This window comes from Eptatretus burgeri, chromosome 17 (genome assembly GCF_056783735.1).
Source record: "Eptatretus burgeri isolate ZD-2024b chromosome 17, Ebu_testis_v1, whole genome shotgun sequence".
Taxonomy (NCBI): Eukaryota; Metazoa; Chordata; class Myxini; order Myxiniformes; family Myxinidae; genus Eptatretus; species Eptatretus burgeri.
Genome location: NC_140977.1, coordinates 25680436 through 25824614, shown reverse-complemented (window position 1 = coordinate 25824614; position 144179 = coordinate 25680436). Strand labels below are relative to the sequence as shown.

The 144179-nt window shown below is 46.5% G+C and overlaps 2 protein-coding genes across 8 annotated transcripts; both read left to right on the top strand.

The window, feature by feature from the left end:
* The first annotated feature begins 60753 nt into the window (after positions 1 to 60753).
* On the top strand, positions 60754 to 122521 carry LOC147009590 (insulin receptor substrate 1-B-like). Of its 3 annotated transcripts, none has more exons than XR_015052961.1 (3): positions 60754 to 64624; positions 112445 to 112526; positions 119867 to 122521. XR_015052961.1 is itself a non-coding variant. In XM_085862574.1 (2 exons), exon 1 carries the CDS (start codon positions 61258 to 61260, stop codon positions 64618 to 64620), a length of 3363 nt encoding a protein of 1120 aa, XP_085718700.1. In that variant the 5' UTR covers positions 60759 to 61257; the 3' UTR covers positions 64621 to 64624; positions 119867 to 122521. The 3 variants fall into 3 exon arrangements, 1 of the variants encoding a protein (XP_085718700.1); XR_015052960.1 differs by lacking the exon at positions 112445 to 112526 and adding an exon at positions 72723 to 72882; XM_085862574.1 differs by lacking the exon at positions 112445 to 112526 and having other exon boundaries at positions 60759 to 64624.
* A 671-nt stretch (positions 122522 to 123192) lies between these two features.
* On the top strand, positions 123193 to 142545 carry LOC147009589 (uncharacterized). 5 transcript variants are annotated; one of them, XR_015052962.1, is made up of 4 exons: positions 123193 to 127905; positions 129231 to 129464; positions 133365 to 133543; positions 141755 to 142518. XR_015052962.1 is itself a non-coding variant. In XM_085862578.1 (4 exons), the coding sequence occupies exons 1-2, from the start codon at positions 128088 to 128090 to the stop codon at positions 129320 to 129322; spliced, it is 1128 nt and encodes a 375-aa protein (XP_085718704.1). In that variant the 5' UTR covers positions 128064 to 128087; the 3' UTR covers positions 129323 to 129440; positions 133365 to 133543; positions 141755 to 142544. The 5 variants fall into 5 exon arrangements, 4 of the variants coding, with proteins under 4 accessions (XP_085718704.1, XP_085718703.1, XP_085718702.1 ...); XM_085862578.1 differs by lacking the exon at positions 123193 to 127905 and adding an exon at positions 128064 to 129123 and having other exon boundaries at positions 129231 to 129440; positions 141755 to 142544; XM_085862577.1 differs by lacking the exon at positions 123193 to 127905 and adding an exon at positions 128064 to 129123 and having other exon boundaries at positions 129231 to 129440; positions 133362 to 133543; positions 141755 to 142544.
* Positions 142546 to 144179: the final 1634 nt, after the last annotated feature.

Genomic DNA, 144179 nt, shown 5'->3' with positions numbered 1-144179 from the left:
TTGTAAATCTCAATCGCCTCCCGGCGTTAAGTTCATGCCTCATCTTAAAAATCTGTTTCAACGTTTCTCTTCTTGTCTTTTCTGCTTTTTTTTTCATTCCTTTCCTCTTGATTGTTTGTTTGTTTGTTTGTTTTTAACAAACGAAACCCTCCAAAGAATTGTTAGGATTGTTGTAAGTAAAACAACGACATCCCTCCTGTTTTTGCCAAAAGGTTTGCTGCGAAAGAACCACTCATTACCGTATAAAAAGTGGGATGCGGGAAAATCAGGATCTGCTGAGACCTGGGATTTCAACCCGAGTTGAATGGAGCATGGAAACGAGTTTTTCACGGATATGATCGGTTCTTTCGCAGCAAACCTTGTGGCAAAAACAGGATGGATGTCGTTATTTTACTTATGACAACCCTGGAGGGTTTTGTTAGTTAAAAAAAAAAAAAACAAGAGAAGAGAGACGTTGAAAAAGATTTTTAAGATGAGGCATGAGCTTAACGCTGGGAGGCTATTGAGATTTACAAGGAACTTCAACACAGGAGGAGGCCCATCAAGCCTGTGCACTCAACGCCAACATCTTAGTCCGCTGCCCCCCCCCCCCAATCCCCACGACTTCCAGATACCTAGCAAACTTAGTTTTAGAGATATCCACTGACTTTACTGTCACTATCTTTGCCGGGAGACCAGAAGAATGGATGCCATTGCTTTCCTTTGTGGTCCTCGGTCTTTCCCTCATTCTCATTGCTGCTATTTTGCCTTGAAGGATGCTATTAGCCAACCTCTTTGCTGGGAATGTCACATGGCCAAACAATTATTGCATCTTCCTCGTTTTTTTTTTTACTATTGCTTACAGTAATCCCGCTTGTACTGTAACTGATACTTGAAACACCCTGCAACACATGCCTACAGAAAACAGACTTTGTGGAACGTCAGCCGCATTTTCCAACAAATCATCATGTAACTTGGTTAAACGAGTCTCCAAGGGTAGGCACTCCTTTGTTGAAAGTTTCGTGTCAATCACTCAAATGTTTGTGGAGAAAACAAAATTAAAAGTGAATGAAGGTGAAAAAGGGAGGGCGGAAGAAATATAAGTGAGGGCCTTGGCTTATGTTCCACAACATTGTTAAGGATGGTCGTGGACGCCTTTTGAGTGATATGTAGTACCTCTATTAGTCAATATGCATCCTCTTTATAGAAATACTAGACTTTGTTAAGTCTAATGTGAGTGTCATCGGTTCGAACTAAGTTTGACAAAGGTGTGCTGATATTTCGGATGTTAGCCCTTCGTCTCAGCAAAAGATGGGAAGCCCTTTCAGTGGATCAACTTTTAAGCTGAGGTAGGTGACGATGTATCCTTCATAGTTTTTACCTGGTGCACGTGAAGTGAAAAGCGGGGTCGAGCAATTGGTTCATGTCCATCCGTCCTCCATCTGTCAGTGTGTCGGTATCATCAGTTTATGATGGAGGAACAACTTATTTAAATCAAATGTTATATTTTGAACATGAATAGGAAGACAAGTTTCTCATTTGAACGTACTTTGTCTCTGAATATGTTCCGATCACACGTGTGCAAAGAGGAGTGAGATTTTTTTTTTTTAACTCTGTCTGGTTGCCTGGCAATCAAACAAAATTGTAAGTCATTCCTAATAGGAAACGTACTGTTTTTGAGGACATTATAAGGGACACAAACAACAGGCACAAAGAACTGATGCAACGTGTTAGATAGGGTGATTTAATAAACACTGGATATAATGGCAGTAAAATCCGGAATTTACTTCTATGCCTTTAAACCTTTATTTAAATTGAATTATATACTTGAACACTGCAGAACACAAATTGCCTTCTTAATGCTTCCAAGAACCTCCAGTTTTGTCAAGAACCTAGTAAGTTTCTATTCCATCTCCTGAAACCCACCCATGTGTGGAGACAGCAGCCAACAAGAGCAACTTACACACACACACACACACACACACACACACACACACACACACACACACACACACACACACACACGCGCACATATATGTATATATACGACAATTGTAGATGTCGTGCGACAATTTTACAGCAACTTATAAAGCAGACACAGAGCAGACTTGTTGCGAGAATAAAACGGGCAAGATTTACAAGGTTCGAATAACTTATACAGTTTCGACTTAAAGATGGCGCCACACACTCAGACACACACTCAGACAAAATAAACCCAGTTGTATGGCAAAGGACTTTTTCAGCTAGGGAGGGAGGGAGTTGAGGTCACAGTTCTCGGTACCTAAGTTCATGGGAAAGGAATGCTCCGTGGTGCGGCACCTGGCAATGGTCGCGCGGCTCAGTCCACGGCCGCCCGCATGGAGACTGTGTCGGCGAAGGAGCCCGGGTCGAGTAGAGCAGAGTCCGAGGCGGGGATCAGGGTTTCCAGCTTACCTTACTCCCAAGACGACTCACTTTCTAGCTCACCAGACGACTCACTTTCCAGCTCACTCACTCTCCCTCTCAGCATTCTACCCTGAGGATGGTGTCCAAACCATCTCAATCTCGCCTCTCTCACTTTGTCTCCAAACCGTCCTACCTGCGCTGTCCCTCTAATATACTCATTTCTTATCCTATTCATCCTCGTCACTCCCAACGTGAATCGCAGCATCTTTAACTCTGCCACCTCCAGCTCCGCTTCCTGTCTTTTTGTCAGCGCCACCGCCTCCAAACCATACAACATAGCTGGTCTCACTACCGTCTTATATACTTTAACCATACCTTTTTTGTATATGTAGGAAGAGATTGATCTCAGTTGGAGGTAATGCCATGAGCTTGAGGGGCTTGCCAGACTTCCTTGTGTACATATAGTACCTCATCTCACTCATTGTCGTACCTTCTGGCTGACCATACAGGGCACAGAAGAATGTCCACCCTGCTTCCATGAGCTGTTCATGGCTTGCGTTCAGCTCGCCAAGTGCGGAGTACAAACCAGGGAAGTTGCCAGCTCCCAGTGTCTTCAGGGCTGACACTTTGCCCTTGCCGTATGGGTATGATGTGGTATCTGAGCCAGTGATGTAGTGCATTCCCAAAAGCTGCAGACACTTGGGGCCAAGCTGGTCACAGGTGGTGTTGATATCCCAAATTGCTCCATCCCACATTTCCATCTGCACTGTGGCCTGGATGTTGCGCTGGTAAACCCAGTAAACCATCAATACAAAAACATCAGTGTCATCAGAGAGGATATGTATCACTCTTGCATTACATTCAGCAGCCATGAGCAGGTGTGAGATCATTGTAATGTCTGCTTCATCATGGTTGAACGCACCATGGCTACGGCTCTCCACAGTAACTCCTTCACCAAAGTTATAGGTACTCAAAACCTTGGACAGCTGCAACTTGTTCTGCTTGTTTTTCAGGATGGCGTCTCGACTAGGCAGGGGTGTGTTTATTATGAGGTCATAGTTGATGGAACCAATGCCAGCACGCCTCACTTGTTCATGGTCCTTTGCAGAAACATCATAATATTTGTCAAAGACCAAGATCTTCTGACCAGCAATGGTAGACAGCCTTGTCTTGATGGACTCAACTAAGACTGACACAGTTCCCCTGAAAGGCCAGACAATATGATAGAGAAGTTGGCTCGCGTCAACAATGGTAACATCTGGTTGCAGAGGCTGTTGTGCCTGAACACAGAGTTTGTGTGCCAGTGGTGCTTTGTTGCCTTTCCCTAAGCACCCATATTCATCAATCAGTGAGGGGGTACTGCACAGAGCTCAAACTGGAAGATAGGTCTGAGCTCCATTTGTCTTTGCTGTCCAATAGTCAGCAGCCTGAGGAAGATGGTTTCTAGATCAAAGATCGTCTTGTCCCCAATTTTCACTCCTTTCTGTAAGTGCTCCATTGTCTTGATGGGGCATGAGATGGTTGCATGGAATACACCTGGAAGGGATGCATGGAACTCTGCAACCATTTTCTGACCTATAACCACGGAATCCTCAACATTCACTTCAGCTTCTCGGGGAGCAATTCGACCATTGGCAATGTTGCACAGATGTGGTGAGTGATTCTCAAGAGGATGAGACACATTCGACAATTCAAGTAAAATCCGGCACCTATCATCTGCATCAAGTTCTCTCCTCTTCTTCCCCTCCTCCTTGTGACGTGGTCCGATTCTTGTGTCCTTTTCTGTCACTTGGTCTTCATTGTCCTTGTTTGAGGAGTCAGGGTAGATGTGCTCCATTGTATCTGAGATGTAGGCAGTGACAGGAAAGGAATCGATCCACTCTGCTACCATCTCTGGAGAAAGAGTCATACCCTTGAGGCCACCCTTGCCAATTCTAATAGCAGTTTGTTCACCGAACTGATCAGAGCTCACACCATTCCAAATGCCTTCCTGGTGACGACACACAAAAGCACCTGATATGAGCTCTGACTTGGCATCTGGTGGCAGCAGATAGTGCATCTCCAGAAGGTGATGGGTGATGTAATGGGCATAGTGATGGTGACCAGCAACAAAGAAGTAGGGAAGCATGCGTTCAAGTGTTAGCTGTTGCAGCAGGAAGTCTGCCTCCCTCTCACTACGCAGAAGTTGATGAACAAGCAGAGTCAGCTTGATGAGGTTATCAACCCAGTGCTTCCCAGTTGGGTGCTGTCTGCATGTCTCAAGGTATGCCTGTGAACAAGAAACCACCATAAAACCATACACTTTTGAAGACAACAAGGTTACTTCTCTGGCAAATGGACTATCACACATTTCCTGGAATACGAAGATGATAAGATAGGGAGAGAACATTTCCTTTACAAACTGTTGATGGACAAGAAAGTTGTGGATACATTTCCAAATGTCGAGATAATGCTACGGATGTACTTGGTGCTCATGGTCACAAACTGTTCTGGAGAATGTTCATTCAGTAAATTGAAGTTCATCAAGAACAGACTACGTGCTACAATGTGTCATGATAGGCTCAGTCACCCGGCCTTGATGAGCATTGAATGTGACATTCTCAGAGAGATTGACTTTGACAAATTGATCCAAGACTTTGCAAGGGTCAAGTCTCATAAAGTGCCTGGTGGTCTCATCAGTGGTCTGTAAATATAGGTATGAGGTACTGTACTAGATTGTAGATTATATGATTGATCATGATTGACCTTGCCTGCTTATTCACTACACTATTCAGATTATTTATACTTGATACATGGGAACTTCCAACTTTGTAGATTATTATAGTTTGATCATGATGTTTAAAGATGTGCCTGCTTGCTTATTAATATTATTTATGCTTGAAACTTAGGAACTTCACAGATTCTTAAAATATTATAGATTGATCATGTGCTAGCTTATTCAGATTCTTTATACTTGAAACATAGGAACTAGATTCTTACATGTATAAAGATTGATCATGATGTTTATAGATGTACATTTTTATTCAGATTCTTTGTTCTTGAAAAATATACTTTATGGATGACTGTAAATATGTCTCGTCACCTTTTAATTATTCTAAGGTAGGGTGGGCCTCCACTACTGAAGGATGCCCAGGGGCCACCACATGTCTAAATCCGGCCCTGTTGAGCATCAAGCAAGGAAGCTACACACACCATATTTATACTCTTTCATATAACTCATTACCTACTTGGCTGGGGTTTGAAATGCCAAACTCCTCGACCCTTAACGAATTAGGTCATCGAGTCCATCGATAATTTAATTTAACCTTATTTTGGAGCTCTTTGACTTGATTATGAAACATTATTTTTTCGGTCACAATGCTAAATGGAAGGGCAGTATATCTTCATTGAATGACCACCTTGCACTACAACCTTTGTTCGTAGACTTTCAGTGTTAGCTACTGTTATTAACAATGCCAAGATGGTTTGTTCAACTTTTTGATAATCTTCATACTCTGTCGCAGCGCGTCGGTGCCGCCAAAGCAGCTTCCTGAGATGGTTATACTGGATGGTTTGCCATTGCCTTCCCAGCAGTAGTTTGAGCAGGAATTTAGCCAGGGTGCTGCTGATAGCTCACCTACTCCACGAATGACACCGTTGGGATGTTTAGCGTTCACCAACTAATTGATATCAGTAGATGGGAGGCCTAGTTTAACGTTCATCCGAGAGTACAGCACACACACTGATGAACTACCCTGCCTGTGAAACACCCGGTTGACAGTTCATAGATGGGTCGGGATTCAAAACTAGGGTTGACAACTTAGAGGCAAATGTGTGTACCTCGAGGCCATCCTGTTCACCCAGGTCGTATCAACGCACCGTTTATAAACAAACATGTGATTCCATGTTGTGTTTATACGTTTAAAATGTATCTCGTTTGGTCTTACACATTTCTTCTCGTTAAATGGTGAACTTTGCCTGTATGCGGAGCTTTTCAAAAGCAGCATGGGAAGTGGCCACTGGAAACGGGAGACAGCCAAGCACATGGACAGACACCACACTGTGGATGTAGGTCACACGTGAGCGGTACTTCAATGTTTTCAGTGATTGCTTTTGGTTCACGTTCGCACAAATTCTCTGGAAATGGGGTATCAAAGTTTTTGCAGATGTGCGTTCCCCAGCTGACCCACACAAGGTGGGAATAATTTTGCCCATCAAAACAATTATTGTTTGATTTTAAATGGAAATTCAACTATGCATAAGCCGATGACCGTTTTTACAGCCATTTTTCCCTGCTGTGCAGGGGTTTGGCTTTTTCTTGAGGCAATGTTTTATGGCCGGATGCCCTTCCTGACGCCAACTCTGGTCGCCTCTTATGAGGCACAGGGATATGGTACACCTATTCTAACCGGGGCATACACCGGGACCAGTACACTGGCACTCATTTCGCCGACCTCGGAAGGATGACAGGCTGAGTCAACCTCCTGGTGTTAATTCAGCAGCCAACGGGGCTTGAACTCAGGACCCTGGGATCCCAAGCCGCCACCCTAACCACTAAGCCAACACCAGGCTTTATGCATAAGCCGATGAACAAATAATAAAACGCACTGTGTTTCCAAACAAGTAAACAAGTTAAGAAATTAATCGTAAAACGAGAACAGCGCTCGGGAGAGAACACACCTCCACCAGGCAGAACAGTTTACATTTTGTATCCCACCGATAGGCTGATGCCTGGTGTTGGCTTAATGGTAAGGGTGGTGGGCTTGGGATCCTCCAATCATGAGTTCAAATCCCACTTGGCTGTTGAATTAATACCAGGTTGGGTTGATTCTGCCTGTCATCCTTTCGAGGTCGGCAAAATGAGTGCCAGATTGCTGGTATACTGTGTCGGAGTGGCGACCCGTCCAGGAGTGTACCCAATAGCCAAGGAGACTGCTGAAGCAGCACCAACGCTCTGCACAGAGTATGGTCCCGATGGATGGATGGATGGATGGATGGATGGATAGGCTGGATCTGCATCCCAACCTGAACCAAAATCGAATCGGCTTGTTCTTGTCACCGACCGAACTCATCCACCAAGTTTTGTCATAACTCGTACACAACTTTTTGAGATATCAGGCTATATATAATTTTTGGTCCTATCTCTCAATGGTGAAGAATCACTTTAAAAATTAAAAAAAAACCAAAAAAAAAACTCGGATCTTCCGGATTCGGATCTTCACCAAAATTAAATCAATTAGTCCTTGTCACTCTCCCAACCTTTCCACCAAGTTTAACTCATCCACAACTTTTTGAGATATCATGTTCACAGAGAAACAACAGACAGACGGATGGACGGACGGACAAGGGTGAAAACATAACCTCCGTCCACCTTCGGTGGCACAGATTTTTTAAAAACCACTTTGAACCACATTTAACCGCAATTCCTATGAAAATGAAAACCTGAAGATCGACGGCTCGTTGGCAAACACACTCCCAAGAAGTTTTAAAAACTCAGTGTACCGTAGCTCAGAGGTCGTCTCTTTGAAAACCATCGACTTGGCCCATCCTCCGCTTACCTGGCCGGCCTTGCTAAGTTCTCAGGTGAGAAGCATCCTTGGCTGGCCGATTTCTTTGGTGCAGACATTCTGTATTAATCCACCCCCAAAGCTCTCGTGGCTGGAGACTGCTGCTGATCAGTGTTGCATTTTGGAGACAATTCTACTTATTTCCTTGGATTCGGAGCTATCTACATATATATATATATATATATATATATATATATATATATATATATATATATATATATATATATATATATATATATATATATATATATATATATGTCCGCAAAATGCTGGTATTTTTTTCGTTTTTCACCCCTTTCTGCTCTTGTGTCTCAAACATGTCCTTCCTTTCACTTCATTGATCCTCTTTACACCTCTCACCTTCTTCACCTTTTCACCTCCCCTACTTCCCAAGTTTTATTGTGCCCCCTTTTCCTCCTCTGACCCTCTCTTTTCTCAAATTTCAATTTGTCGCCCCTCCTGCTCCTTTGCGTATGTAATATGTGGACTGCTATTTCCTCCGCTCTGTGTCTGCAAAAAAAAATACCTTTAGTCTCTCGTCATTGATATCAAAGTCAGCGATGACCTTTCTTGAAATTGCCACAGGTCGTGTGGTCGACCTCTCCAAACCACTATTTTTGTTCATGCTTCCTCACCTGCCTCCAGGTGTCATGTGGCGTTTCTGCTGCCGTCACCTGTAGAGAGTTGCTGTCTGTTCTGTGGTCGAGAGACATGCTCTGTACAGACATGCTGGTGGATCTTTCTTGAAAAAAAAAAAAAATGAAAGCACCAACAACTACTGTTATCTGTAGCTGCCCAACAAGCAGGGCTCGGGTACGCCTCCGACAATTCGCCCAACGAGTGGTCTTCATCGGGGACAGGTATTAACTATCCGTCAAAGCCCATCACGTGACTCCAATAAGCAGATGGTTTTGAAATCCTATTCATCATGATCTTTTATTGTTTTTGGTGGATTCTCTCACGCTTTGTTGATACTTGATACCAACTTCTTAAGTAAACTTCCATGCACACCTCTACCTTCTTCCTTCTTCAACGGCCACAATTATTCCCACCTTATTGGGGGGGGGGGGGGCTGTCCGGGGGAAAGTTTTTGGCCAAAATCTTTCACGAACTGCAGGATTCCCAGGCCCTGACGTTTGACTAACAGCTCACCAGTTACCAGGGAGACAGCTCACCAAATTTTAGCGAAGGACAACGTGGGATCTTTAATGTCCACCAACTGTAATGCTGGCAGTCCATCTGTAATAACGTCCATCCCAGGGACGACACAGACACATTGATGAATCGCCTGCATCTGCAGCACTGGGATGAGAATTGAAGCTTGGTCTGGATTCAAACCCAAGCGAGATAGCTTTGAGGCTAGCTGAGAGGCGAGTGTGCGTACCTTTAGGCCATCCTGCCAACTCCTTTCCACCCCTCTTTGAAAGGAAAGAAGAGATCGACAGAATAACAAAAAGAAAGGCAAACAAACAAGAGCGAAGTGATGTAAATCGATTTTCCAATCGTAAAACGTCACAGGCTGCGTCACGGCAGACTCGTGAAGGTGGAAGATGGACACCGGTTATTATAGATTAGTGGAGATAACGAGAGCAACAGCGCACCGAGGCACCTCCAGACGGCAGGACATTCAAAACAGGTCATCTGTACACTTAGGGCCTAATGAAACGAGACGGCGTTCGGCAACGAACTTGCTCTCGGATTTGCCAGCACTACACAAGCAGGTTGTGTTTGCTCCGAAACAGGCGAATTTCCTGGTGATCGTGGCTCATGCGGGCCTGCTTTCCTGGAATCCGCCTCACTCTGACTTCAGCAACGACGTCATTTGCATATTGCAGTCCTCCCATCCTCCTTTATCTTCCCCCATCATGCCCTTCTCTCCCCACATCCTCTGTTATCTTCCCCCATCATGCCCTTCTCTCCCCACATCCTCTGTTATCTTCCCCCATCATGCCCTTCTCTCCCCACATCCTCTGTTATCTTCCCCCATCATGCCCTTCTCTCCCCACATCCTCCGTTATCTTCCCCCATCATGCCCTTCTCTCCCCACATCCTCCTTTATCTTCCCCCATCATGCCCCTCTCTCCCCCCATCCTCCTTTATCTTCCCCCCTCATGCCCTTCTCTCCCCACATCCTCCCATCCTCCTTTATCTTCCCCATCATGCCCTTCTCTCCCCACATCCTCATTTATCTTCCCCCATCATGCCCTTCTCTCCCCACATCCTCCTTTATCTTCCCCATCATGACCTTCTCTCCCCGCATCCTCCTTTATCTTCCCCATCATGCCCTTCTCTCCCCACATCCTCATTTATCTTCCCCCATCATGCCCTTCTCTCCCCACATCCTCCTTTATCTTCCCCATCATGACCTTCTCTCCCCGCATCCTCCTTTATCTTCCCCATCATGCCCTTCTCTCCCCACATCCTCATTTATCTTCCCCCATCATGCCCTTCTCTCCCCGCATCCTCCTTTATCTTCCCCATCATGCCCTTCTCTCCCCGCATCCTCCTTTATCTTCCCCATCATGACCTTCTCTCCCCATATCCTCCTTTATCTTCCCCATCATGACCTTCTCTCCCCATATCCTCCTTTATCTTCCCCATCATGCCTTTCTCTCCCCGCATCCTCCTTTATCTTCCCCATCATGACCTTCTCTCCCCACATCCTCATTTATCTTCCCCCATCATGCCCTTCTCTCCCCGCATCTTCCTTTATCTTCGCCATCCTGCCCTTCTCTCCCCGCATCGTCCTTTATCTTCCCCATCATGACCTTCTCTCCCCATATCCTCCTTTATCTTCCCCATCATGACCTTCTCTCCCCATATCCTCCTTTATCTTCCCCATCATGCCTTTCTCTCCCCGCATCCTCCTTTATCTTCCCCATCATGACCTTCTCTCCCCACATCCTCATTTATCTTCCCCCATCATGCCCTTCTCTCCCCGCATCCTCCTTTATCTTCCCCATCATGACCTTCTCTCCCCATATCCTCCTTTATCTTCCCCATCATGACCTTCTCTCCCCATATCCTCCTTTATCTTCCCCATCATGCCTTTCTCTCCCCGCATCCTCCTTTATCTTCCCCATCATGCCTTTCTCTCCCCACACCCTCCTTTATCTTTCCCTATCACCCCTCCTCTCCCCCACATCCTTCTTTATCTCCTCTCTCTCTTCCATGCGTATGTAAATAATAGACGTTCCAAAGGGTTTATCAAACTTCTCTTTCAAAATGTTCTGATCATGAGATCAATGATGACAACGTCCCTAGATCTGGTGAGAAATCCCAGGAGAGTTTTAATCCTCATTTTCTCTTTTTGTTTCCCCCTGATGTCAAAAGAAAGAAACGTTGGAGAAGAAGAACAGTGCAATTGGAACGACAGGAAGATTGAGGAAGAAAATGTGGTTATTTTGAGTCATCTATTTATTACGTACGCCACCATGGCAGAGTTTTTGGGGGTTTTTTTCACCCTTTCCCTTCTCTTCCTCGTCCTCTTCTCACACTGCACCAGCATGCCTTCCCTGTCCTCCCATTCATCCTCTGGCCACTCGCTCCCTCCGTTGGTACGTAATACATATATGGGCCAAAATTGGTTCCCTTTTAAGTACGTAGATTGTAGTTCTCTTCTAAAATAATTCTCATGAGAAAGTTAGCAGAGCTGTTGGGAAACCATAAGATTCTTATCAAAGGAAATGAACCATTTGGATGTCCTCTTCAATCCTGAGATGCAACCCCCCCCCCCCAACCAACCCCTCGAAGTTGACAACCTCGCAGGGCGGACACCCTTGTTTGATGGCTTTTTAAGGGGTCACAGGAATCTCAGAGCGATTCCTGCGATTCGAATTGACTTGGAGGCCGAGGTGGAGGGGAAATGTCTACCAGATGTTAAAAAAAAAAAAACCCACCCGTGAGCTGCTACCGTGCGCCGGACCAAGGGAGCTGGTGTACAAGGTGCTGGACAGCCGGCTCAGATTGACGCCTAATTCCATGACGCATGTTTATGAAAAGGAATGGACCTCTCATGAATGATTCATTTTAAATTTACACAAACACTGTGGCTTTCTGTGCGAAGCCACAGAGCTATGTGAAAGGATCCATTCTTTGTAAGCTTACGAGTGTTTAATTTGAAGATTGCCACTAAATAAGTTATTATAACAGTTGTTGATGTGTTTCGAATTAAGTCGGACACATGCCTAACAATGCGAGGATTGTGCTGTCAGAGGTGTAGTGTACTTGTCTGTGAGCTTTCCATCGTCTGGGTTCGATTCCTGGCCCCACCATGAACCGTCATCCTCGTGCTTCTCGGGCATGGCGTTGAATCGATGGACACGCTGCTCTTCGGTGAGGACGTCGAGCTGCCCTGTTTCAGTCCGCTAGGCTAACATCTGCTGGAGGACTCGAAGTTGTCCACAGTGTCGAAACAAGCCTGGTGTTTGCTTAAGATCTTAGGGTCTTGAGTTTGAGCCCCTGTCGTGGCCGTTAAATAACATCAGGTGGGTTGACTCGGCTCATCATCCTTCTGAGATGGGCAAAATGAGTACCATCAGCGGCACAGTCATGATGGGGGCACTGCATCAGCGGCACAGTCGTTCTCCCAGCAATGATGCAACCAGCAGCCACAGGCTGCATACAAAATATGTGCACTGTGTCTTTCCAAAAATGTCAAGTTCCTGCCGTAACCTAAGCAGGGGGTCCATACCATCAGCCAGAGAGCCCTTTGGTGCTCAACATACAATCAGGACCTTGGAGGTGCCACCTAACCCGAATTGCACCTTGGCTCACCAAAATTATTAGGTCAGTACAAATTCCAACTTGCTGTCCTAACCTTCAGGGGCACTGCATCAGTGATACACTTGAACGTGATGTGTGATGTATGATGCAACAAGCTCCTGCTGAAATTACCTGCCATACCGTTTAGCCAGACAGTCTTCTGATGAAGCTCCAACAGGTGACTCGAACGTGCACTTGTCAGACAACACTATCCTCTCCCACAACAACATCCCTGTGCTGATCCCAACAGCCTTGGATAGAAGACCTCCTCTCTTATAAAAAAACAACAACAACAACCCTAAAACGCTTCACCATGATGTAGTGCCTTGTCAATGGGAAATTCCATGCAATGTCCCCCATCAGTGAGTGGCAAGAGGCATCTGTTTATTGAGTTAATTAATTACTCACATAATGAGACATTAAACGCATGTTCATTAAAATTAACCAATTCTTCCCATGAGTATGACGCACTTGGGTTGTGAATTGTGACACCACTGAAAGTACTTTTTTATTTATTTATTTATTTATTTTTACTATTATGATTATTAGCCCGTGTGTTGGACTTGGTCCGAAACGGGGGGGGGGGCTTATGGATTTGGTCTCAATTTTTGTGTCCGTGCGTGCGTGCGTCCGCAACCATGTCTCGGACATGCACGGTCCGATTTTATTCAAACTTGGCACAAGCACAGTCGATGATGGCGAACACGTGCACCTCACTTTATTTTGTGATCGAATCGAAGATGGCCGACTGGTAGACTGACGGCCATTTTAGTTGTAAATAAAATGTAATTATTTACATTAATGTAAATAAAAATAAAATAAAAAACCCCGGTATCGAACACGTCTTCGACCATTTCTCAGACATACATTTACCGATCGTGTTCAAACTTGGCAAACAGATAACAAATGATGGCTTCCGTAAGCACATCATTATATTTCGAGATCAGATCCAAGATGGCCGACTGGTGGCCATTTTGTTACTTTAAAGTGTCCCCAACCATTTATCGGGCATGCGTGGTCCAGCAAAGGCACAGTACACTATGGCATACACGTGTACCTCGCTTTAATTTTACGATCTGATCAAAGATGGCCGAATGGTAAATGAGCAGCCATTTTAGTTGTAAATATATATGCGCTAGCCCTTTAACTCCATACTGTAAAATTACGAAAAGAACGGGGGCTGTGACATTTTATGTCTTTTCTCCTTGTTATTATTATCATAATATACTGTACTTCACAAATAAGTAAGGCAAACAAAGGTTTTGAGGCTTGTTCATATTATTGCTGAAGAGGATCAGCACATTGATGTCCGGCGTAGTGGCGTGCGCCTGTAATCCGGCTACTCGGAGGCTTGGGTTGGAGGATCGCTTGAAGACGGGAGCTCTGCACTGGGCCGCGCTATGAGAGGGTGTAGGGCAGCCCGGAATCATGGCAAAACCCAATCCATATCCCTGTGTCGTAAGAGGCGACCAGGGTTGCGTCAGGAAGAGCATCCGGCGTAAAACCTGTGCCAAATCAGTTTGCGGATCATAACGGATGATCCGCTGTGGCGACCCCTAACGGGAGCAGCCGAAAGACGAACAACAGGATCAGCACATTGATGTGTTCACTCCATAAACAAACATGATGTCAATGGAAGTCGTTGTGCAAAAACAACATGGCCACGTGAAATGAGTGTGCAAATTGGCAATGACAGCAGGTCTACAAATGATCACAGACAAGTTCATATTGGCAGAAATGGCTTTAAAAATGCGTGACCACCGTTGAGACATACATGCTACCTTTGCATGTCTTGCCATTGACCAAGCAGACGATCCAGCTCTCGCTGTGGGATGTTGCGCCATTCTTTGACCAGCTCCGCTTTCAGTTGACCAAGGAACTATAAGCGGAATTGGCAACCACAAACTCGCCTCCCTGTAGGATGTGCACATGTGCCAGTGATGTTCAATGTGATTTAAATCCAGGGATTGTGCTCGCTGGTCCACATGTGAGTGACCTTGTGGTCTTGAAGTTGTCCATGCAAAAAGATGACGTTGGGACCCTGCCGTTGAGCCAGAGGGATGACTGCAGGCACGTCACTATATTTTGACATGGTCGTAGTACACCTCTGAATGAAGACAAGACCACTTCTTCGGCCAACTTGAATGCCATTCCAAACCATGAGGCTGCCCCCACCAACCCATCATGCTACCGAATGCCACGATTAATTAAATTTCTCCCTACCTCGTCTCCAGGCTTGAGCATGTCCACCATAGCAGTGTAAGCAGTATCTCGACACGTTGATGAAAAGAAAATGCCACCAACGGTTAACCCTAGGGTTGTGATGCGTCGCCATTGCACTGGCTACTGTCGATGTCACCGTGTTACAAGGATGTGGAGCGATGATCTTTTGGACCTCATAACACTGGCATGAAGCCTGTTTTGGACTATTCTTGTCTTAATTGGATGCTCAATTTGCTCTTGGGAGGTGACTTCTAGGGAGGTCGTTCTGTTAAGTAGTTCCTACTGGCAAAGGTGACAAGATAACGATCCCTACGAGATGTTGTAACCCTTGGGTTGTGTCATATGCAGCTTGTGACTGCTGGTTGCATCATTCCTGGAAGCACAACTATGCTGCTGAGGCACTGCCCCTGTTATCAGTAAGCTGGTACTCATGTTGCTGACCTCAGAAGGAAAACAGGCTCAGTCAACCCACCTGGTGTTATTTCAATGGGTGGAAAGGGGCTCAAAATCAAGACCCTAAGATCTTAAGCCAGCCACCTTAACCGTGAAGCAAACACCAGGCTTAACCCCTGGTGGTATGAATGACGTCTCTCGATAAACTGTCGAGTTGAACGGTACTTTGTCAGTGCCCGAGAAATGACACGAACATCATACGGGGAAGCAACAGCAGTCGGAGTCATTCCGCCTTGTTACATCCCGATGGTGTGAGCCAACTCGTTTGGTGTTAAATGATGCCTTGCCATTCCTAAACTGACTAGACCACATGAATGGATCTTTTATAGAGAATGTTGACGTGGGCCTTGTATAGACACGTACGTAGATGCTGTGTGAGGCGTGATTTGCATGTGAATTACCAGGATCACTCAGTTGAGGTAACAATAATAAATACCCCACACACACCAAGCAAAAAGCGGGGTTAAGCAATTGGTTCATGTCCGTCCGTCTCTCCGTCTGTCCACAATCGTCAGTTTATGTTTGAGGAACACTTAATTTACATTGAATGTTGTATTTTGAACACAAATCGGAACGTGAATGTGAAAACAAACCTCCCATTTTACAATGGTTTGTTTCTGAATTTGTCGCGATCGCACATGCACAGAGAGGAATGAGATAATATGTTTCACTCTGTCTGCCTGCCTGGCAGTCAAATAAAATTGAAAAACATTCCAAACAGGAAACTTAGTGTTTTTAAGGATGTTATAAAGGACACAAACAACAAGCACTAAGTGACTTGTTAGATCGGGTGGTTTAATAGGCATCAACGGCGATAAAAGGGCGGTAAATTCCAGAATTTATTTTTATACGACTTTTACAATCGTTCTTTTATTTGAATTTAATTATCAACTTGAATACCATAGAACACAAATCGCCTCTTTGTCATTTCCAAGAACCTCCAGTTTTGCAGTACTTGGACATGTTAAATAAGGTGGTGTATAACTATAAGGGTGGTGTTCAAGTGCTTCAATCGCGCTAAACTTCCAGAATTTTTTTAACCTTTAAAATCATTACTTTATTTAAAACGAAGTATATCGTTAACACTGCGTGGGGTAACATGTTCTATGAACTCTCTAGTTGTTGCATTACACGTTGCGCGCCCAACATCCTGATTGGGATTCTTTCCAGAGTAAACTTGATTTGCATACACAGGACAAGACAGTCACCGACCATCGATGAGCCGTAACAGGAGTGGATTCCGGTGTGGAATGCCATTCCTCAGGCTCATATACGAGTGCTCATCGCATGAATGCAACGACAATGCAATGAAGTGATTGCAGCGAGAGAAGGACGTACCCAGCATTGAGATTGTTACTTGCATATTGGATCCCTATGTGAAAGCATTTGCCACAAATGCAGCATTATGTGATTACTGATTAGGTCATAATGAAATGGACAAGTAAATGTTCAGCATTTATCTCTGTCAGAGGTTTGCATGTCATCTGTGTCCCATGCTGTAACATAAATATATCTCATCGGCATCGTATCAAAGGGCGGAGGAGCTCTTTGTGAGCCAAAGGCCATCCATATCTAGTGCCCAACTGTGTCTGCGGACGTCCACCTGCAGTTGGGTTACTTCTTATTAGGAGGTTGGTGGTAGGATTTGCACTCCGGCCACCGTAAAACACTTCATTCCGCAAAACACAAAAACATTAAAAAAAAATCTGAAAAACCACTCCGTGGGAGTACCTCCTGTACAGCATCCCTTCGCAGGACAACTCACTGGATGATGGGATTGGAGCAAAGCCTACGGGACCCCGAATCTTTGATGATAGGAGGTAAGCCACGGGGTAACATTCCCGGGTTAGATTGCGGGAGAGTGTGTCGGAGTGGTGCTGAGGTGTCGTCCACCAGACGGCGGTCTCCTTGGGATAACCTGAGGCGGTCCCTTCGGGTGGGTGCCTATAATGTCCTATCCCTAAGAGAGGATGATCACCTTTCTCTGTTATCATCTGAGCTCAAGCGTTTGGACATCGGTATTGCAGCTCTCTGAGGTTCGGAGACCGGATTGCGGCGAGATCATGGTGGGTCGTTACACCGACTATTGATCTGGTTGCTCTGATGGTTACCATGCCCAACAAATTGCTGAGCTGTGTCCAATAAGCTGACTCCAATCATTATTGAGGTAACATCAGTCAACGAGCGTATTGTGAGACTAAGGATGCCTCACTCCTTCGGTATCATTTCCCTGGTCTCTGTTTATGCTCCGACTGAGGCGAGTGATCTCACCGTGAAGGATACATTCCATGCCACACTCGAGCCTGTGGTTGATCAGTGCCCCAGACGAGATACACTTCTAGTCTTGGGGGATTTCAATGCATCGACTGGAACTGATAGGGATGGTTAAGAGACATGTATTGGTCCCCATGGGTCAGGAACTATGAACCAGAATAGCACTAAGTTCCTTTACTTTGCAAGAAGTCATGGACTTAGGGTGGACGGTTCATGGTTTCAGCACCCACAAGCTCATCGCTGGACTTGGTATTCCAACGCTGGCGGTGTGGCAAAGGAAATTGACCATGACCTCGTTGATGGTCGCTGGAAGATGATCCAGAACTGCAGTGTCTACCGGAGTGCTCAGTTCCTCAACACTAACCACCGGCTTGTTGTAGCAACTCTGAAGTTGCACCTTAAATCCAGGAGAATGGTACCATCCCAGCCTAGGCTGGATGTTGGCAAACTCAAGGATGAGGGAGCAGCTGATGAGTTTGCGAACAAGCTGAGTGGAGATTTGAGGAGTCTGGGTGCTTTGGGAGGTCCTGAAGAGTTGTGGAGTGCCTGCAATACCACCGTCCTTGATGTTGCCGGTGGATGTCTTGGAACTCAACGAAGGGCAAAGAAGAATTTTGTGTCTCAGGGGACACTGGATACCATTGACCAGAGTCACAGGGCCAGGCTGAATGGCAGGGATTGTTACAATCATGTTACTGACCCTCCAATCAACTGTGGTCCACCTTCGCTTGTGGAAACACAGGCTGCGGTGAACCAGTTGAAATGGGGTAAAGCTCCAGGGATCTGTGGCATCCATGCTGAACTTCTCAAGGCTGGTGGAAATGCTGCACTCCTGTTGTTGCATGCAGTTCTGTGCTCTGCCTGGAACACAGGCATCATCCCAACTGACTGGAAGAGGGGCCTTGTTGTCCCTCTTTGGAAAGGGAAGGGTGATCGCCAAGACTGCAACAACTACCGAGGGGTGATGCTGCTCTCAGTGCCGGGCAAGGTCTTTGCTCGGATAATTATTGATAGGGTTTGCCACCATCTGCTTGAGCATCAGCATCCAGAGCAGTCAGGCTTTACACCAAAGAGGTCAACGATTGACTGTATCCTTGCTCTTTCGGGTCCTCACTGAACGCAGATCAGAGTTTCGGCAGGGGCTGCTTGCAACCGCTGTTGATCTCTGTAAAGCGTTCAATCCAGTGAATCGGGATGCCCTCTGGAGTATTCTTGGTCTTCGTGGGGTGCCACCAAAACTGATCGATCTGATGTCGGAATCTACTCTGGTACTGAGTGCTGTGAGATGTGGTGGTACCATCTCTGACTTATTTCCAGTTGTTATTGGAGTTAGTCAGGGGTGTGTACTGGCCCCCACACTTTTCAGCACTTGTATGGACTAGATTCTAGGGAGGATGTCGGAGAGATCAAGCTGCGGTGCATCGTTTGGGAATGTGAAGTTCTCTGACCTTGATTTCGCAGATGATGCAGTCATCTTTGCAGAGACTTTCGATATCCTTTTGGGGGCACTCGAGGTGCTGAATGAGGAGGCGGAGCCGCTGGAATTACGGGTTTCTTGGGTCAAAACTAAGATCCAGGCTTTCAATGACATCTCGGATGCTGCTGTCCTGTCTGTGTCTGTTTGTGGTGAGGATGTTGAGGTCGTGGAGAGATTCACTTACCTTGGCAGTGATATTCATGTCTCTGCTGGCTGTGAGTCAGAGGTCAATAGACGTCTGGGTTGAACCTGGGGAGTCATGGATTCACTGGATCATGAGGTGTGGCGCTGTCGATACCTGTGCGGGAGGATGAAAGTCCGAGTCTTCAGGTCCTTGGTGCTTCCAGTCTTGCTGTATGGATGCGAGACTTGGACTCTGACCAAGGATCTGAGACGGAAACTTCATTCCTTTGGTACCAGGTCTCTTCGGAGAATCCTTGGCTATCGCTGGTCAGACTTTGTGTCCAACGAGCGGTTGCTGAGAGAGACTCAAATGAGATTTGTTACCTGCATAGTCCGTGAGCGTCAGCTGCGGCTGTATGGACATGTGGCCCATTTTCCTGACGCTGATCCTGCTCACCAGATTCTCTCAGCGAGGGAGTCTCGTGAGTGGAGGATGCCAATGGGCCGACCACATGCCTCATGGTTGCAGCAGTTGATAGGCATCTCAAGGAGATGGGGATGGCCAGACTGAGGCCCCTGGAGTAACGGCGGAAAGTGGACGCAGCGACGCGCTGCTCTGGCCCATGCTCCCATACCTGACCTGACCTGATCGATAACAATCATCTGTTCAGTTTTTTTCATAGCAGAGTGTTTTTTTATGGCGGAGAGTGTAAATTCCACAAAGCTATCCACCTCTGTTTGTCTGACTGTCTGTCTGTTGTCTATGCATTCCTAAACCACTGGGCGGAATGAGTTGAAACTTGGTGGTTATTTTTAGGATGTACCCGAGAATGTTTCTGGTGGTTCAAAAAATTCCAGAGTCCCTTTTTATGGGGGGGGGGGGTGGGGGTAAGTGATGACTCAAATTATCTATGTAAATATATCGTGTAGTGTTGCCGTTCCTGCTGGGAGTGGGATAAAATAATAAAATTTAAAAATCCTGTAATAAAATAAAATACGAGTTCTCCAGCAGTCTCCTGTCACCCATTAGGAAGACAGAGTCTGTTACAATATTTATTTCTCGCAAATACAACCTGTCACTTCGCTGATGTGGGTGTTGGGGGGGGTGAGAGAGGAGGAAGGAGAAGGAAAGAGAGGTTGGGAGGGGAGAGAGAGGAGAAGCTAGGAAGGGGTGAAGAGCAAGGAAGGGGGAAAGCTATGCCTCACCAAACGTTGCTATACTGTGGGAAGGAGGGGGCGAGGAGGGGGCGAGGAGGGGGCGAAGAGGGGTGTTCGAGAGAGAGAGAGTATGAAAAACAGAAGAGAAATAGGTGAGCGGTTGAGGTGGGGTTAGTAAAGAGAATGATATCTTATGCTTATTATTGTTATGAGAATGATGTCGTAAAGAGAAAGACCGAACACACACACAAAAACAAACTCATGTCAGACCAGCTGTATACACAATGACACAACAGAGTTTGTAAAGTAATCGGCTGACACTTCTGCAAAAACTTTGATGTCCCAGTTCCAGAAAATTTGTGGGAACATAAACCAAAAGTAATCACTGAAAACATGGAAGTACCTACCACTCACGTATGACCTAATGATCCCATCGAGCATGAACATCGAAAACAAAGTGTTGCAACCAGATATCATACTTGGGTACAAAAACAGAAGAAGGCATTGCTGATTGAGGTGTTAACAGCAGTGATTTTGGACTAAATGATGCAGAAACCAAGAAAATGTCCAAACACCAAGACCTCAACAATAAAGTGAGAAGATCCTGGAAGCTGAAGAATACCAAAGTTGTACCAGTGATAGCTGGACCTACAGGAATGATTACAAAGAATCTGACAGATATTATATATAGGGGCAGTACCCCAGGGCGCTCACCTGGTTGCGGCTGGATAAGATAACCAGGCAACCACTGGTAGGCATGGATGACCCACAAAATATATAATGGAGAAGAAAGTAAATACCTATGGATTTTTTTAATGCCATAAACAAACCTTGGTACATCACGGGAGCATGGGTGATCATGTTTGTAGTCAAGTCTCATCAAAATTGTGTGTGTGGTTTCAGAAAAGAAAGCAAATACATATTTTGGGGGGCAACCCTCTCATAGAACCCCTTAAACCCTAATTTTTACCTTCGCCACCGAATGTGAAGGAAGTTATATTTTCACCCCTTTCTGTCTGCTTCTTTGTTTGTTTGTTTGGCTGTTTGTTTGTCTGTTTGTTTGTGTACAAAATATCTCAAAAAGTTGTGACGGATTCGGATGAAACTTGATGTGGACAGGTTGGGTGTGTGACCGCGACAAATTGATTCGATCTTGGTGAAGATCTGAATCCAGATCCGACTTCTGGAATTTTTAAAGTGATTCTTCACCATTGAGAGATAGGGCTAAAAATGATGGGAGGGAGAGACAGGGCCAAAAACGATATATAGCATGATATTTCAAAAATGTACTGGGCCTGATATGTTCTCGTGGATCAGGCATTATGGGGCAGAGGTTTGCGCTCCACCGAGTGCCCTTCTAGTTTTTAATGTCATGAATAAACTTTGGTACATCAGAGGTGGGGAAGATGGTGTCAAGATTCATCCGAATTGTGTGCATCATTTCTGAGAAGAAAGCAAATAACTCTTTTGGTGGGGGGGGGCAACCCACTTCTCCCACCATAAACTCCCTCTGTAAACCCCTTCGGACCCATATTTTTTAATGCCACCATGGGTGATGAAGGTTGTGGTCAAATTTCAGTGAAATCATATATGTCGTTTCTGAGAAGAAGTTGCAAGTATTTGTGGAAGGACGGACGGACAGACGACGTGACATCCCATAAGCTTCCTGGAACGACTTCACAGGTGAGCGACAAACCATCCTTGGGAATATTATAACAAACTAACTACAGTTGGAAGCTGTCCTGGGTTCAGCGACGATTCTGAAGAGAGCCCTCGGCACGAAAGTTTGAGAACAGAAAACTTCACAGCTAGGTCCATGAATCATAACCCCTTACTGAAATGAAGGTAGATACTTTGTGCCTGCCCTGGGAGGACTCCATTCAACATTCTGAAACCCACATATGCAGATACCAGTCAACGACAAACACACACACTTTGAGACCTGGGGCGGGAGCATTGAAAACCAACAGCTTGTACATGCAGCGACCTTTGCACCCCACAGGTTGGCTCCGAATCTGATTTGTACATGGTGCAATCCCCTCAACAGGGGTGAGAGATGGGGGACCAGGGGGAGAGTTGAGAGAGAAAGAGAGATGGAGGAGTGGAGAGAGAAGGGGGGGATAGAGGGGGAGACGGGAGGGGTCAGAGAGAGAGAGAGTGGTTGGGGTCGGACAGAAGGATAGGGGTGGGAGAGTGGGGGTAGGCTTGGGAGGGGGAGGGGTGAGGGATTCCGGCAGACGTGATGCCCAGTTTATCGTCCATCCGAGAGACGACACACAGTTATGAATCACCCGGCCTGTGAAACACCAGGAGGACAGTTTAGAGCTAGGTTGGGATTCAAATCCAGGCTACACAGAGTGAGCATGCGTACCTCTCAGCTTTCCGGCCGTGATGTGGCGATTCCTTACTTCATAACTGAAAAAAAATTCTCATTGTGATCATATAATTTATTTTGCCTTCCTACCTCCGGTGTAAAACCATGGTATTGCAATTGAATGTTGAACAATGTGCCAAGTGGCTTCACCACGCAATGCAAGAAACGTTTGAAGAAACTTTTAAGAGTGAAACGTCTAATATTTATTTGAATTTATCTATGCTGAAATAACGAGTCGGATAACGTCATCAAAAACGGGAAACTTTGTGGAAAATAAAATTCACATTTTCAGTGAGGCAGCCACCACCTGTTGCACCGCAGAACAACATGTGGCCAATGCAGGTGAGTAGCCCTGAACTTTGTTCAAGTCGATCTATATCCAGCATTCGGTGACTGCGAATATTGTGGAGCGCTGGCTTAAGCACTCCAACGGAACGGTTGATGTGAAACGGCTCCCTTGGCATGCAATTAGCAATGCCGAACTGTCATATTAAACATACACCTCCCGGAAACACCCGGAATGTCAAATATGCCAGAATTGGACAAATAAAGCCTTTTATACGAGTCGGAACTGCTTGAAAGTTCGATTCTGGAGATTAAATTTTGGAATTCTCCCGAGTTTAAGAGATACTCGTGGCAATTGCATGTGCGGAAATGAACTAAAACAACGAACGCTAATGTCTCCGGGTGTTTATAACCACTGCAATGTACCCAGTGATTCGTAGCTATGATGAACAAGCATTCAATAACATGAGTGAGGAAAGTGAAGAAAAAAAAAAACTTTATCGTTAAGAAATCGTTGCGGCCTGTTCCAAGTCAAGGCGAAGTTGAGCAGGCCAAAACACATGGCGGTTTCAGACCCCAGCGAGGTTACCTCAGATACCCCTTGAGACCCCAGAGAGTGAGGTGGCCGAGGATCGCCTGATAAGGGATATAATTGAATAAGGCTGTTAATTATCTTCAAAAGGGGTATTTTAATTAACCCAAACATCCAATTTTCACTCTTGCACTTCCTTAGAGTTTCTTAGTATGCACAGACACTGATACACACTGACACACACAGACTAACACACACTGACACACAAAAACACACACATTTATTAGTATGGATATAGAAATAGATATTCACCCTCTTCACCATCATCTTCACGCAAACTGTTCAGCCTGTGAGTACAGTGCTGTTTATTTATAAACGTGTATATACAGTACTGTTTATTTATAAACGTATATATAGTACTGTTAATTTATAAACGTATATATATATATATATATATATATATATATATATATATATATATATATATATATATATATATATATATATATATATATATATATATATATACAGTGGTGTTTATTTAAAGATGTGTATATATGTATATATATATATATATGTATATATATATATATATATATATATATATATATATATATATATATATATACATATATACAGTGCTGTTTATTTATAGACGTATATATATAGTACTGTTTATTTATAGACGTATATATAGTACTGTTTATTTATAGACGTATATATAGTACTGTTTATTTATAGACGTGTATATATAGTACTGTTTATTTATAGACGTGTATATATATATATACAGTACTGTTTATTTATAAACGTGTATATATATATATATATATATATATATATATATATATATATATATATATATATATATACAGTACTGTTTGTTTATAAACGTATATACAGTAGTTTGTTTATAAACGTATATATATATATATATATATATATATATATATATATATATATATATATATATATATATATATATATATATATATATATATATATAAATATATATATACACGTTTATAAATAAACAGTACTGTATATATATATACACGTCTATAAATATATATATATACAGTAGACCAGGCGTAAGTCGGCAGCGTGTAACTCGTCACTTCGCCTAAGTCGGCAGCGTCAAAAAGTCCCGAATTTATCTCATGTTAAGTCCCTATGAATAAAGGGTCATCCCTCTGTAAGTCGTCATCTCTAAGTCGTCACTTCGTCTAAGTCATCAGATGTTGTCCGTTCCCGCGTAATGGAAACTCAAGTAAATTACCACTCCTAACTCGTCACACGGAACTGCTGCCTCATGAGAAGCCCGATTTCATGGAATCGTGATGCTCACTCATTGGTGTACACGGCCAGTGATAGGCTATTTATAACTGCGTACACACGTTGATCGCACTGCAGGCAGGACAATGGCGACTAAGCGTAAGCTTAAAACTAAAACCTACCAAGAAAAATACGACATTATCCAGTTTTGCGAGGCAAACCCACTGATGAAGAAAACAGCCATAGCTGAGAAGTTGGACATCAAACGGCAGACATTGAACGATATCTTGAAGAATAAGGGCACGATGTTTGGACAAGTGGAGAAGATCGTGAGGCCGGTGGGAAGTGAGAAACGCGTGAAATGTGTGTCCTTTGAAGATGTCGATGACGTGCTCATCATCTGGTTTTGGCAAATGTCGGCTCAGCCAAATATTCGGTTGGACGGTGAAATGTTGCTGCTGAAGGAACGTCAATTCACTGCGGACCTCGGGCATGATGATGCCGAGACCTTGCCGATGCACTGGATAGACAGATTCAAAGTGAGGTTGGGAATCGGCAAGGTCAAGAAGTGTGGCGAATCGGGCAGCGTGGATTCACAGTGGTGCACGACTGGAAGGATGGCAAATTGAAAGACATCTTGGAAAGGTATCAGCCTCGGGACGTGTACAATGCCGATGAGACTGGGCTTTTCTGGCAGATGCTGCCAGAAAAATCTCTGGGGTTCGTTGGTCAATCCCATCATGGTGATAAGCAGGCGAAGTTGTTGTCTTACAGTTGTTCATTATCTTACTTTTGATAAACTGATTCATGAATTCCATCTTTGCTTGATCACTTTCCAACTCACCAATGATTCCCCACCTATGCCCCGAGGATTGTGTTTTCCTTTTGGTACCATAGCCAGCTCTCACACATACGTATCCAGGCCACGTGCAACTTCATCCTTCACCCCACAGTCATCATGAATGTTCGCATACGCGTAAGTCGTCGCATTTTTCTCGGTCCCGATGGTGACGAATTACGCCTAGTCGACTGTATATATATATATATATATATATATATATATATATATATATATATATATATATATATATATATATATATATATATATATATATATATATATATATATATATACAGTAGACTAGGCGTAAGTAAATATATATATATATATATATGTATATATATATATATATATATATATATATATATATATATATATATATATATATATATATATATATATATATATATATATATATAGTACTGTTTATAAACATATATATATATATATATATATATATATATATATATATATATATATATATACAGTGCTGTTTATTTGTAAACTTATATATACAGTACTGTTTGTTTATAAACGTATATATACAGTACTGTTTATTTATAAACGTATGTACAGGACTATTTATTTATAAACGTATATACAGTACTGTTTATTTATAAACGTATATACAGTACTGTTTATTTATAAACGTATATACAGTACTGTTTATTTATAAACTTATATATATATATATATTGTTGTGAATTCGCGCCCGCCGGCGTGCGAGCAGCCACGTAACTCGAATCGCGGCACGTCGCCCACCGGACGGACAATTCCGTCGTGACCCTCTCGGACTAACGCCGGGAACTAGTCACGGGTGGGCCTTTCGGCCTCCCCACGATCGTGCCAATCGGCCCCCGCGTGGGATAGGGTTGCTCGCCAAATTCGACCTACCTAAGTACCCACACGGAGGGTAGACCGGGCGATCGCACCTCGCCGCAGGTCGACTTCGGACACGGGCCACTTTAAGCGACCCGTTCCGTACTATCGGGATAACCGAGCGGTGTTATCGTCAACCTCGACGGTTCCGATTAATTATTGGGCGTTTTTTAGCCCACTACCAACCCTTTACGTGAAGTAAGATGGAGATTCAATTAAAGAAAAGACGAAGCGAAATGGGAAAAACAGTTCAACATAAGGCACATTTATTCCGCGGTAAACGGAAAGCACACATATACAATTACAACAATTATGCACCAAAAGCAAATGTAACAAAAGAAACACAACAATTATGCACCAAAGGAATTGCAACAAAAGAAACACAATGCAGATCTACTTCCGACTACGCGAGCACACGGCAACACTTACACAGTTTTACTTTACAGACGGCGCCGACAACACATATACTCAAAAGCAAAAGAAAAAGGGCCACCCTCAACGACAAGGGGGCAGACTGGCCTGGGGCCGAGACCGCGTGGAGCCTACCCGTCTTGTGATGAGCCGCAAAATGGCGGCGGTGCCCCGACTCCGCACTCCTCCGCGCTCCTCCGCGGGTTTCGTTGGCACTGCTTGGAATGGGGTGGGAACGGGCCCCCTTTTCGCACTATCTCAGCACGGGGGGGAAACAGGGGGGGGTTGTTGATGCTCTGGGGAAAGAGGATAGCTGGCTTGCTTGGGTCCCGCGACGAGCGACTCCACTGCGCCCTCGACCGTGTTCCCGGCTTCCCCTCTCTGCAGCTCCCCGACAGACTCCGAACCCCGACAGACCGACTCTCCTCCAGACCCTTCTTGACTGCTGCTGCCACACTTCGCCGCCGCCACACTTCGCCGCCGCTACACCTCTCCAACTCGAGCCCGAAACAGAAACTCTCTCAAATCGCCCCGCGCTCGGCGCTTTATAGTACGCAGGAGAAACCATATGCAAATTTCCGGATCAGGATGAACTCGGGGGCGGAGCCACACTCGCCCATTGGACGGAGGAAAAGTGGGCGTGAACCTCCCCTGATCCTCGAATTTGCATATATCGATTTTACTCCGACACGCCTGGAGGCGGGGCCAAATCGCCCCGCGCTTAATGATTGGACGGATCGGAAGTGGGCGTGAATCATTCCTGATCCGATTTCCCCTCGGAAAGGCTGCTCTTTGTACCCGCGGCTCAGCGCGCGTCCCGCACGAGGCCAGGACAGCCTGACGCTCGGCGTTCACAAGCGGCGCGGGAATGGCCGCAGAAGGAGGAGAGGTGAAGGTGGTGGAGGGTTTATTGTGGCGGTGATGGCCATGGCGACGCTTGGAATGGCGGTGATGCGATGGTTGCGAGAGCGAGTTGTGAAGGTTAAGTCCGTGGCTGTTGGCGTTGTTGTTGTTGTGAAGCGACGTTGCGGTTGGTGGTTGTTGTGTGATGGCGGTTGAGACGTGGTTGGTTCAAAATAAAGATAGAACAGAAAAACGGCTATCTTAAAGGGTCGCAGCACGAATGAATGACATTTATTCCCTCTAAACAATGGGTTTGGGGCTAACTACACATGTACTTACAGAGATATCTCACCTACAGGACCTGAATGGTGGTTTGCGAATTTCCTCAACCACAACACTATATATATATATATATATATATATATATATATATATATATATATATATATATATATATATATATATATATATATATATATATATATATATATATAGTACTGTTTATTTATAAACGTGTATATATACAGTACTGTTTATTTATAAACGTATTGTTACGGCTGTGGAAATTCGCAGAACACCATAAAGTTAGTTCTGTAGTTCAGTTAGATCGATAACTCTGTGTTCAGTTAGATTTCCCCACCGTTGTTTAATGGGATTTATTCGCGTCACAGGGCTGTGATCCTTTGAGGTAGGTTTTTCTCTTTATATCGTTATTTTGAACCAACCACATCTCCAACCACCTAACCACCTTCGCCGCTATGCCAGCTCTCAATTCCCTTCTTCTCCACGGACACATTACAACCATCTCTCCGCATTCATTCAATAAATGCGAGCAAAAGGAAACCAAAGGAACTTCGATGGCGCACGGATTTTTCCCACCTAATATTCCCGCCTGTTTTCTCTGCACTTGGTGTGGGGGAGGGGCAAGACAGATCGTTCGCCATTGGTCGGTTCATGGAATGAGGCGCTGGGAACGGAGGAACGCCCCTTTTCTGGAAGCTTCTCGCAGGAACTGGAAGTGGGGTAGAGCATAAAACGGGGGGGGGGGGAGCAAGGGGTTGGACCCCACGGGATATTCGGGCAGACAGGACGCGTGCTCGAAGAAGGAGGGGTGATTGTGTGGGTTGTTGTCTCATCGGGGGAGCTTCGTCTCTTCGTGACATTGGTGCTTTTTGAACGTCGTCGAGCCTTTTGTCGTCGAGCATTTAGTCGTGTGTCTTTGATCGTCGTCATTGTCGTCTCTTCGGGAGAGCTTCTGGATTGCGTTGGTGGTTTCAGCTTCTTCGGGGTCGTTGGTGGTTTCGGCGTCATCGAGCTCTTCTGGTCTGGTGATTGCTGCGGCTTCGTTGTGGTTCGAGCTCCGGGTGCCTTCCTCTGGGCGCCAAGTCCTGAGGGTTGTATGCGGTGGTCCAGGGTCGATGCGCGCACGAGAGGAGAGTGCCGGAGAGAGATCGCCGACCGTCGTACCACGAGGGTGCAGGTAACCAGCATCGGTCTCGTGGGGCCCATTCGGTCAGCCAGGCTCCACGCACATAAAGGTATACAGACCCGGTCTGCCATCCTCGTCTTTTGGGGATGGCCCTTTTCTTTTGGGCTTTGGAATGAATGTTGTGGTGCCGAGTCTGAGAAGTAGAACTGCTTAAGTGCCTGTAAATTATTACTGCATATATTCGGTCGTAGTGCTTTCCCTTGCTTTTGCTTTGTCTGTATACGTGATTGCTTTTGTCTCTTTGCATACGTGTATGATTATTTCATTGCCTTGCCTGCATATGTGTTATGTGTAAATTATAAATAAATGTGCTTGGTTCAAATGTACCCCGTTCGTTGCGTCCTCTCCCTATTGGAAATGCCATCTTGCATCGCGGAATAAATAGTGGGGTTTTTAATACCCGTTCAATGGAATCGGATCCGGCGAGCTCGGCGATAATACCCGCTCGGTTATCACTGCACAACGGAACGGACCGCTTAAGCGGTTCGTGTCCCAAGCCGACCTGCGCCGAGGTACGGTCTCCCGGTAAGCTATCTGCGCGGGTACTTAGGTATATCGAGATTCGGCGATTGATCCTATCCTGCGCGGGTAGAAAATTGGCTAGGCCGTGGTGGGGTTGAAGACCCACCCGTGACAGGGTTCCGGCATTGCTCCCAAAGGTCACGACTGAATCGTCTGTCCGGTGGGCGACGCGGCTGCTATTAGTGGAAAGTGGCCGTTCGCACGCCGGCGGGCGCGAATTCGTAACACTGGTGCCGGGAGTGAGATTCGAATCCACCCCGCCTCCAAACTAAATTAACGGAACTGGACCAAGGGTGAGTGGAGCGACCCTCCGTGTTCCATCAAATTCGAGCGATTTAAATTAATTACGAGAAACAAGATGGCTTTTCAAGGCGAACGGGAACATGGGGTATTAGAAATGGATTCAGAAATAGTAGAATCCATGGCCCAGGACGAGATCCCCGAGCAGGAAATGCTTATTGGGCAGGATGAATTTCCCTAACCAAACTCGGAACCTGAAATGGGCGCGGCGGCAGAGGCCGCTGTGTATGACACCCCCCCCACCCCTCCTCCGTCGAAACCCTTCCCCAGCCCCCAGCGAAACCGAGAGCGGATCGGTCCTGCTTTCGCCGTCGGTCATTGCACGGATGGTGGAAACGTTCAGACAAGCAATGAGTGGGGATATGCAAGCGATGAATGCGAATATGCAACAAATGGGAAGCGAGATGAAGGGCTTGAATAAAAAAATGGATGGAAGTGCACTCGAAATGAAAAACGAAATGAAGGAAATGCGGGGTAAGATGCGGCGCATGGGGCAATGCCTGCAGGCAGGCATAATGGCGACGCCGCATGCTGGAGTGAACGAGCTGAAGGGGAGTGTGGATTGTGTCGGCCCCGCAATGGAGGCGGGTGAGGACAAATTAATTTGGGGGACGTGTTGGACGAGAAGCGTGGAGGTGACTGAAAGAGTGACGGTGACCGAGGGGAAAAAAATTAAACGGGGTTACGGAGACGTGCACGTGACACATAGAGACGAGGGAGATAAAGAAGACAACGGAAATAAAAACACCAGAGACGAGGGAGATAGAAAAAGTAGAGGAGAGACTACACGATAAAGACGGGGTGAAAGACGAACACACACACACACAGAGTTAGTGGAAGACGATGAGGGGGAGCTCGGGGAATGTGTCGTGACCCGGTGCAAGCAGCCTGATGGCCTCCTTCGGGAACAAGGGGAGGGAATATTCCCCCTTGAAGCGGATCTCGACCAGGTGGGTTCGGTCGAGCTTTGCGAGGTAGAGGGGGCGAGTGCTGTGGACGAGTGCACACCGAGCTTGGGGGTTATGGAGACCCCGGTAACCCTTGTGGCGCTGATTCCGAGCGTGGTTGTTACGGTGTGTGTGGTTTCAAGGTATATGTTTACGAGTGTGGCCAAATACGTGCTGGGACGCACGCATAGCGTGGGTGAAAGGCTGTGTGTGAGGAGAACGGCGTGTGTAAGTAGGAAAGCGAGTGTGAGTGAAAAGGTGTGTGAGAAGGAAATACCGTGTGTGAAAGAAACCGCATGTGTGAGTGAAAGGGTCTGTGTGAGTAATATGGTGTGCGAGGTTGCGAGTGAGTCGAAGTACGTGCCTTCCAGCACGCCGTGTGTGGAAGAGGCAGCGTGTGCAAGCGAAATAGCAAGCTTGAGTGAAAAGGTGTGTGTGAGTGAGACCCCCTGTGCGAGTGAACGGCCGTGTGTGAGTAGAACCTGGTGTGTGAGTAAAACGGCGCGACTAAGTGAACCGCTGTGTGTGAGAGGGACCGTGTGTGTGAGGTCGCTGTATGTGAGAGAGAGAGAGAGATCGCGGTTGGCATGCGGGAACACGCAACCGCATGTCCGAGTGTGAATGTCATGTTGAGGTGTGTGAGCGTCGTGGAACGTGGAAGTTTGTGCGTGAGAGTGCGACGACGACGGAGCCTGACAGGGGACAAAGGCCGAGTAGCGGCCGCAGCTACTTTGGGGACCGTGCTGGGTTTGCACGGCAGCGCGCACGTGGTCCGTGCTGTGCAACGCACGAGGCCGCCACGTGCGTGCCTGCGGGAGTGAAGCCCGGTCTGGAAATGCACGCGGTGGATTTGCCGATCCTGCTGACGGACAGAAGGTAGGCTGGACAACGGATTTTGACCGGACGGGTTCTCCACACGAGCTTGTATAATGCTCCGACGGGCAGAGCACATGTGTTCGTGTGGGGAGTCCCTCGAAACACGAGGCTTGCTTTTGAATGTGCAGGGTGACGTCATGGTTGCACGCATGGTTGCAATCCGGCAGGAGGGGATTGAATCCCTGCCGGATGGTACCGTCCGAGAAGGGACGAGGTGCGCCAAGCGTGAACAGCTGCCATGACGTCACGGGAAAGAGCGCAGGTTGCGAGTTTCCGCGCTGGTGGCGCATTTAAAAAAAAAAGAAAAAAAGCAAGCCTCGCTTTGGGTCAACAGGATTCCCCTGGCAGGGGTGGAAGACCCCTTGGCCAGGGCACAGGACACCACCAGTTAGGGGGAAGGGTTAGCTTAGCCAGACCGGCTCCATGGGGCAGGATAAGTCCTCATGGAGCCCGTGGAATGGAATAGGTAGAGGGATGTCAGTTTAGATTTAGGATGGGAAATGGAAAATGATTTGGAGACACGGACATACTTTGGATGTGTAGTGGGGATGTAGCTTAGCTACGTAGTGTTAAATGGAACGTGCTGTGAATTTAAGGGATGACGAGGGAGCACGAGGTAATTATGGGATTTAGTGAGAAGGATGGCCGAGTTCAACGATGGAGTGAGAGTTGAGAAATGAATGGAAAAAGTACTTGTTGAGTGAGTGAGGCCAGCGGGCCTGAGTGAATGAAGTGAATATGGAATGCATGGCGCGATGAGTGATTGGGGAGAGGAGTGATTCCCAGCCAAGGGACCCCGGGTTCAGTGTAATATGAGTTAGGGGGTTAGTAAAATTGACAAAATGGAGGTCGTTTTGCTGTTGGTGGGAACGTTGGCTCGAAACCCGTTTGGAGGGGTGCAGGAGCCCTGTTGACGGGCTGGGAGCGTGGCTGCGAAAGGTGAGTATCGCTGAGTGGGTACCCCGGGCACCGGGCTAGTCGGCCGCGGTAGGCCAAGGGTCCAGAGGGGGCCGGGATAGTGTGGTGGGCATGGGTGGGCCCACATGATGCAGGGCCCGGGGCGCCATTGGCCACGTGGGCAGTGCATTGGGCACGGGCACACAGGGAAGGGGCCCGGGGCGCCAGGCCTGCCACGTGGGCGTTTCAGGGGAGTCGCCAGGGAGGGCACTCCCCGGTGTTTGGGGAGCTGGTAGGCTCGGAGACAGTGTAGTGCCCGGGGTTGCCATCGTTGTAGAATCGGCAGAGGGTAGTTCCTGCCAAGGGAGCCACGCGTCCCAGCCACGAAACCATGTGAGGGCACGGAAGGAAAATTGGGGCACGATAATACCCGCTCGGTTATCACTGCAGAACGGAACGGACCGCTTAAGCGGTTCGTGGCCCAAGCCGACCTGCGCCGAAGTACGGTCTCCCGGTAAGCTATCCGCACGGGTACTTAGGTATATCGAGATTAGGCGATTGACCCTATCCTGCGCAGGTAGAAAATTGTCTAGGCCGTGGTGGGGTTGAAGACCCACCCGTGACAGGGTTCCGGCGTTTCTCCTGAAGGTCACAACTGAATTGTCTGTCCGGTGGGCGACGCGGCTGCTATTCGTGGAAAGCGGCCGTTCGCACGCTGGCGGGCTGAATTCGTAACAGTATAAAAAAGTGCTGTTTATTTATAAATGTATATATATACAGTACTGTTTATTTATAAACGTATATGTACAGTACTGTTTATTTATGAATGTATATATAGTACTGTTTATTTATAAACGTACAGTGGGGAGAACAAGTATTTGATACACTGCCGATTTTGCAGGTTTTCCCACTTACAAAGCACGTCGAGGTTTGTAATTTCTATCACAGGTACACTTCAACTGTGAAAGACGGAATCTAAAACAAAAATCCTGAAAATCACATTGTATGATTTTAAAATAATTAATTTGCATTTTATTTCATGAAATAAGTATTTGGTACATCAGAAAAACAGAACTTAATATTTGGTACAGAAACCTTTGTTTGCAATTACAGAGATCAGACGTTTCTTATAGTTCTTAACCAGGTTTGCACAGACTGCAGCAGGGATTTTGGCCCACTCCTCCATACAGACCTTCTCCAGATCCTTCAGGTTTTGGGGCTGTCGCTGGGCAACACAGACTTTCAGCTCCCTCCAAAGATTTTCTATTGGGTTCAGGTCTGGAGACTGGCTAGGCCACTCCAGGACCTTGAGATGCTTCTTACGGAGCCACTCCTTAGTTTCCCTGGCTGTGTGTTTCGGGTCGTTGCCATGCTGTAAGACCCAGCCATGCCCCATCTTCAATGCTCTTGTTGAGCGAAGGAGGTTGTTGGCCAAGATCTCGCGATACATGGCCCCATCCATCCTCCCCTCAATATGGTACAGTCGTCCTGTCCCCTTTGCAGAAAAGCATCCCCAAAGAATGATGTTTCCAACTCCATGCTTCACGGTTGGGATGGTGTTCTTGGGGTTGTACTCATCCTTCTTCTTCCTCCAAACACGGTGAGTGGAGTTTAAACCAAAAAGCTCTATTTTGGTCTCATCAGACCACATGACCTTCTCCCATTCCTCCTCTGGATCATCCAGATGGTCATTGGCAAACTTCAGATGGGCCTGGACATGCGCTGGATTGAGCAGAGGGACCTTGTGTGCGCTGCAGGATTTTAATCCATGACGGCGTAGTGTGTTACTTATGGTTTTCTTTGATACTGTGATCCCAGCTCTCTTCAGGTCATTGACCAGGTCCTGCCGTGTAGTTCTGGGCTGATCCCTCACCTTTCTCATGATCATTGAGGCTCCACGAGGTGAGATCTTGCATGGAGCCCCAGACCGAGGGAGATTGACTGTTATCTTTAACTTCTTCCATTTTCTAATAATTGCGCCAACAGTTGTTGCCTTCTCACCAAGCTGCTTGCCTATTGTCCTGTAGCCCATCCCAGCCTTGTGCAAGTCTACAATTTTGTCCCTGATGTCCTTAGACAGCTCTCTGTTCTTGCCCATTGTGGAGAGGTTGGAGTCTGATTGATTGAGTGTGGACAGCTGTCTTTTCTGCAGATAACGAGTTCAAACAGGTGCAGTTAATCTATCTATAATTTCAGCAATCTCTGTGTGTCTGTTTGTTTGCGACCGCCGTTTCTCGATGACCGCCAGTCCGATCTCATTGAAACTTGCCAGGAATATTGCCGGGGACCCGCGGATGTGCCTTTTCGAGGTTTGATATCGATCGGACGAGCAGTTCCCAAGTTACGGCCATTTTACTGCTTTTTCAGTGCTGAAAAGGTGTATATATGGCAGCTGAAGGTGTCGTTCCACCTTCTCAACTTATCATGCCATTTTTTTCCCAAATTATTAATAACCGGAAGACCACCGGTCGGATCGGATTGAAACTTGCCAGGAATATTGCCGGGGACCCGCAGATGTGCCTTTTCGAGGTTTGATATTGATCGGACGAGCGGTTCCCAAGTTACGGCCATGTATCTGTGAACCAATGACAGGACATGGTGCTATGACATCACAATTGACATCACAATTAATGTTTATTTAATTAAATAATTTTTCTTTTGAAAGATTGACGTCACAATTCTTCTTCTTCGTTTGGTATGACGTCACAATCGACACTGGGACCTGGGTATGTGCATTTCTCTGGGTATGTGCATTTCTCTGGGTATGTGCCATACCTGGGTATGTGCCAAGCTCCCAAGGTTTGATTATTATTCAAATTATTAATTAATCCCAAGGTTTGAATTTTCCCGAGGGAAACAGCTGTTTCCCAAGGGTTTGAAAGCTGTTTTTTTTCCAAGGTTGGAATTAATCGTTGTGCTTGGTAGACATTTGTGAATACATTTACAGAGAGAGGGGAGAGGAGGGGGCGAGAGAGAAGGGCGAGAGAGGGGTGAGGGGGCAAGAGAGGGGAGGGGGACAGAGGAGGGGGCGAGAGAGGAGGGGGGACAGAGGAGGGGTGAGAGGGGGTGGCAAGAGAGGGGAGGGAGAGAGGAGGGGGTGAGAGGGGTTGGCAAGAGAGGGGAGGGAGAGAGGAGGCGCGAGAGAGGGGGTGAAAGGGGGGCAAGAGAAGGGAGAGAGGAGGGGGAGAGAGGAGGGGGGAGAGAGAAGGGCGAGAGGGGGGCAAGAGAGGGGAGGGAGAGAGGAGGGTGGACAGATGGGAGGCAAGCGAGGGGGGCGAGAGAGGAGGGGGAGAGAGGGGGCGAGAGAGAGGGGGCGTCACAATTCTTCTTCGTTTGATATGACATCACAATTGATGCTGGGGACCTGATACTGCAGGCATGAATCTGCACATACTGGCACGCACCTACGGGCCCGCACCAGTACAGGTAATGAGTGGAGAATGGGAGGGCTTCTTAAAGATAAAACTAACAAGTCTGTTAGAGCCGGAATTCTTACTGGTTGGTAGGTGATCAAATACTTATTTCATGCAATAAAATGCAAATTAATTATTTGAAAATCTTACAATGTAATTTTCAGGATTTTTGTTTTAGATTCTGTCTTTCACAGTTGAAGTGTACCTATGATAAAAAAATTACAGACCTCTACGTGCTTTGTAAGTGGGAAAACCTGCAAAATCGGCAGTGTATCAAATACTTGTTCTCCCCACTGTATGTATATACAGTACTGTTTATTTATCAACGTATATAAAGTACTGCTTATTTTTCAACGTATATATGTATAGTACTGTTTATTTATAACTAACTCGTGCTCCCACGTCGTCCCTTAAACTATAGCACGTTCCTTTTAACCTATGTAGCTAAACTACGTCCCCGCTACACATTCACAAGTCTGTCACTGTCTCCAAATAATCCCATTAATCAATTTCCCAACCTAAATCTCGCTACAATCCCTCTAACTCATCCATTCCACGGACTCCATGAGGACTTACCCCTGCCCCATGAAGTCGGTCTAACTAAGCTAACCCTTCCCCCTAACTAGTTTCCATCCTGTGCCCTGGTCAAGGGGGTCTTCCACCCCTTGCCCAGGAATCCTGTGCACCCGAAAGTGAGGCTTGCTTTTTTTTATTTTTTTATTTTATTTTTTTTTTTAAACATGCACAGCACCAGCGCGGCAACTCACAGCTCGCGCACTTTGCACCTGCCCGTGACATCATGCAGCTGCACGTGTTCCTCGTCCCTCCTTGGACGGTACCATCCGGCAGGGATACCCCTCCTGCCGGATTCCAACCCCACGTGCAGCCATGACGTCACCGTGCGCAGAAAAAAAACAAGCCCCACGTCTCGAGGGGTTCCCCACGTGAACACGTGCTTTGCCCATTGGAGCTTAACACACACGATGGCGTGGAGAACCCGTCCGGTCCAAATCCGTAATCCTGCCTAAACTTTGTCCGTCCACGGGATCGGCAAATCTACCGCTGGCGTTTCCGGACCGGGACTTCACTCTCGCAAGCGAGCACGTGGGGGCCTCGTGCGTTGCACAGCACGGACCTCGTGCTCACTGCTGGGTGAACCCGGCACGGTCCCCGAAACAACTACAGCCGCTACTCGGCTTTCTTTCTTCTCATGTCGCCGTCGTCGCCATTCGACACACGCACTCCCGCGTGTTACGACGCTAACACACCTCACCATTAAACTCACACCGGGAGACGCGGCTGCATGTTCACACATGCCGACCGACATCTCCCTTACATACCGCTCTCTCACACACGCGGGGGCACTCATCCGCGGTGCCTCATCCACACTGGCCGTTTCATCCACACACACGGCCTCTTCCACACACGGTGCCTCATCCACACACGGCGTGCTGGGAAACACGTACTCCGGCACCATCGCCACCACACCACTCACACACGGGGTCGCTTCCACACACGGGGACGCACTCACGCCTTGCACCACACACACAGGGACAACCACACTGGGGATTCGTGTCCCCACAAGGGTCTCCGGGGCCTCTATACCCCCCAAGCTCTCCGTGCACCTGTCCACAGCACTCCTCCTCTCAACCTCGCCAAGCACGACCGAACTCACCTGGTCGTGACTCGCCTCAAGGGGGCAAACTCCCTCCCCTCGTTCCTGGAGGAGGCTATCCAGCTGCTCGCACCGGGCCTCCACCCAGTCCACCAGCTCACCCCCATTATCCTCCACTACCTCCGTGTGTGTGTGTGCGTCTCTATCCCCGTCTTCATCGTGTAGTCTTCCCTCTATTTTTTCTGTCTCCCGTGTCTCTGCCAACTCTTCACCCTTTACCTCCCTTGTCTCCACTATTTTTATTTCCTTTGTCGTCACCTCATGTCTCGTCTCACACGTTTTGGTCTCCCCATTTAATTTTTCCCCTCGGTCACCGCCGCACCCCCTCCCAGCTCGTTCGCTCCTACACGTGGAGTCGCCATTTTAAGCTCCCTGCTAACGGCCTTCATGCCCGCCTGCAGGCATCGGCCCATGTTCTGCGTCTCACCCCGGAGCTTTTTCGTTTCCTCCTTCATGTTTGCTTCCATTCCGTTTATTTGCTTGTTCATTTCGTTTCTCATTTCATTTGTGTTTGTATCCATCTTTTCGTTTATTTGTAGTGTATTCGCATCCATCTTTTCGTTCATGTTCGCATTTATCTTCGCTGTCATTTCCGCATTCATCTTTTGTGCATTCGCATCCATCTTCGCTGTCATTTCCGCATTCATTTTTGCCAGCATGGTGAATAGCTGGGCCATGTCGGGTGCGCTTGGGTGAGCCGTTTCGGCAGGGGTTGGGGAAGGGTTTTGGTGGAGAGGGGGAGGGGAGGTGTCATACACCGCGGCCGCTGCCGCACCCATTTCGGGCTCTGGGTTCAGTTGGGCGAGTTTGTTTTCCTGTACAACCAACATTTCCTGCACGGGGATTTCATCCTGAGCCATGGATTCTACACATTCTACATCCATTTCTAATACCCCCGGCTCCCGCTCGCCTTGAGACGCCATCTTATTTCTCGTGAAGGGTTAATTTAGCTCGCTCGTAATTTGGAGGGAATCGGGGGTCGCTCCTCTCACCCCTGGACCGATTCCCATGAATTTAGCCGGAGACAGGAGAGCCCGTTTTCCCGTTCTCCGTTACCAGTGCCGTGAGGAGGGCGATGAGTTTATATCGCACGACCTGACACCAGTGTTGCGGATTCGCGCCCGCCGGCGTGCGGACGGCCACGTAACTCGAATCGCGGCACGTCGCCCACCGGACGGACAATCCAGTCGTGACTCTCTCGGACTAACGCCGGGAACTAGTCACGGGTGGACCTTTCGGTCTCACCACGATCGTGCCAATCGGCCCCTGCGTGGGATAGGGTTGCTCGCCAAATTCGACCTACCTAAGTACCCACACGGAGGGTAGACCGGGCGATCGCACCTCGCCGCAGGTCGACTTCGGACACGGGCCACTTTAAGCGACCCGTTCCGTACTATCGGGATAACCGAGCGGTGTTATTCGTCGGCCTCGACGGTTCGATTAATTATTGGGCGTTTTAGCCCACGACCAACCCTTTACGTGAAGCAAGATGGAGATTCAATGAAAGAAAAGACGAAGCGAAGCGGGAAAACAGTTCAACATGAAGCACATTTATTTCGCGATGAACGGAAAGCACACATATACAATTCCACCAAAAGCACATGTAAAAGAAGAAGACAATGCAATATTACACAAAAAGCAAATGTAAAAGAGAAACACAATGCAGATCTATCCGACTACCGAGCACACGGCAACACTTATACAATTTTACTTCACAGACGGCGCCGACAACATATGTACCCAAAACAAAAGAAAAAGAACCACCCTCAAGGATGAGGCGGGCCTGGGGCCGAGACCGGGTCGGGCCTACCCGTCTGATGATGAGATGCGAAGTGGCGGTGGTGCCTCAACTCCGCGGGCCTCGCGGACAGTGTCTGGTAGGGGGTGGGAAAGGGGCCCCCTTTGTCGCACTATCTCAGCGCGGGGGGAAACAGGAGGGGGTTGCTGATGCTCGGGGGAAGGAAGATATCACCCTGTCTCGGGCCCCGCGGCGAGCGTCTCCTCCTCGACCTCGGTCACGTTGCTGGCCTCTCCCTCTGCAGCTCCCGGCACCGACGCGAGCACCCCCTCGTCCGCCTTCGCCGCCGCCACCTCTCCACAGCTCCGTCTACTCGCCCTCTCCGTCTCCTCTCTTGGCTCGTCCCAACTCTTCACTCTTGACTTCTCCCACTTCTTTCCAGCTCCACCGACGACTCTCTTGAACTCCGCACAACTGTCTTTACTGACGAACGCAGCCGTTTATATAAGCCCCGTGGCTTCGCTCTTTCACCCTTGACCCTTTGCCTCCGACCCTTCACCTCTAACTGGCTCCCCATTGGACCGAGGAAAAGTGGGCGTGAATGCTTTTTGATCCATGAATTTGCATATCGCGACCTCACTCCAACGCCCTGGAGGCGGGGCCAAATCGCCCACGCTCTCCGATTGGACGGAACAAAAGTGGGCGTGAGTCGTTTTTGATCCGTTTTCTGCGGAAAGTCCGTGATGTTTTTGAATACGCTGCTCGGTGCGCGCCCTGCACGAGTCCAGTATCGGTGCCCACGAGTGGCACGAGATGGTGTGGATGCGATGGTGGCGAGTTGTGAGGGTAAAGGTCATGGCGGTTGTGGTGAAGCGGCGTTGTGGTTGGTGGTTGTTGTTGTGAAGCGGCGTTGTGGTTGGTGGTTGTTGTTGTGAAGCGGCGTTGTGGTTGGTGGTTGTTGTGAAGCGGCGTTGTGGTTGGTGGTTGTTGTGTGATGGCTGTTGAGACGTGGTTGGTGGTGGGGGTAATGGCGACTGGTCCAAAATAAAGATAGTAAAAGAAAAACGGCTATCCTGAAGTCGCAGCCCGAGTGAATGACATTTATTCCCTCTAGACAACGGGTTTGGGCCTAACTACACATACACTTACAGAGATATCTCACCTAAGGGACCTGAATGGTGGTTTGTGAATTTCGTCAACCACAACAATATATATACATATATATATATATATATATATATATATATATATATATATATATATATATATATATATATATATATATATATATATATACAAAAATATATATATATACATATATATAAATACATATATATAAATACATATATATATACATATATATATATATATATACATACATATATATAAATACATATATATATACATACATATATATATATACATACATATATACATACATATATATATACATACATATACATACATATATATATATATACATATATATATATATATATATATATATATATATATATATATATATATATATATACATACATATATATATATATATATATATACATATATACATACATATATATATATATATATATATATATATATATATATATACATACATATATATTGTTGCGGTCTTCGCGCCCGCCGGCGTGCGGACGGCCACGTAACTCGAATCGCGGCACGTCGCCCACCGGACGGACAATCCAGTCGTGACCCTCTCGGACTAACGCCGGGAACCAGTCACGGGTGGACCTTTCGGTCTCACCGCGATCGAGCCAATCAGCCCCCGCGTGGGATAGGGTTGCTCGCCAAATTCGAACTACCTAAGTACCCACGCGGAGGGTAGACCGGGCGATCGCACCTCGCCGCAGGTCGACTTCGGACACGGGCCACTTAAGCGACCCGTTCCGTACTATCAGAATAACCGAGCGGTGTTATCGTCGACCTCGACGGTTCGATTAATTATCGGGCGTATTCAGCCCACTACCAACCCTTTACGTGAAGCAAGATGGGGATTCAATGGAGGAAAAGACGAAGCGAAGCGGGAAACAGTTCAACAATAAAGCACATTTATTCTCGGCACACGGGAAGCACACAAATACAATTCCACCAAATGCACACAAAAAAAGAAAACACAATTCCATTTACACAAAAAGCAAACATAAAAGTGAAAACACAGTGCAGAGCTAATACCGACTACCGAGCACACGGCAACACTTATACAATTCTACTTCACAGACGGCGCCGACAACACATACCCAAAACCAAGGAAAAGAAATACCCCAAGAATGAGGTAGGCCTGGGGCCGAGACCGGGTCGGGCCTACCCGTCTGGTGATGAGACGCGGAGCGGCGATGGCCCCGCAACCCGCGGGCCTCGTGGACAGTGCCTGGCAGGGGGTGGGAACGGGGCCCCTTGGTCGCACTATCTCAGCGCGGGGGGAAACAGGAGGGGGTTGCTGATGCTCGGGGTATAGAGGATCTTTATAATGTGCGACGAGCGTCTCCACCTCGGCCAGGTCGCGCTGCCGGCCTCCCTCGGGCGCGCAGCTCCTTGCACGACGCGAGCACCCCCTCGTCCGCCCTCGCCGCCTCTCCACAGCTCCGTCCCCTCCGTTCCGACTCCAACGCACACGACGAGCAGCTCCACCGCCCGCGAAGTCTTGACTCTCTGTCCGTTCTTGTTTGCGACTCCTCGTTCTCGTTCTGCTGACTCTCTCGCTCCGACTTTTACGACTCCTTTGACTGACGAACACCGTCCTTTTATCCCCCCGTAACTTCGCCTTTGACCCCTCCCTTTGACCTTTCAACTCGCTCCCCATTGGCCCGAGAAAAAGTGGGCGTGAAGGCTTTTTGATCCACAAATTTGCATATATCGATCGCCCTGGGGGCGGGGCCAATTCGCCCCTCGCTCACCGATTGGACGGCAAAAAGTGGGCGTGTGTCGTTTTGGATCCGTTTTTGAAGCAGAAAATCCGTGATTTTGTACACGCTGTTCAACGTGCGCCCTACACGAGTCCAGCATCGGTGCCCATGAGTGGCGCGAGATGACGGTGATGCGATGGTGGCGAGTTGCGACGGTAAAGGTCATGGCGGTTGTGGTGAAGCGGCGTTGTGGTTGGTGGTTGTTGTTGTGGTTGTGATGGTGGCGATTGGTCCAAAATAAAGATAGTAAAAGAAAAACGGCTATCCTGAAGAGTCGCAGCACGTATAAATGACATGTATTCCCACTAGACAACGGGTTTGGGCCTAACTACACATGTACTTACCGAGATACCTCACCTAAGGGACCTGAATGGTGGTTTGCGAATCTGGTAACCACAACACTACCCCCTTCCCTTTTTACAGACTCGTCCCGAGTCGTCAAATTTTCGTGTGCCATCATGTGTAGTTTTCCCCTAGTACACTTTACCTACGGATCCCTGAGTGCGACATTCATGGTATTCGTGTCCCCAAAATAAATAACCTGAGGGCTGCGTAACTATCTAAACAAACTCACTCACACGGACGACTTAAATAAAATTGCCGGCGCTAAGACATACATGCCTGGGGCGCACTCATATGTACAGTACATCTTACCTTAACTTACAAATTTTACACTAAACCATGGCCCAGGATCATTGAACTCTGCAAAAGAAAGCAGTTAGCAGGGAGCCAGGCTGCCCGCATGCAGTCTCTGGCTCAAAACAATGCAGGTGACAGGGAACGTGGCTGGCTGCTCACACGCAGTCCAAGGCCTTCCCTTTTGAACTGAACTCAGTGAACCACAACGGTGCTTGGGCTGCACAACGCAGTCTCCGTGCCAGCTCAAGTGGCACACGCAATGAACACAACGAATGGATGGATGAACACAAACACGGTGCACGGGCCGCCACTGCAGGCCCGTGTTGTAGCTGCCAACAGGGCAGTTCTCGCAGCTTGCAAACTGTTGCTTTGCGGATCCTGGCGCACATGGAAATGAACAGGGGGGGGGCAAAGCAAAAATTGAACGGGGCTGGTGAACGTGGGCAGTGGGCATGGCATGGCAAAGGTGGCAGGCAAACTCAGCCCGCAGAATCAGGCCGGCACAGGCCTCGAAGCAAACACGGCCAGCCGATGGCACAGGCCTTGCAGCAAAACAACAGCTGCCGATGAAGTTGGCCGGCCTCCGCCTTGAAGAAAAACACGGCCAGCCGATGAAGTTGGCCAGCCTTTGCCGTTCAATGGAGGTTGGTGGAGGGAGTGCGGTGGTGCTGGCCACTTGGAAGGCGGGCTCGGACCTACCTACCTGTCTCCCTCCCACCTATCGCCTTTGCCTGTCACTGTACATACCCACTCCCTTAATTTGTGAAAAACCAATTTAGCCCCCTTAATTTTTTTGTTTTTTTTTTATTTTTACTTCCCCACTATAAATCGTCCCCTAACCCCCTTTATCGTCCTTGTTCGGCTAACCTATCCTGTCACCTAGCCTACTCCCAACCCCTACGTTCCCTTCCCGGAGGGGAATAAGGGAGAGCTAACGTCCTGTGTCGAGGCCCAACGAAGCCTCAGAATGGCCTCCCCAGAGTTCAGCGATCTATAACACCAAGTGGGTCCAGCGGCCCACAACGACAGCGAGGGGATGGATGGTGCGGAGGGGTACATCTCCTAATCTACCCTAACCATTTAACTGTTAAACTACCCCGGGGCTTTCAACAAGCGCCTCTCGCTTAAACTATTGGTTCTAACAACCCAGATTCCCGTCGCCTGTGTTGGTGTCCTCACAATTTCGGGCCTCGCCCCCCAATTTTCGCTCCGTGCCCTCACACGGTCTCCTGGCTAGGACACGTGGCTCCCTTTGGCAGGCACGACCCTCTGCCGAATCTCCCGCTATGGCACCCCCGGGCACTACACTGCCTCCGAGCCTACCAGCTCCCTAACACCGGGGAGTGCCCCCATGGCACCTCCCCTGAAACGCACACGTGGCAGGCCGGCCTCCCGGGCCCCTTTCCGAGGGTCACCCGTGCCCACAACACTGCCCACGCGGCTAATGGCGCCCCGGGCCCCCGCACCAAGCAGGCGCACCCGTGCCCACTACTCTATCCCGGCCCCCCATGGACCCTTGGCCTACCGCGGCCGACTAGCCTGGTGCCCGGGGTACCCACTCAGCGATACTCACCTTTCGCAGCCACGCTCCCAAGCCCGTCAACAGGGCTCCTGCACCCCTCCTGCACCCCTACAGGGCAGTGTTGGGTCTCGAGCCTACTTTCCCACCAACAGCAAAACGACCTCCATTTTTCAATTTGACTAACCCAGCTAACTCACTCTACACTGACCCCGGGGGTCCCTTGGGCGGGAGTCACTCCTCCCCCCAATCACTCATCGCACCATGCATTCCCCAATCGCTCCACACACACAGACCCGCTGGCCTCACTCACTCAACATGTACGCGTACTCACCTCACAACCCACAACTCTTCAACCCACTCACCGCTGAACTCTGCCATCCTTCTAACTACATCCCCTAACTAACTCGTGCTCCCACGTCATCCCTTACACTACAGCACGTTCCTTTTAACACTACGTAGCTAAACTATGTCAACTCTACACACTCAAAGTCTGTCTCTGTCTCCAAATCATCAAAAATCATTTCCCATTTTCCCATCCTAAATCTGGCTACAATCCCTCTAACTAATCCATTCCACGGACTCCATGAGGACTTACCCCTGCCCCATGAAGTCGGTCTAACTAAGCTAACCCTTCCCCCTAACTAGTTTCCATCCTGTGCCCAGGTAAGGGGGTCTTTCACCCCTTGCCCAGGAATCCTTTGCACCCGAAAGTGAGGCTTGGCTTTCTTTTTTTTTTTTTTTCCCATGCGCAGCACCTGCGCGGCAACTCGCGCTCTTTGCACCTTGCAACTGCCCGTGACGTCATGCAGCTGCACGTGTTCCTCGTCCCTCCTTGGACGGGACCATCCGGCAGAGATACCCCTCCTGCCGAATTCCAACCCCACGTGCAGCCATGACGTTACCGTGCGCATAAAAAAAAAAAACACAAGCCACACGTCTCGAGGGGTTCCCCACGCGAACACATGTGCTTTGCCCGTTGGAGCTTACACACGATCGCGTGGAGAACCCGTCCGGTCCAAATCCATTTACCTGCCTAACTTTGTCCGTCCGCGGGATCGGCAAATCCACCGCGTGCGTTTCCGGACCGGGACTTCACTCTCGCAAGCGAGCACGTGGTGGTCTCGTGCGTTGCACAGCACGAACCGCGTGCTCACTGCTGGGTGAACCCGGCACGGTCCTCGAAACAACTACAGCCGCTACTCGGCTTTCTCTCCTCTGTCGCCGTCGTCGTCTCCATTCCACCCACGCACACCTGCGTGTTACGACGCACACAGTCCACACCATCACATTCACACCGGGAGATGCGGCTGCGTGCTCCCGCATGCCAACCGACATCTCCCTCACATACCGCTCTCTCACACACACGGTCTCCCTTGCACACAGCGACCTTGCACACGGCCGTTCACTCACGCGTGCCTCACTACTCTCACACCGTGCCTCATCCACACACGCGGGGGCACTCACCCGCGGTACCTCACTCATACACACGGCGACACTCACACACGCGGTCTCTTCCACACACGGTGCCTCACCCACACACGCGGGGGCACTAACCCGCGGTGCCTCACTCACACTCCGTGCCTCATCCACACACGGCGTGCTGGGAAGCACGTACTCCGGCACCATCGCCACCACACCACTCACACACGGGGTCGCTTCCACACACGGTGCCGCACTCACACCTTGCACCACACACACAGGGACAACCACACTGGGGATTTGTGTCCCCACAAGGGTCTCCGGGGCCTCTATACCCCCCAAGCTCTCCGTGCACCCGTCCACAGCACTCGTCCCCTCAACCTCGCAAAGCACGACCGAACTCACCTGGTCGTGACTCGCCTCAAGGGGGCATACTCCCTCCCCTCGTTCCTGGAGGAGGCCATCCAGGTGCTCGCACCGGGTCCCAACACGCTCCGCGAGCTCAACCCCATTGTCCTCCACTACCTCCGTGTGTGCGTGCGCGTCACTTACCCCGTCTTCATCGTGTAGTCTTCCCTCTATCGTTCCCATCTCCCGTGTCTCTGCCAACTCTTCACCCTTTACCTCCCTTGTCTCAACTATTATTTCTGTTGTCGTCACCTCGTGTCTCGTCTCACACGTTTTGGTCTCCCCATTTAATTTTTCCCTTTCGGTCATCGTCACGACCCTCGCCCAACACGTTCCACGAATTATTTTTTCACCCGCCTCCACCGCGGGCCTGTCAGCCGTTGCACCCCCACCCAGCTCGTTTGCTCCCACACGTGAAGTCGCCATTCCCAGCTCCCTGGTCACGGCCTTCATGCCCGCCTGCAGGCATCGGCCCATGTTCTGCGTCTCACCCCGCAGCTCTTTCATTTCTTCCCTCATTTGCTGTGTATTCGCATCCATCGTCGTTTTCACTTCATTCATTTGCTTGTTCATTTCGTTTGTGTTTGCATCCATTTTTTCGATCATTTTCGCATTCATCTTTGCTGTCGTTTCCGCATACATTTTTGCCAGCATGGTGAATAGCTGGGTCATGTCGGGTGCGCTTGGGTGAGCCGTTTCGGCAGGGGTCGGGGAAGGGTTTTGGTGGAGAGGGGGAGGGGAGGTGTCATACACTGCGGCCGCTGCCGCACCCACCTCAGGTTCTGGGTTCAGTTGGGCGAGTCCGTGTTCCTGCACAATCAACATTTCCTGCTCGGGGATTCCATCCTGGACCATGGACTCTACACTATTACACATATACATTTCTAATACCCCCGGCTCCCGCTCGCCTTGAGACGCCATCTTGCTTCTCGTGAAGGGTTAATTTGCTCGCTCGTAATTTGGAGGGAATCGGGGGTCGCTTCTCTCACCCCTGGACCGATTCCCGTGAATTTAGCCGGAGACAGGACAGCCCATTTTCCTGTTCTCCGATACCAGTGCCGCGAGGAGGGCGATGAATTTGTATCCCACTCCTGACACCAGTGTTGCGGTCTTCGCGCCCGCCGGCGTGCGGACGGCCACGTAACTCGAATCGCGGCACGTCGCCCACCGGACGGACAATCCAGTCGTGACCCTCTCGGACTAACGCCGGGAACCAGTCACGGGTGGACCTTTCGGTCTCACCGCGATCGAGCCAATCAGCCCCCGCGTGGGATAGGGTTGCTCGCCAAATTCGAACTACCTAAGTACCCACGCGGAGGGTAGACCGGGCGATCGCACCTCGCCGCAGGTCGACTTCGGACACGGGCCACTTAAGCGACCCGTTCCGTACTATCAGAATAACCGAGCGGTGTTATCGTCGACCTCGACGGTTCGATTAATTATCGGGCGTATTCAGCCCACTACCAACCCTTTACGTGAAGCAAGATGGGGATTCAATGGAGGAAAAGACGAAGCGAAGCGGGAAACAGTTCAACAATAAAGCACATTTATTCTCGGCACACGGGAAGCACACAAATACAATTCCACCAAATGCACACAAAAAAAGAAAACACAATTCCATTTACACAAAAAGCAAACATAAAAGTGAAAACACAGTGCAGAGCTAATACCGACTACCGAGCACACGGCAACACTTATACAATTCTACTTCACAGACGGCGCCCACAACACATACCCAAAACCAAGGAAAATAAATACCCCAAGAATGAGGTAGGCCTGGGGCCGAGACCGGGTCGGGCCTACCCGTCTGGTGATGAGACGCGGAGCGGCGATGGCCCCGCAACCCGCGGGCCTCGTGGACAGTGCCTGGCAGGGGGTGGGAACGGGGCCCCCTTGGTCGCACTATCTCAGCGCGGGGGGAAACAGGAGGGGGTTGCTGATGCTCGGGGTATAGAGGATCTTTATTATGTGCGACGAGCGTCTCCACCTCGGCCAGGTCGCGCTGCCGGCCTCCCTCGGGCGCGCAGCTCCTTGCACGACGCGAGCACCCCCTCGTCCGCCCTCGCCGCCTCTCCACAGCTCCGTCCCCTCCGTTCCGACTCCAACGCACACGACGAGCAGCTCCACCGCCCGCGAAGTCTTGACTCTCTGTCCGTTCTTGTTTGCGACTCCTCGTTCTCGTTCTGCTGACTCTCTCGCTCCGACTTTTACGACTCCTTTGACTGACGAACACCGTCCTTTTATCCCCCCGTAACTTCGCCTTTGACCCCCTCCCTTTGACCTTTCAACTCGCTCCCCATTGGCCCGAGAAAAAGTGGGCGTGAAGGCTTTTTGATCCACAAATTTGCATATATCGATCGCCCTGGGGGCGGGGCCAATTCGCCCCTCGCTCACCGATTGGACGGCAAAAAGTGGGCGTGTGTCGTTTTGGATCCGTTTTTGAAGCAGAAAATCCGTGATTTTGTACACGCTGTTCAACGTGCGCCCTACACGAGTCCAGCATCGGTGCCCATGAGTGGCGCGAGATGACGGTGATGCGATGGTGGCGAGTTGCGACGGTAAAGGTCATGGCGGTTGTGGTGAAGCGGCGTTGTGGTTGGTGGTTGTTGTTGTGGTTGTGATGGTGGCGATTGGTCCAAAATAAAGATAGTAAAAGAAAAACGGCTATCCTGAAGAGTCGCAGCACGTATAAATGACATGTATTCCCACTAGACAACGGGTTTGGGCCTAACTACACATGTACTTACCGAGATACCTCACCTAAGGGACCTGAATGGTGGTTTGCGAATCTGGTAACCACAACAATATATATATATATATATATATATATATATATACAAACATATATATATATATATATATATATATATATATATATATATATATACATATATATATATATATATATATATACACACATATATATATATATATATATATATATATATATATATATATATATATATATATATATATATATATATATACAGTAGACTAGGCGTAAGTCGTCACCATCGGGACCGAGAAAAAAGTGACGACTTAGAAATGTGACGACTTACGCGTATGCGAACATTCATGATGATTGTGGGGTGAAGGATGAAGTCGCGCGTGGCCTGGACACGTATGTGTGAGAGCCGGCTATTGTACCAAAAGGAAAACACAATCCTCGGGGCATAGGTGGGGGTTCATTGGTGAGTTGGAAAGTGATCAAGCAAAGATGGAATTCATGAATCAGTTTATCTAAAGTAAAGATAATGAACAACTGTAAGACAACTCATATACCATCGGTGATGGTATGGTGACAAATTACATGACACACAGTCATCGTGGTGATGATTACCACTCAATGCCAATGTGTAAGCGAGTGCGGTAATGTACAAAACAAGCCAATATAAAACCATGATCGGACTTCAACACGAAGTTCGATTGATCCTTTACTCCTTTGCGAAGTAATCCGTTATGTTTGACTGCCTCAAACTCTTGGGAGTCTGGTGCATGAGAAAGGACTCAAACCGGTCATTGTATTCCATGATGTTGTCTGGGCAGTCCTCCACCAAAAGACAGTATCGGCGCATCACATCCAGACAGTATCGGCGAATCCACGCTACCTGATTCGCCGCACCTCTTGACCTTGCCGATTCCCCACCTCACTTTGAATCTGTCTATCCAGTGCATCGGCAAGGTCTCGGCATCATCATGCCCGAGGTCCGCAGCGAATTTACGTGCCTTCAGCAGCAACATTTCACCGTCCAACCGAATATTTGGCTGAGCCGACATTTGCCGAAACCAGATGATGAGCGCGTCATCAACATCTTCAAAGGACACACATTTCACGCGTTTTACACTTACCACCGGCCTCACGATCTTCTCCACTTGTCCAAATATCTTGCCCTTATTCTTCAAGATATCGTTCAATGTCTGCCGTTTGATGTCCAACTTCTCAGCTCTGGCTGTTTTCTTCATCAGTGGGTTTGCCTCGCAAAACTGGATAATGTCGTATTTTTCTTGGTAGGTTTTAGTTGTAAGCTTACGCTTAGTCGCCATTGTCCTGCCTGCAGTGCGATCAACGTGTGTACACAGTTATAAATAGCCTATCACTGGCGGTGTAAACCAATGAGTGAGCATCACGATTCCATGAAATCGGGCTTCTCACGAGGCAGCAGTTCCGTGTGACGAGTTAGGAGTGGTAATTTACTTGAGTTTCCATTACGTGGGGATGGACAACATCTGACGACTTAGACGAAGTGACGACTTCGAGATGACGACTTACAGAGGGATGACCCTTTATCAAAGGGATTTAACATGAGATAAATTCGGGACTTTTTGACGCTGCCGACTTAGGCGAAGTGACGAGTTACACGCTGCCGACTTACGCCTGGTCTACTGTATATAAATATATATATATATATATATATATATATATATAAATATATATATATATAAATATATATATATTTATATATATATATTTATATATATTTATATATATATATTTATATATATATATATTTATATATATATATATATATATATATATATATATTTATATATATATATATATATATATATACAGTACTGTTTATTTATAAACGTATATATATACAGTACTGTTTCTTTATAAGTATATATATATATATATATATATATATATATATATATATATATATATATATATATATATATATATACAGTACTGTTGATTTATAACCGTTTATATACAGTACTGTTGATTTATAACCGTTTATATACAGTACTGTTTCTTTATAACCGTTTATATACAGTACTGTTTCTTTATAACCGTTTATATACAGTAGTTTCTTTATAAACGTATATATATATATATATATATATATATATATATATATACAGTTCTGTTTATGTATAAACGTATATATAGAATACTGTAAATACACATATACTCTGTATACACAAAAAACAGGAAGATTTTGAAGAAAAAAACCTCTTCGTTGAGACACACCTTGGAGTTTCTTTGCATATCCATTTTGTCCACCCCATGTTTGCATGTCTTGCATCCTGTTTTTGTCTATTATGTCTAGATCCATTCACTATACCAGCTGTTCCATGAGCCTCGACTATGCATAAAAAGAGGGGCCCCACCTTTCCCAACAGTCATCTTGTTTATTTTTTCTTTATATCGGTGGTCAAGCTCAAATACACTTCAATTGCCCATCGATTCCATTTATTTTTACCTCTGCCACACAGGGTGGACGGCGGTTATGTTTTCACCCCTGTCTGTTCGTCTGCCTGCCTGCCTGTCTGTCTGTCTGTCTGTCTGTGAGCACGATATCTCATAAAGTTGTGGACGAAATTTGGTGGACAGGTTGGGTGTATGACAAGGACGAATTCACAAGATTTTGGTGAAGATCCGCATCCGGATATGAGAATTTTAAAAATAATTCTTCACCACTGAGAAACATATTGCATGATATCTCAAAAGGTTTGCGGACGGATGATGACAAAACTTGGTGGATGAGTTGGGTAGTTAGGCCTGTCACATTTTCCACGGCGGCCGTGGGGTCTCCAAAATATACGGCCACGAGCAATTATACGGCGGCCGCAGTATTTTCACGGTCACACAATGTAGCAGTCACATATGTTTTTATTTTTCGGGGAGCTGCACGGCGTATTTATAAATTCTGGAGACCGAAAACGTGGGGTTGCCGTACAGTCTTTGATTTGATGTCGCACGGTGACCTTAGGGCGCTCCTGCGGCGGCCAAAAATTTTCAAGGCAGATGCAAGGTGCCCACAAGGCGACCGCAGGGGGGCCCTAAGGCAAACGTGCGGCCAGACAGACGGTAACGAAAGGGTTAATTTTTTTTTTGTTTTTTTACCAGTTCTTTTGTTTCGGCTTGTCAAATTGCTACGGCAAACGTAGAAATGAAAAAAGTTATAACTCCACGTTATAATTCCATGGCGACCTTACGGCCTGTAAAATATAGCCAAACGGCGTAGGGCCACCCTGAGGCCACCTCAGAAACTCTGCGACCGCCGCACGTTTCGGTCAATTCAGAAGGCGTACGGCCGCTGTATCCTCGCCGTTGAGCCAATGTAACTTAGGCCTTAACAAGAACACGCCGGTTAAATTTTGGTTCAGGTCTGAATCCAGATCCGGCCTATAGGTGGGATACAAAACGTAAACTGTTCAGCCTGGTGAGTTATGCACTCTACCGGGTGCCATTCTAGTTTCTCATATTATGAGCGTCTTGAACCTGGCATGACGTTAGCGATGTCTCCATTTGAGGATCGAGATGCAGCTTCTTCATGGGAAATAATTTTCATGTTTGATGCAAAAATGAACCATACATCTGTATTATCCTACTCCTTTTCACAAAAAAGATTCAAAAAAGGAATTAACTTTCAAAAAATGAGTTTCTCTTTCAGATTGGTTGTTATCTTGCCAAAACGAAGTTTTGCAAGATATGTTAGTCAGCTTGTATGTTTTTTTTTTTGTTTGTTTGTTTTTTTTTTTGTCTGTAATCGCATATAAAATTTTTTTGCAGAGCACAGTTATCATTGGAAATGTCTGTAACTTCGCATATCAGAGGCCTATAGAGGTCCCTTTCAGCGCATAAAAATTTGAAGGTCAAAGGTCAAGGTCACTTTGTCGCAAATCAGGGGAGTCGACGAAACCCTTATTTTTTGAGTAATTTTGATCGGATCGTCTTCAAACTTCATGGGAATATAGTTCATGGTCTGGCGCTCAGCTGATTAATGTTTGGTGGCGATTGGCCTTGACCTTCATGGTTAGCGCCTAAGGTCAAACATATTTGACCTCAAGGTCAAATTTTCAAGTTTTAGGAACCATATCGTGTAGTACCTCAAATTGAACACCCCGATGAGTGCTTTCTAGATATGTCAAGTTTGAGACATTATGACGTCATTTGGTGACGTTATGAGGCAAACGCATATTTTTCATCGTTACTCTGTAGAACGATTCTCATCGGAATCTCTCGTCGGCAGATATTCCTCAAGGAGTCGCTCCTGGTGGATAGCAGCTCTGTTCACCTCAGTGTGACCTTAAAGAAGTCACACGTGGTCACCTTTTGGCAAGATACGAGTCACCCTGCGGGTGACATTGGTTTATTTTTTGTTAGTAAAGAAGTAAAGGCTAAAGCTAAAACTTTGACTCATGAACATTGTTTGTTTGTTTTTTTTTGTAATTTTTGGGGGGAGAAAGGGGGGGGAGGTATGGTATGTGATGATCTGTGACCCAGCACAAACATCAATTTCTAAAAAAAATTCCACAAGTTTAACCTTTCAACCCAACAATCACCCTTATTTTCGTCTTCTATTTCTGTGTTGAGCAATCATTTGCAAAATAGTCTCCAATGCATTGATAACCTCAACGTTTATCCTTCTGTGTCCCCGAGCCTTGAATGTCCGCTTTAAAGAGGCCACGGAGTCTATTGAGTCAGACCTTACTCAGCGCTTCCCAAGGTCACATTACAGATCAGATAGCACGTGCTTCTCATCACTGTGAATGCCTGGCATTATGACGACACCAATAAGCCACACCCACTGCCCGTATTATCTCGATTGTCATCACAGTGCTCTGTCCACTGGGTTTAGGCAACCTTTCAAAACTGAACATTCACCCGTATTTTCTATACTTCTTACCGTCAACACAAAGCACTCGCCAGCACATCGTTCATGTGGTTGATCCATTTGAGGATTTGACTCGTTGAACAACTGCATCGGAAGGTCACCTTAAATAGAGCATCAATACAATAATAACTCCGTGACAGGTGTCACAATTTTTTATTTAATTCGAGGAAACATGCTTACATATAAAGGCCGATTTTCTTGAGTTCTTAAAAAATGATTGTCCTGCTTATACAATGCTTTGGGTAGTTTAGTGATGCTTTTGGCCAGCAAGGTTCAGCCAGGCTATGGGATGGCTGCTGGTTAATCATGCTCTTGGGGCTCAAGACCCTCCGTCAAAGGACATACAGGGTTGGAATTTGGACGTGAAATCTGCTTTCCCTACCTTAACTCTACACTCCAGCAGAAGCGATGGGATTTGTCATTCACGCAATTGCAGGAGCATCCAGGAGATCAATTGTTCATGGATTTAATGGACACCACTGCATTGATGGTTGAATTCCCTGCATGGACACAGAGGGCACCCACCGTAAGGACCCTTGGAATGCATGAGACCTTCCTGCTTTATAATGATTATCGATTAATGGTTGCACTTGCACAGAACCTTCACATGACTTGTACGGATCTATCAGGCCACATGAAAATGTCCCGTGACCTCCAATTTGCGTGCATTGTCGACTGGGGCCTGTTTTTTGCAATACTGTACCATATAATATAATTACAGTGGTCACTTTGATTATATTCATTTTCAATCCTGATTGCTGCAGGAGTGCGGGGTCTAGTGTCGGTGAGCTATGATTCTCCAGCCATGGCACCTGGAGGTCAAATGACTCGATACTGTTACCTGCGCCACCAAAGGTGAGTGGAGGTTACGTTTTCACCCCGTCTGTCTGTTTGTCCATGAACAGGATATCTCAAAAAGTTATGAACGGAAGCGGACGAAACTTGACGGGCAGGTTGGGTGTGTGACAATGACGAATCGATTCGATTTTGGTGAAGATCCGAATCCGATAATTTAAGTAAATTTGTAAGTGATTCTTTACCATTGAGAGGGCTAAAACCGATAAACAGCACAGTATAACATGCTATTTCAAAAAATTGTGGATAGATTCGGACAACATTTGGTGAGCAAAGGTTGGGTGTGTGACAAGGACGAATCGATTTGATTTTGGTGAAGATCCGGATTCGATAAGTTTTTGAATTGATTCTTCACCAATGAGAAAGCTAAAACCGATATACAACACAGTATAACACGATATTTCAAACAGTTGTGGACAGATTCGGGCAAAACTTGGTGGACAGGTTGATTGTGTGACAAGGATCCGAAATGATTCGATTTTGATGAAGATCCAGATCCGAGAATTTTTTAAGTGATTCTTCACCATTAAAGAAGGCTAAACCCGATATGCAGTCTAAATGACACTTCAAAAAGTTGTGGACGGATTTGGACAAAACTTGGTGAACAGGTTGATTGTGTGACAAGGATCCAAAATGATTCGGTTTTGATGAAGATCCAGATCCGAGAATTTTTTAAAGTGATTCTTCACCATTAAAGAAGGCTAAACCCGATATGCAGTCTGACACTTCAAAAAGTTGTGGACGGATTTTGACAAAACTTGGTGGACAGGTTGGTTGTGTGACAAGGACGAATCAGTTTGATTTTAGTGAAGATCCAGATCTGAGAAGTTTTTGAATTGATTCTTCATCATTGAAGAGAAGAGGCCCAAAACTATATGAAGCAGGATATTTCAAAAAGTTGCGGATGGATTATCACGAAACTTGGTGGATGAGTTGGGTAGGTAACAAGAACATTGCGATTCGATTTTGGTTCAGGTCCGAATCCAGATCCAGCCCCTCGGTGGCACACAAAACGATAACCTCTTCAGCCTGGTGCAGGTATGCACTCCACCGTGTGCTGTTCTAGTTGTGCCTGTTATAATTATCGTGGTAGCAGCCCTGTACAACACGGAGACCCCCCCCCATCTCAGATTTCCCAACATCCTCGTGAAAGACCCCCACGCAATGAGGGACCTACAGAAAACTTCATCCAAGAGATGATCCTGAAAATGTTCGCACGTTTTACGATTTCATCCTTGGCTGGCACGATGGTGACAACGATCACGATCATCAGGATGATGATGATGATGATTGGCTCTTGTCCTGAAAGATTTGCTCCTCCCAGAATATATCCCACAAATAATTCCGATTGCATACCAGAAAGGCCTATTATGTCCCTTTATATATTATAGACAATATTATCATCCCCACGTATATGCCTTGTACAATGATTATATACACAATACATCTCGTATGTACGTACGCACGCTCACCATACACAGCATGGTGATTGTGAGAGCATCGGGTCCCCAGGCACGGTGCTGCTGACGTCAGATAGCACGTGGCAAACAACAATCGAGGTACCGTAAGGACTGCACCTGTAATTGGAATGTTATTTTAATTGAGTGCTTCCTGTCTCCAGAGTGTCGTGTGTTTCCAGGAAAGGCACGGGACTGCTATCATCGAGGACCTAACTAAATTTAGAGCCATCACCGACACTGATGGCTGTGGCTATGAAAGGGAAAAAGGCATTACTCCGTGCCGTGTTTAGCGAACCCAAAAGGACCCCGATGAACGTGTTGTTTTGCATCAACAGTGACGTCACACAAGGTACTGTGATGCATGTTGAACACCGGATGCTCGGCCATGGTGGGTTGTACAAAGCGTGGTCGATCTATCTCACGGATGAGAATTCGATCGTTTACCGATGCAGTTCCCCCGTAGATCGGGACAGTGCACTTTCGCGTACTCGTATCGTTGGGTCGGGAATCGAACCTCCGAGCTATTCGACCCAATGCGCCAGAAGTTGGTCAAAGGTTCGAGGCTTGAGCTGCTCATGACACGAACGATGACGAATTACCTTAATTAGCCTAGTTGACTCATTTACGCGTGTATGTGTGTGTGTGAAAGCAGGGGGAGCGCATCATGGAGCATAATATCCGGGCGTCCTACAGTTGCGATACTGGGGTGGAAGGTGCCTCTGCGTCTTTATTTGGACCGGCATTTTGGCGTCGATGCAACTTCTCCAGCGCAGGGTTCATCATATTACCCCCAACCCGAGTATATAACCCGCACGACCATCTCGATAAGAATTAAGGTTCTTCCATCGGTGATCCGAGTGCTACGACGTTGCTATGGTAACCGACGCATGGTCACCGCTGCTTCTGAGCGCCGCCGATTTGGGAGAGAAACCATGTCGGAGTCTCATGCTTCCACGTTCGTCTGTTCTTACGTAACAGGGACGGGGGGGGGCACGACGCGCGTGCCAACCGCGTTGCCAAAGCGGGTCCGAGTCGCAAAGTTCGCGGCTGTTTTGAGCCTGAGCCGCTGGCGCCAGCCGGGCACACACACAGACAGATTATATGTATGCTGTAATAGCGACGGCGCAGCCGTTACCTAACCGGCATAGCATGTGCGAGCTCCGGCATCTCCCGCCCAGCGCGACCTCGAACCGGCTGCTGCACCTGTTCCCGCCAGTGATCCGCGGCGACCAGATACAACAAGGCGGATCGTCACGCCGTTCGGCCAAACTCCAAACCGTGCAGCCGGATGAAGCACGTACGTGCACGGCTTCGCCGCTTCGTCTACTACTGCAAACCACCCACCCGGTGGCAGTAGCGTAGCGCTACCAGGGACAATAGTGCAAAACTCCCGCCAATTGTACCCGTTTTCATACAAATGCGTCACAAACACAAACCGTTTCGCTTGTTATGACCAAAATCAACAAACTTTGTGTCATGCTGTTATCGTTGTGAAAACTCGACATGATGTACGGCGAACGGTTGGATTTGTCCTGGGAACATTCAGTACGAACCGTGTTGTTTATTTTATGTCTGTAAACCCGTCCCTTGGACACCTTTTGGTACACCTGGGCCGATCGGGTTACATACTGACCCGGCTAGCATCCTGACTGACTGACTGATGGTGAAGGTTGGACCGTCGGACGGACGTCAGGGTCCTCGCTCGAGCCTGGACCGTCCGTTTGCAGGCGAGACGGTGGAGATGAACATGAGATCATGGTCCAGTCGGGAGTTAGTAGGACCTGGCAGCATGGTTCAGAAATATCGTGCTCCCTTCGAGCTGTGTAGCCTGGGTTCGAATCCCGACCTGGTTATATATATATATATATCTGGTGTGTGCATGCGTGCGTACACAACTACACCACTCACTCTCTTTTTTAACCCAATCAAAGGATAAAGATCTGTTATAAAAGTTATAAAGTGTTTAATAACAAAGTTTTATAAACGTTCATTGCTGATTGTTCTTTATCGTGAAGTTACCGACGCCCGTTACAAAGGTGCGCTTGTTGCTTTCCATTGCCACACACTAACACGACTCAGATGCAAATGATTTGATTAGCACAAGCTTGTTTACCTCCACCGAGACAACGAACCACCCGAGAGAAATAAAATAACATTTAACGCATTTCATCCACAACCCGTGAAACCCCCCGCCCCCTCATGAACCATCAACAACTCCAAACACTCCACCACGCACCCTCGAACACTCCTCATGTACCCACCTTCCACTCCCCTCCCCGCTTTTCACTCCACTTCACACACCCCCATTCCACTCCACCATGTACCCATCTTCCACTCCACCCCCACTTCCACTCCACCATGCACCCCCTTTACACTCTACCATGCACCCCCCACTCTGCCATGCACCCATCCCCACTCTGCCATGCACCCCCCACTCTACCATGCACCCCCTTTCCACTCTGACATGCACCCCTCCACTCTGACATCCACCCCTCCACTCTGACATCCACCCCTCCACTCTGACATGCACCCCTCCACTCTGACATGCATCCCCCACTCTACCATGCACCCCCCACACTACCATGCACCCCCACTCTACGATGCACCCTCCCCTACTCTACCATGAGCCCCCACCTTATGAACCATTAACTCCAACCACCACCCCCCGTTTACCCACCCAACCAATCCCGCCAGACATCCCCCTCTTCACTCCTCCCCCAACCCCCACCCCAATTCAGACTGCGACACCCCCACTCCTGCCAGGCACACCTCACCATTCCTCCAGCCAGTAAACTCCTCACCAGTCGGCCAAGCACCTCCCCCGCCTCCTGATCCTCACCACCATTACCACCACTCCTCTCACAACCCATCCTCCAATCTCCCGCAAAACACCGCACCCTGAACTACTACTACTACTACTACTACTACTACTACTACTACTACTACTACTACTACTACTACTACTACTACCAAACACTCCATCCACCACTCCCCCATTTTAACCCCTCCCCTCGCCTCCCTCATAGCCCCACAATCCCTTCTCCACTCATTCTGCAGCCATCCACCCCCACCTCCACTCGTCCTTTCTAACCATAAACCATCCCCTCCCGAATGAACTCCCCTCGCACCACGAGAGCCGTGCGGGACACACATTCTCCTCCCATGACCTGCCCGAGCTGAAGCTTCCTCCCCGCGTTTGCTAAACGGAACCCTTAATCCGAACGAGGCCGATACATTTCGCCTCAGTCGCAGCGCCGCCGAAGGGGTGGGGGTGAAGGGCAGCGGGGCCACGCCCTTCCGCTCCACCATTGGCTCATCGATTGCCTGGGCGGAGCCGGAGGAGGGGCACAGGGGGAGGGGCCCGGGTGAGCCTGACTCAGCGCTCGATCCGGTAAACAACTGGCGACGACGTTTATTTATTTATTTTATCAGCTTGTTTTTTTCGTGCCTTGTTTGTTTGTCCGTTGCAGAGAACGATGTCGGCGCGGGATCCAATGCACCGTTGTTTTAAGCATACTCACGGGGTGTACGTAATTTGTAAACGCGCGTTGTGCGAACCTTAGAAGTCCTTGATGAGCAATCGCTGTGATGTGGACAGGTGAAACATGACGGAGGTTTCGCCCAGTGCATGATGGGAAATTCCTACCCGTCTGTTGGTTGGGGGGGTGGGGGGCTTAAATGCTGAGAGGTGGTGGGCGAGGGGGGGTATAAAGGGGACTCAACCCCCGGTATTGTCACAACAACAATCAGTGTCACTGAAGGTCTTCCTTTTGAGCACTTGAAAGGCACTCAATGTCCCCTACCTCCTCCCCCTCAAATTCTCCGTCCCGCTATCGGGTGGGTTCGACCTGCCAACGCCACTCGGATGGGGAATGTATTGGGGGGCACCCGAAGGTGTTTAGTGTTTACCTTCAACCTATGTTTTCACATATCTCTTGCCCTGGATCTACCGCAGGCTTTCCCTCCATCCTCGAGGACCCTCCCCTGGATCCTGACCTACACAGATTTCGTTAAGGATAACCAATGATGGCTACCGACGCACAGCACGAAAAAGCACGACCTGCACGATAAACAAGCAAACACGCTGCAAGTAAATAAATAGATTAAGCGCCGCCGTCGTTCGTGTGGGCGTGTCTTGGGCAAGGAGAATACGCCGGGAGACAGCCACGCCCATCGGCAATCCCCGCATCTTCCTCCCATCCCTCCTCCCTCCTCTCGTGCCCTCCCTCTCCCACGGTACCGTCCGTGCCTCTCTACGTCACATGTTGTTTTGCTCGGGCGCGCGCGCGGCGTCAACGCAGTGTGCGTGTGCGGGCTTTATTTTTTTTCGTGCGTGTGTGTGTGCACATGTGCGTGTCCCGTCTCGAGCGCTCCTTTCTCGCAACGTCCATCCTCTTGGGCTCGCGAGGTTCCCGCGTAAAGGCCGCCGTGTGAGACCCCTCCCCTCCATCCCTAATTCCCGTCCCCCTCCCGTCTAACCTTCCCTCACCGAGTGAGGGGCTCGAGTCTGTTGTACACGAGGAGACAGACAGACAGACAGGGAGACGCGCGAGAAGGTGTTCATCAGCGGAGGTGAACGAGGAGCCGTGAGTGGGAGTTCAAGTCGAGCCTTCACCTCGGGTCATCCCGTCCACCAGATAAACAGGCCAGAGGAGGACAGATCACAGACAGAGAGAGAGAGAGAGAGGCTGTTCGTGTTCCCGGAGGTGGGAGGGAGGGGATGGCGAGCCCGGGTGATGGGTCCGCGGGAGCGGCCGGAGAGGTTATCAAGCACGGCTACCTGCGCAAGCAGAAAACTACCCACAAACGCTTCTTCGTTCTTCGAGGTCCCGACGAGCAAAGCCCCGCGGGCCGACTCGAGTACTATGAGAGCGAACGCAAGTGGAAACACAAGTCGCTGGCCAAGCGCGCCATCGGACTGAACGCGTGTTTCAATATCAGCAAACGGCAGGATGCTCGCAACAAGTACCTCATAGCTCTCTACACCAAGGACGAGTACTTTGCCATGGCGGCAGAGAATGAGAGTGAGCAGGACGCGTGGTTCCGTGCTCTGATCGACCTGAAAAGTTGCTCCAAGGTCCTCCAGCAGCAGCCACAGCAGCAGCAGCAGCCGCTCCCTGAGGACTTGGAGGACAACTACGGACTCCTGACGCCTGGTCCGGCCTACAAGGAGGTCTGGCAGGTGAACCTGAAACCACGTGGTCTCGGACAGTCGAGGAATATGTTTGGTGTGTACCGACTGTGTCTGTCCAGCCGGCGGCTCGGCTTCGTCAAGCTGAACTCCGACAGCCCCGACGTTAACCTCCAGCTCATGAACATTCGCCGTTGTGGTCACTCGGACAATTTTTTCTTCATCGAGGTTGGCCGTTCTGCCGTCACCGGTCCTGGAGAATTCTGGATGCAGGTGGAGGACTCTGTGGTGGCGCAGAATATGCATGAAACGATACTCGAAGCCATGAAGGCCATGAGCGAGTTCCCAGATTTCCGGCCACGGAGCAAGAGCCATTCTTCCAGCAGCTCGAATCCCATTTCTGTGCCACCTCGCCGACACCTGAATAGCCTCCCTCCGAGCCAGACGGGCCTGCCCCGGCGCTCACGCACTGACAGCGTCTCGGCGTCGTCGCCTGTGGTCAGGGGGTTGTACCCTAGCGGTGCCTTTCGCATGCGTACTGCAAGCGAAGGTGAGCGCTGCTCATCTACGTCACGTCCAGGCTCGTTAGCCGGTAGCCCTGTGGCTGGCGGCAGTCCGAGCCCCGCCAACGGCATCGGCGTTGCAACAAAAGCCTTTCAGCCTCGGGCTCTGGCCCCCAGCAACCGGGCACCCCGTCTCCAGCCTTACGCAGGTCGTCCTGGCTCTGTTCCAGCATCCCAGTCGCCATCGTCTACAACCAGCCCCGTGAGTCTGTCTGGCTCAAGCTCTGGCCATGGCTCGACGACGGACGCCCTTTACGCTCGGCCTTCCAGCACCTCTGTTTCTGGCTCACCAAGTGACGGCGGATTCATTTCTTCAGACGAGTATGGGTCAAGCCCCGGTGATTTGGCCCAGAGGTCTTCAGTCTCACTTCACCACCACCATCACCAGCAGCAACACACCCAACGAAGTGCCACTCCGGAATCATTTGTAAGTCGCACACCACCCATCCCTGAAGAGCACGGTGAGACGGGTGCTTACATCTGCATGGCGGCAGGTCGGTCCGCAAATGCCACGGGTCACCACAGATCCCATTCTCGCAGCATGCCTGCTGAACGTCAAGCCACTGAGTTGGACGCGGAAAAGAATGACCTTCGGAAGCGCACTTACTCGGCCGGCAATTCCATGTTGGCTCACAAAACCCCCACCGGCACGCTGGAAGACTACACGCCCATGAGCACAGGTGGTTATGGAGGGGTTTTACGACCGCAAGCTCCGTACACACCAAAATCTCAAAGCAATGGAAGATACCAACAGGACTACAATGTGATGGGTTCGGGAAGTTCCCCTTTACCTGGTGCAAAAGTTATCGATGATGGTTACATGCCCATGTCACCTGGTGTGGCTGTCTTGCCAAGCAAAAGTGAGAGCGGTGGTTCAACTGATGTTGGCAGTAGCAGCAACGATGACTATGTGCCCATGAGCCCCAAAAGCGTGTCTGCACCGCAGCAGATAGTCAACCCTCGCTGGAGACCACAGACAGACTCAAATGGGTATATGGTGATGTCCCCATGTGGTAACAACGACAGCTGCTCACCGGTTGAGTGCAGTCCATACGTGAAGATGTGGGCTTGCTCAAAACTGTCTGTCGGTAGCACGGATGGGAAGGTGGATGTGCCGTGTGAGTACATGAACATGTCTCCTGGTCTTACTGCAGGAACACCGCCTGACTATTTCTTCACGACAAGTGCCAGTGAGACTCCTAAAACCTGCTATTACTACTACTCGTTGCCAAGGTCTTTCAAGCCAGGTATCCAAAAGCCTTTGGATGGATCCCGCCGCATGCAAAATGGTCTTGGGAACCACCAGCTCTTTGCTGACGATAAATCTTCGTCGACGAGCAGTGACAGTTTAGGCCAAGATTCTGAACCAGTGGCTTGCCAGGAAGCAGGTAGTCCAAAAAAGACGGAAGTTCATCGCGGGCCACGTGGTCAGGCTGTGCGGCCCACCCGTTTATCCTTGGGTTCAATGCCCCCGGCCAGCGAGTGTCCTCGGGAGCCAACGGAGCCAGTTAGTCCCGGCGAGTATGTAAACATCGACTTCAAGGCAAGAAGTGAGCCAGAGATCACGCCTGTCTTTGACATCCGTAACCACCATGTAAGTCCATCTCCGATAGCGGACTACATCCATGCTGCAAACTGGTCAGAAAGTCCTGCCAAGTGTTCACCACTTTCCTCCGCATCGTCGTTGGTCACACCAAGATGTATGCACACCCCGAGTGATGAGAGTAATAGTAACCTCAATTATGCCAATCTTCATCTGGGAACAATGCGCAATGCATCTGATAAGGATGGGGCATATGCAGAGATGAACTCTGTGGCTGTTGCAGCCTCAGATCGCTCAGAATCTGACAGTAATAAGCTTATGAACAGCCCTGCAGTCATGCGAGACCGCTTGTCACTGCTGGACACTAGACCCAGCTCTCGACCAAGCCTTCCAAACCCTGATCAGGGTGCTAAAGTTATTCGAGCCGATGCACAAGGACGAAGGCGTCACAGCTCAGAGACCTTTGCGTCCACATCAGGCGGGTCTAGCGGTGCCGTGGCAGCACCCTCCATGGCAATCTCGCCATCACTCTCGGACGATGTTAAGAGGCTAAGTTCCAACTCTTTTGAGAGCGTGTACGTGCGAGATGGTGAAACGTTGAACTCGACACACGGGTCCACCGGACTGGCAGGGCTCGCGGCAACCATTGGCCGAGAACCATGGTCTATGTCCCGTGAGACATCTGCTGGCTATGCAAATGGCCTGAACTACATCGCTCTCGAGCTCGAAGACGGGCTGGAACCTCTGACCATGGGACACGGAGGGAAGACGGCCATACCCGGTGTGGACTCGTACGCCAGCATTTCCTTCGCCGACGGTGGACGACCTGCACCACCTCTGGCATGATGCGGTAAGAATCGCACTTCACACTTTTATGCATCCATTTGCTTGTAAATGCAATAATTGTTTGCGCCAGGTACAACTTGACTCATCACCTTGTTCTGCTCTGCAAGATCATTTTGGCGAGCTGCCAGTACTGGACCAAAATTTAAACTGATGCCTATTGGTCTTTGTTGTTCTGTTTGCATTCTCTGACTTGTTGTGATGATCAGTTTGCCATGCTGTCATGCCCATGCACATTGACTTGGCAGAGCCATGTCTAAACTTGTTTGTTCACTCCATTCAAAACGTTGTTGGTCAGCGTTATCTAGATTTGCCTGGTGTTTGGCTTAATGGTTAGGGTGGTGGGCTTGGGATCCTAAGATCCTGAGATCAAATCCCACTTGACTGTTGAATTAATACCAGGTGGGGTTTACTCAGCCTGTCATCCTTCCGAGGTCGGCAAAATGAGTGCCAGCTTGCAGGTATCCTGTGTCGGAGTGGCGGCCTGTCCAGGATTGTGTCCAATAGCCAAGGAGACTGCTTCGGCAGTATCAACGCTCTGCACAGACTATGGTCCCGATGGATGGATGAATTATTTAGATGGTTGTTGTACTTGTCGGCTGACAGGATGGCCAGAGGGTACGCACACTTGCCTCTAAGCTATCTATCCTTTGTTTGAATCCTGTCCCAGCTATAAACTGTCATGCCGGTGTTTCACAGGCAGGCCAATTCATCAATGTGTGTGTGTCGTTCCTCGGATGGACGTTAACAATCCCACGGATTCCTTCATGAAGAGTAGGCGAGCTATGGCCGGCACCACGGCCAAATTCCTAATTCTTGCCCTAACTGCTGCTGGGAGAGGGATGGCAAACCGCCCAACATGACCCCTGGCCAAGAAACCGCTTTCGCAGAACCAAAGCTTTGTAACACAGAGGACGGACGGTACGTTGGTCAGTCATTATACGTGCAGATCGCTCGGTGACATTTTATCCTCTGATCTGTTTGAGATCAGGTTCACAATTACCCAGAGGTCCTACGGCTTCGAGCATGAGCTCAATTTTGTCGGGGGCTTATGCCGGTGAAAAATGAGGCAGTTCAGATTATCTTCACCGGCCACCTCCCTGGCCACACACTTGATGATTGTGACCATTCTTTGTCATTTGGTGAATTTTTTTCTTTCTTTCTTTCTTTCTCCTTTGGCCGCTTTTTCGCGGCTGGTGCGTCCCACGAAAGCTCAGACTTGCAGGGGAACGCTGCCCCAACATCCTTTGTGATGCAGCAGCTCAAACCCCAGAGACTGGCCCATGGCCCCGTTGCTTGGCACAACCATTCGCCAAGCGGCTTGCTTTGGAAAGGCTCATGAGCTGACGTCTGCGCCTGTAATTGCTTTTTGTATGCGTGCTCGTCATGCCAGCCAAGATTATCTGGCTCCAGGTACGAGTGTTTTGCACAGTGAAGCGGTGACGGAATGAGACTCGGGCAGCAGTTGCCACCGCCGCTGCCTGGAATTGCGTGGCATCCTTTTGAGCAGCTATGGTTGTTCTTTCTCCTTTTGAAGCTGAAAAACCTTGTTTGCAAACAGTCTTTAGCCATCGTCCAGCCCTTCTGGAATGCCCGCAGACCGTTGGGTGCCCCATTTTGCCATCTGGCAAACTGCTAACGTGTGGCTTCATTGAGCCTGAATATACTGCAGCAATTAATACAAACACAGCTTCAGCACTGTTAATTTCATTGCGCGGGAATGATTCTATTTTTTGCCTGGGTGGCCTGTGGGGCGTATCGTATCGAATGAACCGGCCGCTGTGCCAAATGCTTGGTGGCACCACCACGTTGGCAACCACGTTGCAGAGGGATAGGTGATGGGGTTTAAATGGGGATACACTATACGCAGTTCTCTATCGTGGGTTATTACATGTCAGTGGTCCTCATATCTATTACATTCTGATAGGGCAGACGTGTTGGAAAAGGGGTACGGGTTGGTGGGAGGGGGGGGGTTGGGGGTGGTTTCCATCGCTCTGAAACTCGCCTTGTGAACAAGTCACAATTTGCACTAATGATATCGTACACACATAAAGGAACCTGGCGTGTCTATGATGTATTGCAAAATGCTCCGTCTGGCAATTGTCTGATGATTGCTTATGAATAGAGAGCATCCCGATACTGTCAGAAATTACTATTGCGATGTCAGAGGGAGGGACTGCTTTGACTTGTGCAGTTGTCATTCAGAGCTGAAATCTCTTCATCATAAGCGTCCTTGTTATTTGCATAATTTTCAGCGCAATTGGGGTATCATATGCTGAGTATACGATAACGCGTTTTTGATGTTACCAGGAACTACATAACCAACTGGCAGGTGCCATAAAGTGTGGACCATGCAGGTTAGCCAGTTGTTATTTATTTATTTATTTATTTATTTTACAGAGTCTAAGGCTTGTAGTAGAGCTGACACACACACACACACACACACACACACACACACACACACACGCATACATATGGACCATATAGATGAACATATGAGACAAACACAGCCACTGAGCTTGGGGGGGGGGGGGAATGCTGTCACTTCCTGGAGCACTCTGGGCACCAGCGACGGTCACAGCAATGGAACCACATCACCGTACTCACCGGGGCATTTCTAAGGAGGAATTTCCTCATCTCCATGGATGACAACCTGTGTTCAAAATAATGGTGATTATCCGTGCTCTTATCCTTTCAATTGCTGAACGTCAAGGAAGGAAAGAGCACATACCATTAAAAAAAAAAGTCTTTGGTACGACTCGACCGGGGTTTGAACCCCCAGACCTTCCAGACTCAGAGGTTATGAAACATTTTCTAATTTGAAATGGTCAAACCTGTACGTATTGGGTTTTAGTGCCATTGCAGCCTGAGGAAGGCTACGAGGTAGGGGTATGGGCAGGAGGCTCAGATTTTGCCCAACAGAGGCAACCGTTGTTTATTTAACGAAAACGATTGAAGCTTCGTTTGGAAAACTTTGGAGCTATCTACATATTACATATGAAAAGAGCTTACAGAGCATTTGACCGATGTGACCCCTTCTCTCCCTTCCATTTAACTTCACTGCCTCTCCACCCCACACCAATCCATCTTTTTTCTTTTTTTTTCCTGGTGCATACATAATAAGTAGATGATACCACTTCAAGATACTCCATTGCATGATTAATAATTAATTAATCCACAAATCGTTTTCTGCTCCTTTCCTTCATTCTGTGTTACTAAATACATCCTTTTGAACTCTTGAAATTTATGCCATCTTGTCAACATCCCTCTGGCGCCCTTCCAAACAAGTTTTACTTCTCAAATAATTAAGGGGAAAGAGAGAATTTTGTCTTTGACGTCATCACAATTTATTTGGTTTTGGACGCCAATTCATCGGAAAGCTTTTGAGACGGCATATTTTCCTTGAAGGTATCACATCTGGGTTCGATCCCCTCAACCCCGACTGCCTCTGCGCCGCAGAGTCCTCCTTCCTTTACGGGGGTCATCGTGAAGCCAGCCATCTCACCTGCGAGCCCTCGCTACAAACTGAAAGATCTGTAAATTTCCTTTTAACAAAATGTATTCAGCCATTCTGTTCCATTACTTTGGCCAAATTCGAAATCTCTTATCGAAGGCAATGGGACAGACGGCCCAGTAGTTTTCCGCAGCAACAAACCATGACGCACATTTTTGGATGGGACAGTAGGATTTATAAGGTTGGGTTAAACCAGATCTCCTGACCCTGTTACAAGTTTGTTTCATCACTTTGATGGGCAAGTGTTCCACATCATAAAGGTGGAACTTATCATAAGGATAAGTATCGTATCGTTCCACACAACATATGTTCCACATCATAAGGGTGGAAATAACTGGCTGTATGTATATGTATATATATATATGTATATATATATATATATCCTGATTTGTTGGTGCAGTGGTTCGGGCAGTGGCTTGGGATCCAAAAGGTCCTGAGTTCAAGCCCCGTTGAGCCACTGAATTAATACACCAGGGGGTTGACTCAGCCTGTCATCCTTCCGAGGTTGGCGAAATGAGTACCAGTGTACTGGGCCGGTGTATACCCCAGTTAAAATAGGTGTACCATATCCCTGTGTGTCGTAAGAGGCGACCAGAGTTGTGTCAGGAAGGGCATCCGGCGTAAAACATGTGCCAAATCTTTATGCGGATCATACGGATGATCCGCTGTGGCGACCCCTAACGAGAACAGCCGACAGAAGAAGAAGATGTGTGTGTGTGTGTATATGTATATGTATATATGTATATGTATATGTATATATATATATATATGTATATGTATATATATATATATATATATATATATATATATATATATATATATATATATATATATATATATATATATATATATATATATATATATATATATATATATATATATATATATATATATATATATATATATGGATATATGTTCGAGCTATTTATGCTTTCGTAAAACATCAATGACATTGATGTTTAAAGTTGTCGCAAAAAATAACCTGGGAGTGCAACATAGCAATGTTGGGCCAAATCGCTTCTTTGAAAGTTTTCATTGTGATGTTGAACCTATGTGTGGACATGATGGATGTGGTGCAGCAAGTTTTTCCGAACAATTTGTCCAGGTCTATGGAACTGCATGGAAATTAAAGAAAAGGTCACACACACACACACACACACACACACACACACACACACACACACACACACACACACACACACACGTTCAGATAGTGAAGTCACACAATGTGTACTGATACCCTCCAAGCAGTTTTTGAAAAGAAAAAAAAAGACCTTTTCATCAGAACCAGATATGCAGTACATGACTTGATTAAATATTCTTCATTATCATTCTGGGTGGAAAGCTTTTCTGCACAGGCAGCAGTTGGTGAATCATCTATTTATTATGTACACACCAGAGTCGGGACTGTTGTTGCGGTTAAACGGAGACAATTGATCCCCCCTCCCTCCCTCAGGCAGCATTCACCACAATCTGGTATGTTGTGGTTTAACTTTGGCTAGTTTGCTCAACACCGCGTGATGTTTTTAATGGAATTTTCAACACGATGTAAACAACAATGAGGTTGAAGTTATTCTTTTATCCTCCATCAATTCCCTTCTCTCAGGGTCTCTTTTAATCCCTCACACTCCGTTCGGTGTCCCGTTCACAAAATGATAAAAGAGCTTCGGCTGAACCGCGCTACACATCAGGTGGTGTATAGGTAAGGCGTTGTTCAAGAAAACTATGTTCGAAAAGATTTCTTGTTTCAGTCGATGAAGATTTGGCTTGTTGAGGTAATAATTGCAATTTTGTGTCCCTTGTTGAGGTGGTGGTTGTTTCCTCGAGGAGAAATGTGGCACACCTGAGGCGACGCTCCTCTTTCCATGTAGGCCCTCTCACTTGTATTTCTGGCCTTCCACAACACAATGACGACCGGTCTTCAATATCAAAAAAGTAACTTCATTCGTCGTGAATTTGTAACGAATCGGTCACGTGCTCCGGCTCTACGTTTTATTTTTCATTCCAATTTTTTTTTTCCTCATTCTTGGAGCCGTATCGCATGCTGCATGAGGACATGATTAGGAAATCAGCACGGCTTATGGGCTGAGAAGCTGCAATCCCAACAGCGTGAACCACATGCTCGGGCGGGAACGCCAAATGAGCGGGAATGCCATTGTGACGTCATCCAGATCAATCCGACTTGGAGATCCCACGACGTCCTTTTGAAGAAATTGTCCAGGCGCATCCTGCTAATGTGAAAATAAATTTATCTCAAAAATAAAGCCGAGCTAAAACAAGTACAAAAAAAAACATTGTTAACTGCTATTGCAAAAAAAATAATACGTTGTTGCTGATACAATCTCCTCTTTGTCCTTCCATTGTTCCAGCCTTGATGGACGCAAAAAAAAATGGAGTTGTGTTCAATTTCATTCTCCACATTAATGTGCGTCTCACACATTGTTTACAACCTTTAGAGATTGTGCTGTGACACATTTAGGAAACAGGAGGAGCATCATTTGATGGATTGATTGTTTGCGACACGTTTACGCACCATGCTCCATTGGACCCTTGCTTCTTTTATCATGTTGTTTTATTCATTTTGGTGACACCAGAGTGACGAGACGTTGCAATGATATGCTGAGTGCAACAGTGATCATGCTTTGCAGATGGCTCCATAATTCGCCCGTCACGATGCGGTCGCTCAACTGGATGTCGCACATAGCTTGGATATAGCAACCAAAAAGTATCAAATCAAAATACTCGTGTGTACTGCTCGGAGGTGTGTACTTTGTACTCTTTGGCTCGTTACCTGGCTCACAATCAACAGGTGATAAAGCCGATCCACTGTGAACATCATTGTTGTTTTGAAATGATTTGTCTTGGTGTGAGAGAGTGAGTGCTTACATGCATGCTAACATGCAATGAAAAGGAACCGCTCACTGTTGAAAGCAAACTCAGCTGCTATACCGCAACATGCAATGCGCCGTATCAATCTACAGGCTTTAGAAGTGTTTGTGGCAAATCCAGCCATCCCCGGCCCTCCATCCGCCGACGTTGGAATCAATCCACGGATGCGTTTCTGACCTGCTGCCCACCCATCACGATGCGGTTATGGAGTTGTTCGGGTTGTTGAGTTGATACGGGCCTGATTATGGAGTTGTTGATGCAAGTGGATATTTGTAAAGGAAGTGGAGCTGGGCTCTGGTCGGAGCTTACCGATGTATGTTTCTGACTTACCCAACAATGTTTTGGTATATGTGTATGTAATCAGATACACCTCCTGACTGTTGTGGTGATCATCACCTCAGATTATGTCTCGCATGGTAAAACTGCATAATCCGCAAAGAACAACTGTCTATCTGAGACCCAGACAATTGTTCCCGCTAATGCAAACCCTTCTATCAGAAGGCACGTGATCTGATCGGTGGGTAAATCGAAACATGTGCAGTTTGACAAGCACCCCCCCTGTCTCCTTTGGACACAGTCCTACACCAAAGCATTGCCTCCAACCCAGAGGCCTCAGCCCGACGACTCTGTCGAATCAGGGGCCACGGCCCGACGACTCTGTCAAACCAGGGGCCTCAGCCCGACGACTCTGTCAAACCAGGGGCCTCGGCCCAGCGACTCTGTGAAATCAGGGGCCTTGGCCCGGCGACTGTCGAATCAGGGGCCACGGCCCGGCGACCCTGTCAAACCAGGGGCCTCAGCCCGACGACTCTGTCAAACCAGGGGCCTTGGCCCGGCGACTCTGTGAAATCAGGGGCCTTGGCCCGGCGACTGTCGAATCAGGGGCCACGGCCCGGCGACCCTGTCAAACCAGGGGTCTCAGCCCGGCGACTCTGTGAAATCAGGGGCCTTGGCCCGGCGACTCTGTCAAAGCAGAGGATTCTGCATATATATATATATATATATATATATATATATAATTATTATTATTATATATATATATATATATATATATATATATATATATATATATATATTATTATATCCCTTCAGATGTTGAGGATTCTGATGCCTCTTGATTAAAAGAGACCCCGATAGAAGGGATTCTGATGCATTCTGATGCAAAATCGGTCTCACCAAATCACCTCGTGATGCATGCGTGACTTTTTAAACATTTTGTTCTGTTGCACAACATTGGTTGATTATTTGATTAAAAAAATAGTGACATCGCATTGCAGTTATTTGCTGGAAATTTTTCCTTGAATTGACACAAGGTTGGTTGACTCAGCCTGTAATCCTTCTGAAGTCAGCAGAATGAGTAGCAGCTTCCTGGTATATAATAGGGATACTGCATGAGCAGCACAGCTGCACTTACAGAAAATGATGCGAGCAGTCACAGGCTGCATAAAAAACAACAACAACAACAACAACAACAACAACAACTTTAAAATTGTAAAGGATTATTGTCCATTGCTGTAATTATTATGATGTAAGAATATTGAGCATCTGAGGTTGCAAGTCCTCCCACTCCCCCCCCCCTTCCACACCCCCACCACTCATCCATCGCCATACTGCTGTTACATTGATTGATTGTCAATTTCACACCACCCCTGATTATTTCAGTAAGTTTACAATGTTGACTTCATGTTAAATGTAAATACAGTTATGCAGGTATCTAGCTAGATCCGTCAGGTCGTGGCCGACTTCTGGTGGCCCATTCATGATCAGATTTCTCCATACATCCTTATCCTGCACTGCTTCCCGAAGCTCTGGCAGACACAGCTTGGTCACAGCCTTTACCCCATCCATCCATCACATACAAGGTGTGCCTCTTCCTCTTCTTATTTCAACCACAGCCAGCATGGTTGGATTTCTCCAGACTTTCGTTTTCTGCACGCATGACGTGTCCAAAGTATGACAGTTTCTGTTTTAGCATCAGTGCCTCCAATGCGTAAATACAGTACTCCTCATTTAATACGGGAGAATCTTCTCGCAGATGTCGTCCAGGGAAGGACACATTGTGTTTGTTGGAGAATGGGAGGGGATTACGGAGATTTTTGTTTTATTTCATTTTCATTTCTTTGCATGGCACACCGCCCACTCGGCCTCTTACTTTGTTACGCAATGGTGGCTTTGGAAGTGCTTGTGCATTCCTGCCACATCGTGAAACACAACGACATGGAATCCTGCTCTGTCATTCCCAGCATGCATACGTGCATCTTAAAATCCCATATCTGAGCATATTGACCCTATAGGTGAGCGACTACATCACTGCACAAGGGGTAACTGGAATGAGGCAACGTGGTGTGTGTGTGTGTGTGTGTGTGTGTGTGTGTGTGTGTGTGTGTGTGTGTGAGATATATATATATATATATATATATATATATATATATATATATATATATATATATATATATATATATATATATATATATATATATCAGATACACACATATGACATCATCAATGTTCCATATTGTTCATAGAACGTTGAAGCAGTCCCTTGGTAAGGATTGCCGTGGGTGGTTTGCCTTTGCCTTCCCACATGCCTGCGTTTGTGTGGTTTTATGTAATATTTGTAGCACTGCATTTAATTATCTGCACGGTTAGCCATCGCACGTGCCGGCTGATCGGTTCTGACACTGTGCTGTACATTTTGTCCTGGGATGCCATTGAAGCGGTTACGGCACTTTGGGCATTGGCACACTCATAACAACTCGCTGCAATACTCTGGTCCAACTTAAGGGATAAACTTGTGTTGCTATTATTTTTTTATTTTTTTTTTGTGTTCCAGTTTTCTCTTCCCATCATGCATGCTTCACTAACAAAATTGATTTTTCCTTTTTTATATATATATTTTTTTTGCACAATCAAATTTACAGATGAATAATTGCATTGACCTTTCTTCATTGTGTTGCAAGCATGCATGCCGGCTCGTCTGATTGGGCATTGTTTTGTGCACAAACTCACAGGAGTGTGACATTGGCAATATTTCATGCTTCTTCTTCTTTTTCCTTTTGTGTGGTGAAAAATATAACATATTGATCGATGTAAAGACTTCTCCCAATACTGTACCATGAGATGATGGGCCCTGAAAACAGCCTTTATTGGGTCGGATCTGTGGGGGGGGGGGGGCATTCGACGTCGATGTCAAACTCATCGTTTGCTGTGTTTGCCAAACTTATGAGATTAGTCATTGTTCATGGAACACATGGTAGGGTGGACCGCGTGAAGGTTGCCATCTCATGCCCTAAAATTGGATACCACTGGAAAATGCGGGAAAATGCAAAAATGAGACAAATTTTGATCTACCACTACTATTACTACCACCACCATGTTTTGTAATAGCCCCATTTTTCCCCCCACCTTTTTGTGGGGTCAGCCGGTAAAGATTTTTGTCTAGAGCCTTTCACCATCTGGTTGGCCAGGCCTGATGTTTGACTGAAGGTGATTTGGGCAGGAATTTCTAATTTGTTCAAGCTGCCGGCGCTGGAATCTCTCATTGAATTGAAGATAAGTCGATATCTCCAAAACGTCTTCATCTCCTCGTCTTCTTGTTCTTCTTTCTTATGCAGTCGCATGGTTGCAGGTAGCATTTGCTGGGGAGGGGTGGTGGTGCACCCGTGCTGCTGATGCAGTGCCCCTGTAGATTAGAGCAGGACTTTTGTAATTTGTTCAGGTTGTCGGACTGCTCGCCTACTCTTCTGGAAGGTTGTCGTGGGATCTTCAATGTCCACCAACTAATGCCTGCAGATGAGCAGATGGGACATCCTATTTAACGTCCATCTGAGGGACCGCACACGCATTGATGAATCGCCCTGCTGCGAAACACCAGGCTGACAGTTTATAGCTGGGATGAGATTCAAACCCACACATGACCGCTCATAGGTGAGCTTGCGTACCTCTAAGCTGTCCTGTCTTCCCTTGAGGGAAATTTCTATAAGATACAGCAATTCCCTTAGGCAATTATTTTTAATAATTTGATTAATTATTTCACCATTTGGGTTTTTATCAAAATTCTTTCAATTCTATTTTTTTCCTGCTAACCTCCTGTCCTACTCCAACTCTCCCTACAGGTGACGCTTGCACGTCCATCCGCTGTCCACTTGCTTTGTTCTCTCTTCGTCGAAACTCTCCTCATTGTCTCTCGCTTAGAACCTCTACGAGCCTCGACTTTGTAAAAAATAAATAAATGACATTTGTCTAAACAAGATTATGCTGAATGTAATCTTGTTGAATAAGCCATAGCTAAAACATTACAAGGCAATTGTCCTCAATTGTAATTCTGTGCGTTTTAGAAGAGCCTTGTAGGCGACCGGAGTGTTTTGTATTATGTTTCGTTTTGGACATCCATTAAAAACGAGAACCCGTTCATAACCATATGCCATTGCGCAGAGTATCAGCCATTTGGTGTAGGCCTCGGCCACTTGCTGTGGATTGCCATCTGTGAGCAGAATTCGAATGATTATTGAGCTCGGTTTCCGGCCATCGGTGAGGCAAGGGCCGTAAGCCGCTTTTACCATTTGGCTCCCTGTAAGAAATTGCAATCCAATTCGTCGTCGTTGACATGAAAACGCTAAATTTGCGGTAATCATTCATAGACGCAATCGGTTAGGGCACCCTGGTTTGTCGGAATGACCGAGAGGCTTCTTTATGCATTTTTATTCATTTTCGCAATGGGGGGTGTTTGGTGGAGAGAATGCTTTTTTCCCTTCCACCTGCGACCGATTCCCAGTGGGCCAATTCCGGAGCTCCACTCTTGAGTCTTCAAGCTGTCGAGGTCGAGTCGGCGTGCGCCCGAGAATGCAAATGCCCGTACCACCCCTAACCCAGAGACCAATAAAGCAGCGACCGCCCGCTCCCGGACTCCAAGCGGTGTTTACTCTCCCCTGACACCAGGGTCAAGCTCCCCTCGCTGGCCTTGGCATGGCCACAGTGGCACAGACAGACGGCACACAAAGGGATGCGCCTGCGCAAAGCACGCCTGTTGTCACCCTTGCACCCTTCTTTTCCTCGCACTAGGCCCCTCTGCCACTCGCTGTTGAATAATTAATGCCCTCCCCCCCTACTGCTTTCCACAGCCCATCTTTCAAGCCACCCACACACCATTCCAACTCTTCCTCCTGTTCCCCCTTTATTTTCTTTTTTCTTGTTTTTCTTTTCCTCTTCCACCAAAACCTTCCTTGTATCCAAAGCCCCTCTCAACTCTTAAGCTCTCTGCTAATGATAGAAAACCGAGTGACGACTTACTGTCCAATGTGAATCTTTACCTGTTGACATCTACCAGTGGAGGGGGAGGGGGAGGGGTAATGGATGCTGCCTGATGGTCTTGCATACACACACACACACACACACACACACACACACACACACACACACACACACACACACACACACACACACACACACACTATTCTTACCTGCATGTCATAGGGACAATTATTGGTACCAACGAGAATGTTGACAATTTTGAGTCATCGTTACATCGTAAATTAAAGGCCATGGGTTCTGAATTCACGCTGTTATGTTACAGACACGTGTTCACAGTATGAGTTTGCAAGCCTTTTGGCTTTTTGACCTTGTTGCAGCAGGCGAAATGTAAGCAGACAGACTGCGGCCTTTCCCGGAAAGCAACGAGCAGTTAAGAAAAATAGAACATCGGACTCACCAAAGCCGAATGGAGCACGGGCGTGAAAGCACAGTTGGGTTCGGAAAAGGATGAGGCTTTCGGGGAGTGATGAGACCAACAAAAGGCCAGGGTTGTTCACGGCGTTGAAGCGTCGTTGGATGGGCTTGGCGTGGCAAGGTCTTGGAACATGGCTTGTGGGCATTGCCCCTTTCACCCACAAGGGAGGCTCTTGACTTGAATTAATCTAGTTTCACGTTGCAAAAGCGTGTCACATTTTACTTTTCCTTTTTTTTCTGAAATTGATTCCTCGAACTGAGATTGCCATTGCTCGTCGGTTCTGATGGTCACTGTTTTGGCCAATGAGGTTTGCTATGAGTTGGGAAGCAGGACATTGACTGCATAATTTGGCAATTGTACCAAAAGGAAGTGTTTTGATTAATAGTTTTGACAAGCTGCTACTTTGGTATTTTTCTTTATTTTCATTTTTCTTTCCAAGAAGAGCAACAGTTGGTGATTATGTGAAACGGCGGTAAGCCGGTGTGTCAGTGTTTACCGTACGCCACCAAGGTTTGTCATTATTATTTGATACGAAAAGGCATCCTCTGGAACAACTTTAAATGAAGGGTCACCCGTGCATGGTGGACCTGGCCCGTGAGATAGACGGGGCCGACTCGGCGTTGAGAAACGATGTCACGGCCTTTAGGATGGAAAGTGGGAAATGAAAGCTGTCGGCCGTTGCTGGAGTCCCCTCGCCAGAGCCCCTTCGCTCTGGCACGCACAAGGCCTGTGCTGTGTGGGTGGATTATCGGCCGCTGCATTGAAGCCAGAGTATGGTGGGGGGATTAGGGAGGGGGAGGCTGAGGCCACGGACAGAGGGATGGCCTCTTAATTACTAATTTTCTTTTGGTCGGGAGGGGGAAGTGGAGGGGGGCTTGTTTTACAAACTTCATCTGAGCTCGTACGTGTCAAAAAAGATTTTGAGGTTGAATTGTGTGAACCAAAAATTTCATCATTTAGGCAGGCCCTTTTGGCTCAGGTTTGCCCAAACGACACGCACCTCGTCCTTTCATGGCTCTGGGCTGTGTGAGGCACACAAAGCCAGGGTGCTGCTGGCAAGATTTGGCAAAAGCTGTTTACAAGCCTGGTGTGATTGAAACCGCCGAGTTGTCCTTCGCCCCGTCAGGATTCAGGCATGTGTTTTGCACCCTCGATTGCAGTAAGCTCCCCCCCCCCCCTTGTTTTTAATTCCTTTTAACCACCGCTAAATAGTGTAGCCTGACGGCAACCTCGCAGCCATGCTTGGCATGCCGTGATGCCTCCGAGGTGTGCGGCAAACTCTATGAATGGATTGCCTGCTTTTCAGGTTATATCACGCCCCACATACATATGTGAGCAGCTCGATTGACATCCGGAAAGTTGTGGGTTTTAGTTCAGCTCTCCTCTGAGAAACGTAACAAAACACAGGGATAGTGCAATGGTTAAACAATTTGGTTTTGCTTCTGTCAACGCAAGTTTCCCGATTGTACTTGTCTGGGTCAGGAGGGTACTGGCAGGATTAATTTGAAAGGGCGCTACCTGGTGGTTCAGGTGTACGAGTATTTGGTTTTTACCTGGACTTGTTAAAAAGAAGGACAATGCGTATTTGTTTGTTTTATAATTCAGCGTGGTGGTACATTTGGGTGACACCGTCCTTTCATCGGTAGCATTTCTGTGCCCACCCCACCTGCTGTCTGTGCATCGAGAGCCGAAGGTGGACGGAGGTTTTCACCCCTGTTTGTCCGTATGTTTGTGAGCATGGTATCTCAAAAGGTTATGGATGCATTCAGACGAAACTTGGTGGACAGATTGGGTGTGTGACAAGTTTGGTAAAAATCCAGGTCTGGAAAATATAATTTTTTTTAACTGGTTCTTCACTGTGGAGAGATAGGGCCGAAACTATACTATGGCACCGTATCTCAAAAATGTATGGACGGGTTATTACAAAACCTGGTGGATGAGTTGGTTGGGTGAGAAGAACAAGGCAATTCGATCCTGGTTCAGGTCCGGATCCAGATCCAACCAATCAGTGGGATACAAAACATAAGCTGTTCATCCTGGCAGAGGTACATGCTCTACCGAGTGTTATTCTCGTTTGTCTGTTTCACTGTTTGTATATTAGCCTCTCCCATGCTTTTGTTGTGTGTGTGTGTGTCTGTCTGTCTGCCTGCAGGCAGATGTACTTTAATATAGATCGCTCATTCTCACGTCTACCGTCATCTATATACTCTGATGAGTTTCTGCATCGCTGAGTGCTCAGTGTTGTTTCTTTGTGTTGAAAGTGAACAGTCAATTTGTATTTTAAAATGCTTCAGCTATCGAATGCCCCTGATCATGCTTCGCTGGAATTTCATTTTTATTCGAACATAAATGCTGCACGAAATATCTTTGGCTTTCTGATACAATCCCTGCATTGCCGTTGGCCTCCATTGTCATCTCTATTTCGAGTCATGTTGTTTTCAGCCACAGCTCTAGCGGTGGTGTGATATATCAGCTTCGGTCTGCTGTTAGAATGGAGAACACTCGGTTGTATGATTGGCAGCATGTGGTTGACCTTCTGCTGACAACTCATCAGGTTGCCGCAGTTTCCGTCAGATGGAGAGAAAAGTTTGTGCTCTCGGGATTTGTGGGCGTAGTGGATGGAGCAAAGAGTTGTGAATGAGGGGGCCCTCGAGCAAGACTTCAAAAGTCTCGCGGTGGTGGCGGAGGTGGTGCTTCCTGTCGAATTATAATTATTCACCGTGCCTTGGAAGACGAGCCTTTGGAGGCATGTTTTCGTTCTGCGTCCAAGCTGCTACCGTGCTCCCAAAAGAGAGAAACGTGTGAAAGCATCGTGGCGTGCAGCCACGCATCCTGACGTCACGTTTTGTAGCCAAAGCTTGCCATTCCATCATAAATTACTGTTCTCATGTTGAGAAAAAAAAAAAACTTGTGAAATTCCATGACTTGATCGTCATTTTCAAGTCGACGTTCCACAGAAATGTTTGCCGAACCTCGACTTTCTTTCGGGGTCATTGTTCGGTCCGACATCATTGGGGTGGGAACGTTGCAGGCTCAGCCGACATCATTGGGGTAGGACGGGCAGCCGAGTAAAGGGAACACAGTGGTGTCTGATGAGATTTGTTGACAAGGGATCTTGACTGAGTGCCACTGGTTATTTTCGGACGTCTGTGTTCTTTACTTGCCAAGGTGTTTCAACAAACAGGTTGACGCCACGACGGTTGACCGCGTGGTTCGAGAGGAGGTGGGAATTGAAATTGATTGAGGTCTTTGTCACTGAATCAAACTCGAGGCCCGTTTTCACATTGCTTGGTAACTACTACTCACATTAACGTGGTTGATGGATCTCGGCCCACCGAGTCCTTCTTGTGAAAGACTGACCGCATGCCTCTCGGCATGTTTTTGGTTTTTAACGGCACTTTCTTTTCCACCATTTTTGTTTTCCTATTCTCTGTTTTTTTTTTCTCGCTCTTTCCCATTCCTGAATGTTGTCCGTGTTGTCCTTGGCTTGCCTATCGTTTTGACCTGGCAAGACCCATGCCATGCCCTCAGCCTGCCCCAGGAAAGGGATACACTCTCAATGGCTTCCTATTTGTCGAGTTTTGTTGTCTTTTCTCAGTCCAAAGGAAATTGCTTTGTGTCCAAACGCTGAATCCGGTACTTGTGTGGCCAATGGTGGGCACGGCAGTTGAAGGAATTGAGAGCATGTCTCGATAGAGGAACAGTATAATTTTTCACATTTTTGATGTCCACGTTCACAGCTCGGCCATTGAAGTTTTCTCGGAACGGGCACGATGACTGACTTGTTGCTTACACATTTGCATGTGTATCCTTGGTTGGGGGCACACCCGGGCTGGATGAGCGGTCCATGTAACGTCAACTTAATTTTTGTGAAGTTTCTCCCCCCCCCCCATTTTTTTCCTGTTCCTTCCTCGCTTTTACCACGACTCGTTGCTTTAGAGGGGACGAACATACCGGATACTTTTATTGAGGTGCTGGAGTTTGAAGAGTCGTCAAAATGTTTTCTCCCCCGAACATGAAAGAATGGAAGCTCGACACTGGGTTTTTGGTCATTTCCTATGCAGTTTCAAGCAAATGTCACGATTGTGTTTTTTTTCCTTTTCTTTGTTTTGTTTTTTTCATTGGTGGATGAGTTTTTTTGATGGTGTCGGAATCGGAAGTCGGAATTGATGGTGTCGGAATCACCCTCCTCCCCCCTGCCCCTCCCCTTCACTACTCGTGTGTTTTGGCAGAGAAAGGTCTTGTCACGCACAAGGTGCTATGCACCGAAAGATGTCAGCTTTCCTTTTTACACCCAGAATTCATCAAATAGTGAGAGCGTTCGATAATAAACAGTGGCGTGGTGCGCGTGGGCCGGCGCATTGCAAACGTGGCAGGCTCCGGGCGGATTCCGCGTTGGCAGCGGAAGTTCTGCTTGTTTGTCTCTTCGTTTTTTTCTGCCTGTTTCTCTTTCTTTCTTCTTTCTCCCCCCCCCCCCCTCTTCCCTTTTTGTGAAAGGCAAAGCTCTGCTTGCCAGGAGACGCCAGAAAGCTTCATTAGCCTTTCATGAAATGCGCAAACAGGGCGTGGCACCGGGTGACTCAGGGGGAGAGGCAAGCAGAGTGTATCCACGCAGCAATTGTGAGTCACAAACACCAGAGCGAGTCGGAGCATGCTCTGCCCATTGTGGACGAACACCTGTACCGGTGGTTCACTTGGCGAATACCAAGGTCTCCAAACGTACACACGTGGACGCTCTACGAGTGTGCGGTCTTGTCTGCCAACCGGCAGCACCTCCGCCCCCTCCCCCTCCCCCCACCTTTGAGTCACCCGACCCACAGAGCCGTGAAAGATCGGATATCCGATCAACTCGCTGAGTCCTGTACCAAATTGTTTGGTTGCCATGGCGTTTCAAGCTCGTTTTTTATTTATTTATGGGAAGTTGACATTGATAGTTTACGATTATTTCTTAATATTTGGTCATGGCACGAGATATTCAGCAGTTTATATTTTTATAGCTGAAGGTCTCCTTAATAAAATAAAAAACACAAAGTGCTTTACGTCACAAATTCCCCCCCTCCCCCCGCCCCGTCCATTTATTTTTATCTTCCTGCTTTCTCTTGCTTTGCAGTGTTTTCCAATCTGGATAATGAATATGTTTAGTTACGGATGATGCTATCATGTAGGATCAGGTCGTGATGTCCATGTATTACTTTGGCATCGGGGCACCACCTCCCTGTGTCTGCCCTTCTTCCCCCACCGCCACCCCCACCCCTTCCCAAATTCACATACCATGATGCATTCTTAATATAAACATCCCCACTCTTATTCTCTTGTGTATGTAATATGTAGATACGCACTGACCAGCAAACCAACTTTTCCCCACTAGCTCTGCTTCGTGGTGGGGTGATGGGGTTGAAGTTCTGCTCTTTTTTTCCCCACTACATAATTACCTTCACAAACTTCGTTTGACGAAGGTATTGTATTGACCCCTGTGTATTTATTTATTGGTAAATATGTGTGCGGACAACATTGCGCAAAAACTGCTAGACCGATTTGCATGAAATTTTCAGAGATGATGTGCAGTTACTCAAGGACGCCAGGCGAAGCTTTTGGGAGCGATCAGATCAAAGGTCAAGGTCAAGGTCACAAAAAGGTCAAAATCGTTTTTTTGCGATTAAAGTGTCAATTTTGTTCCGATTTACATCAAATTAAGTCCAAAATGTTCAGTATTCAAATCCCGATCCACTGATATAGCGTATGGTATAGTGTTTGCAACCCTAGTTAGTTACGAGGTCAAGGGGGTCACCAACGAAGTCAAAGGTCAAGGGGGTCACCAAAATGGAGTTTTTGATTGGGAAGCGTTGTGGACAACATTACACAAAAAGCACTTCGCAGATTGTCATGAAATTTTGTGGATGTGTTTTGCATCACGAGAGGACAAATCGATTAGATTTTGGGAGCGATCGGATCAAAGGTTAAGGTGAAGGTCACAAAAAGGTCAAAATCGTTTTTCCGCGATTAAATTGTCAATTTTGTTTTGATTTATGGCAAATTAACTCCAAAATGTTCAAAATTAAATTCCCCATCCTCTAATATGACACATGGTATAGTACTTTTGTCACCCAAGGCAGCGGTTGGGGGTCAAAGGTCAAGGGGGTCACACAAATTCACATTTATATCAGAAAGCGTTGTGGACAACTTAATACAAAGGTAACTAGTGGCTGCGGCGAAGGTATGCGCTCTACGAGTGCCCGTTCTAGTTATGTAGGTTTCTTGTTGTATTGGCCCTTCCCAAGGCCCAAAGTATCCATCTACATTTTATAGATTAACAATCCAGCACCAGGTTGTGATGTTTTTCAAGCTTGAGCACATGAGTATTATCAGGCGTTCCACATCATCTTCACCCCAAGGGCTCTTTTGAGGATTGCCACTGAACATGGGACAGCCTCCAGTTACAGCTCGTTTGTTGTGATGTTTCCTGAGTACCTGCTTTAAATTACCCAATGAGATTGTTATTAATCCCTCCAGTTGCTCCGACATTATCATCCGACTTCGTCATTTTTTGAGTTGCAGGTCCTTGACTGTTTTAGCTCTTTCTAATACGTTAATGCCATAGTCAATGGCTCCCAAGAGCAAATCACATCACGATGAGCTTACCGCAAGGAATTGTGGGTTACAGCAGGTGTCAGTTTATTTCAACATGGTGCCTCGTGGACTTGTTTTAAAGGAGAGAGACATCAATGGTGCTGGGATGGCAGGATGGCCTGGAGGTACGCACACTCGCCTCGAAGCTGTCTCGCCTGGGTTTGAATCCCGACCCTGCCATAAGCTGTCGGCCTGGTGTTTCACAGGCAGGGTGATTCATCAATGTATGGGTGGTGCTTTGGAAGGACGTGTTTTCACCTGCTAGCATCAGTTGATGGATTTTAAAGATCCCACGGTGTCCTTTGCGCAGGGTCGGTGTGTTATTCCCGGCACTGAACAAATTAGAAATTCCTGCCCAAATCGGATCCAGTCAAATGTCGAGCCTGGCCAGCCGATTTGTGAAGGGATTGGACCAACAGGGTTCCCTCAGCAGCTGTACAAGAAGTTGGGAATAATTGGGCTGATTAAAGATGTTGTAGTAGTAGTAGTAGCTATTAATGGTGCTGCTATTACTGCTATGTTATCGTGTTTGGTGATTCACATCAACCAGTCAGATGATCTGTGAAGACAATAATGTGCAATGTGGCTGCTTCACTTCCTTTTAGCTCACCGATGATCATTATTGCCTCCACCACTGAAGGTGGACGGAGGTTGTTTTCACCCCTGTCTGTCTGTTTGTTTGGCTGTGAGCAGGACATCTCCAAAAATTATGGACAGATTTGGCCGAAACTTGGTGGACAGGATGAATTGATTTGATTTTGGTGAAGATCCAGATTCGGATAGTCGAATTTTTAAAAAAATTTTTTACAAGTTTCTTCACCATTAGGAGATGGGGCCAAAACGATGTATATCATGATATCTCAAAAAGTTGTGCACGAGTTATAAACAAAACTTGGTGGATGAGTTGATTAGGTGACTAGAACAATCCGATTCGATTTTGGTTCATATCTGGATCCAGGTCCGACCTATCGGTGGGACACAAACCCTAAACTGTTCGGCCTGGCGGACGTATGCGCTCTCCCGAGTGCCGTTCTAGTGTTGTTGGTGTTGCTGTTGTTCAATCCTGCCAATTTGCAAGATAATATTGGGAAAATAATAATGTGGTTATTGAAAGTTACCATGGTGTAATGATAACAGGTGGCATCGACCTCGTCGGATTAAAGAGTTGATTGAATATTAGTCTTTACCTGGAGTTTAAGAATATATTTCAGTTTTTAACCGTGTAAACACTGCGTGATGCCATCGAGGATAAGGTCCTTTTGGGTACTGATCCTTCAATTCACAAATCCATCCTTAATTTATTTTTTTTTTTTTGTCATTACTATTCTGGGTCGCACTGCCTTGTTTAGAATGTTCACACAAGATGAAATGGCCCAGTTGATTTGTTTGCCCTGTCTGTCTGAAACTTTACAGAGGTTGCTTTTGAAATTGTTGCAACATTTCAGAGTAACTTCCTTTTTAAAAGAATAAACATTTAGATGTCAAATCGGTTCTTTACCATGACTACTTTGACATCCCCAATTATTCCCACCTTCCTGTCGGGGAACACTTTTGGCCAGCCTCAGGTATTCCCTCGGGATGGTTTTGGCCCGTCTTTCATGAACCGGCTGGCCAGGTGTGACAGTTCAGTGAGCGTGATTTGGGGGGGAATTTTGGAATTTGTTCAGCGTGTCGACGATGGTTCATCTAATCTTCACGAAAAACGACGCCAGCTAATGCCAGCAGACAGGACGTCTGGCTTAATGTCCGTCTGAGGGACGGTGCACTTTGTGATGCAAGGTCTTACTTGCGAAACACCAATTTGACAGTTTCTAGTCGGGTCGGGAATCGAACCCTGATTTGACGTCGTTCGAAAGTAAATGCGTTACCTCTGCACCATCCTGTCCGACACGTAAAACCAGGTGGAAGCATGATGGATGAATTCTCAAAATCATTTTGTTCCTGAAATGTTAACAGTTCTGAAGTTGAAACACCACTCGTTTCAGAGCGTAACTCTAAAACGATGCTTTTAATGGCATTGCTTAATCTACGAGGAGCAACTTTCGGCACGACTTCGGCTGCCATTTTCAGCACGTAGAACTGGCTTTCAAAACGTTATTTATGGTTGTTTTGAATTTTTTACAAAATCTTTGTCATCATGACCGAACCCAGGAAATCATGATTCAGTGAAAGCGAACCTAGGCCACGCAGCAGCCCTCCAATCAATGAGTGGAGCACATAGTCCAGAGATTTTTTTGAAAAAGAATGGGAAAATGGCTTCATTGAGTTTGTGAATGCGCTCAGTTGTGGTGGTTATCAATGTCTCCTTAAAAGCCTCTTCTGTAAGCGCACCTGACATTTCAGATTCACTTCTGGTTGTTTGCACCTGCTCTTCCGGAGAGCCTAATTCCCGGCATGCCTTAGAGCCCTTCCACAGAGCCGATGTTTGCTGCAGATTTAACAAATAGTCCATGAATGAATGACTCATGACAAAGTAATTTAATCATAAAAACAACAATTCTTTCCGCTGTCGCCTTAAATTTACACGTACACCTACATAAAGAGAACTATGACATCTATCCGGTGTGGGCTCTACCCACGTACACTGCTTCAGCCACTTATTGTCGAAACTCTTCTTTGCTCATTACTTGCCTTTTGCATTCCCTGCATTTGCACGGTCTTCATTCTCAATCAAAGTTTCAGTCCCTTGTGCCGTGGCTGCTTTCTCATGAGGATTGCAGTTAGTCGAGGACTTATCACCTGTTGCAGGATATTTCACCTGCTGCACTGTTGTTTCCACACCTGAACGGAAGGGAAACGAAGTTGGAGGAAAATTGATCATGCACCATGCTGAAGACGGGAAAAATTGAGGACTGAGTTTACTAACCAATCAACATGTGGCAAAATAGCCGTCAACATGATGTCAGCCAATGTTTTTCCACTCTGACTGGCTCCAATGCTGCTTTGGCTCCATTTGAGAAGCGGTTAATGGTAGCCGCTATTTCAAAAAAAAATTGTGGCAATAATTTCTGATCAAAATCCAAAATTCATGCCATTAAGTACTGTGCGTCCTATAGACTGGACTCTCCTTCCGTTTGCATTTGCAACAGAGGGTACTGCATTCGGAAGCATGACTGTTTTTTTCAAAGGATGTGTCGTGTCCCGGCTCTCTTGTCGGAATTGTAGACAATAAGAACTCCAGAGTTGCTTTATAACCGCAGGCCTTTCGGCCCATACACCAGCTAAATTTATCATACGTGTTGGATGTGAGCTCGAACGTCGCACCTCTGTGTAACCCTTTCTGGTCCATAAATGCTGTGGCAGCTCCACGAGCCTCCATCATATCAGATTAAATCAAATCCAAAAGATTAAATCAAGCCCACAGGGGAATCTCGACATGCCTTGCAGACACGCTGAGCCTCAGTCAAACTCCCCTCTCCTTCCCACTGCCATCCTTGCAAATGTGGTTTCCTCCTTTTTTGCAATCTTGGCTCACTTTGTATTCTGTGGACACCCTAATGACAAGAAAAGGCACAAAATATGAGCTTTAAAAATAGTGGATGGAAGTAACATGATAAATTTGAACAGCATCAGATGACAAGGAAATTTGTGTCGCTGCCCACAATTTATATATATATATATATATATATATATATATATATATATATATATATATATATATATTAGATTTATGTATATACCAGCAAAGTAGCCATCTTCAACGGGTAATTCATAAATGAAAACATATGTCGGTTACTCACAGTTTCTGTGGAGTCAATTTTGTTATGAACAGGGTCTCTTTGGTCGTCTACTTGCAGCACATTTTTAAAAACAACGTTCCTCGTTTTCTTGTCTGGGACATGGACGTGCAGCTTTGATCTTGATCCAACTCTTGATGCCGCAACATCCAACATTCGGTGTGAGAAAACAGGCGAACGCAGATCTCGTCTGATTATGCTGAACGTCTGTCCCTGTGCTTTGTTTATTGTCATGGTAAAGCAAGGTCGGAAGGGAAATTGTCATCTATGGAACTGGAATGGCAGGTCACTGTCGGATGGTATAAGTGGTATCCTTGGAATGAATGCACGTTTTCCTGCTGCCGGTCCATTAATCAGGATTACTTCAATCACATTTGGGCTCATTCGGTAGACTGTACAGCGGGTGCCATTCATGATATTTGGTGGATCCGATGAACGTAGAACAATAACTGGGCAGCCCACTTTCAGCTTAAGTTTGTGTGCTGGTATCCCTGATATTTCAATGGAATTCAGAAATTCAATGGGAAAGTGCACCGCTTCTTCCGGAGTGAGTGGAGTGTTGATTGCATTATATATCTTGACTTCTCCTGGGAAGTGGTCAATGACGGTAAAGTTGACAGCATCCACTGTTTCATCTAGAGGTGCTAGTATCGCTCGTTCTAACAACCAGTTGTTGTCGTTTGGAGCACGTCCTGTTAATCCGACGTAAATTTCCTCGATTAATTTGGATGGAGTTTCGTGCTGGTGGATCCCTTCTGGTAAAGTGATGGTGTCCGGTTTATTTTCAACAGGGTAGTTACCGTCTCCAATGTTCATGAGGAGGTCGGCGTAATTAGCAGCGGTGGGGTCGTTTGTAAGCTGTGCTCGTATGTTGTCATACAGTCGGTACGTTGTAACGTTGCGCCATAACGTGACCGCTTCAGCGTCACATCGACGATGTTTGCACGTGTTCCTTGCTTCACAACGGGTAGTATTTGGCTGAAGTCTCTGCAGAACATTACCGGGATTACCAACAAATTATTTTGAATTTCCACAAATATCCTGTAGGGTCCTATCGATCGTTTCATACTCGGCCCTGTGTGTCATCGGAGCCTCGTCCACAATAATTGCTTTGGCTTCGTTCATCACTCTAGCGATTGCCGTCCCTTTTTTCATAGAGCAGGTTGGTGTGTCTTGTTTGTGAGCATTCAGGGGTACTTTGAAGGCGGAATGTAGAGTACGTCCCCCTGTTGGTAAAGTTGCGGCTATACCACTCGATGCTGTAGCAATAGCGATATGGCCATTCGATCTGATCTTTGCGAGAATTAAATTCAAGAGGAACGTTTTACCTGTCCCTCCAGGAGCGTCAACCAAGGTGATACCGCAGCGCTGTGTGTTTACTTCGTCGAGAAATGGTGCACATATTTCTCTCTGATTTGCCGTCAGCTGATGCTCGTGGTTGTTGATGTACTAGTTTTGTTCACATACGTCAAAATTCGTGTACCGAACGTACTCCTGTGCGTGGTTTACGGCCGTTGTACAGTCAATGACAGGAAGGTTGTAGTTATCCAGAGTTTGACATCCTTGTGCGAGGATGTGGTCTTCTATTTCCATCAAGCAAAGATTGTACATTTCCCCTGCACGGTCGTCGTCATCAACATGAACATTGTGGCGATGTCAAAAAATCCTCTGCTAACGCAGATTTATGATCATTCCAGAGTGCAAGTGGGTTACTTGGTTCACAAAAAATCAACAGGACAATGAATAATTTCCAAAGACTTTGTGAACTCTGTCCAATAGTTGCCTCTCGCAATGAATTAAGTAGATTGTTGTCATCCTCTGCAAGTCCCTTCGCCAGACATGCCTCTCTCAAAGTTGGTGGGATTACACTTTCATGACTCCTGAGATCTTCGAACGATGTCGGACCATGTTCCCGGTGAAGCAGCATGCGTAAAAAATAGCACTGATTGTTTTGGATTGACCGTGTAAACTCTACCGATAGCAGGACTTCTGAATACACCAGGGAATTGTGGTTCTGGAGTTCCTCTCTTGCGTCGATTCCACTTTTGTTGCAAGAATCCCACATGTCATACTCTGGAACTTCGTGATAAGTGCGTGTTTTCGCGAACTTATCCGTTCGACAAATGGTGAAGAATTCTGTCAGAGTTGTCTTTGGTGGTCCCGCTCTGGCATGGGCATCAGCATTGATATTGTCAAAGTCCACTCGCTGGCCATTCTCCAGGTGGATAGCCAGCTTCATCACTGGTGGATCGTGTTCATGCATCGGAAAGCCCAAAATTCGGTGAGCAGCTTCCATGGCACCCACGAACCTGGCTTCTTGATATTGTATCGATTTCATCATTATTTTGTCCACCTTCAATAGTGAAGATCGCTTGGTCACTTCCCTTATTTACATACTTCAGCACATATTTCACACTTTTGACTGAAGTACAAATTTCAACGTTCGTGTGGCACTTCATTTGTTTTAAAAGCCAAGGGTTGTGAGGTACAACCCACCGATTGTCTATAACGTGCTCGATACGCTGTCCGTTTACAATCTTGGTGATTGCGATTACATTCCCTCCGTCCTCTGGGGTGCGCCTGCGGTACTTGGGATAGCTATCTTGCCCTTGTTCCGTCGTTTCCATAAAATCCTTCGGGAACATTTTTGAGCAGGATCCGTCCTTCATACATGGACTGTTTCTGTTGAAAGGACCGCATGGACCATGGATCATGTTGCATTTAACCAGTTCGTGCAGTTGAAGTTCCGAATCCGGACATGGTATTTCCGCAGATATGACTTGATCAATATCGTCGGGTCTGATTTTGCTTCCTGTGGATAGCCAGAGTAGTATGTGTGCATGAGGGATCCCTCTTTTCTGGAATTCGATAGAATACAGCCATGCCAGCAAGTTACCAAAAGCTCCATTCTTCAACAGATCCATCAGTTTCTTCAATTTCGAATGAAAAACACGACAGACGATATCTGGCCAGTCTGATGCTCTTTGTTTCGGTAGAAGATTTTCTGTAATTTCTGACCATTTCGGATTAGTAGTAGAGGTTATGAACAGATCTGGTCTGCCATACTTCCGCACATATGCGATGGCATTTTGGGTGCGCTCGTGCATATAGCGCGGACCGCCCGTGAATGTAGATGGTAACACGATCCTTTGCCCCACGTTCCGCGGATCACAGTCGTTATTAAATATAGCGTCTCTGAAGTTTTGGTAGCTGTCCGCTCTTCGAGCTTTCTGTTCCCGTCTGAGAAAATGTAATCGTTCTGTTTCTATCTTACAGTGCATGTCAACTAAAAATTGCTGGAACAGTCTGTGGCACAGTCACAAATTATTAGTCTGTCGACACATGATATTGTATGCGTAAAACTGCATTTGCGTTATTTTGCGTGCAGCGGCTGACTGCAAATATACGCTCCATCCGTCTGTGCCATAAGGAAACAGGATAGGGTACTGCAGAGTGTCGTACGCATGGTGCAATTCTGATATATGCTGTAATGCTCCATCACGCTGGTGTAACACAATATCTCTGGTCGCAGTTGGTTCGTTCGGCATTAGTATGCCTATTTCATCACCGGATGGTGCGTTGTAACAGCGAGGATGTTGTGTGGCCGGCTGCTTGTTTTCGTGGATGACAACTCTAAGATCTTCTCTTCCGTCTTGGTTCATGCTTTCAACAGCCGTTTTTAGGTTTCTGACATATTTGTTGTTCTCATGCAATAACTCTGTGAGCTTCGTTACGATGTGTGGTTTCATACCAGTACCGATGGCCAAACGTGCTTCATGTTCGGCTCGTCTGCTGTCAATGAAATAAATTTGCAGAAACTGTCGAGGCGTATTGTCTTGCGGATGGAGACTTCCCAATTTTATGACACACTTGACCTTGGACAGTAAAATTGGGATCCCATCCATGAATCTGTCGTCTAGTGCAGCCAAAGCTCATCATTTGAAATGCGCTGTTATAAAGATGTACGTTCTGAAGGAAAAGGTCAGAATCATTATTTGTTCCGTTGAGCAGTGATAGCAGATATTGAGGTGGCGTTGGGAATAAATCCAATTGGATTTTTCCACTTGCACAGCAAAATCCTGATGGCTCGCCAGCGATTTTTTTTTTTTGCCTCGCAGTAGTTACATGCTATTTCCATTTCTCCAATATCTGTTTCAAGGTAGAACACATTTTCATCATTCGTGTAGGCTCGTGGGACCGCTGGCAACTGCAGCTGTCATCTTGCGTTCCTTTGTACACGGACTTCTGGTAATCGCCCAGAAATTCTTCTTCGTTTCGATGTTCTCGGCATGTTACCACCTGGAAACATATAAAAGTGATGAGCAATGTGCGTTTCAATCAACGGATTTTAGTTCTTGGAATATATAGCCCCCCAGATTATTTTGGGTGCATGGCCTTTTTCATGCACGTGTAATGGCCTGAGTGATGGAGAATTACCAGTGCTGCAGTGGGATTTCCCAGTAAAGTAATGCAGTGGAATTTCCAAGTACTGCAACAGGAGTACCAAGTGTTGCAGTTGAATTGCTAAGTGCTGCAGTTGAATTTTCAAGTGCTTCAGTGGGATTGCAAAGTACTGCAGTGGGTCTTCCAAGTACTGAAGTGGGGTTTCCAAGTACATAAAAGTGACTTACCGGAATGTAGTAAGATCTTGCAAGCTCACAAACTGATTTTCAGGTACAATCTCACTTGATGGTCAGCTAAAAAGGAGAGTGAATAACTTAACTTTTATTTTACTTTATTTGGAGCAGGAAGACTCCACCAAACAGTGTGGGTAGCTGTACAATTTTTGTTCAGTAGTGACTGATGACTGAGGTGTGAGTCAGTGGATAAAGAAAAAAAATCTTAGCTTGACAATTTGAGGATGGTAGTATAATTTGAGTCAATTAGACAATTTGAAGTTGATTACAGGCCGAGAGTGATTGGATCAGAAAAGTATGCTGGTAAGCAAACCACCTGCATCTTACATTCTACTTTTCAAATTCAAACCTGCAAAACTACCAAATACAACAGTGTGTCTTTTTGCACTGTTGACTGTTCAAATCAAGAGAAAACCTAACCTGCATCTTTTTTGCACTGTTCAAATGTTATGCAAATCTGCATATTTGTTTCACTGTTTAAATGTTTTGCACTGTTGAACAGTAGCTTGCTGGCTTTAAGGATAAGGCTTAAAGGAAGGCAAGCTAGATAGCAATATTTTTTTAGTTTTGGCTTTTTAGTTTTGCTTTTTTCTTCTGTTGTCGACAAATAAAGGTGCGTAGGGGATGGTTATGAAGAGCAAGTCAGGAAAGTACAAAAAAATACTCACCTGAATGAATGCGAGGAAACCTCTGCTCATTCCATCGATAAAAGAAACATTTTTCCATTGATAATCACAATTTTCAATGAACGTGGTTGGCGGTTTTACTTTATTATTCAATGACAGTGGAAATGGTTTTACTTCCTTCTTAAGAGCATTGGGTGTGTCCTGCCCATTTTCACCCCCAAAATGCACAATAGATAATAGTTAGTTCATAACGAAAAGTACATCAAGCCACCTTCCCGATAGTAAATTAAATACCTGCCAATTTTCAGGAGGATACGATTTGATTTGATGTCGCAAAACGGGAACAAAACTCGGCGTTTCTCTCTTATTGTATAATATATATATATATATATATATATATATATATATATATATATATATATATATATATATATATATATATATATATATATATATATATATATATATATATATATAAAGCCTGGTGTTGGTGCAGTGGTTAGGGCAGCGGATTGGGATCCAAAAGGTCCTGAGTTCAAGCCCCGTTGGGCCACTGAATTAATACACCAGGGGGTTGACTCAGCCTGTCATCCTTCCGAGGTCGGCGAAATGAGTACCAGTGTACTGGGCCGGTGTATACCCCGGTTAAAATAGGTGTACCAGATCCCTGTGTCACAAGAAGCGACCAGGGTTGCGTCAGGAAGGGCATCCGGTATAAAAAAAAAAAACGTGCCAAATCACTATGCGGATCATATTGATGATCTGCTGTGGCGACCCCTAACGGGAGCAGCCAAAAGAAGAAGAAGAAGAAGAAGAAGAAGAAGAAGATATATATTTATATAATAAAAATTATGTTATATATATATATATATATATATATATATATATATATATATATATATATATATATATATATATATATATATATATATGTGTGTATGTATATTATTAAATAATTGAAGAATATACCATTAGCTGGATAATGGGAAGGCTCATTCCCGATAGATAGTTTTTTTCTATTTCTTTGTTTGTTTTTTTTCTGTTGTTTTTCTCATGTTTTCTTGGAAAGATAAGATATCTCTCGATAGATAGTGGTTTTCTTCGTAATTCCATTTGTTTAACATAAAAAAACCCAGCACATTATACTGAACGAGTACAGCTGGGATTTAGTGTTTGAAATGTTCGATCATCCAGGTCATCCCAGGTAGCACTAACCGACCAACGATGAAAATGCAACTTGCATTCCACACATCAGAACTTTCTCTTTGGCTGGTTAAGCATTGAATGGAAACTCAATCTCAGACAACGTGTGTTCGGACCTGGGTTTTAGGTGCAAACAATGGGGGTGAAAAATTGTGGCAATAGCCACGGACTCGAGTTCAAATCCGTCAGCTCTCCACATTGTTTCAAGTCAAATAAAACGCTGAACACCCACCATGCCCCGCATCGGCACGGATAAATAATTCCACATTTGCGGAGAACTCGTTGAAAATCAATTTGTTTAATTATATAAGATGAAATACCATTCTGCTAATTGAGATTATAATGCAGAAGAATTTTTCTAATGTCGCAATATTAATATTTGTTTTCCAAATGAAAATTGTGGGATAATAATTCTGCTGAGCTGGATTTCATGGTTTAATGCTTTCAGGTTTTATTAAGCCACGCATGCGATTAAAATTTTCAGTATGGTTCAGTTTGTCTGTCTGTCTGTCTGTCTGTCTGTCTATAAACTAGTTTATGATCGAGGAACAACTTTAATTTATATTGAATGTTATATTTTGAACATGAATCAGAGAATGAACCTGTCGTTTTACAGTACCTTGGCTCTGAATTTGTCCCGAGCACGCATGCACAGAGAGGAGTGAGATCTTTTTTTCTTTTTTTCACTCTGTCTACCTGTCCGGAAATCAAACCAAATTGAAAATCATTCCAAACAGGAAAACTGTTTTAGGGACGTCATAAAGGACACAAACAAGAAACAGCAGGCGCAAATATCTAATGTAACGTGTGAAATAAGGCGGTGTATAAGATGCTGCATGAACTGTGGTAAACCTCCAAAAAAAATTTTCTACAACCTTTGAAATGTTCATTTTATTTAAATTTAATTATACACTCGAACGTGAGAGCACAAATCGCCTTTTTGTTACTTTCAAAACTTTTTGCAGAACTTGGACAAAATATTACGGCATTTTTAATCACAACCATTCAAATTTTCCGCTCGCCAACCCCGCCCATGTCCTTGTTTATCAAGACTCCATGGGGTAAGGTGTTCTATGAACTCTCGAGTTATTTAATTTTTTGGAAGGGATTAGTGGAGATTTTGGAGAAATATATATTTTTTTGATTGGGAAGTTAGGCAAGTGGAAGAGTGAGATGACGGGGGGGGGAGGCAACGTATTGATAGTGGGGTGATGGGACAACATGCGGATAACCTTGGGAATGAAGGAACAGGAACAATACAAATAACTTGGAAGGACATAGCAACCTGAAAATAGATGTGGCAAAGTAATGGTGCCCTGGGAAGGGGTGGGCAGGGAGTTTTGGGGAAGGTTGAATTAGGATGACCATAAGAGACAATAAAGAGAGAGAGAGAGAAATGCAAATGAAAGGGTGAACTACTGTGAGGCCAACGCAGCCTTACGGTCGGGACTCACAAGCACGCAATCGATACAAAAGCACAAAATAAATGCAGAAGGTCGACACGGAAGTGGACACATGGGACGATAAACGATGCAGGTAACAATGTGGGCAACGTTGATATGAGACGGATCTATAATGGTATCCTTAGGTTTTGGAGGTTGTTCCTACCGAGCAGAAAGAATCACTATGTCTGCACGGGCCTGGAACGATTCTCATTGGCAGCCAAGTAAAGGATGTACAACAATCCTAATTTGGTAAAAAAAAAAATAAAGGGAAATGGTGGAGGATAATAAAGCTGAAAAATAACTCGAGGGAAAGTCAGTAAGAATGGTGGAGAACTTGGGATTAAAAGGAGAGATTAAATGCAGGAAATGAGGGAATAGTGTAGAAGGGGTCAAACTTTCCATAATTTCCCACACTTTCCAGATTTACCCCACTTATTTACTCATTTATTTCACTTTTATTTTCACTGTCTATCAAAATATCCCTCAAAGGCCTGTCCTCTTTTGGCGACACTCTCCTAACATAGACTACGGTATCTATAAGTGGTATTTAGACGACGGTATCAATAAGTGATATTTATCTGGGTATGCATGTATTGGCAGCGAACCATGGTGTCTAATGCCGAAGGAGAACAAACAATACTCATTGATAACTGGATTGATCCTGGGCCTCGCGAGGCTGAGATAGGAAGAGCAGTTGAAGGAGACAGCAATTTATACATTCGAAAGAAGGTGATCACGAGGGGATTTGATCGAGATGTTTTAAGATAATGAATGATGTGGACAAGATAGGTGCAGTGGAGTTTTTAGGGGACAGTGTTAGGACCAGGATCCGTAGCTTGAGGTCTTTCAGTCGGAAAGTGTTCAATGCATGGAATGGGTGTAGGGATATTGGGAGGACTTGGAAGGATTTTGAGTATGGCTGGGTGAATGTGTACATGTGTAGCGATTGCTATGTCTGTGGGAGGGTCTCAGCGAAGGGTGAGTGTGTAGTTGGCCTTTGGTCTCATCATAGGGTGAGAGTGTGGTTGGCCTTTGTATGCATTGATATTGGGTCTGTGTTCTGAGCTGGATTTGTTTGGTCTGGTGTTGGTGTCGTGCTGACATGAGGGGCCGAATGGCCTCCTTCTGCATCAAAGTTCCTTGTTATTTCTTGTTCTACTCGAGTCCAAAGCACTCCGGCCCCCGAGGGCTACACTTTGTAGTATTTCAGCATCTTCTGTACTCTGCCAGCGAGCTGGGAAAACACCATCTCCTGGGCTCTTGGAACACGTAGGACAAGATTGTATATTTATCTTCGTTGACTGCGACAATTTTTGTTTTTAAAATATATCTGACTTCTTAAAACAATTTCTTTTCTGGATATTCGATCATTGCCCTTCATTCGCTTCAAGTCTAAGGGTAGTTGGTAGAGGTATGGGTGGTTGGAGAAAGGAGAGAGTTTGCTGAGGACAGAGGGAGGTGGAGGGGTATCATGGTCAAGGCAGGGCAGAAGCTTGGTGCCATCAGACCTCACCCCTTATAAAGGGAAGAGGAGAAGGAGAACAAACTCTGACCTTCATGGCTTCCTGTCACGGATCTCACGTTATCATGTTTTCTCGCACCGTGATCCTTTACGTACGAGGAAATGTAATATTTGAATAAAAATCAAATACAAATTCGGACCAGGATGTTGTGCTGGGTGTTCGGGTTGCTAAGTAGCCAAATGCAGCTTATTGATTTCGGGTTGTGCTCGGGAGAAAGTTTGTGTTTGCGCAAGTGGAACGGCGTGCCAGGGAAATTTTGCCCAAAGGCCGCACGTCGTACCTGTTTTTTGCACATTGGGAAAGCCACGCTGAGCAAGTTTTGTGCTGAAAACATGGCATTGTGGATTTCAAACTGGCACTCCAAAAGGAAGTTGAGGCATAGACGCAGTCGGAAGTGCGTGCGCTTTGTGTGTAATCATTTGACACTTCGATGCATCAAAAGAACGCACCGAAACGAAAACAAAAGAAATGGCATCGCATGCCAATAGCTCGGCGAAAGCACCTGGCGTCGCTCGCACCGCCTTCAAGAGAGAGCGTCGATAATCCTATCATGTTTGATTATCGACAGAGCCGGATCCAAATGAACGACATCTGGAGCGACGCTTTCGGAAGGCGTTGCATCGTGGTGCCCACCGCCCTTCAGAGAGGGCATGGAGGTGGCTGCCCTCCTTGTTTGTGGTCATGTGGGAATTGATGATCCCATGGTAACTTTTGCAAGAGTATGCATACAGGTCCAAATACAGGTAATAGGTAAACTGACTGTGAGGGAAAGATCCTGGCAGGTTTTGACTGTTATTTATTTACTTGTATCGGGAGTAGTATGCGCGGACCCCAGTAATAGAGTAAATGAGATGTCGTCTTGCTGTCATATTGTTTGGTGTTCAGCTGTGTATAAACATTGCATCCTCGAGCACAAGTGGGCTGGGAAACACCTGGTTAGGGCAGTGCCCCCCCCCCTCTCCACAGTGCCCTTGGAAGGGAGGTTGATTGTGGGTGGCTGTGGCAAATTCTTAAATCTGAAACAATAGCCCAAGCCAAATGTGTTGTCTATGGCCTGCTAAGACCAAGGTTCCTTAATTTTTTTTTTGTTCTTTTTTTGTCCTGACGAGCCAATCACTTGCAGTGTTGTCCTAACAACACCTGCCAGCAGCCTATTGACGCAATTTCAGCATCCATGGAAATCTTGACGTGGGTAACGTGGGAACCTGCGCTATGACGTTGTCAACAGTGGAAGAGGATTGTCAAGTTTAAAATGCGTGGCAATTTAATTGTTTTTTGTTTGTTTGTTATTTGTTTAATTTTATTGGGAGTGGGAGGTAGAGACTTTGTCACTGTTTCTCGAGATTAAGCAGGGTAGTTTGGGTCGGTAAAGGGGCTTTTAATAGGTAAACTGATAGTATCGTGGCAGCTTTTGGCTGCAAGAGTGGAAACGATTTGTGACACTTTAGTCGAACCCAACAGGGATGCTGTGAGTGGCGGCTGTGGGGTAAAACCGGAAGTGACGGCAATGTGCTTCGGTTAAGCTACCGGTGTCCAAAAAGCATATGGATGCCCCATACGTTACATAGTAGCTGTCAGAAGGAGGGACACGGCACACCATATACTCTCTTTCAAGATGAAGTTAAGGGTTACCGTGACCTTCGTCATTTGCCGTGATCACTGTCACAGAATGTGTGGGAGATGTTTGAGGGGTAAATCACCATGAATGCAAAATTGGACCCTCTGACGGCTAACCCAGGATCTTGACGCAACTATCTCACAGAAGAAAAGGTCTTTCATTCCCTCGTCTCCCTACCACCCCCACCCCCGCCTCCCCCAACTGATTTCTTAATGATCCTTTTGCATATTTTGTTTGTCGTTCAAAGGTCATGTAGAAATGAAAATGCAAGAAGGAAAAATAAGAAGCTGTCCTGATTTGCACTGCATGGCTTGTCACAGCCCATCTGTCTCAGCATCTGCTGCAGGAATCCTTTTGCTATGGCCGATGTGTGCGTAGCCTAGTGGAAGGGCTGCTCGCAGCCTTTGCCAGCGGCACATGTCACTCAAGAGACTTTGAATAATAAATAAATAACTCATTCATCTCTGGCCAAAAGCCTTGGAAAGTCGTCACAGCACACGAATGCATTTGGAAGACAAATGTACGTAGGTGGCAGTATTTTGGACACGGAACCTCAAGCTTGGAGGCCCTGGTCATGGGCCTGGCGTCACTGCAGTTACATGGAACCACTGGAATTCTATACATCGTATATACTATGATGGAGTAGGATTTTTGAGAATTGGATCGGAAAAACACATGCATTGTGAAGTTCGATGGTTTCTTATTGAAGTGGTCTCCTTTCGTATGCCGTACATGGCTGTGGATAGATTCACTTGGTCGGGGAGGCGGGTGGCTGTGTGCTTGATGGAGTGCTCCCTGCAGGTTAGGGCAGGATTATGGAATTGGTTAAGGGTGCCGGTGATAACAGGACACTGTAGGATCTTTAACGTCCACCAAATAATGCCGGCAGGTGGGATGCCCAGTTTAACGACCATCCGAGGGATGGCACACACATACATTGTTGAATCGCCCTGCCTGTGAAACACCGGGATGACAATTTCTACCCGGGTCAGGATTCGAACACAGGTTCGACAACTCAGAGGTGACTGTGCATACCTATCGGCTTTCCTCCAAGCTCATTGAAGTATTTCTCTTTGTAAAAATATAAACAAGAAAACCTTGACATTCATCTGCATTCTTTCACTTATCTCTTTGGAAAAGGTCGTGTTTTCAAGAAATGGGAAACACATTTTCCCTCGGGCCTGAAAGAAGCGATGGAGAAGGACCAGATAACAGTGCAATGATATGACGGAGAATGACCCATTGGAAGGTGGTAGACTGGAGATTGTGCAGATCGTGTCAGGTGCGTAACCTTGTGCTTGAGGCAGCCAAGCACATGCAAAGCAGAACTATCAGTCTCAGCTGCAGTCTCGCAAGTGCTCTGGGACTCGTAAGATAGCCTTGGGCGCAATGTGGGAGAGAAATCGAGGAAAAGGAAGGGCTGAGGGGGAACAAGCACATCAAAAATGAACAGAAAATTTGAGCAAGCTGCTTCAAGTGTGCGTTGTGTTTCAAATCCAAGCGATGAATGATAGAGGTTGACACAGGAATTCCGGGGTGAATGAGCTCTGCGTCGCATCTCCTAGATGACGGTGAGCGCAATATTGGCCATATTTTCAAGAGGTGCTCCTCTCTGCTGATTTATTTCCCTTTTTACAGTTATTCACCATGCTGGTACCACTCAAACGTGCCCTTCCACACACTCATATTTGTGTGCACCCTTTTGATGCTCAGCATGTTCTCGTATGCTCTGACGTTCGTTTTGGTGAATTGAAAAGAAGAAAGAGGGTTAATAGGAGGAGGAATTTAGCCTGGTGTTGGCTTGGTGGTCAGGGTGGCTGGCTTGGGATCTTATGGTCCTGAGTTCAAGTCCCCTTGACCGCTGGATTAACACCAGGTGGGGTTGACTCAGCCTGTCATCCTTCTGAGGTGGGCAAATGAGTACCAGTGTACTGGTAATCGGGGCACAGCATCAGCGGCATCGTCGCGCCCCAACAAAATGATAGCTACCCGGCAGCCAAGCTGCCATACGCAAGAAGAATAAGATGAAGAAGGAGGAGGAGGAATGGTTCGAGCATCCGTTTTGAGCCTGGGAGGTTCCAATCCCGGCTGAGTCATACGAAAGGCTTAAAAAAATGGTACGTGCTGCCTTCTTGTTCACCGCTCAGCATTTAAAAAGGATAGAGCGCAGATAAACAACCATTTGTTGTTCGCCAAGAATCTTCAGGATTGAAGGGGCAGACGAACCGGAAGAGGGGGATGTGGGGGTGTGCAGGGAGTGGTAAAGATGGGAAACAAGTTTCAAAGGGAGACAGTAAAAGGGTGAGTAAAGGTGTGGCAAATTCTGGAGTAAGGGGAAGGAGGCAGTTAAAATTCCATCATGTTTGCATATATAACATAGATAGCAGCTCAGTACGTTCACGAGAGTTGCAGGTACAGGTCCCAAGACTTGATAAGACCTCGGTGTTGATACTTCAAACTCATGTGTTTATTTATACCTGCGACTTGTAGACATTTTGGCGTCGTTAAGTGTAGCCTTCTTGTATCCACAGAAAGAGGGATTAAAGTAACTCGGAGGGGAAAACGAACATCGGTATGAGCGAACACCTGCAATGCATTATGACGTTAGAGTTGGGGTCGGTCAGGAAGATTTAAAATTGAGACTTGGGACGTGACCCATGAGAGTCGACTCGAGCCTCAAGACTCCACTCCAGGTCTAGCTTAGATGGGAGGTGCTGCAGTGCCACCTTCATGAAGTGCTCGGGCGGACCTGGTGCTCGACTAGCAATGAGACGTTGCCGCGAAAGCCGGATGACGAGCTGCGAGAGTTGGGCCAAGCCATTGAGGGATCCGGAAAGAAGAGAGGTGCTCCATTGGTTCAGGAAGTTGTGCATGAGTGACTTGGCAGGCGAGTTTTATGGGTTTGAATCTCGTTTAAAATGCGTGATTCAAACAGCGACGCGTGCTATGGTTACAGCCAGGCCACAGTGCTTGGTTGGTGAAAGCACTCTGTTTTTAAGCTTGTTGCGATGTAGCACGTCCCGCAGTCTATGCCCACACGGTTGTCGTCCACCTCTTCCCTTTCTCGAGAATAGGGAAGTCAAGAAACCACTCGGAGTGTTAATTTAGTCGTCCTTCGTGATGACACGTTCATTTGTTTGTTGCAGTGGTCGGCCCATGCCCTTTGCGACGTGACCAGCAGAAGATGGACCGCAGCCTCCATTTGACCGACTCCTGGACTCTCGGTGCACACTTCAGTAAATCCCGATCGACAAATCGGCACTCGCATATCTGTTTGCTAAATTTTCAGAATTACAGCCATGAAAGCATGTTTATGACTTCAAAACAACCTCCATGATGTTTCACGCTACTTTTCAATTTTGAGCCCGTGTGATGTCACACACAAAAGCAGTCTTTCGTGTGGTTCCTCGTCAACAGGTGGTCGGATTTATCTCCAAGTTCAGCAATTTTGAAAAATACCATCGTTCGACCACTTCAGTGGAAACGGACGTGCACGCTTTTAGCAATAACGGCCCAACAGTCCTCACTTTGAAGATGAATAACCGAATTGGTCGTTGAGGCAAAGATACAAAACTTTGGCATCTGCTGACTGCTTGCTGATCTGCCCGATCCACGATTGAGAAATCCCCGGGGTGCATTGGTTATGGCTGAGGGAGGGAAATGGGTTTTGGAGTGAAGAGAAATGAAGGAGGGGTCGTCATAATTGTGCAACATTTCCACGAACAGAGAAATGACGAGGCTTTTCTGTGAAACCACAACATGCAAAACCTTTGTGGTTTTCATGTTGCCCCACCTCACTCTAATGATGCAACCAGCAAGCCATAGTGTTGTTCGAAGCCCACTGAGGTGCGTGTTCTCATTCTGATCCTGATGTACCATACGCTGGTTCGCGAGCTATCGTGTGCAGCCTGTGGCTGCTGCTTTCATCATGTTCTGGGGAAGCAGCTATGCTGCTGTTGCAGTGTCCTCTATTACCAGTACACTGGTACTCATTTTGCCGACCTCAAAAGGATGACAGGCCGAGTCAACCCCACCTGGTGTTAATGAAATTTCCGACAGGGGCTCGAACTCAAGACCCTAAGATCTTAAGCCAGCCACCTTAACTGTTAATCCAACACCATGCTTACCATACTCTGTTGCAGAGCATCGGTGCTGCCCAAGCAGTTTCTTGGCAAGTGTCGTACCGGGTGGTTTGCCATTGCCTTCCCAGCAAAAGTGGGGGCAGGAATTTGGAACTTGTTCAGGGTGCCGATGGTAGCTCGCCTACTTTTTGCGAAGGACACCGTGGGATCTTTAATGGCCACCAACTAATGCCGGCAGTTTAACGTCCATCCTAGGGACGGCACACATTGATGAATCTCCCTGCATGTGAAACACCAGGATGACAGTTTATAGCTGGGTTCGGGATTCAAACCCCGGCTAGACGGCTTCGAGGCGAGTGTACATACCTCTAGTCTAGACCACCGTTATCCTGCGATCCTCAGGTATGTGTTCTCCAACTAATAATTCATAAAAATTCACCCAACACATGTGACCATTGAGCACCCGCTCCCACATTGGGTGATGATCTTATCCTCTTGCTTCGTCCTTCGAAGCCTTTCCCTGCGTCCAGGGCCAGGCACAATGTACGAGCGAAGGAATGTGAAATGTATACACAGGGAAGCTTCCTAACGACTCGGATGCTCCTGCCCTTATTAAAATGCTTCAGTGTTAATACATGCGGTTCCGTCCCTTGATGTAGCAGGTTGAGCTGCTGCGAGTTTGGCTTGCGAAGGCACCAGCAAACTGTTGCCTCATTGCCGATTGTCTGATTTTCATTCTCTCTCTCATGCAGTAAAATATGTTCCTGAATATGAAATGCACTCACTGTACGTGATGTTTCTAAATTATATTGTGCCATGGTGTGCGGTAGGATGTCACCCCAGAGAAAAGATAAATTCATTCTTATTTTTGTGTTGCAGCCTATTGTTGCTGGTTGCAGCCTTGCTGGGAGTCAACCCCAGCACCCCCTCCTCCTCCCCCTCCCCGTTGTTAGTTATGGCAGGAATTTGTAATTTGTTCAGGGTGCCGGCGACAGCTCGCTCTTCGCGAAGGGTACCGTGCGATCTTTGACGTCAACCAACTGATGCCGGCAGTTGGGACGCCCAGTTTAACGTCCATCCGAGGGAAGCACCCTGCTTGCAAAACACCAAAACGACAGTTTATTGGCTGGGCCGAGATTCGAACCCAAGCTAGAGCTGCTCAGAGGTGAGTGTGCATACCTGAAGGCCATCTTGCCAGGCAGTAAAATATTGGGTACAAGGGAGACTCGAGTTTCGTAAGTTTTTGTAAGCAGGGTGATGCATGTCAAAATGTCAGGAAAGCCAAAATTTGTAAGATTATTTTCTGCCCATTCTCTCTTGGGGTTGTGGAATCAAACCATCCCATCTTCCAGAGCAGTCGTAAAGTTGGCTGCCCCATCTGAAATACCACGGATGTTAAGGATTTCATGGTATCTCGCTGAGGATGTGACGCTTTTCGGTGAACTTTTGTTTGAAAATTCGTGTGTCAGGGATATAATCATTGTGGACATTAACTCGATTGGGGATAAGTTAAATACAGTTTTGCGTCAAGGTGAGATTGATTAGGGTAAGACGAAGATGTATGATTACCTTCGCATTCTGCGAAAGGTTATGTTTTGGTCGGCGTGTATTTATTTATTTATTTATTTATTTATTTATTTGTAATCTTGTGATTCGGAGAACTCAAAAAATATTAAACCGAATTGCATGAAATTTGGTGGGATGATTGGTTATTAGCCAGGTCAGGTCAGGTATGGGAGCATGTGCCAGAACAGCACGTCGCTGCATCCACTTTCCGCCGGTACTCCAGGGGCCTCCGTCTGGCCATCCCCCAGGCAGATGCCAGGCCCATCCCCATCTTGAGATGATGGTCAACCTGTTGCAACCATGAGGCACGTGGTCGACCCACTGGCCTCCTCCACTCATGAGACTCCCTCGCTGAGAGAATCTGGTGAGCAGGATCAGAGTCAGGAAAACGAGCCACATGTCCATTCAGCCGCAACTGACGCTCACGGACGATGCAGGTAACAAATCTCATCCGAGTCTCTCTCAGCAACCGCTCATTGGACACAAAATCCGACCTGCGATAGCCAAGGATTCTCCGAAGAGACCTGGTACCAAAGGAATTAAGTCTCCGTCTCAGATCCTTCGTCAGAGTCCAAGTCTCGCACCCATAGAGCAAGACTGGAAGTACCAAGGACCTGAAGACTCGGACTTTCGTCCTCCCGCACAGGTACCGGCAGCGCCACACTCCATGATCCAGTGAATCCATGACTCCCCAGGCCCGACCCAGACGTCTATTGACCTCTGACTCGCAGCCAGCAGAGACATGAATATCACTGCCAAGGTAAGTGAATCTCTCCACGACCTCAACATCCTCACCACAAACAGACACAGACAGGACAGCAGCATCCAAGATGTCACCGAAAGCCTGGATCTTAGTTTTGACCCAAGAAACCCGTAATCCCAACAGCTCCGACTCCTCATTCAGCACCTCGAGGGCCCCCAAGAGGATGTCTAAAGTCTCCGCAAAGATGACTGCATCATCTGCAAAGTCAAGGTCCGAGATCTTGACATTCCCAAATGACGCACCGCAACTTGATCTCTCCGACATCCTCCCTAGAATCCAGTCCATGCAAGTGCTGAAAAGTGTGGGGGCAAGTACACATCCCTGACGAACTCCAGTAACAACTGGAATTAAGTCAGAGATGGTACCACCACACTTCACAGCACTCTCAGTACCAGAGTAGAGTTCAGACATCAGATCGATCAGTTTGGTGGCACCCCATGAAGACCAAGAATCCTCCAGAGGACATCCCGATTCACTGAATCGAACGCTTTACAGAGATCAACATAGGCTGCAAGCAGCCCCTGCCGAAACTCTCGTCTGCGTTCGGTGAGGACACGAAGTGCAAGGATACGGTCAATCGTTGACCTCTTTGGTGTAAAGCCTGACTGCTCTGGACGCTGGTGCTCAAGCAGATGGTGGCGAACCCTATCGAGAATTATCCGAGCAAAGACCTTGCCCGGCACTGAGAGCAGCATCACCCCTCGGTAGTTGTTGCAGTCTTGGCGATCACCCTTCCCTTTCCAGAGAGGGACAACAAGGCCCCTCTTCCAGTCAGTTGGGATGATGCCTGTGTTCCAGGCAGAACACAAAACTGCATGCAACGACACGAGTGCAGCATTACCACCAGCCTTGAGAAGTTCGGCATGGATGCCACAGATCCCTGGAGCTTTGCCCCGTTTCAACTGGTTCACCGCAGCCCGTGTTTCCACAAGCGTAGGTGGATCACAGTTGATTCGAGGGTCAGCAACAGGGATTGTAACACCCTTGACGTCCAACTCGACAGTTGGGGGATCAGCCTGGTACAACCGCTCAAAGTAACCGGCCCAGCGGGCCTTCACTTCAGACTCCTCTGTCAAGAGCCTACCACTCTCTGCTCGAACTGTAGTGCTCCGAGGGATGGGCTTGGATGAACGTAATGCGCGAATTCCCCTGTAAGCGGGACGAGAATCACCTGTCCACAGGTGATGCTCTACCCCCTCACAGATTCCTCGCACATAGGCCTCCTTGTCCACCCTCAGTGCACGTACAGTTTTACGCCTCAGCTCCCTGAACAGCTCAGCTCTGCCATTCAGCCTGGCCCTGCGACTCTGGTCAATGGTATCCAGTGTCCCTTGAGAGACAAAATTCTTCTTTGCCCTGCGGTGAGCTCCAAGGCATCCACCGGCAACATCAAAGACTGTGGTCTTGAAGGCGCTCCACAACTCTTCAGGACCCCCCAAAGCACCCAGACCCCCCAAGTGTCCACTCAGCCTGTTCGCAAACTCCTCAGCTACTCTCTCATCCCTGAGCTTGGCAACATCCAGCCTCGGCTGGGATGGTACCATTCTCGAGGATTTAAGGTGCAGCTTTAGAGTTGCTACAACAAGCCTGTGGTCAGTATTGAGGAACTGAGCACTCCGGTAGACCCTGCAGTTCTGGATCATCCTCCAACGACCGTCAATGAGGACATGGTCAATCTCCTTTGCCACACCGCCAGCGTTGGAATACCAAGTCCAGCGATGAGCTTGTGGGTGCTGAAACCATGAACCAGCCACCCTAAGTCCATGACTTCTTGCAAAGTCAAGGAACTTAGTGCTATTCTGGTTCATAGTTCCTGACCCATGGGGACCAACACACACCTCATAACCATCCCTATCAGTTCCAGTCGATGCATTGAAATCCCCCAAGACTAGAAGTGTATCTCGTCTGGGGCACTGATCAACCACAGACTCGAGTGTGGCGTAGAATGTGTCCTTCACGGTGAGATCACTCGCTTCAGTCGGAGCATAAACAGAGACCAGGGAAATGACACCTAAGGAGTGACGAATCCTTAATCTCATAATACGCTCGTTGACCGGTGTTACCTCAATTATCATTGGGGTCAGCTTATTGGACACAGCTACAGCAATTCCTTGGGTATGGTAACCATCAGAGCGACCAGACCAATAGTAGGTGTAACCACCCACCATTATCTCGCCGCAATCCGGTCTCCGAACCTCAGAGAGAGCTGCAATCCCGATGTTCAAACGCTTGAGCTCAGATGATAACAGAGACAGGTGATCATCCTCTCTTAGGGATAGGACATTCCAGGCACCCACCCGAAGGGACCGCCTCAGGTTAACCCAAGGAGACCGCCGTCTGGTGGACGACACCTCAGCACCACTCCGACACACTCTCCCGCAATCTGACCCAGGGATGTTACCCCGTGGTTTCCCTCCTATCAAAGATTGGGGGTCCTGAAGGCTTTGCCCCAATCCCGTCATCCGGTGAGCTGCCCTGCGAAGGGAAGCTGCACAGGAGGTACTCCCACGGAGTGGGTTTTCAGATTTTTTTGCGTTTTTGCGTTTTGCGGAATGAAGGGTTTTACGGTGGCCGGAGTGCAAATCCTGCCACCAACCTCCTAATAAGAAGTGACCCAACTGCAGGAGGACGTCCGCAGACACAGTTGGGCACTAGATATGGATGGCCGTTGGCTCACAAGGAGCTCCTCCGCCCTTTGACAGGTTTTGTTTTTAATCCTGCTGGGTGTCCATATCCAAACACCCTCCTCACCAGAAAACCTGGTGGGGGAGACGGTTTAGTCGCCGACAACCCGACCATGGAACAGGTTAGTACAGGTTTACATGGTACCTGTAGCAGGTCACAGATCGAACCTGACCTGACTGACAGGAAGCATTCAATTAGATTTTGGGATCGTTCGGGTCAAAGGTCAAGGTCACGAAAAGGTCCAAATTGTCTTTTTACGATAACACGGTCACGTTACCGTGTAACACGTTACCGGTAACGATAACACGTTACCGGTAACATTCAATTTGCATGCAACTAACGCCAAAATGTTCAGAATTCAACGCCTCATCTTGTGATATGCAATATGACACAATGACGCCCATACTCTTGTTACCGGTTAAGGGTCAAAGGTCAGGGGGTCACGACCTTGAAAAATATGCGGTTTTTGTCATAACGCGGTCAATTCTTGCCCGCTTTACATGAACCCAGCACCAAAATGTTCAGAATTTAATGCCCAATCTTGTGACACAATGACGTCATAACACATGTCACCGGTTGGGGTAAAATGTTGGGGGGGGGGGGTCACGCCCTTGAGAAATATGCGGTTTTCGGCATAACTCGGTCAATTCTTATTCGATTTGCATGAAACCAGCATCAAGGTTACCAGTTAAGGTTACTGGTTAAGGGTCATTCATTAGCCAGGAAGCATTCAATTAGATTTTGGGATCGTTCGGGTCAAAGGTCAAGGTCACGAAAAGGTCCAAATTGTCTTTTTACAATAACACGGTCAATTTTTGTTCAATTTGCATGCAACTAACGCCAAAATGTTCAGAATTCAACGCCTCATCTTGTGATATGCAATATGACACAATGACGCCCATACTCTTGTTACCGGTTTAGGGTCAAAGGTCAGGGGGGTCACGACCTTGAAAAATATGCGGTTTTTGTCATAACGCGGTCAATTCTTGCCCGCTTTACATGAACCCAGCACCAAAATGTTCAGAATTTAATGCCCAATCTTGTGACACAATGACGTCATAACACATGTCACCGGTTGGGGTAAAATGTTGGGGGGGGGGGTCACGCCCTTGAGAAATATGCGGTTTTCGGCATAACTCGGTCAATTCTTATTTGATTTGCATGAAACCAGCATCAAACCAGTTCCCCACACTCATACCAAGAACAAAAAAAGTAGTGGCGGCAAAGGTATGCGCTCTGAGTGCCCGTTCTAGTTTCAACATGAAATTGCCACGATGGGTCAAGTGTCATTGTATACCCTTGTGTAAGCGCGAACGTTGTTCCGATCTCTCGGTCGGAGGTTGTACATGTGTTGCCGTCTCATCAGAAAGGCCACCTGTCTATCACTCACTGCCTAACCTCCCATGGTACCCTGGTGAAATTCCTTCTCTGGTTAAGGACTGCTTCGGCAACACCTTGCGATGGACTTGTGACCTGTCAAGGGTAAATGCTCGACTTTGAAAACGTTCACAGCTTGTCGTGCGCACCCCGCTGTCCCACAGGGAGGTATGCAGAGACTGAGTGGCCCCCTTCCTCCCACATATGCGGTCGGTTCTATGTTCCTCCCAACCTTCATCATTCCCAGTTCTGCCTCTTCATCTTGTAAAGCAGCAACACTGTAAAATGAGCAAAATGAATACTCAGGTAGGCACGAATGTTTTTAAAGGAATAACCTTTTCACGTTATATATCAGTAACAACACGTAAAGCAAGGGATTAGGATGATGACGTGATATTAGGATGCCGTCGAGGCAGGGGTGGTTCACTCGGAGACTTGTTAATGCATACAATGGTCTCCCTGGAAAGGTGGTGACTGCATCGACGGTGGATGGATTCAAATGAAAATTTGATAGGTACCTAGATGATGCAGGGGGGGGGGGGTAGAGGACCAGAGAGGTGTATATGAATGTTGGCAGGATTGCACAGGCTTGATGGGCCTAATGGTCTCCTCCTCTGTTGACGTTACCTGTGTGATTGAAAGGGCATAATAATTTAACTTGCAAATCTGAGTTACTCTCTCATTGTTGACTATAAATCGTACAACTGTTGATCACTTTTCTTGCCCTTCTTGGTGTTAGTATTGTGAGTAAAGTAATCCTCCAATTCAGTTGTAAACAAACAAATACTTGTAAACAAAGTCTAGGTTCATGGGAAGAGCAAGGTGACAGAGGGCGTAAGGTAATGAATGATGCGTAAGTGGGGCGGCAGGCAGACGCAACAAGCAAGGGGATGAATGAATGGGAAAAGAGGAAGGGAGGAAACACAATAACCTGCAAGTAAGAGGGTTTTTTTGAGGCGAGGTTCATGGTTGTAGAAAAGATCTTGGGTAGGGATGGGGGAAGGCATTGGATGGGTGGTGCCCTGGAGGGAAGAGTAGGATTGAACAGCTTCAGGAAGGCAGTTCACAACTGGTATAAAAGAGAAACGAAAGATTTGAGGTGAGCAGTAAGCCTGGATTTTGGGAGCTCAACCATTCAGGGGGGTTACTGGAAGTACGGGTAACTCCTGGTTAATATGGGGAGGGTCAGATGGCAGAGACAGATAGACAGACAGACTGTGAAAAGCAAAGACCACCAACCTGTCTGCAATGTGGCTTTGGATTCTAACCTTTGTGTCTCTCAGCTGGCGAGGTCAGTAGCTTGAACCAAGTAATTTTGTCGATGCCGGCCCATGCCAGTTAGGCCACACCTGTGAATGGGCTCCCGAGAAGGGCAGGCATAGCCTAACGAGCCGAGTCATTCGCGCCTTTGTCCTTCTCAAGTGAAGATGATGGTGCCTGGCACATGTTTGCCGATAACACCTTCTAATCATTCCTCGAATACTCCTGCATTCACCTTTCTCTTGTGCACTCGAGTGCTGCACCTCTCCCTGCTCCGGCTTTCATCCGCCCATCACCTTGCATTTCGGGCAGCCTGAGTCCTATCCTTGCTGATGTTTCTACCCCTTGAGGATGTGATTGGTGCCGAGTCATCCGTCTACTCGCAATCTGGTCCGACCTTTCCGAAGTCTACAATGCTGAAGCTTTCTCATCTTCAAAAAAAAAAATTGATGTTCCCGAATTAAGCGGAACTTGCATTCTGCCAGCAGGGAAGGGGCCACTTGTGGTTGAGGGCGAGCACCAGATTAACTTAGGGAGTTCTTGGTGCCAGATCCCAAACATCACCTGAACAACCTGCGTTGTTCCGGGGTTTGAGAGACGCCATGTGCGGCATGCCGAGAATTCCAGACCGTGGGTTTGGAGGACTTTATTTTCACGCAATGCTCGCACACCCGTCACCACGATGTTTTGGCTTTCCACTGCGCATGGGCTTCCTCCGACTCCATAAGCCTCGTCTTTCTTTCCCGGGTTAACTGCCAGTGTGTGAACTTTTCTCGCCGATTAACCTCTTCTTTTGGGCACAAATTACGAGTGTGTGTCAAATCTTGTTCAAATTTAATTGTTGATGAAAATTAAACTTGTGCCCAAGCTCGGTGGGAATTCTTCACAATACCGTGCAACATTCGACATTTCATAATTATTGGCTGCTCCACCATCTTTGTTGCCTCGCTCGCCGCCATATTGATTTTCAGCGGCGTGCATTAAAGCGGGAAGCCCATGATTATCGGTATTTGTTGAGAACATTCCAAAGACAAATTTATTCATTTATATAAGCTTTACTCAGCCCTTGATAAACAAAACCTGAGGTTGAATTGAAACATGCCCATGAACACAATTTATGAATGAATGTTGAAACGTCGGAAGTCAGATTTGCACTAGATGCGTCATATTGCTCCAACCCAGGTTCAAATCCCTTGCACTGTGTTGATTTAGCCGCCGAGTTCCATCGCCTTTATCCTTCAAGTCGTATTGTGAGTGCAAAGTCCATCCATGAACCGTAGACGCAAAGGAAAAAAATATATATCCCAACTGTCATTTTGAATTTGCTTGCCAAATAGAGGATATCTTTTGAATGTACAGTCACACTCGTCTGACCTTAAAGGGTTTGTCAACCAATCGGCTCACAGTGTGTGATAATTTTAGCCGGTGAGATCACGTGATGGCCAGGTAGGTATGTGGCCACTGAAGCCCAAAAGTATGGGTTGAAACTCATTCTGTCTCGTCTTATTTTGTGGCCAGTTCAGTCAGTTTGATGAGAAGCGAGTTTCGCTTGAGACCTTTTCGCTTGTGAACTCTCCGTTTTGAAAACATCGGAACTGTAAAACTCAAATTCTGGGCCACATTTCCTGATGGAGGCCTCTGATAGAAAGGCTGGTGTCGGTGAGACGTCCGGTGGAACAGATGCACGCACTGTTGGATGGATTGTTGGATCAGCCGAGTGTTTGGGGGCCGTAGTGTAGGGTTGCATATGTCATGAGCGTCTCTGACTGACACAGCCAAGTGCTGGATCCTCTGCTACCGCAAAAGTCCTGCGTTGGATTCTGCAGGTGACGCCAGCTCGGCGGGTCTGCCTGCTGACTGCGGTGTAAGCGGATAGTGGTGATTTTGGAAGGCGTTGTGTTTATTTATTTAATTACCCTTTGAGGCTACCTTCACTTGAGGGTCTGCTTTGGGAGCCTTGGCAGGGTGCGAGGTTCGATGCGTGGGGTTGTGCTGAAGAATGCGTTTTGGGGGGTTCTCTTGGTGTAACGAGTTGTTGCTCCATCTTCTCCTTGGTGTGACATTGACAGTGCAGTAGAATCGCGGTGCATTGCTCTCGTAGTTTGCACCGTGCTACAGGGAAACCAGGAGGCTGCGTACGAACACGTTTGGTGGAATTCTTCCAGGCTAGTTATTTGATGTGCTCAGAGCATACTTGGAATAAAAATGATAAGCGAGCAAATTAAGAAGGAATGCGACGGTGGCAATAAATCGCATGCACAGATGTCTTCCTGGAACCACTGCTTCTGTGAAGTCAAAAAGCACTATTGTAAGGAAAAAGTAAAAAAAAGAAGAGATTGAGGCAGATAAATAATCGGCTTGCAAACAGCAATGAGCAGGGGGAGAAAGAAGACAGAAGGGAAGGTAAGTGGAAGGGGAAAAAAAATCCACAGCAGTAAATGTCAGTGTGTGTGATGGAGACCCAAAAGCTTCTTTTGATGAGACGACAAAAATTCACCGTGCTTCCTCGGCCACAGCTCTTTAGCTCCCTTCCCTTTCCCCCACTGGCAGTTGTCTTGAAGAAGAATATGGGGCGGAGAAAGGATACGGTAAAACGCCGGGGCATCAGGACGACACTGAAAATTCCTTGCAGGTAAAAAGCCAGTTTCTCAACACCCTGAGCTGAAGATCGAGGTCTTGAACCCCGCGGTGCTCCAGAGATTTGTTGTTGTTGTTTGGATGTGGTGAATCTTGGTGGGGGGAAATGGGTAGCCCAGGGAGAGGAGGGAAGAATTGCATCTGCGTCGCAAATTAAATTGCGGAGTTCAATCACCGTGGATATCTAAGTCGAAGAACCATGCAAATTGGTGGACCGACCCGAAGAGCTCACCGTCGGGAAACAGGATTTTTCAAATGTTCGGCTTGACTCTCTCTCTCTCCTTACGTGTGACGTATGAAAGCGGTTTTGCAGTTGAACCCTGTGCATGCCCATATGGGTGGGGTGCAAGCAACCAAGCTGGAATGGAAAGGTCAAAATGAATGGGAAATGAACTATCTGGTTCTTATCTGGGGACAGCAAATCATGAGACGGAAGCCATTTGGGCTTAGAGAAGGGACTGACACCGATTACTTAATCGGCGAATGGACCATGATCATGTGATTAAATAGTTCTCAGACATGTCTGAAAATGAAATGTCTGCCCATGTGATGCATCTCTTTGGGATTCGGTCTCCCCTGCAACAGCTTGGTCTCAACTTTGTATTTCACTTGCTTTGACCAGTTTTGAAGAAATCCAGGTGTTCTCTTCTCTGTGCTCTTTTATCCTTTGCTTCTTGCGAGGTCACGCGTGTCACGGACGAAGGTCTCTCCTGGACATGAGGGTATTGCCCTGGTGTCCTCTGCTAAAGGGGCACTGTGACCTGCATTTTTGACTGCTTATTTTACGTGTGTACAATGGTTCTCAAGTCATCCAAGGTGAATCGGACCTTAAGTGAACAAGAAGCATCATTTTGAAAATTGTTTCCTTGATAACATAATTTATACTCCAAACTGAAGATGGAGGTAATATACAAACAGCAACCTTTCTGCCATCGTGGTTCATCGAAAATTTTAGAGTCGATCAAGTTTTCAGGATGAAATACACATTGGGGGCTCTCACTCTCACTCTCACTCTCACTCTCACTCACTCACTCACTCACTCTCTCTCGTACACACTCTCTCTCGTACACACTCTCTCTCTCTCTCTCTCTCTCTCTCTCTCTCTCTCTCTCTCTCTCTCTCTCTCTCTCTCTCTCTCTCTCTCTCTCTCTCTCTCTCTCTCTCTCTGTCTGTCTGTCTGTCTGTCTGTCTGTCTGTCTGTCTGTCTGTCTGTCTCTCTCTCTCTCTCTCTCTCTCTCTCTCTCTCTCTCTCTCTCTCTCTCTCTGTCTCTGTCTCTCTCTGTCTCTGTCTCTCTCTGTCTCTGTCTCTGTCTCTGTCTCTGTCTCTGTCTCTGTCTCTCTGTCTCTGTCTCTGTCTCTGTCTCTCTGTCTCTGTCTCTGTCTCTGTCTCTGTCTCTGTCTCTGTCTCTGTCTCTGTCTCTGTCTCTGTCTCTGTCTCTGTCTCTGTCTCTGTCTCTCTCTCTCTGTCTGTCTGTCTCTCTGTCTCTCTGTCTCTCTGTCTCTCTGTCTCTCTGTCTCTCTGTCTCTCTGTCTCTCTGTCTCTCTGTCTCCCTCTCTCTCTTGTAGCATACTCTTCACAGAGTGTCAGTGCCACCGAAGCAGCTTCCTGAGCAACGGTTGTACTGGGTGGTTTGCCATTGCCTTCCCAGCAGTAGTTAGGGTATGGATTTGTAATTTCTTCATGGTGCTGGCGATAGCTCACCTCCTCTTCACAAAGTATACGGTGGGATCTTTAACATCCACCAACTAATTCCTGCAGACGGGACGCCCAGTTGAACATCCATCCGAGGGACGACACACACATTGATGAATCGCCCTGCCTGTGAAACACCAGGGTGGCAGTTTAACCCAGGCTAGGCTGCTTAGAGGTGATTGTGCCACCATCCTGCCAGCCCAGGGGTCATGTACATCTTGTATATGCAAATTGGGTTGGGGTGGGAAGAATGTGCAAGAGGATAGAGAAGAAAATGAAGTGTAAGGGAGTTTGAGAAGAAGGAATTTAAATTGGGAGTGATATGGATGGGGCAGGGTGGGGGCTGGGGGGATGTCACATATTTCCCATTTTTACCTCCACCACCGAAGGTGAAGGAGGTTACGTTTTCACCCCTATCTGTCTGTCTGTCTGTTTGTTTGTCTGTGTGCAGGATATCTCAAAAAGTTTCAGATGGATCCAGATGAAATTTTGTGGACACGTTCTGTGTGAGACAAGGATGAACTGATTAGATTTTGGTGAAGATCTGGATCCGGATCCGACTACTAGAATTTTTAAAATGATTCTTCACCATTGAGAGTTCGGGCTAAAATGATATGCAGCACGATATCTCAAGAATGTATTGATTGGGGCTGATACATTCTCGTGGATCAGGCATTACGTGGCGGAGGTATGCGCTCTACCGAGTGCCCTTCTAGTTATCTAATTGATATGTAAAGTAGATGATTAATTATAGACAATAGAAGGGTGAATGCTGTTACGTATGTATAACCTTATATGGTTCACAATGGTGACTTGCATCTTAATTGATGGGGGGAAAACTAATTGGTATTAAACCAATTCCATTTGTTTGAGAAATGTCGTAACATGCTTTATAAACAGGTGGATACTTTTCCTTTAACAACAATCCAGCCGAGTTTTGGTCTCATTCCATGCAATGTTGGAGGTGGAGGTTAAGGGGATGAGGGGTGATAGGTTTGATATGACCCACATCCTACATTATTGCAAAAGTGCTGTCACTATTTTGGAAGGTATGCCACATGATTCTGCCCCTTTTAATGATAACCGCTTCTAGAAAATGGCCAATCTCGTCTCCAAGTGTTCTTTGTCAAAACATGTCTTGCCCATGATTGGCTAAATAAAATCCATGCGGCATCACATGCCTGTTTCCGAGTGCATGGTCGGTGACGAATCGTTTGCGACGTCACAAACGCATTCTGACCAATCGTGCACGAGATGTGACTGCGTCCACAGGTTCGCCAAAGTTACATTTGCTGCTTACTTGGTCACATTTTCATTCGAGGAATCTGAAGCTGGAAAGTTATCGAGAGCAATTCTGAATTTTTTTTTAAAATTCAAGTCATTCAATTTAAAGACTTTTCCCACTCCCTTCATTTTACATGAACTTTGGCACTCCCTTTCCACCAGCATCGTCACCATTGCTTATGACTCCGCACACTCCGAGCGAAAAGCAGGGTCAAGCAATTGGTTCACTTCTGTCTGTCTGTCTGTCTGTCCAAAAACATCGGTTTATGTTCGAGCAACAACTTAATTTAAATTGAATGTTATATTTTGAAATTCGAACACGAATTGGAACATGAAATTAAAAAACGAATCTTTAGTTTAGCAGTAATTGGACAAAATATTACGGAATTTTATATCATCACGACCGATCAAAAATGCTGCAAGCAGACCCTGCCCGCGCATGTCGTTGTTTATCAACACTGTGTGGGGTAAGGTGTTCTATGAACTCTCGAGTTACTTTATAAGGTTCATTGTTTTGTTTGCAACAGGTATTTGTTGGTGAATAATCTTGACATTATGTACCCAGAGGAAAGGTATGCATCTTCGGGTGTCATATCTGACTTGTGGAATGTGGGTCTAGATGTTTTGTTCAGTGGAGTGCAGAAGGAAAGGGGGTAGGGTCTCTGACCTGTGAGGAGGGGCTTTGGAGTGGAGAGTCCCTTTGGTGTTTACAAAGAGAGCTGCAAATTCCTCCTTCCTTTGTGAGCCTCGAGAGAATGGTGCTTGCGAATTCCCCGTCTGTAACAAAGCTTACGATAAAGTGCCAAGACGCCGTTGAAGATTTCCAGGGTTAATGTGTCGCTGTGTGGCGCCTTGGCCTGGCAGGGGACCGCCCTCTAGCCCCTTTGAGCGTTGCTTACAATTTGGTTACACTGCCTAGCGAGTGGGTGGTCCAGCATGGTTTGTTACCCTTCGCATGGGGGTGGGGTGGGGGGTAACGCTTGCATACTTCATTGGAGTAATTGTTGGCATGGCACAGACATGCTGTGTACCACAACACTGGTCCATCGTCACAACTTGAGTGACATGAGCTCAAGAACACCCCCAACACCCCCTTCTCCCTTCCTCCACCCAACAAAGCAATAAACTTTTATTTGAACGCAGTATGTTGTTTTTTTCATGAACAGTTGTCACATGGTTGTTTAGTCTTACCGTGCAAGCCTTTCACTCCAGATAGTGGGTCGAAATGCCATTTACTGTGCTCGTTTAGTTTTATCCATCGTCGTCTACCTATTATAACGTCCTTGTAATTCATGTAAACGTCCATTGACGTCTCCCAATCCCTTTGTCTTGCACGCAAGCTCTGTCTGAACTGTAAGTCTTAAACAGCTGAAAAAAAAAAAAGAGATCGTTTTCTTCTTTGTTTTTTTTTTTCATGCAAACTCATGATTACGCAGCCACCTGCTGAAGGTCATCCGCTCTGCAACGTCTCCACTGCCGAGTAGATGACAACTCATCCGTACGGATGGGCAACTCCAACCAGCCCGTGGCCGCAGTGACGTCTGCTTCGAGGAAATATTTATTCCGAGCGAAAGCAGAAGTTACATCTTTTGGGCCTTATCGGCAATGCCTTTTTTCGGGTCGACTGGGTCGCAAAACCCCGTCGGACACCGAAGACCTCGGTTGTTTGAACGTGCTCAATCTCACCTGTTGCTTTTGCGCACATCTCAGAAAAGCGTGGTGAACCGTTGAGAAATGATCTCACTTTAAATAAGAAGCCAGGCCTTTCTGTCTCAGAAAGGAGACATCACAGGATGTGGTTGATCCAGCACGAGGTAAAAGGTCAAAGTCTGGGCCCAAATAAGGCTTGTGTCGCACATTCCTTGCATTCTGTCCAAATTCCTCAAGCGGCCTGCAGCTGCGTGGCAAAGCCAATCCTTCATCCCCTTCCCTCTTCTCTGTTCCCTCGGCCTCATTTTTCCCTCCTGTTGTTCTCGGTTGCTTTTGCTGAGAATGGAACCTAAGCTTGTTCAGTCTAAAGCGTTGCCCCCCACACCCCCCACCACCAAACCCACCTTCCCTCCTTGTTTAAAGTTTTCTTTGTTTATGCAGAAACCTACAAACGAGCGTTCAGAAGATTCTGTGAATGAGATACTCGCAACAGACCAAGACGTGCCAGCGTTTTTAGATTTTGTTTGTTTGTTTTTTTTCCCAATTATACAAGTTAATTGATGGGAAAAACAAATTCTGTTATTACTATTATTATAAAATCTACTCGGAGGTTTAAAATACGTCGGCGTGTTCTGGACTGTTGCGAGCATCTTGTTTGTATAACTTTTTGAACGTGTGACCCTCGTAACACATAGTTATACATGTTTGTGTGTTTACCTTTTCGCAATATCTTTTTTATTGTTGTTGTTTTCATAAGCCTGGTGGTGCCTTAGTGGTTTGGGTGGCTGGTTTGGGATCCTTGGGGTCCTCAGTTTGAGCCCTGTTGGCTGCTGAATTAACACCAGGTGGGGTTGACTCAGCCAGTCATCCTTCCGAGGTCGGTGTACTGGTAATAGGGGCACAGCATCAGCAGCATATTCACACCCCAACAGAATGATAGCTACCATACTTAAGAAGAAGTTGTTGTTATGTTTACCTGTGCCACCAAAGGTGGGCAGAGGTTATGTTTTCACCCCTCTGTGTCTGTCTGTTTATTTGCCTGTGAGCTGGTTATCTTAAAAAGTTGTGCACTGATTCGGATGAAACTTAGTGGACGGGTTAGTTGTGTGATAAAGAATAATTGAGTAGTTTTTGATGAACATCTGGATGTGGATCCGATAATTTTTAAAACAATTCTTCACCATTGAGTGAACGGGCTAAAAACCGATACATAGCTTGACGTCTCAAAAAGTTATGAATGGATTTGGATGAAACTTGGTGGGCAGGTTGGGTTTGTGGCAAGGACGAATAATTGGTTCGATTTTGGTGAAAATCCGAAACCGGATACGAGAAATTTTTTTTAATTTTTGCGTGCTGCTCTAAGATGAAGACGGAAGTTTACAAATGTTTAAATCTCCGTACACCTCTTGAGATCATGTGGTCATTGGCACGGTTTTCTCATTGGTCTCACAACTTTACACGATGGCCCTCCAACACAATGAAGCAAACAGAAAAACCGAACAGACTTAGAGAATTGGAAAATATCCCTCCGAGTCCCCCCACTCTTGCTCACCATGTACCCCCCTCCCATTTTCTTTCTCTCTCTCTCTCTCTCTCTCTCTCTCTCTCTCTCTCTCTCTCTCTCTCTCTCTCTCTCTCTCTCTCTCTCTCTCTCTCTCTCTCTCTCTCTCTCTCTCTCTCTCTCTCTCTCTCTCTCTCTCTCTCTCTCTCTCTCTCTCTCTCTCTCTCTCTCTCTCTCTCTCTCTCTCTCTCTCTCTCTCTCTCTCTCTCTCTCTCTCTCTCTCTCTCTCTCTCTCTCTCTCTCTCTCTCTCTCTCTCTCTCTCTCTCTCTCTCTCTCTCTCTCTCTCTCTCTCTCTCTCTCTCTCTCTCTCTCTCTCTCTCTCTCTCTCTCTCTCTCTCTCTCTCTCTCTCTCTCTCTCTCTCTCTCTCTCTCTGGGATTGCCCGTGAAAATGGATAGGGTCATTCCATCAACTGTTTAATGAAAATTATTTTGTGCAACAACCACACGGTGCTAAGGCTGCTGGCGCGTGCCAGCCTCTTGCAAACCCTTTTGCGGCCTGATGTGAACCGGAAAGGATTCGGCTGCCTTAACACCACATAAGGCCCGATCCTGGTGTAATTGGACACTTGTCTCACAGAAAAAGCCGTACGTTATGCTGCTGACCATTTTCCGTAGCCCCACCTGTAGCATGTATCGTAATCTTGAGATGGTTACTGGCTGGCAGAAGAAGAGTTTGTCTCAAGACACGATCACGTTTAAACGTCTGTTTTCTGCCCTTGCGGTAGATTAGATATGCATGTTAATGGTTAGACGTCTTCAGATATTAACATGGGACGATAGGCCGTTGCTTTTCTCGCAAGCGTCGTCGTGAACATAATACCTCCGCGGCCACGACACAGTTCCACAAAGGAAAAGCCGCAGCGTGATTTCCAGCAGGTCTTTCTTATTGACCATCTTTAGCCTTTTTGACTCGTCTGGCCTGAGCCCTGCCCTCTGCTGAAGTTTTCCCAGCAGCTTGACTTGGGATTGGTCTCCTTGCATGTGGAATTTGTCCGCCTTTCTCACGTGCCACCCGTGAATGTGGACGGTTGCCACTTCGTTGTGTCCCGCTTTTTCCGGTTATCTTTACTGCACACGATAAGTTTGTCAAGAATCGGGACTGACATTAGCTGATGTTCTAATAACTTGTTGCCTTTTCTCTGCAGGGATTTTGCTGCACAGCTTGCAAGCAGATTCGCACAACCCTGCCAAGTGCCCTCTGACCTCCAGTCTGCATGTTGACCACTGGAAAACCATGATGGCAGCTTCTGTCGTGAACTTCAGCTGCCCATACTTTCCCCAAACCTTTCCTTTTATTTCCCTGTCCACCTATTTGTTCACCACACGATACCCCACCTGCCTCACATTTTCTCTACCTATCTCTCTTATCTCAGGATCTGCAGCACAGCACCGTATTCTCTACTGATGGTGGACCTCTTCCTCGACCCGCTATATGCCTCCTTGCTCTCAGAGATGGGTGTAAAAGGTTTACGAGATGTATTTTCTCTTTTTAGTTAGCATTGGGATGCAAGACGGGAATGTGATGGGTAGGTACCGATGAAGGGGGGAAATTGTAGTTCAAGAAGTGTGGCTCATTGGTAGAAATGCAATGATAAAAATGAGTAGCATGCGTACCTAATGTTTAAACAGGTACGAGCGGAGTCTTTTCGCGATATCAAACTTCTCCTTCGTCTAGCCATTCTCAATTGCCTCATCTTCTGACGAAACAGAAACTTCTTCGGTTGAAAAGAATTTTTTTTTTTGCAGAGGGCAGAAGTTGTAATAATAACTCGCAAGGCTACAACTCTACATTTCGTTCCTGCGGAATCTTATTTTGTAAAGAAAGAAAAAAGAAGACAAAAAAAAAACTATAAAAATTGCGTGAAGGTGCAGAATGTGGATATTGGAGAAAAAAAATTTTTGCACAGGCGTCATTAAGTAATGGTAGATGAACTGTATCCATGTTCATCCGTTAGAGGTAGCCGTGTTGACTTTCGTTTGCCGAATGTTTACCGCTCCGTAGAGTGCGGGCTGCAGCGTTGAACTTTCAGGTCTTTGTATAGGTATTGCTTGTGCTCTAAAAAACAAAAAGAAAACCTTTAATTTAAGCTTGTGTAAGGGCTCATCCGCTGCCTTTTTCACTGAAAGTGCCATTTTCTGATTATAGGACTGCAAGGGTTGGGAGTGTGGGGGAGAAAGGGGAGTTCAGTGTTGTCACAACCATGCACCTTAAGAAGGCAAAAGGGGCCATTTGACTATCTGGTTTATAAATAACTTTCAATCGCATCGTTCTCCCATTTGACTCGACTGGTGGAAAGACGACTTGCCGCATGCAATTGCCACCTGTCGTCACACACCTCCAAAAGGGAATACAAAGGCCAGGAGCAGGAAGTCGTTTTTCCAAGACATAGAAACTGTGCAATCTTTCAATTGAAATCAAAATTGCAGACTCCTTTTGCATTGCCGCAAACCGAGCCGTCGGTCCGGAAGCGGGAATTGTCTCGGTTCGAAAAGGGAGGAAGCGTAGTGATAGAGGATGCCTTCGTAAAAGTTCTAGGTTTCCAGAATCCCCTTAGCGGAAGCCGCCGGATCTTGAGAACCTTTTGTGGCCCCTGATATGGGTTTTGATGGAGGACGCCTCGCAGCTGCATTCAGCGGCGTAGTGGGGATGCACGCCGCCGTGTAAATAGGCGATCGTGGAAACATCTCGTAGTAAGGAAAACTGCTCCATAACATTCTCTGCATAGAACTGTGCTTAGATAGCTTTGTTTATAGCGGTGAATGGAGAGAGTAGGTAGCTTCTTGAGCGGTTTCTTAGTGGCTAACGTTTCGGAGGAATCGGACTTTACCCAAGGCCATTCATTTCTGCACGGTCTTTTGTGGATCTCTACCCGAGTCCCAAGTGCAGCGCAGTAATTTCTACAGCTTTATCAATGCAGTACTCACCTGCAGACTTGACAAACCGTTTCGTTGATGTTATTTTGGGGGTTTTTTCGAAAAGATTTTGACTATTTAAGAGGCCTTTCTGGGTTAGGACATTTTGCCGAGCCATGGCTGGGCCTCGGTCCGAGTCTCGAATGTAGCCTCGGACGGGACGTCTTACGTTTTGTACTGTACTGAAGATGAGAATTCACTTTACAAATCCTGAGATTATTTTGTTCGGGCCTTCATTTTGGATGGCAAGAAGTGAAGAGGCTCAAATGCAACGTCTCAACTTCGGCGCATGTGTGTACCGCTTAAACTTAGATACCTCGTTTAGAATCTTGAAGGTACGTTGTTCTGTACTATATTGACAAATTGTTAATCTTCATTGCAGGTACTCTAAATTAGTTTGTGTACTAACTAATTTATTTTGAAATTTGAAGCATGTTAAAAGTAGACCGTTGTACATATTTCCAGATCTGTACGATAATCGAATTTCTTTTGCAGTCCAGGTTTAAGAATTGTACAGGTTAAGAGTAAATCGATCTTTTGTAAAACATACCACTAGGGTGTGGATATATTTTGTATGACTGCAAAATGAATGCAGGAAATGTACTGTATGATATTTCTTTTCGTTCTTCTTCTTCTATCTTCTTCTTTTTCTTCTTCGTTTTGTTTCTTGAGTAGCCCTGATTGATGACGAGATAATCGCACATGCCTGGGAAGAAACTACCGGCTCTAGACGTTGCTTGGTTGTACATAGCTAACGTTGGGGGGGCACGATGCCTGGCCTTGTTTGTAGATGCTAGAATGTTGATGTATTAGCACTTGTCGGTTGAAGACTGTGGTCAGGCATGGTGTAAATGCTCGATGGAAGAATAAAGTACATTGTACGGTGACGATGCTTCGAAGAGTCTCTCATACGTGGCACTCTGGCATGTAAAGCTGCTGTCTCATAAAATAGTCTACAATCGGAGGTAACCGTCGAAAGCACGTCGAGTGGTCGTGCCACAGTCTTCCAACTCCTGCGCGGAAGCCGGAAGGACATCACGGCAGCGCAAGGCCACTCTTGCTGTTTCCAAAATGGCGGCGATCCGTGTGTCATGTGCGGGCGGTACAGCTTGGGTGATGAGGTTCTACTAATGGGACAAATGTGTACAAGTAATTGAGGGATACCTTTTTAAATTGGAGTAAGTGACAATAACCGAACTTTCGTTTTAGATCTTTAAGAGACAAAAATTGAGGATCAACCTTGAACAACCCTTATATCATTAAGCAGGATCGTAGATTGTCCATGTCTCCCAAAATTTGGACGTTCGTATTCATCGGATAAGGTTGTAAACAGGGCAGCACAATAATTCTTTGGAGGAGATGGTAAGATGCCTGTTCTTTCTTTTTACCTGTGCCACCGAAGGTGAATGGAGGTTATGTTTTAACTCCTGCTTTGTCTGTTTGTCTGTCTTTCTGTGAGCAGGATATCTCAAACAGTTGTGGATGAATTCGGCCGAAACTCGTTGGACAGGATGGATGTGTGACGAGGATAAATTGATTCGACCGGATCCGGGTACTAGAAGTTTTTTTAAAGCGATTCTTCACCATTGAGAGATGGGACCAAAAACGACATATAGCACGATATCTCAAAAAGTTGTGGACGAGTTATGACAAAACTTGGTGGATGATTTGGGTATATGGCAAGAACAAGCCGATGAGATTTTGCTTCAGGTCCAGCAGCGTAGTGGGGATGTCATTGTCTTCATTTTGTTAAATAACAATACAGATCACTGAGCAATGCAAAGTCTCCCCGACGTATACGGAGTGTGATGCATATTGAAGTGGATTTGTGTGCATACTCAGACACTTGTACAAGAGCTCACTCACTCACTGACACAGTCAGGTTGCAACGTCCTCTCCTGTTTCGTGGGGTACGTGCGAGCCTAACGAGGTATCTGTCGCACGGGGTTGCTCTCACAAGTTAACCGGTTGGTGACGTAGACAGTTACCAAACTCGCATGAACGGACACTTTAAACGAGCAAGCGACGACCGCCTTTGCTCTCCGAGAGTTCATGCGACCATTGTTAACCCGAGAGAAGTGTATCACTTGTACAAAAGTGCTTCAACTTTGATCTGGACAAGGTCTGCTGGCCTATTAGAAAAATTCCACGTGGTTTGCATTTTTAAGGATCTCTCCAGCTCTGGACAAACACTTGTCCCAATCAGAAAGGAAGTTTTCACATGGTTGCAACGTAGAATTCTTTGTTCGTCACGTCCCGTTAAACAAGTTGACGGCTAGTGGGCTATGTCTTGTCGGCTTGACTCTTTCACGAACTGAGCTGTCAGGATTAGTTTGACCGGTGCTAGTTAGGGCTGGAATTTGGAGTCTGCTCAAGGCGTCGGCGATACCTCGACCTCCTCGGTCTTCATCGAAAGACTTTGTGAGATCTTTGACGTCCACCGACTTGCGCTATCCGACGCGACACCCATCTCAACATCCATCCGAGGGACGGTGTACCCTTTTGATGCAACGCCCTGCCAGCATTCGAGTCAGGTTTATCGTCGGGTCGAGAGCCAACTCCAAACCAGACAGCTCAATTAAGCAGTCTCATCAATCAAGATCTTACCCACGAGGTGTTTAATACAGATGACCTTGAGTGGTGATAGTCCCCATGCTGTGGAGCGAGTCTTTGCATTCCACCGGGCTTGGCATTTTCATTGACTGGAAATTTAACAACTAATCACCCTACCGCCCTCTGTTATCAATTGCTGCCATCTTGATTTTCCAGCACCTCGACTAAAGCAGAAAACAAACGATTTTTTTCTGAATCCCTGACTCATGATAGATGTCACGTGGATTACGGATCTTTTTAGGGAATTTGTCTTTCCAGTGTCGTTTACAAATCTCAGTACAAATGGTCTGAGGATCATGGAGTAGCTTGTACACGGGTCACATGTGCAGGACAAAGACATCCCTATGACAAGATGTCACACACCACACTTTTACATAAACTAGAAGCACCCGCTCCCTATGGGAACCATTAGGTGGGGATCAATAATAATAATAATTAATAATGTAATACCCTTTCTCACCTGGAGGCGGCACGACACGATACACATTTACATCGACAATTTGCATCCCTCCCCACCACCCCAAGATCACCAGCAAAGATAAAAACACCCATGTACGAGACAGACAAAGGTATTTGAATATGAGTTCGAAATTACTCTGCCTTTCATCAACCAAACTCCAGGTGAACGCCACCCCTCACCATCGTTGATGGACTTTATCATGTCTGTGGATCGATGGCAGAGGTCTGTGCACATTTCCAAAAGTATGTAACGTGATAACATTGCGACATTTTGGAACACATCTCCAGCAATCCGGCACAAGCTCTTATTGTCACTCCTTTGAAGTGCTCAATGAGCTGAAGAATCGAGGCTGCAAATCACAGGTGCACGTTTTTCTAAATCATAGGTACAAATCACAGGTGCACGTTTTTCTAAATCATAGGTACAAATCACAGGTGCACGTTTTTCTAAATCATCGGTACAAATCACAGGTGCACGTTTTTCTAAATCATAGGTACAAATCACAGGTGCACGTTTTTCTAAATCATAGGTGGAAATCACAGGTGCACGTTTTTCCAAATCATAGGTACAAATCACAGGTGCACGTTTTTTCCAAATCATAGGTACAAATCACAGGTGTACTTTTTCTAAAACATAGGTACAAATCACAGGTGCACGTTTTTTTCCAAATCATAGGAACAAATCACAGGTGCACGTTTTTCTCAATCATCGGTACAAATCGCAGGTGCACATTTTTCTAAATCATCGGTACAAATCACAGGTGCACGTTTTTCTCAATCATAGGTACAAATCACAGGTGTACATTTTTCGAAATCTTAGGTACAAATTACAGGTGCACGTTTTTCGAAATCATAGGAACAAATCACAGGTGCACATTTTTCTCAATCATAGGTACAAATCGCAGGTGCACGTTTTTCTCAATCATAGGTACAAATCGCAGGTGTACATTTTTCTAAATCATCGGTACAAATCACAGGTGCACGTTTTTCTCAATCATAGGTACAAATCGCAGGTGTACATTTTTCTAAATCATCGGTACAAATCACAGGTGCACGTTTTTCTTAATCATAGGTACAAATCACAGGTGCACGTTTTTCTCAATCATAGGTACAAATCACAGGTGTACATTTTTCTCAATCATAGGTACAAATCACAGGTGTACATTTTTCGAAATCATAGGTACAAATTACAGGTGCACGTTTTTATAAATCATAGGAACAAATCACAGGTGCACATTTTTCTCAATCATAGGTACAAATCACAGGTGCACGTTTTTCTAAATCATAGGTGCAAATCACAGGTGCACGTTTTTCCAAATCATAGGTACAAATCACAGGTGCACGTTTTTCCAAATCATAGGTACAAATCACAGGTGTACTTTTTCTAAAACATAGGTACAAATCACAGGTGCACGTTTTTTCCAAATCATAGGTACAAATCACAGGTGCACGTTTTTCTCAATCATCGGTACAAATCGCAGGTGCACATTTTTCTCAATCATAGGTACAAATCACAGGTGTACATTTTTCTCAATCATAGGTACAAATCACAGGTGCACGTTTTTCTAAATCATAGGTACAAATCACAGGTGCACGTTTTTCTAAATCATAGGTGGAAATCACAGGTGCACGTTTTTCCAAATCATAGGTACAAATCACAGGTGCACGTTTTTTCCAAATCATAGGTACAAATCACAGGTGTACTTTTTCTAAAACATAGGTACAAATCACAGGTGCACGTTTTTTCCAAATCATAGGAACAAATCACAGGTGCACGTTTTTCTAAATCATAGGTACAAATCACAGGTGCACGTTTTTCTAAATCATAGGTGGAAATCACAGGTGCACGTTTTTCCAAATCATAGGTACAAATCACAGGTGCACGTTTTTTCCAAATCATAGGTACAAATCACAGGTGTACTTTTTCTAAAACATAGGTACAAATCACAGGTGCACGTTTTTTCCAAATCATAGGAACAAATCACAGGTGCACGTTTTTCTCAATCATCGGTACAAATCGCAGGTGCACATTTTTCTAAATCATCGGTACAAATCACAGGTGCACGTTTTTCTCAATCATAGGTACAAATCACAGGTGTACATTTTTCGAAATCTTAGGTGCAAATCGCAGGTGAACGTTTTTCTAAATCATAGGTGCAAATCTCAGGTGAACGTTTTTCTAAATCATAGGTGCAAATCTCAGGTGCACGTTTTTCTAAATCATAGGTGTAAATCACAGGTGCACATTTTTCTAAATCACAGGTACAAATCACAGGTACACGTTTTTCTAAATCATAGGTACAAATCACAGGTGTACGTTTTTATAAATCATTGGTACAAATCACAGGTGCACGTTTTTCTCAATCATAGGTACAAATCACAGGTGCACGTTTTTCGAAATCATCGGTACAAATCACAGGTGCACGTTTTTCTCAATCATAGGTACAAATCACAGGTGCACGTTTTTCGAAATCTTAGGTGCAAATCGCAGGTGAACGTTTTTCTAAATCATAGGTGCAAATCTCAGGTGCACGTTTTTCTAAATCATAGGTGTAAATCACAGGTGCACATTTTTCTAAATCACAGGTACAAATCACAGGTACACGTTTTTCTAAATCATAGGTACAAATCACAGGTGTACGTTTTTCTAAATCATTGGTACAAATCACAGGTGCACGTTTTTCTAAATCACAGGTGCACGTTTTTCTAAATCACAGGTGCACGTTTTTCCAAATCACAGGTGCACGTTTTCCAAATCACAGGATACCTCCATCGAACCTCCAACATAATCCTCTATGGACAATTCGGCAAAAGCTGTTTATTGCACTGATTAGGAAAATTAATTTGTTTACTTTAGGTACTACAGCACAGGATAATTGATTCATTTATGTGGTAATTAACTTGATATGGCGATTGCTTTTAATGTTTTACTCCACTTTACTGGATGAATGAATGGCAGGGTGGGGGAGGTGACCAACTTCAATTGCACTGGGAAATGGGCCACAGGGGTCTGGTTCTTACACTTCTTGGTGGATGTAAAGACCAAAGCCAGTGTCGTGTAATCGACCAAGTACGAACCAAGAAGGAGACCTTGAACCAAAAGGGTCGTTTAACCAAACAGAGAACTCAATAATATCCAAACGGGATGCACACGTGGAAGTTCTGCTATCGAACTTCGCCGAACTTGAAACGAAGGATGGTAAAGGTGGTGGGGATGGACGGTGAAGTTGTGGGACGGACTGTGAAGGTTGTGGGATGGACGGTAAAGGTGGTGCGACGGACGGTGAAGGTTGTGGGACGGACTGTGAAGGTTGTGGGATGGACGGTAAAGGTGGTGCGACGGACGGTGAAGGTTGTGGGACGGACTGTGAAGGTTGTGGGATGGACGGTAAAGGTGGTGCGACGGACGGTGAAGGTTGTGGGACGGACGGTGAAGGTTGTGGGACGGACGGTGAAGGTTGTGGGACGGACGGTGAAGGTTGTGGGACGGACTGTGAAGGTTGTGGGACGGACGGTAAAGGTGGTGCGACGGACGTTGAAGGTTGTGGGACGGACGGTGAAGGTTGTGGGACGGACGGTGAAGGTTGTGGGACGGACGGTGAAGGTTGTGGGACGGACCGTGAAGGTGGTGGGACGGACCGTGAAGGTTGTGGGACGGACCGTGAAGGTTGTGGGACGGACCGTGAAGGTTGTGGGACGGACTGTGAAGGTGGTGGGACGGACGGTGAAGGTTGTAGGACGGACGGTGAAGGTTGTAGGACGGACGGTGAAGGTTGTGGGACGGACGGTGATGGTTGTGGGACGGACGGTGAAGGTTGTGGGACGGACCGTGAAGGTGGTAGGACGGACGGTGAAGGTTGTGGGACGGACGGTGAAGGTTGTGGGACGGACCGTGAAGGTGGTGGGACGGACGGTGAAGGTTGTGGGACGGACTGTGAAGGTTGTGGGACGGACTGTGAAGGTTGTGGGACGGACGGTGAAGGTTGTGGGACGGACGGTGAAGGTTGTGGGACGGACGGTGAAGGTTGTGGGACGGACGGTGAAGGTTGTGGGACGGACGGTGAAGGTTGTGGGACGGACGGTGAAGGTTGTGGGACGGACGGTGAAGGTTGTGGGACGGACGGTGAAGGTTGTGGGACGGACGGTGAAGGTTGTGGGACGGACGGTGAAGGTTGTGGGACGGACTGTGAAGGTTGTGGGACGGACGGTGAAGGTTGTGGGACGGATGGTGAAGGTTGTGGGACGGACTGTGAAGGTTGTGGGACGGACGGTGAAGGTTGTGGGACGGATGGTGAAGGTTGTGGGACGGACGGTGATGGTTGTGGGACGGACGGTGAAGGTTGTGGGACGGACTGTGAAGGTTGTGGGACGGACGGTGAAGGTTGTGGGACGGATGGTGATGGTTGTGGGACGGACGGTAATTTTTCTTCACTGCTCATCGGTATCGATTGTTGTGGTCAGTGTGATGTTCGCTGCTCCTGTTTGTTTGTGCTAAAATGGTGGAATTTTTGACTTTCCCTCCAGGTGTTACGTGGTTGACAGGATGTTGGAAAGGTATGGATGGACACTCGCTTCTCAGCTCTCTCGCCTGGGTTCGAATCCAGACCCAGCTTTAAACCGCCATCCTGGTGTTTCCAAGGGAGAGTATCAATGTGTGCACCGTTCTGAGGATGGACATTAAGCCGGGTGTCCTGTCTGCCAGCACTTCGTTGGTGGATGTTCAAAGATCCCATGGTGTGTGTGCTTCACAAAGAATAGGCGAGTTATCTCCAGTCCCCTGAATAAATTACAAATGCATTCCCTAACTTCCTGTGTTCGAGTGGCGACCCTTCCATGACTGTAACCCCCTATACCCAGTATGCACCATATATACTCCTTTCTTTTCCCCCTTTTTACTCCTCTTTCTCTTTCTCTCTTTCTCACAACTTATTTCATGAACGGCCACAATTGTTCCCACGTTCTCGTGGGGTTGGGACGTTTTTGGCCTAAGTCTTACACGAACAGGTTGGCCAGGCCTGACGCTCGACTTCGTCGTTCGGGAAGGAATTTGGCCATGGTGCCGGCGATAACTCGCCTACTCAAATAACAATTAAAGCAAACGTGTTGGGTGTTGCTTGTCGGAGCTGAACTCAGTGCTGTTAAGATGGTAGCCATGAGTGACAATCACTACTCACCAGAATCATTGCTCACCTCCACTCATTCGTTTCTCTTTTTTTCCCGCCTGTGGAACAAACTTCCACCTTCCAATCAATCTCATTCTTCCCTCCAGGTCTTCAAGACAGCTGTTCACCACCATCTCAGATCATCCCCCATCCAAACCCATGATGTTTTATTACCTCATTAACCCCCCCAACCCCCTCCTCCAGTTTTCCCTCCTTGGTGTTTCCTTCCGTGTCCATCTTGTCCACCCCGTGCACGCTTGTCTTGCGTCCTGTTCTTGCAGATTACCTCCTGATCCGTTCAGTGGACGAGCTCTTCCACGAGCCTCGACCGTGTATATAGATAATATCTCATCAGAATCGGGTGATTTAACTTTGATTGAAGAGCAAAGTAGTCGTTGTTCTTTCATGGTCACAACTCGCAATTATTCCAATATTGTAAAGAATAATGATGAAATATAATTATTTGTGTCCATCTATTAATTACGTACGCAAATGTGGCCGACTTTTTGACACGAACTCCGTGGACGACAAGCATACTCATTCCATCTCTCCTCTCTCTCTCTCCTCTCTCTCCTCTCTCTCCTCTCTCTCCTCTCTCTCCTCTCTCTCCTCTCTCTCCTCTCTCTCCTCTCTCTCCTCTCTCTCCTCTCTCTCCTCTCTCTCCTCTCTCTCCTCTCTCTCCTCTCTCTCCTCTCTCTCCTCTCATGCATCCTTCTCGCTCCACCAACCCATTCAACACTGTGGACAAGACCACGCATTGCAAGGTCCTAATATTGCGGCTCCACTCGACCAAAAGGTCTTTTTACAGATAAATTTACCGTTGACGAGATTTGGACGCAGCATGAGGTCAACTAAGGCCTAAGTCACATTTGCTCTCCGGCGAGGATACGGCGGCCGTACCCCCCCCCCTCCGAATTGACAGAAACGTGCGGCGGCCGCAGAGTTTCTGCGGTGGCCTCAGGGTGGCCCTACGCCGTATGGCTATATTTCACAGGCCGTAAGGTTGCCATGGAATTATAACACGGAGTTATACCTTTTTTTCATTTCTACGTTCGCCGTAGCAATTCGACAAGCCGAAAAAAAAATACTGGTAAAAAAATTAATAAATAAATTAACCCACTCGTTACCGTCCGTCTGGTCGCAGGTTCGCCTTAGGGCCCCCCCTTGCGGCCCCCCTGCGGGCATCTTGCGTCTGCCTAGAAAATTATATGGCCGCCGCAGGAACGCCCAAGGTCACCGTGCAACATCAAATCAAAGACTGTACGGCAACCCCACGTTTTCGGTCTCCACAATTTATAAATACGCCATGCAGCTCCCCGAAAAATAAAAACGTGTGACTGCTACATTGTGTGACCGTGGAAATACTGCGGCCACCGTATAATTGCTAGTGGCCATAGATTTTGGAGACCCCACGGCCGCCGTGCCAAATGTGACAGGCCTAAACCGTCGGGACTGTGATGGAGGAGTGAGCTGGTGAGTGGAAATGTGGGATTCGGTGGGTCTTCAATGTGGTTGGTTGGTTGTGTTCATGACTAGGTGGTTGGTTGGATGTGATCATGGTGAGGTGGTTGGTTGGATGTGATCATGGCTAGGTGGTTGGTTGGATGTGATCATGTCTAGGTGGTTGGTTGGATGTGATCATGGCTGGGTGGTTGGTTGGATGTGATCATGGCTAGGTGGTTGGTTGGATGTGATCATGGTGAGGTGGTTGGTTGGATGTGATCATGGCTAGGTGGTTGGTTGGATGTGATCATGTCTAGGTGGTTGGTTGGATGTGATCATGGCTAGGTGGTTGGTTGGATGTGTTAATCGCTCAGTGGTTGGTTGGATGTGATCTTGTCTAGGTGGTTGGTTGGATGTGATCATGGCTAGGTGGTTGGTTGGATGTGTTAATCGCTCAGTGGTTGGTTGGATGTGATCATGGCTGGGTGGTTGGTTGGATGTGATCATGGCTAGGTGGTTGATTGGTTGTGATCATGGCTCGGTGGTTGGTTGGATCGCAAGATGGTTGAGAAATTCTTCCCTCCTTCCCTCCAAGGAATCTCATTCCTCCTTCCAGGAACTCAAGACTGCTCTTCCCACCATCTCAGGTCATGCCCCCCCCCCCATCCAAAGCCATCATCTTTTCTATTTCTTCCCCCATTAACCCTCCTTTAGCCCACCTCTTTACGAGTTTCCAGTGTTGTTCTTCCTCTTCTGTGTTGAGACTTTGTGCCTGTTTCCATCTTCTTCACCCCCCCCCACACTCATTCTTCCCCCCCCCCACACTCATTCTTCCCCCCACACTCATTCTTCCCCCCCACACTCATTCTTCCCCCCACACTCATTCTTCCCCCCACACTCATTCTTCCCCCCCCCACACTCATTCTTCCCCCCCACACTCATTCTTCCCCCCCCCCCACACTCATTCTTCCCCCCCCCCACACTCATTCTTCCCCACATCCCTTATTTCTCCAAGTCTCCATCAACTTTAACCCTGGTATTGGTGTGTTTACCCCCTCCCTTTCTACTGGCCCTTTTGTTCTATTACGTCCTCATCCATAATGTGATGTAGCTCCTCAATGAGCCTCGACATTGTACAAACTAGTACGTGCCCGTAAAAAAAAAAACATAATAATAAATAAATAAACCACACAGGCCGTTTTTGCTCTCACGTGCTCGTCCGTGCGTGACCCGGAAGTTCGATATTATTCGCAGTTACGATTATTCGCAATTTATTTTTAATACCCAATTATTCAATTAGCGCCAACGTATTTTACCTTTTCGCAATGTCGTGACAAGGAAAAACAAAAAGAGAAGAGAAGAGAGAGAAAAAAAATTTACTTCCTGGTTCGGAGCATACCAGCACTCTGATGTTCCCGAAATTTATACACCATCTAATATGAAAACGATCATAACTTGGGGGCATTGTGTTTATCTATAAATGCGCATAAGAAATCGAGAAATTATTAGAATACACGAAGTAATCACTCTCCGGAAGCCCGTACGTTGTAACCGTAATGGGGAGCGCGGCTGAGGTTCCCTTCCCTATCGGCCACGCCCACGCAGCAACGTGTCTTGTCATTGGTTTGGTAAATAAATGGCCATTACTTGGGAACCACTTGTCCGATTAATCTCAAACCTTGAAAAGGCACATCCTCAGGTCCCCAGCAATATACCTGGCAAGTTTCAATTAGGTCGGACCAGTGGTTGTCGAGAAACAGCACACACACACACACACACACACACACACACACACACACACACACACACACACACACACACACACACACACACACACACACACACACACACACACACACACACACACATCGCTGGAATTATAGATAGAAGATAGATAATAAATAATTAATTGATTTTCTCCATTCCTTTGATTTCCATGATACTCTTATAAAACGTTCATCAACGACACATTTGAATAAGAAAACATTCTAAATACGTTTACAAACCAGCTCACGAACTAAAGGCTTCCTTGCTCTGGGTTTGATTCCAGCAGTTAACTCCCGTTGTGGTGCAATCGCCAGAGAGTGGTGCTGCATCATGGAGCATGCAGTCCTTTCAAGGGAGGAGGGGGGGACCTGATTCCAGCTGATTCTCCATGAGCACATCATCACTGTTACTGTTTGGTGCATCATCGATGCTGGGGTGGAATGTTCGTCCATCTCTCTAACAAAGGTAATGTAATGTCTGGACTTTAATACTTTTTCAAGGGATATATTGCTAATCGATACCCACAAACAACAAGATGGCGGCGAGTGAAACATCCTGAAGGATGGACTGGTGAATGATTATTAAATTTATGGGAGACGAAGGCGTCGTCACGCATGTTGGAATCCAGTGAATGACTGCGTAGGACATAGTGATGGGTTCATGTTGGTGATGTTCGTATTAAAGAGCATTTTGGGGGCAAGTTTGAATGAACAAGACATTTAAGATTGATTTAAGGGAATACAAACTACCACGACTACCTTAACAGCCCCAAATTGGTCCCACCTTCTTGGTGGAGTCGGTTGGAGAAAGTTTTGGGCACCAAGTCTATCACAAGACCTCTGGCCAGGTCTGACGTCCCACCGAAAGCGATGCGGGCAGGAATTTGTCATTTGTTCAGATTGCCGGCGATAACTCACCGACTCGCGAACGTCCATCTGGATGAATCGCCTTGTACGTGAAGCACCAGGACGGCAGTTTATGTAGTCTGTGTCCAAAACTTGAATTCCAAAACAACGCTCGTATGACCGGTTGCTGACGTCACCTTTCACAAATGCACACAAAAGTCACCTCTGCGGTGACCCTCCGATGATGTGATGGAAAGACAGCAGACTGGTTGTGTTGGCATTTTGAAACAAAGTTGTCATCTCCAAACTCGTGGGTACAAAGCGCACACACACGCACACGCACACGCACACGCACGCACACACACGCACACACGCACACACACCACCTCCATGAAGTGCAGACAACCCATCAAAAGATGAGCTATCATAATGGGCAATGTGTACCAGGCACGTCGAGTACTTTCCAGACGTATTGATGCGACACCGAGTACTGGAACACGGAGGAAAAATTAGTACAAACAGGTCATTGTTGGGGGCACCACGTCAGTGCCAGGCTCTTGGCAGACTACCAAAGGCATATGAATAATAAGAACCAAAAAACAACAACATTGAATTGAGGTTTTTCTGACTTGTTTTGTTTCCATTCATGCTTTGCAAACACACTTTACCAAAAGGAGCTTCGACTTGGAACTTTTGGCTCTGTGCTTAGGAATATTGTAATTGGGGTCCATTTTGTCGAATCCAGTATGTACGAGCTAATGCACTCGGTTGTTAGATTATATGTGACACGTGTATCATCTTTACGAGTCGGGGAAGGGTCTTTCTGCAGTTCCTTCTTGGTAGGTCGCTGGCAATAAATCACCCTCCGTTAACTGCGCTATCGCTCTCCTCGACCCACCTGACACCTTCACCTTTCATCTCGGCCAACACTACTTTTACCTACCCCTCCATTCACACCCATGGCCACAAACGTCCCACGTCCCTCTCCCACCGCCCCCCTCCTTCCTTTGAAATGACCATCTCGTCTCATAAAACCAGTCCTGCACCAACTCATTCACTCCTTCCCTTCTAGCCTCCTTCCTCAAGTCTCAAATTCCCCCCTATTTTATCGTCATTGTGAACCACTTCTACTCAAAGCATATACTTCTCCCCACACACAAACCCAACGGAAGCTGTTAAGCCTTACAAACTATGGATGCCCCCACTCCCCCCACCAAAAAAAAAATCTCCTGTCCCAAAATCAACAAAAAGCTACCTTCCAACTTTCCTGCAGTCCCATGATACTCTGAATCATGAATTGCTCCCTTAACACCATGAAATGCACCCTCCTACCTTTCCCCCTAGATTTTGAACTCCCCCCCTAGACAATTAGCTGCACTCCTCACAGCATCCCTCCCGATTGTGAACCAATTCCCACAAACATCCTCCAGGACAGTGAACTGCCCACCCTTACCTAAAAATGGCCATGAACTCTCTTTCCCCCTCCAGAATGTTTAATGTCACCATCTTCACCAAAAAAAAAACCTCAAACTGCTCCCCCTAACCAAAAAAACCAACAACAACAGTGTGAACCCCCTCCCCTTCCCCACCAGAAGGCAGGAGGACAAATAGATATTGTGTTCAGAGACAGATGGTAGGCGGAGAGGCCTTGGCCCAGAAGAATCTAGGCAAACAATGGACACAACTCAACTCTCAATCGGAGCCAGGCTTGAGTTTGCAATTGATACGAGCAGAGAATGATTTAGGGGCGAAACACTGGCACCAAGGCACTACCGGTCCACACAGTAGGCAGACAACTAGGCCCTGGTGGAGCTCGTGTCACCTTTACACACGAAGGGTTCGAGTGCTATCGGCCTCAGACGTACAATATGTTTTGGTCAATATAAGCTGGAGTTGCCATTAAAAAACAGCAACAAGCAATGACAAAACGATCGAACAATGGAACCAATGCAGAAGGTCGGGGCAAGTCCAAGGAGATTTCATTGCAGTTGCAGATGTTTTAAGTTCTTTTTCTCTTAAATGGTTATTGAAGGTCTTGCAGCAGTTTGCTTGTTTTATGAGTTGCAAAACTTTAAAAATCCACCTTTCCGTGGTAATATGTACCTCGTCAAGAGGTACCACCCCATTATGTTTTTTTCAGTTGAACGACTGTGTACTCCAAAATGTAGCACTGTGGGGATCATCAGGGGGCAGTGGTTTTCTTTTTTAGATAGATATCCTACTCTGCGGAATTGAGAGCAAATTGAACTGGGTAATGGAATATTTTTTACAAAAATGAGCATTTCTGTATTTTGTTGTGATGTTTTGCTCAGGTTGAGTGGAATGGTTGATGATGTAATTACCTGCACCACCAAAGGTGGGAGGTTATGTTTTTCACCCCTGTCTGTTAGTATGTTTGTATGTCTGTGAGCAGGATATCTCAAAAAGTTGTGCACAGATTCGGATGAACTTTGGTGTTGGGTGTGTGTGTGTGTGTGTGTGTGTGTGTGTGTGTGTGTGTGTGTGTGTGTGTGTGTGTGTGTGTGTGTGTGTGTGTGTGTGTGTGTGTGTGTGTGTGTGCCATTAACGAAATGATTGCAGTTTAGTGAAGATCTGGATCTGGATCCGAGAATCTTTTAAGCGATTCTTCACCATTGAGTGTGTCCGTCTGTCTGTCTGTGCCTGTGTCTGTCTGTGCCTGTGCCTGTGTCTGTCTGTGCCTGTGTCTGTCTGTGCCTGTGTCTGTCTGTCTGTCTGTCTGTCTGTCTGTCTGTCTGTCTGTCTCTCTCTCTCTCTCTCTCTCTCTCTCTCTCTCTCTCTCTCTCTCTCTCTCTCTCTCTCTCTCTCTCTCTCTCTCTCTCTCTCTCTCTCTCTCTCTCTCTCTCTCTCTCTCTCTCTCTCTCTCTCTCTCTCTCTCTCTCTCTCTCTCTCTCTCTCTCTCTCTCTCTCTCTCTCTCTCTCTCTCCCCCCCCCCCCTCTCTGCTGTTTGCATCATTGGTAAGGACGCGGCTATGCCGCTGATGTAGTGTCCCCCTTACCAGTACACTGGTGCTCATTTTGCCAACCTCGGAAGGATGACATGCTGAGTCAACCTCCTGGTGTATTTTTAAATTCAGCGGCCAACGGGGCTTGAACCCAGAACCCTAGGATCCCAAGCCACCACCCTAACCACTAAGCCAACACCAGGTTTACCATTGAGTGATCGGGCCAAAAACGATGTAATTCAGAATATCTAAAAATGTTATGGACGGATTTTATGACAAAATTTGATGGATGAATGAGTTGGGTAGGAGAAAAGAATAAGCTGATTCGATTTTGGTTCAGGTCCGAATCCTGATCCGGCCTATCGGTGTGATACAAAACGTAAAGTGTTCAGCCTGGAAGAGGTATGCGCTGTACTGAGTGCCGTTCCAGTTACGCTCGTGAGAGGAGAGGGCACTGCATTGGGGTCCGTTTATTAATTGCAAAATCGAAGATTTTTCAAGTGTATTGGTCAGTCGATTTTGTAATTTGTCTGTCTGTTGGGTCGCTGAAATAGGTGACCCTTATTGTCAGTAATTTTGTCTATTTGTTTGGATGTTTGCTTGGATGTTTGTTCGTTTGTCATCAGTATAATTGGTAGTAAACGTGGGCGGATTTTGACCAAACTCGGGTGGTAGGTACATCTTATGACCTTGTGCTTTGGAAATTGTGATGGTTGCTAGGGACGCTGTGGTTCCCTAGCAACAACCGAAAAACCTTCAAAATCGGTACCGTTCACGCGAAATCAATTCCGAAAGCCATTATCCCACGTAGGGTTATGAAATTTGGCACGAATGATCTCCAGGTGATGCTCTATCAAATATATTCCACTTTTTGTGATATATGGACTACTTTACCCGCAGCGCCCCCTACAATTAGGGTATGCGCGAAAATTGGCGAAAATTGAAGGCCCCCTAGCGACCAGGTGAGTGCATCGATACGAATGAAACTTTGCAGGTTCATGGTACTCAATGAGTACTTCAACTTTGCCTCAGGACATATTGACCGATTTCGCTTAGGTCAGGGGTCAAAGGTCAATTAGTGCAAAAATAAATAATATGCGAGACCTGGAGGTGCCTTCGCGCCAAATGCTACTCCTCCTAGGGTTATGTTCGGATGGTCATGAAAATTCACACAAATCGTCTGGAATACATTGTGCACAAACGATCGAGCCGGATTTTCGATTTAGATCTTTGTTCACCCACAGCACCCCCTCAAACTTTGGGGATTTCCGATTTCAAACCGCATTTTCGGTACTTTTCATTCACATGGATACCTAGTAGTTATCAGTAGATGGAACTGGATGAGATTTGATATGCATAATCTTAAGGTGATTCCCTATCCGATATATGACATCCAAATTTGCTCTATATCTTATAGTTTCCATGCTCGGCGACCCATCGCTGCCTACCGGCTTGTTTGTCTTTGTTTGTTTGTTTGTCAATCACCTACAGGGCACAATTTTCAATCGATCTTCACAAAACTTCACCACATGGTAGAGTTTGTTATAGGCAAGAAGCCTATTGTTTTTGAGGTCAAAAAGGTCAACATCGGCCAAAGGTCAACGAAGTTGACATATTGCTAAAATCATCAATTTTCATCTGATTGACTTGAAATTTGAAGAGGATTTCAGGTCACTGAATTCAACTAGCCAATTATTTTTGAGGTCAACATTGGTCCAAGGTCAACAACTAAGGTGGTGTTTCTAAAATCCTCAATTTTCATCCAATTGACTTGAAATTTGAAGAGGATTTGCGTATTTGGTCATTTAATTCAACCACCCATTGTTTTTGAGGTCAAATTTGTTTTATGGATTTTGCAAGTATCGTGCTCTGCACGACGTCTTCTTCTTGTTTGTTTGTCAGTCACATTTCCAAACCGATTGTCATGAAACTTTACCAAGCTGTAGAGGTAGTCTCAACTGAGAAGAAGCCTATTGATTTTGATGTCAAAGGTCATCTTGAGGTCAAATTTCTAAAATCGTCATTTTTCATCCGATTGACTTCAAAGTTGAACATGATTTGCATATTTCATCACTGGATTGGGAAACCAACTATTTGAGGTTAAAAGGTCAACTCAAGGTCAAACTTATAAATTATCTATTTGTATTTGAAAAAATCATCAATTTTCTTCCTATTGACTTTTAAAATTAAACAGCAATTGCATAGTCCATCACTGAATTGGGAAAATAACTATTTTTGAGGTCAAATCAAGGTCAAACTTCTAAAATACAAATACAAGAAAATCAGATGCAGGTGGAGGCCATTCAGTCCATAATGCTTGTGCAACATTAACACCCACACTTATTTATCAACACAAGATCCAAGAAAGAAAATGCAAATTTATTTATTTATTTATTTATTTATTTATAATAAAGTGTTTTCATGGTTTTTGTTTTGAAGTTTTTGTATCCCCCCCCCCCCGCTGCCCCCCTCAGAGGAGGGGGCATGGACGATTAAAAAACACACATCAAGCACACAACACCCCTTGACGAGACCCCAACCAACAACACTCCAGACACATGCACACAATCACCCATCAATGCTCAAGCTACAGAAAAGTCCTGCCAACATCCCTATACCCCTCTATCTCCATAATTTCCAGGTACCTATCTAATTCTAATTTAAACTTATCTACTGTTTCTGCTGCCACTATCTTTCCAGGCAGACCATTCCATGCATTAACTACTCTGAGTAATCATCAAATTTCATCTGAAAAATCCTCAATTTTCATCTGATTAACCTGAAAATTAAGCATCTATTGTATAGTGAGTGCATCATTCAATTTAGAAACCAACTATTTTTAAGGTCAAAGGTCAAGTCGAGGTCAAACTTCTAAAATAATCAATTTTCATCCGATTAACCTGAGCATTGATTAAGATTGTCAATTTTATCTCAATGAAATGGACAATTTGATGTATCCATGGCAACCTTTGGAGAGGGGGGTGGATTTTGCAAGTATCATAAACTGCACAACGTCTTTTTCTTGTTTGTCCGCAAAGAAGGTGAGTGTGTGTATTAATTACATTGGACCCTTTCAAACCTTAAGACTCTTAATAGCCTTTAAGACCCCTAAGACCCTTCAAACCCATTAACACCCTTAAAGAACCCTAAGGTCCTTTAGACACCTTGGACCTCTAAGACCCTTTAGACCCCCAATAGCCTTTAAGACACTTTTCGACCACTAACACCCCATTAAAATCCCTCAGGTTCTTTGGAATCCTAACACCCTTTAAGACCTCGAAGATCCTTAAGATCCTTTAGACCCCAATACCCTTTAAGAACCTTTAGAACCCAAAGGCCCTGAAGACCCCGAAGGCGCCATAGACTCTATTACACCTTTAGAACCCTTAGACTCCTTTCTCTCCGTTGGACCTTCACACTTTGTAGACTTTTTAATACCATGTTGACCCCTTTGATGTTTCGACCCTTTTTATACCTTTAGGAACCTTTACATCCCTTCCAACCCTTCAGACCTTAAATTACACCCTTGATACCCCTTTGACCTTTTCAGACCTTTTGACCTTTCAACCTTTTCACCTTCATAACTTTTCAAACCTTTGACCATTACACATTTACAACAAGACCATTTAGACCTTTCATTTGCAACCACCGACCTTTCATTTCGTACATCCTTGCATGTATTTGCCACACAAAGTACACCACACAAAACAAGTCCTGGCGAGGGTCTGCAATCTCTGATTGTTCTTTCTTAGTTTCTTGTTATTGTTGTTTTGGGATTTTGAATTAATTACATACACGATTATTATCCTCACCAGAGGAGTGGGTATTGTATTTGGGACTGTTTGTCTGTTTGTCTGCACAGAACGTAAGTGTTTTTCTGTTTGTCTGCACAGAACATAAGTGTTTCTGTTTGTCTGCACAGAACGTAAGTGTTTTTCTGTTTGTCTGCACAGAACGTAAGTGTTTTTCTGTTTGTCTGCACAGAACGTAAGTGTTTTTCTGTTTGTCTGCACAGAACGTAAGTGTTTTTCTGTTTGTCTGCACAGAACGTAAGTGTTTTTCTGTTTGTCTGCACAGAACGTAAGTGTTTTTCTGTTTGTCTGCACAGAACGTAAGTGTTTTTCTGTTTGTCTGCACAGAACGTAAGTGTTTTTCTGTTTGTCTGCACAGAACGTAAGTGTTTTTCTCTGCAACCGCTTGTTGGATTCAGACGGAATTTTCACCATGGGAGCGACTACTCATGTAGAATGTTGTAAAAATAACTATGATGTCAGAGGTCACGTAGTATGGTAGCCATGTTCAAAAAAAGGAAAAACATTGGACCTCCATCTCCGAAACCGCACCAATAAAAAAAAATTGAAACTTTGTGCATGGAAAGTACTCCACATGGGAAATAAGTTCGATTTTTTAAATGATGTCATCGGTGCCTTCATTGTGACGTCATAATTGCATATGTAGAACGCTACACCTGATCAGTATGAAAATTTTTGAGGGTCATCTCGAGATAAATTGGTCCACAGGAAAAAAAATGTTGATGTTATCGGTCACATGGTTCGGCAGCCATATTGCTTTAAAAAAGCCATATTCCCTTTCTTGCCTCCAGTATCTTGGTTGAGGCTCATTCTTCGTGTCAAAGGCCTGCTTCTCTTGTTCTCTCATTTCTTTCATACCAAGAGGTGTTGCTTTTGCTTCTGCTTGATACTTTGATCTGTAAACCACATGATATTTCACCTCTTCTGCTGTGGAAACTTATCCATGTAAGTAACTGGTCTTCTTTCTTCCGACGTGCATACTTTGTCACATTTTCTTTGAAGTTGGTCGTTTCGACATTCACCGTTGCTCCGTCTCTTTTACCTTCTTCTTCACAGGACAACAGGAAAGGCACACTTGAGGAGATATCCCTGTTCCTTCTTTACTGATATCTGAGCGGGTTGTTCTCTTTGATTTTTCGGCGAATTTGTCCTCTGCGTTTGTGGAAGCAGCATCGACAGCATCCACGACATCTCGATGTAGTTTTGACAAAGCGGTGACTTGTTTGTAGCAGCCCATATGGATGGAATCCGTGAACTGTGTCGATCTCTTCAGGAAGCATGTCTGCATACTTCAAGGCATGTTGCTTCCATGCAGTAAGAACCAGTTTTAATTTTTGCAATGTGTCGTTGTTGAAGAGAATGACGTCACCGTGGTCTGCAGAGACCAGAGAGTCTGAGGAAAGGGAGTTGAGGAGAACATAGAGTGAAGAACCTTGAGGAGAAACGGTTGTTCTGTCGGCGCCTTCCTGCCTGCTTGCCTACCTCTGCTTGCTCATCGTGCCTCGATCCTGCCACGTCCCCTCATCACCTGCTCGTTACCTCGACCAGAGATTAAACATCCAGTTCTCCCCCCCCCCGCTTTTTCCCCCCAACTGTGATTAAATCTGATATGTGGTGCCATACATTTTATCTCACCGTATGTAATTCATTATTTATTTATTCATTTATTGCATTCCCTTACTTCCATCCCAACCCGCCATCTTATTACTTTTGGCGGGTCAACCTTCCCCTGGTTGTTTGTGTTGTGTGGGAAATAAATCCGTTGGTTTTTCCAAAAGCTTGAAGGTTTTCATGTTTCTCCTCGGTTCTTGCGCATGAAAACTCCCCATTAATTGAATGAGGTCTGAGGGAATTAAAGGCAGTTATGCATATCCATCCATCATTGTCTTAATCGACCTGGACAACATTATATATATATATATATATATATATATATATATATATATATATATATATATATATATATATATATATTATTTATTAATAATAAAGTGGACGTGCATATAATCATGATTCATGTGCATGTACATGAATGTATATATACAATCATGGTGTGTGTGTGTGTGTGTGTGTGTGTGTGTGTGTGTGTGTGTGTGTGTGTGTGTGTGTGTGTGTGTGTGTTTTTCCATTTCCTATCTGCTATCACCTGTCGTCATCTCCACACACGGTACCCAAGACTGAATGGAGCCTTCCCTGGTCTCGAAGCAACCATCTCCACCCCAGCAAGGAACCACGACTCATGGACCAAGCCGACTCCTCAGTTATGCTCTGCCTCCCCCTCGAACCCCCCAGTGGCGGTCACTCTGTGCGGCCTCCAGTGAAACCCCCGTGTGGGGGGGGAGGGGGGAGGGGAGGAGGTTGCTAGATCCCACCCAAGGACACTCCTGCTCAGAGATATGGTGTGCCCCTGCCACAGTAGCCATCTCCACACGTGCTCCCAGCGAAGCTCAGTCCCTTCTATCCTCAGTGGGAGGGAATGGACAAAGTGCACCAAGCTGCACGGCTAAGCCTCGTCCCAAAAGCATGTCGATTAGTGTGATACGAGATGCCACAAACATGCTCCTTGGCCTCACCAAAGTTGATATATTCAGCGTGGTCTTCAATCCCACCAAAGCTCGGTCCCACTCATCATTGGCAAGATGGAGTTGATAAAGCCCTCCACGTTGCACGGGTTGGCCACATCCCAAATGGATGTAGATCAGCATGGTACCGGGTGCCATGTGCATGGACCTCAACCTCATCGAAGCTGCTTTTCGGCCCCGTCTTTACTCTCATCAAAGCTGTTGAATTTGGCGCAGTCTTCGATCCCACTGAAGCTCGGTCCCATTCATCATTGGCAGGAGGAAGTCGGCAAAAGGGAGTCCCCAAAGCTCGTTCCCTCATCCTTAGCTGGAGGAAGTCGACAGAGCCCATCAAGCTGCAGGCCGAGACCGCGTCGCAAACGCATGTCGGATGATGGGACACCAGGCACCAGGTGCACAGTTCTCTGTCCCACTTAATCTGCCACCCTCGTCACAGTCTTCGCTCCCATCAAAGTTGTTGTATTCGGTGCAGTTTTTGGTTCCATCTATCACTGATGATGGGGAGGCAGTAAAGCACATCACCTCTTCTTGACCGCCATCTTGAATTGTGTGATATATATATATATATATATATATATATATATATATATATATATATATATATATATATATATATATATATATATATATATATATCTTCTTTCGGCTGCTCCCGTTTGGGATCGCCACAGCGGATCATCCATATGATCCGCATAGTGATTTGGCACATGTTTTACGCCGGATGCCCTTCCTGACGCAACCCTGGTCGCCTCTTACGACACAGGGATATGGTACACCTATTATAACCGGGGTATACACCGGCCCAGTATACTGGTACTCATTTCGCCGACCTCGGAAGGATGACAGGCTGAGTCAACCCCCTGGTGTATTAATTCAGTGGCCCAACAGGGCTTGAACTC

What these genes read in the sequence shown, in the direction of transcription:
- LOC147009590 (XM_085862574.1), top strand. Translation starts at nt 61,258, where the DNA reads ATGGCGAGCCCGGGTGATGGGTCCGCGGGAGCGGCCGGAGAGGTTATC.
- LOC147009589 (XM_085862575.1), top strand. Translation starts at nt 128,088, where the DNA reads ATGGACGGTAAAGGTGGTGCGACGGACGGTGAAGGTTGTGGGACGGAC.